The following is a 144179-nucleotide window of genomic DNA, read 5'->3' on the forward strand; positions in this document are numbered from 1 at the left end:
CAGGAGACTGAAATAAGATACCTCTTCATTTAAGATCCTTAATGAATCAGGCCCTTGGAGTTCAGATTCTCCTTTCTGTATGGTAAAGCTTTCAGAAGGGATAAACTCTCCAAGGTTAGTTTAAAGAACAGTATTGAAATCTCATCCAATTATTAGTTCTCCTTTTCCAAGGCAAGACAGTTTTGAACCAATTTTGTTCTTTCTTGAAATTTTTCTTTCCTGAAAAATGTATGCTGGTTTTGCCGTGGGGCATATATGTTAACTAGCGTGTGTGCATAGTAGGTTATTTAATATACCTGCAGCTAAAATTGTCACCCCACATTTCCTATATTTTACATTGGATTGTCTGGATGTTTTTGGGGTTGAGTTGGAGATGTTTTAAAAAAAAAGTTTCCTGGAAGATAATCAGATCTCACATCATGGTTTGAAGTGTTGAGAAAGGTTTTGTACATTTCTGGTTAAGGATTTAATAAAACATTGTACATGGGGTTATATATAGGGCCATGAAAAAGATTTGACTGTATTGTAAAACAGATAAGTAGAAGGACTCAAGAGTTTTAAATGTTGTTTGGAGGATTTAGGATGCTAGGGAAATTGCAATTGTCAAATAGAATTTTACAATAAGGAGGATGTGTGGAAGAAGGGTAATGGTTTTGTTGGCTGGATTCATTATGTGACATCAGCACAAAATGTTAGAGTAAGGGTTGATGTAGGATGTAGGCCAGCAATGAATTATAGACTCTACAGGAAACATGCTGGCACATACTGAGCATATGCATTTGCGAGATGGGAGCGGTGTTATAATTGCTTTCCCTTATGGACTTTAACTTGAAGGAAAAGTATTGTCTTAGCGATTGGACTATGCTAATATCAAGATGTGCCAATAGCACATTGACCAAAGACCAGCATGTTTAGCAGTTTTTTTTGTTGTTTTGGTTTTTGCAAGACATGCAAACTGAAATCACTAAGTGTGTATTAATTAAAACCATATAAACCATAAATTTGTATTAAAACCATATAACTTAGCCAGATCTTTCATGAACTGCAGATAATTTAGTTGTCAAGATTTTGAGGGGTTATATTGGATAATGCATCCCTATATAACCCCCTTATTAGTCACCGAAATGTAGACCTTTTGCTTGTAAGACACCAGTCCATCAAGTTCAACCTATTTTGGATCTCCTGCGATCCCTAAACTTATCTTTGAAATTGATCCAGATTAAGCAACCACCAATCTGTTTCAATCGGGAAAAATCCCTCCAGACCCAATATTGTAGTCCTTTTTTTTTCCTATATCCACTCCTATCCTTCATTTTAATTAACGGTCATATCCTTGGATACACTTTTCTGCTAATAATTTGTCTAACCATTTCTTAAACATATCTATTGAATATGCCATCACAACCTTCCCTGGTAGTGAATTCCATATCTTGACTGTCCTTACTGTAAAGAACCCCTTCCTTTGCTGATTGGGAAACTTTTCCTCCTCTAGCCTTAGAGGGTGACTGCATGTCCTGTGTATAGTCCTTGGGGTAAAAAGTTCACAAGAAAGCTCTCTGTATTGACCCTTAATGTATTTGTACATAGTAATCATTTCTCCTCTTAAACGTCTCTTTTCTAACGTAAACATGCCTAAACTGGCTAACCTTTCCTCATAACTTAATGACTCCATACCCTTTACCAATTTTGTAGCCCTTTTCTGAAGCCTTTCTAGTTCCAAAATATCTTTTTTATAGAGTGGTGTCCAGAACTGTACTGTATATTCAAGATGAGGTCTTACCAACGATTTATACAGTGGCAAAATTACACTGTCTTCCCTTACATCTATGCCCGTTTTTATGCATGCCAAAACTTTATTGGCCCTTGCAGCTGCTGCTTGACATTGAGCTCTATTGCTAAGTCTACTGTCTACGAGCACTCCCAAATCCTTTTCCATTAAAGATTCCCCTAAATTAATCCATTTAATTTATAGATTGTGTGCTTGTTTTTGATCGCTAAATGCATAACCTTACATTTGTCTATGTTAAACCTCATATTCCATTTGGCCGCCCAATCCTCCAGTTTATTTAAGTCCCTCTGTAGAGAAGCTACATCTTGCTCTGATTTTATTACCTTACAGAGTTTAGTGTCATCTGCAAAAATGGAAACTTTACTCTCTAAACCATCACGACGGTCATTAATATATTAAAAAGGAGTGGCCCCAGCATGGAACCTTGACGTACTCCACTTAAAACTTTTGAACAATTAGAAAATGTTCCATTTATCACAACTCTCTGTTCCCTATTCTCTAATCAGTTTTCGATCCAAGTGCAAATGTTGATTCCAAGACCCAGTTCCCTTTTATTATAAATCAACCTCTTGTGTGGCACTGTATCAAAGGCCTTTGTAAAATCTAAGTAGACCACATCTACTATGCTGCACTTGTCTAAGTTCCCACTTACTTCCTCGTAGAAACTAATTAGGTTAGTTTGACATGACCTATCTCTCACAAATCCATGCTGATTCCCATTAATAATCTTATTGCGTACCAAGTAATCCTGAATACTATCCTTTAATATACCTTCCAGTAGTTTCCCCATTGTTGATGTCAGGCTTACAGGTCTATAATTCCCTGGTTGTGATCTCGTCCCCTTTTTAAACAACGGCATCACATCTGCTATTCACCTATCCCCTGGTTCTGAGACTGATGAGATTGAATCTATGAAAATTAAGATTAGCAGTCTAGCTATTTCTGAGTTTAGCTCCATAAGGACCCTTGAGTGTAAGCCATCTGGACCTGGAGCTTTATTTATCTTAATATTATCTTACTCCAATTATAAATCTGCCATCACATTTTAAATTTACCTTCCCCTCCAAAGCAACATGGTTTAGCTAAGGTAAAAAAGTTATTCCTTTTTTTTTTTGCTTTACTTTCTTTAATGAATCAGGCCCATAGACTCCACTGAGAAATCCTGTGTGGCAAATCACTTTTGAACTAATTGCAGCAAAACTAGGTTGTTTTTACTTACTCGAAACACTTGAACTTCTTTTATTAATTTACCTGTATTTTTCTTATTGGTACTATTGTTATGTATCTTAATGTTTTATTGTTATTTTATATTTATATTTTTTTATTTATTATAGTTTGTTTATATACTGTATAATTATTTCTATTTGGTTTTTTTTTTTTTTAGAAATGATGGCACTTTTAAATTATTATTTTCTAATCCCTTACACCACCTGATCACTTCACATCATTTACAAACTCTACTATCTTCTTGTGGTAAGCCACCATCCACCTTTTACACTATTCACCTAACAATATACACATATTCTATTATTTAGGATAGTGTTTCTGCCGCACAATTCTGGGGTCATGGGTTCAATTCAAACCACGTCCGACCTGTGTAAATTTTGTATGTCCTCCACATGTTTGTGTAGGTTTCCTCTGGATGCTCTGTTTCCTTCTTCAGTCAAAAAACATATTGATAGTCTAGTAGGCTGCTAATAAAAATGGAGCCATGTCAGTGCAGTACGAAATTTAGACTGTAAGCTCAACTGGAGTAGTAACTGATGGGAATGATTAAAGATTCTCTACTACATTGCTGCACATTATGGTAATGCTATCTATATCTATCTATCTATATATATATATATATATATTATTATTATTATTATTAATATTTATTTATAAGGCGCCACAAGGCATCCGCAGCGCCGTACAGAGACAAACAAAATCACAATACAATGGGAGACAGTACAGTATATATATATATATATACATATAAAAATAATAATTTCTCATTCGTTTTCACTAGCCCTATACAACAAATTTCAATTCACTGTTATACCATTACACTTTCACTTCACATTTTTATTTTCATCTTTCTCCATCATCTGTCTACTATTATTAGAACCCATTGACCACAACCCAGTGTGCGTCCTACAAGATTGGTAACAGAGCAACAAGACCCACACCAACAACAGCCAGCAACCCCACCATCAGTCAACCCGTAGCACCATGGCAACAATGAGCTAAGCACTTATTACTAGTTATACTAGATAGATGACTACTGTATTTGCAGAGTACAGCAAACTTCACAAAGGCTAAGAGCATAGTTGAATCCTCCAACTGTAGGAGCAAGTCCCTGGGATTTTTTTTAATTACAATGCTCCTAAGATTCATAATACATGTGTTATAATGGGGTGATGATGAAACAGGTATGCTGCTATTCATAATATCTTCAAAACAGCTTCTGATTAAGGTTCTTATTCATATTGTATTATTCATAGAGAATGGTCTATAATCTCTTTCTAATCCGTTTCAAAATAATATCAATGTATATACTGCTTGGATATATAAAATTAGAATTATTCGGGGATTTTTTTTGTCTTTTGATTAAGATCAAGTGTAGATCTACTTGTACCCATGGAGTTTAAAGGTACCCTATATTATTAGAGGTGGTATACATACTTATGGGGTCTATGTGCCCCATTGGCACTTAGATTTTTTTCCTGCAATTAATTTTTCTTTTGGCTAGACAAGACTTTTACAATATATATAAGGGACTTAATTATGCATTTATTGACTTCATAATTTTGCCATGTTACTTGTTTTTGTTTGTGTCACATGAATTAGTTAGCCATGTAAGACAGGACTAGTAGGCTGAACCCTTATGGGACCCTTTAATGTAGTTTAAGGAAGGTGGTATAGCCTTCAGACTCCCACTTCCCTGAAGATTTGGATGCTGTGAAAAGTACCAAGTTTCTAGGAAAAGTGGTGAAGGAAGACATGAATTAATTTGCTCTCAATAGGCCTTATGGTTTCACAGGTCAGGGAACATATGGGACTTTCTTTTGATGGGGCAGTTAAATATAGACCCCAAATGCATTTGTACATTTTTTTTACAGAGCACATGTAGCAAAGAAAACACCTCACTTTGGGCTCAAAAAAAGTGGAAAAAAATCTTTGGATTAATGCCTATTGACCTGTGGCTAAGATGAAATACAGGATAATTTGGCAACCTCTCTGATAATGGACAGTCTTCCCTTTTATTCTGGCAAGAGGGACAGCAGCAAGCAAGTGTGAGGTGTTGTGGATTTCTCAAGTGGTGACCTGGGGGTTCGTGAAAGTTCCATGAGATTTGTGACTGCAGGGAAATAAGTTCTCACAGCAATAGTACTTTTTTCCTTTTTTTTTTTTGTTTTGCTGCACACCTATTTTTTGCCCTGGCCCCTTGTTGGGGCCATATAGTATTATTTATTTATTTATGTATTTATTTTTTTTCCTCTTTTTTTTTTGCTTTGATTTTTTTCACCTGCAATAAGGTTGGCCATCATGCTTCTTGCCCCCCTAAATCTAGGGTGATTGGTGTGGTCTTTTAGTTTCTTCCATTATAGTTTGTATGCTTAAAATAGGCAGTTATTGGTTAATAGAGTTTGATAAGTAAAACAATTAGATACACATATATATATATCATTTATTACATCTAAACAGCATTGCAGTTTTCCAGTTATGTATCTTAACTTTATTTTCAGATGTTCCATAATTTCTAATACATTGTGCAATAGCTTAGAACTGCAAAAGCTTTATTATACAATATCAGATAATTTCATCTGACAATATAAACATCTCCCTTAAAGCTTACTCCGATATATAGATATATATATATATATATATATATATATATATATATATATATATATATATCTCACGTTAGTGCAAATAAAGATGCTTGAGCCTGAGCAACATATTTAATTACAGTGGTAAATGTTAAATGGCAAAAGAAAAAAAAAACTGACTCTGCGAGTGGTTATAACATATACTGTATTTAGTATATCATATGTAAATATTATATACAATGTATTTAAATAAATAGTTAACATTTCTTCTGCCCTGGGCGATGTGGTAAAATGTTTTATTCACATGACTATGGAATGTTCAATGTAAAGAAAACAATGCATTTAATAGGAAAACAGCAACTCAGATCATCATGGTATAGACGTCCGATTTCAAGGCACATTCTTGGCAAATCAGAGTTCTGTTTTAGTAGTTTAGATCTAGAATAAAAAATAAAACAATAAATTAAATAAGTTAAATTCAGGTAAATTATGATACATACCAAATATGTTTTGTTTGCTTGTTTATTTTTTTTATTGGAGATTAAACTTGGATTATATTAAAATATAATTTGCAAATGTTAATTTTAAATGTATAAAGGGAATTATCTATTAAAATTAATTGACCCCATCCCCAAAAATGTAAACATACAAAATTTCCAGATTATAAGTGTCTGTCTCAGCTTCTGATGACTGGGAGCTGCCATTTAGATTTCCTTCAAAGTGTATATACTAAGAGCAAATAAATGATTATGTCTATCAACTATCTATATATCCATATGTATCTGCCAGTGGCGGATCCAGGGGGGGGGCGATCCGCGGGGGCTTGCTGTCGACAGCTGCACACTGTGCAGGTCCGCTCGGCAGTGACAGTGTACTGCCCGGCTGCTCTGATTGTGTTTTAAACACAATCAGAGCAGCGCGACAGCACACTGCCACTGCCGAGCGGACCTGCACATACTGTGCAGCCGCCGGCAGCCTTAGAAATCAGAAAGAGGGCGGGGCCTAAATCGCCCCCCCCCCTAAAATCGCCCGGGGTATAGCAATAGTCTGGATCCGCCCCTGTATCTATCTGTCTGTCTGTCTATTCTTTCTTATTTCTACAGAACGTTTTTAGCCTTAACATTTTTTACATTGTTTTCTTCTTGAACCATGACGAAAATATTTGAAAAACAATTCAATGAAAATGTGACTAATGACACAGTATGGCAAATAGTTTAGTGATCTCAACAAATGGATATTTGCTCATTATTACTCGGAGATATGACAGGTAGACCTGGATTGACCTGGATTGACCTGGATTGTGTACAAATGTCTAAATATTTTAAACTTCAAATGATCTGGTAATTACATGTTAGAGGGTTCAAAATGTTTTAGGTGTGTATTTTAATAACTGGAAGTAGATCAATAACTGTGCTTTCAGATAAAGAATATTACAATTTGTTATTATATAGGTAATGTTATATATACATTCTGTAATGTACAGTATACAGTAATAATCCAGAAATGAATGATGAAGTTGGTTTGTTCTAGCCAGAACATAATGTCTGTTTTATTAGATGTCATAATAATAGACAGAGAATGCCACCCATACAGTTATTTCTGTTTATTTATATATATGCTTTTACTGTCATGAAAACTGTAGACAATTCGAGTCCCATAAAAAGACAGTAAGATTTACAGGCCTCACTCTCTATTTTTGTCATGTTCTATACAGACTAAGGGGTATATTTACTAAGCTGCGGGTTTGAAAAAGTGGGGATGTTGCCTATAGCAACCAATCAGATTTTAGCTGTCATTTTGTAGAAAGTACTAAATAAATGAAAGCTAGAATCTGATTGGTTGCTATAGGCAACATCCCCACTTTTTCAAACCCGCAGCTTAGTAAATCTAGCCCTAAGTCTTGAGTAACCTATTTTGTTAACATAAGAGATTGCAATTCTATGTTTGCACATTTGTATAATCAAAAACCTCCACTAAAGTGGGTGTGTATAGGTAAATGATACAAGTGTTATATTCTGATTAAAGTCAATATTACAATTTCAGATTTTACTGTTATGATCTTTACAATGCTTTTTGGTTTAAAAGTCATCACAACACATCTGCTATTTGTTTTATAAAATAGATCAGAAGGAAAACTAGAAGGGGCACATTCATTATGTAAAAATTATCACAGTATCAAAATTTCATGCTCTTTGTGCAATTAGGATGCAACTAGACATGGCTGCTATAAAATCTAACCAGACAATTAAAAATAAATAAAAATAATAAATAGAAAAAGGTGATAGCGTTTCTATATATCTATGACCACAGTCAAAATACACACCAATAGAGTTGAGTGAGGTCATGATAGAATTTAGTGTGAATCAAATTTAAATTCATAGGCAGACTGGACGCCTCCAACACTTAACAGGCCATATCTAACACTCATACTGTCACACAGATATAAAGGACAGAGGTTTGCTGGGAGCTGTAGTCATGGTCTACAAGTTGTACATGAGTGGCAACACATCATATGCATGCTTGATTGAGCAAGTGATGATGCAATTTCAGCCTTGTGCTCCAGGCACAACCTGGCACTGGCATTCAGCAAAGCATTTGAAAATGTTTAAAAGTGGAAAATAAACTTTTATTTGTGTCTTTGCAGAACTAAAATATTAGTGACCTACCATGCGTCTCAGCTGCTACACACTTACTGCTGGTAAAGTGCCCAAAGCATGTGATGTTCCTTCTGAGCAAGATGGGGGGCAAGATTATCATCATCATCACCATTTATTTATATAGCGCCACTGATTTTGCAGCGCTGTACAGAGAACTCATACACATCAGTCCCTGCCCCATTGGAGCTTACAGTCTAAATTCCCTAACATAAACACACAGACAGAGAGATAGAGACTAGGTTAGTGCTAATCACATAGCCACCATGCTGCCCATATAATATGTTTTAAGGTTAACGTTAATGCATTGTTTTCAGTTTGGTATTTTTTAAAATGGGTCTTAGTTGGCCATTAAACTTGCATTTTAAGAAATAATATTTATAGATTCAGCAGAGGCTGTGCATATTGGATCTATGTGAAGTCCATCAATTACTATGTTTAAGTTGAAATCACTAATCACTTCATTCTTGCAATCCTTCAACATTCTTGTGATAGAATTGAGTCATAAATATTTGTGTCATTTGTCATTAAGGCATGAAAGGAAGATTGGGAGCTTTTGAACCCTAAAACCTTTTCATAATCATCATCATCATCACCATTTATTTATATAGCGCCACTGATTCTGCAGCGCTGTACAGAGAACTCATTCACATCAGTCCCTGCCCCATTGGAGCTTACAGTCTAAATTCCCTAACATGCACAGACAGACAGAGAGAGAGAAAGAGAGAGAGAGACTAGGGTCAATTTTGATAGCAGCCAATTAACCTACTAATATGTTTTTGGAGTGTGGGAGGAAACCTGAGCACCCGGAGGAAACCCACGCAAACACAGGAAGAACATACAAACTCCACACAGATAAGGCCATGGTTGGGAATTGAGCTAATGACCCCAGCGCTGTGAGGCTATGTAAAGTCCAACAATTACTATGTTTAAGTTGAAATCACTAATCGCTTCATTCTTGCAATCCTTCAACATTCTTGTGATTCACTGTGTAGAATTGAGTCATAAATAATTGTGTCAATTGGCATTAAGGCATGAAAGGAAGATTGTGACCTTTTGAATCCAAAAACCTTTTGAAACCCTACAGCTCATTTAAAGAAGAACGTATGAGAACACTCCTGTGCAGAAATACTTTGTGGCCCTCTAAAGTATAATGACTTCTTAGATAAACGGTTACATACTGTTAGGTGAACTATAAAGTAATGCTGCCATTCTGCTTATTTTGTGAATAAAGCTTTGCTTCAATGTAAATAGCTGTCATATTATTGATTACAAAATCAAATAACACCTGCTCTAGAATACATATTCTAAAATACTATTTTTTTCCCCAGCATTATTATCTTATTAGAATTCCTAGCTTTTCACCTGCTGATTTAATCAATTAACACTCAAAAAAGCCACATATGCGCAAAGGAATTTGTCAGGCATACATACACATATACATTTACTATTAGGCTTGATATAATACAGCAGATATAATATTCCTTCGTATGAATAGACGTAGCAAAGAAATATATGTATAATTTTAAAATATTCCCCCCAAAATCCTCTAATATATGCATGATCAATGAAGACACCACCATCAGCGATGGGACAGCACGGTGACTCAGTAGTTAGCCCGCCTGCCTCACAGCACGGGGGTCATAAGTTCGATTCCGGAACATGGCTACACTGTGTGGAATTTGTATGTTCTCCCATTGTTTGTGTAGGTTTCCTCCCACACTCCAAATACATACTAGTAGGTTAATTTGCTGCTATTCAATTGACCCTATTATGTGTGTATGTGTATGTTAGGGAATTTAGACTGTTAGCTCCAATGGGGCAGGGACTGATGTGAGTGAGTTCGCTGTACAGCGCTGCGGAATTAGTGGCGTTATATAAATAGATGATGATCATCAACTTCAGATGTGAATTCGTAATAAGCCATTCAGAAGCTAGCTAGTGCTAGATGTCATCATCAGTGTTTATTTGCACCTATCCTCTAGCAAAAGGTGCAAAATATACGTCTCCTGACAGACGTGTATCCATTATATGTTCTGGCTCAACAGCATGTGGGTGAACTGGCCCATCCCTCACCAGTTTTGATTCCCTAGGTGCAAGGTACTAGTGTCAGATGAAGGAACACTGCATGCATGGGCAGCACGGTGGCCAAGTGGTTAGCACTTCTGCTTCACAGCACTGGGGTCATGAGTTTGATTCCTGAACATGGCCTTATCTATGTGGAGTTTGTATGTTCTCCCTGTGTTTGCGTGGGTTTCCTCCGGGTTCTCCGGTTTCCTCCCACAATCCAAAAACATACTAGTAGGTTAATTGGCTGCTATCAAAATTGACCCTTGTGTGTGTGTGTGTGTGTGTGTGTGTCTGTCTGTATGTGTGTCTGTCTGTATGTGTATATGCATGTTGGAGAATTTAGACTGTAAGTTCTCTGTACAGCGCTGCGAAATTAGTGGCGCTATATAAATAAACGATGATGACGATAATGATGATGATGCATGTCTTTGTGGTCATACGCTGTGCAAATCAGGACCATTATGTTCAATGAGAAGGGAGGCTGTTAAAGGTGAAGATCATGATTAGTCTAATTATAGTGGCTGGTCTACTAGTGTTACTAGTAACCATTAGGCACACGGGATGTAGCAAAAGACATGGCTGGACATACAAGCGAGACGGACAGTAGACAGACATGAGACAATAAGTAGAGAGGACCCTGCAAGTGAGAATTTACTTTCTCTGTTGCAACCTGTTTGGAAAAGATTATTACTTGATCAATATACCTAGAATTATAAACTGCAGTGGTTTCTTTTTATGCTGAAGTGAAAATAATAGAGAGTGCACTGACTTATCAACTTACATCAGAAACTTTTTAGGGTTTTGAGCATAACTGGCTCTTTGACAACCTTCTCAGCAGCCTTGCACATCTTATATAGACTGTAAATAAAAGAAAAAAATAAATATTGAATTAGAACTGAAATAACCATACACCATGCTCATCATTTCATTTAGAGATATTTACTATTTTATATTTCTTAGTTTTGGAAAAAGGTAAAACATACATTATATAGATGCACTGGAAAGGTAGAAGGGAAGAGTTAAGGGGAGAGTAAGACTGGTTTGGTAAAAGTAAAATGGTTTCATGGAGCACCTGTGTGTTGTACCCTGGTAACCTGGTGCTTACTTTGTCTGCAAAGTGCAGGGGAACACTAACATTTAATATGCGGCGATTGTGTAGAACCACTAAACGGCACTTTTATTAAAGACAAGTCCATCTGATTTTGTCTTTAATAAAATTGCTGTTTGAAGAAAATAACTTCAAAGCTCTGGGAATCGGCGGTTCTATGGATCCACTGCATAGTAAATATACCCACATGTGTATGTGCCAGGTTCCATACGGCTGATGTATGCAGGTGCCCAAAGTGTTTATATGCCCCTAGTCTAAAAGATAAGGGAGAAAGAGGAGACAGATTTAGCATAGAAGGAATGGTACAGTAATTGCAAATGTTCAAGTCAGGTTCTTAACAGAATGTTAAAGGGAATATAAATATATACCATATATATATATATATATATATATATATATATATATATATATATATATTTATAATTTAGAGTGTTGAGAATGTTGCTATCATGCAATAAATAATAGCTGCTTCTGAATGATGAAGTCTTAAAGTCATAACCCCAGGCATAATTGACAAGTGTTTCCTCATCCAGACACTTTGAAGAGCACTGCTAAATAATTTAATTAGGAGGTAAATGCTTGGTGCACTTTTGCATATTTTAGCCATGATGTTCGAAATAAACAGATAACTATATTAAAAAAAAAGTCTCAAGCATTCTGAACAATAGATCCCACACATTTAAGGTATTCAGAGAGAAAGCCTCTGTTATGTACTTGCCCTTAGTTTTGCCCTCATTCAAGATGGCCGTGATTGCCTCATGAAGTTTCCATCTTGGATCTCTGTTATGAACTTGCCCTTACAATAGCCCTTATCCAAGATGGCCGGGACTGTCTCATGAAGATTCCATCTTGGATCCCATTTCCTGTTTGGGCCTAGAAAAGGCACTTCCTGTTATAAAGCCTTTGCTCGAGTATTGTGTTTGTATCTGAACCAGATGCTTCTCGTCCACAGAACCTTGCCTCCTTGTGATTTGGACTACAAGTACTTGATACTTCCACCAGACCTTTATACTCTTGTGACTTTGGACTTTATTTGTTGGACACTGGAGATTTATTTGTATACCAAAATAAATCCTGTTGAATTCAGAAATACCTGGCATTTGGGTTCCGTTTATGATACCAGAAGTGTGACAGGATACTCGTGCCCAAAATGACGGAGCCCGCCGGGTCAGAACCATCTGCTTTACAGTGACTTTCAGATCTGAGTTTTCACATGCATTCTGCTTCAAGACAACTACAGGAATTTTAATGCAAAATTTCAAGAACTGGAGACCCAGTGTACAAATAATTTTCAACTGCAAAATCAACACGTAACTGAGTTGCAAATAAATGTTCATGAACTCAAAGATCAAATAGCGCTACAAAATGGAGTTATTACAGAACTACAGGTGCGGCTTCAAGAAGTTAATGCTGTAGCACCTTCAGCTGCAGTACATCAAACCACACTCCCACTACCTCCGGCTCGATTCTCAGGTGATCGTAAAAAATACAGAGGTTTTATTAATCAATGTAATATGCATTTTGATTTACATCCTACTTATTTTTTGACTGATGTACAGAAAGTACGTTGTATTCTTTTATTGTTGAAAGATGATGCCTTGGCATGGGCTTCTCCTTTGATAGAAGCAAAAAGTCCCATATTACAAGATCTTTCTAATTTTATGGATGCAATGAACCAGATATTTGATGATCCAAATCAAAGTGCTACTGCTGAGTCAGTTTTATTAAAAATGTGTCAGAGAAGACGTTCAGTGGCTGAATACACCTCTGATTTCCGAAGATGGATTTTGGACACTGATTGGAATTCGGCAGCTAAGCGATCTGTTAATCGAAAGGGGTTATCTGAGTTCATTAAAGATGAATTATCTAGAGCTGATGCACCCACTGAATTTGAAGCCTTTGTTAAACATTGTATTCGTATTGATGCTCGTCAAATGGAGAGGAAACAAGATAGATGGGGTTCCATGTGGACTCGTCCTAATTATCCAGAACCAGCAATATCAAATTACTCTGGAACTCCTGCAACACAACAAATTGAGGAGTCTGAGCCAATGCAAATAGATACCATTCGCAAACAGATTTCTATTGAAAGAAGAGATCAACATCGACAAGAAAATCTCTGTTTGTATTGTGGTAAATATGGACATTATGTTTCTAATTGTTCTCAACGAACTCGCAAGACAGTTGCTACATTGATGGAACCTAAAGACTCTGACCAGGAATCTATTATTTCATGCTGCTCACATCAATTGAATGCTATTATTCCTCAAATCTCTTCACTGTCTACATTTGAGAGAGAGAACAGAAGAATAAAGAATCTTTTTTCAATACCAATACAACTTGAGATAAACTCTCAACTTATTTCAACCATGGCAATGCTGGATTTAGGAGTCAATGGTAATTTCATGGATATAGATTTTGCTAAACAAAACCATATAGTATTTCAAGAAAGAAAGACCCCTGTATTGATAGAGACAGTTGATGGGTCCCCTCTGAATTCTGGTCCCATCACACATGAGACAGAACTTATGTACCTGATGATAGAACCCAATCATAAGGATGAACTCACTTTTTTTCTCATCTCTTCTCCAAATTTTCCCATAATTTTGGGTCTCCCTTGGTTCACTAACAATAACCCAGCCATTAACTGGGAGTCTCAAACCCTAACGTTTCAAGATCCTATCAGTGTGGTCCCGCTTGCACAAGAAGAGAATCAGATCTTAGTGTCCCCCTCTTCTGTGGAGGAACAATTGCCTTTTCAATATCAGGATTTTGCAGATATCTGTAACAAACAAAATGCTGACAAATTACCACCCCATCGACCATATGATTGGTCCATTGATCTATTACCTGGGGCTGCTATTCCTTTTGGTCGGATTTACTCATTACCTGATCCTGAATTAAAGATACTAAAGACTTACCTGGAGGAAAATGAAACTAAAAGTTTTATACGTCCTTCACAATCTCCAGCAGGGGCTCCTATTTTTTTTGTAAAAAATAAAGATGGATCTTTGCGGCCATGCATTGATTATAGAGAATTAAATAAAGTTACTATAAAGAACAGACATCCACTTCCTCTCATCCCAGAATTATTGGAAAGACTGCAGACAGCAAGTATTTTCACAAAGCTCGATTTAAGAGGAGCGTACAACCTAATACGCATTCAACCAGGTGATGAATGGAAAACGGCTTTTCGAACAAAATATGGACATTATGAGTACCTCGTGATGCCGTTCGGGTTATGTAATGCCCCTGCTACTTTCCAACATTTTATAAATGATGTCTTTCGAGATTTGCTTGATCTGTTCATTATTGTATATCTTGATGATATCCTTATCTTTTCTAATTCTTTACTAGAACATCAAGAACATGTTCGAATTATTTTACAACGGCTACGTATAAACCAATTATACATCAAGTTGGAGAAATGCGAATTCCATCGTACTCAAATAAAATTTTTGGGTTACATTATATCCCCTCAAGGACTGTGTATTGATCCCTGTAAAGTGCATGCTGTGGTAGATTGGCCCATACCTAAAAACGTCAAAGATGTGCAACGATTTATGGACTTTATTGTAGAACTTCCGAGATCTAAGAATATGACCACTATCTTTGTGATAATTGACAGACTGACAAAGATGGCTCACTTTATACCCTGCCAGGGTACTCCTACAGCAAAAGAAACAGCTGACTTACTTATAAAAGAAGTTTTTCGTTTGCATGGCGTTCCTAATGATGTGGTGTCAGACCGAGGCGTTCAATTCACATCACGATTTTGGAAACAGTTTTGCAAATCCCTTGGCATTGTGGTGAACTTGTCCACTGCATTTCATCCACAGTCAAATGGACAAACGGAGCGAACAAACCAAACACTTGAGCAATACCTCAGATGTTATATTTGTCACCTACAGGATGATTGGGTTGATATCCTCCCCATGGCTGAGTTTGCATACAATAATAATTCTCAACAGTCATCTACAAGATTTAGCCCTTTCTATGCTAATCTAGGATATCATCCAAATATTTGTCCCAATCTACCTTGTGACTCTCCAATTCCTGCTGTGGAAGATAGACTGATTATTATGCAAAATAATCTTGAATTATTAAAAGAGACTTTGAAAACTGCTCAAGAAAGATATAAAGGTGATGCTGACAGATCACGAAGGGCTGCTCCAACTTTTGGTGATGAAGTATAGTTGTCAACTAGACATTTAAGAATGAAGGTGCCATCTGCTAAGTTGGGAAGTAAGTTTATTGGTCCATATAAGATCATTGCACAGATTAGTTCAGTGGCTTTTCGATTGGATCTTCCTGATTCCATGAAGGTACATCCTGTTTTTCATGTATCATTACTAAAACCTTCAGTTAAGAATCCATTTCCTGGTCGCTCTTTGCCTCCTCCTGAGCCAATTCAAGTTGATGAGCATGAGGAATTTATAGTCGAAAAGATCCTGGACTCTCGTATGTTTCGAAACCAATTACAGTATCTGCTACGTTGGCAGGGATATGGGCCAGAAGATGACTCTTGGCAATCTGCAAAGGATGTTCATGCCCCACTTTTGGTAAAAGCATTTCATCGACAGCATCCTGGAAAGCCTGGTCCTAAGTCGTCCAGAGGACGTCGTTGAGAAGGGGACATCCTGTTATGTACTTGCCCTTAGTTTTGCCCTCATTCAAGATGGCCGTGATTGCCTCATGAAGTTTCCATCTTGGATCTCTGTTATGAACTTGCCCTTACAATAGCCCTTATCCAAGATGGCCGGGACTGTCTCATGAAGATTCCATCTTGGATCCCATTTCCTGTTTGGGCCTAGAAAAGGCACTTCCTGTTATGAAGCCTTTGCACGAGTATTGTGTTTGTATCTGAACCAGATGCTTCCACAGAACCTTGCCTCCTTGTGATTTGGACTACAAGTACTTGATACTTCCACCAGACTTTTATACTCTTGTGACTTTGGACTTTATTTGTTGGACACTGGAGATTTATTTGTATACCAAAATAAATCCTGTTGAATTCAGAAATACCTGGCTATTGGGTTCCGTTTGTGATACCAGAAGTGTGACAGCCTCTCTATTCACATTAGTAAATATTAGTGGTAATAGCTACAATGCTAATCATGGAAAGATAAGCATTATCAATATCTGCAAAGTGCAGCAGGAATAGGGCCACCCTAGTGGCCACATATGGGTCATAAGTCAAAACCATAAAAATAATATGCAGCATTTTGTAAACAAATACATTTGCAATTACATATCATTTTGAAGTACCGAGAATAGTTTCATGCAAAGAAAAAGATTTTGAATATATATACATAGATATATTGTACCATTCTGTCATGAACATGTACATATTTTAACTGAATTCATGCACAATATTATATTACTCACAAGCTGGTGTTGAACAGTCTATTGTATTATGGTAGAGTCGATAGAATTGCTTGCTGCACTCTCCTGAGAATGTCACTGGACCTGCTGCAATGTAAGCATAATAGTATTACACAACTGCCAACATTGGATGCAGTTCCCATTGATACTTTTCTTTACATCATCATCATCATCATTATCATCCTTTATTTATATAGCGCCAGCAAATTCCGTAGCACTTTACAACTGGGAAAATGTAAATATTGCGATAATGTAAATGTACAGTATTGCATTTAATTAATTCCCTTCAATAAATCTAAATTTAATCAGCATATACAATTAGAGCATATGAAGAAAATACCATGTAGAATGCAATAAGGACCTAATTGCCATAGGTGCAGGGTGTGTAGTTGCTATGCCCACAGATAAGGGGGCTAGCGTTCCCCATCAAAGCCCTATTTGCATATGTCAAGTTTTCACCATTGCATGGTACATGGGGCCCTTACAAAATTGTGCTATTGGCCCACAAATGTCTAGTTACTCCCCTGGTACTTGTCAAGAAAAAGGGTGACATTTCATATTCTCCCACCTGCTAGGAGAATTCAGCATTGCAGTGGAACTAAGAGCTGAGTAACTACAGAGCAGTATCGCTATGGATATTGAACCCTCACTCTTCTAAAAATAGTATAAAGGAAGAATTACTAAAAAGACAACATTTTAATGAGTGGTGTTCTCCTTTAGAGAAAAAATTTCCAAGGACATATCTTCAAAAATCTGGAAACCGTGAGAATTAGAGACAGTTGGTTACTACTCTATAATTACAGTGCCTGAATCATACAATCTTAGGAATGCATGAATGCTCATTGCGTAAATCCTTCAGTTCCTTATATTCTTTTCAGAGGGAAAAAACACACATAGTAATGCAAAAGTGAAAACATACTTTGTACTTTATCAATGCAGTGTTGTTTGAAAGTGTTGAAAGAAAGGGGAAAAGTGCAGCTTACATAGCTCCATATGCATGTATATCTGTTCTAGAATGCTCCTTATGGGACTCTGTACATTCCAGTAATGTTGTCTAGAATTTATTTGATTCTGTACATCATAGCTCATAAGCAGTTTGTGTTAGAATAGAAGTATATTTTCTCCAGTACCTTTGGTGAAACAAGTTATGTTGCTTAATCTAAATGCCTTGAAAGTTAACTGTTATGCATATACAGATATGACATGAATTATCCAATGCTTGAGCTTTTAAGGTAAGGCGCTATTTTTCAGTAATCTGGATCACAATAATATATAAAATGATATTTACAAACAACCTCTGTCTTGGCCCCGCTGCCCAGACATTCTGCGAATCATTAAAATGTTTAGCAGTCCTTCCCACAGTGGGTTATATACGTTTTTCTGACAATGTAAATGTAGGCACTTAACCTGCCGACAAGAAAATGTCAGCAAGCTAAATGCCGACACTTGCATTGTGTGACAAGTTGACAATGCCATCAGTGTGATCGGCCACATTCACAATTTCACCAATCACATTGCCGACATTAAAAGACTAATGCCGCCGGGTCTGGGGTATAGCCACCCGGCGGCAATGGTACCTGATCTTGTTTTCCAGATAGTGTTAGAAGTCTCTCACCTAACAATAACCCAGTTATTTGGTTAATGCAATACCCCGGTTCTTAGTTGTAGCCCCTCAAAATTGAACTTCGCCCATGAAAATGACCACGCATTGTCGAAAGAGGACAATACATTCCAAGGCTCTTATAGAAAATGTGGATCTCTCTAATGTAGAGGGTGCCTTGAGGATCCTTGTTCTCTTGTCTTTTACTATAATAGAAGTGTCATAACTGCAATGTATACTATCAATCCTTTTTGTATACAACCTTGCATACTACACTGCCAAGCACCTTGGCTTGACAACAGTATTAGACTGTTGAATAGGAGGGGCTGAAGGCTTGAAAGGTATTAGGGAAAGACTCCATGGTTAAGCATGCTGAAGAAAACCAGTTTGCAATTTTCTTTGTGTATAAGGTATCCTCCATCCAGCTGGAATCCAAACAGTGCTGTTAAATGAATGCCAAGGTACCAGACTTGCAAATGTGAGTTACTTGGCCTCTTAAACTTGCTTTGACTCGCTGGATTTCCTGGATTGAGAAAACATTGCTAAAATTATCTTATCCTTGCAACAACCACTTGTGATCTAGACCCATCTCCAACAAACCATCTGAAAGAGTGTATTGATAAAATTGGTCCAGTATGTGCCAAATGTTCATTGGAGATATTCATGTTTCCTGAACCACTAAAGATAGCAGTTGTCAGACTGCTTTGTAGTACTGAAACAGCCCTGGTGCATTCACTTAATGATCTTCTGGTTGCAAGAGACAGAGGCAATTGTTCTTAATTCTCCTTGAACTTTCTGCAGCATTGGATACCATGGACCTTGGGATTCTAATAGAGCGTCTGAAGACTTCTGTGGACTGGATGGGACAGTCCTTACAGGCTACTGGGAATGTCTTCAGGAGTAAACTCATCACTCTATGTCCCATGCTATTTGCAGGACACATAATACCAAAGAATTAAACAATCAGACATAATGACCTGGATTACCAGTACTGTGCAGATGCCACTCAAGGCACAGCATGGTGAAGTGGGGATATATATATCCATGAGTGGGCAATATGAAGGTTACATAACAATTGCCCTGAAAGAAAAAGTAAAAGTAAGACTATATATATATATATATATATATATATATATATATATATATATATATAGATAGATACACTCATATATATATATATATATATATATATATATATATATATATTTACATGTTTATGACTGTTGCTGGGTCATTAATGTTATTTATTTGTAAACCTTTTTTCAGAAATGAAGGTGTTGTAGTTGGTGGTGGATCAACCACTAGAAACAGCTCTGAATGCAAGGATGCACACGATTCATAAAAAAGATATACGATGTGAGTACATGAATATAAATACAGATTTATTAAAACCTAATACACATAGATAAAACAACTCTAATCAATCCATATGCAAAATGCTGTTTAACAGCTAAATATAAACCTCTATAATGAACATATGCATATCAAAAAAGGAGCAAACACTCCAATGATGTCGGAATGAATGTCACAATCATCAAATGTATAATAACTACATATGGAGTTCAAATATATAGTCACCATGCAGTGATCGACCAAAAGGAAACTTGTATATGTACTGAGCAGAGCGTTTGTTTAATCAAGGTCCCTGTCAGGCTTCAGCCGAAAACTAGAGGCCACTAACCGGTATTAGCACTACTGAACTAGCAAGTGCGGAGTCTAACATGCCGCTGGTGTTCGCTAGGGACCCCCCAAGGAGGTTTAAACTTCGCTGCTCGAAGCACGCAGGTCACGGTCCTACTAGCCAGTTGCCGGTGTAGTGGTAAGGAAGGTCAGACGGTCCGGGTCGGAAACCAATCGGGAGGCGAGGTACAATAGGATGATCCGAGTGGATAGTCAAGCAGGCCAAGGTCATGGTACAATGTGGGACAGTAAGAATGGAGAATGGTCGACAAGCCAGGTCACAACAGGAGAGCACAGAGACGAGAGAATGGTCAGGAGAGCCGGGTCAAACAGGGAATATCACCGGGAAACGCTGGAGTCAGGAACCTGTTACTCTGGCACCATAATAGCACCTGAGCCAGGTTTAAATAGAGGCAGAGGAACAGGGATTGGAGGAGACTGGGGAGAGGCACGCTACATGCAGGGGGGGGACCAGGGTGCGGGCGCCCGACAGCGAGGTCCGGCGGAAGCCACGGGGCACCGGTTGCTAGGCAACAGGGTGCCCCGGCTGGAGTCACCAGGCGTCCATCTCCGCATAGCAGAGGAACAGCAGGGACGGCGCCTGACAGTCTCGATATATTGGAAATCTGTAGTTTCACCTAAGGAGTTTCGGCAACAACTCCTAAGACCTCAATGGTATTATGATAGTGATCATCTGCAGGGACGGCGCCTGACAGTCTCGATATATTGGAAATCTGTAGTTTCACCTAAGGAGTTTCGGCAACAACTCCTAAGACCTCAATGGTATTATGATAGTGATCATCTGATCTTCCAACAAAGTCTATGTATGTTAGCAAGAAAGCAACCGATTAGCAAATGAAAACAGATGCAAATTCTGACGCGCCAATCATAAGAAGATAGGGCTTTCAGGGGAGGTACTTCAATGGACACACAGTTTCCACATGGATAACAATTTAACAAGTAAGTAAAGTGACACGTTCCTGTCCAACAAGAAAGTATTAAACCGCGGTATGATGCATAATCACCCTCAAATTGAATAGAAGTCCACCTTCACAAATACACGGCTGGGAATACCGCTAGCGCCGTACAGCACACAACTCAAAGTGCGGTATCTCGTTGATCCTGTGCGCTTCAAATCCACAATTCAATAGGTGAAAGGGCTTCAATTGGAAAGAGATATTCCATGGCAGAAGTATACACTGTGTTGAACAGACGAACATTAGAGGCATTCAAAGCAATAGTGATATGATGACACCTGGCCAGACATGTTTCATCATTAGCACGATTTCCACAGAGGCAACATAAGTGGTGTGCATGCTCCAATTTCCAACTGCACCTTTATAAAGGCCTGCCCATTAATTAAATGTTCATCCTGTGTGTCAATCTGAAATTGATCTGTTTAACCCATTAATGGTGTTCCTCAAGATTTTATCTATATAATACATATAACATGACAATAATTATAGACAATAAATTGAATTCATGAACTCACACTATAATTTTAAAAGGAAAATTCCTTCACATGATTCATATGTAAATAAATAAATGAGCATTCAATACAATGACTCATAAAAATCCTAAAACAATCCTAAAAAAAATCCTAAAAAAGGCGAAAGAGAGAGCACTTGTAATTACATTATATCCTAATCCAAAAGATTAAAAATTTGGGTTGGGCATGTTTGCAAGCTGCTTGTCACAATGCCATAATACCCTGTGCATATATTTGTGCACAGAAAATAAAGTTTATGCACCTTTTAGTTAGGAGTATAGCAAGGTGTAGGAAATCTGAGAATGAGTAAAGGAGTTTATCACCTACGGACAAGACTACGTTTTTAGGTATTACATGTGTGTTTCAAAAACTTTTAGTAAATACTTTGTTCTACCTTCCAATTTCTAAGTCTGTATTTTCATCCAAAGCCTTTATGTTGTATAAACAATGTTGTGTATTCTTATTGTTGCTCTTTTCCCACATTATAGGTCTGATTCATTAACTCACTTAAATGCTTATATTTGCCGTATTTTGCATTAAATTACACTGCGTATGCCAAGAAACACCAGTGAATGCAAGGACATCCAATTAATCTTCAAACGCAAAACAAATTTTCGACAGCTAACAATTTCATGGGCAGAACGGGGAGGGGAAGAGGCATATGCACACATAGTCAATGTACAGTAAGGATGTGCCAAGCTCGAGAGCACATTCAATTCAAGCTTTGGGCATCTCAAAGGTACATGCTTTTCAGTCGTAACACCTGCATCAACTACAGGTGTAAGTGATAGTGTTGACGGTCGGGTATGTATGCTAGGACATGTGTTTTCAATCAAGAGCAACTGTAAAAATGCATTTTATGTACAGTAGACATTAATAACATCCTGATAAATGTATTTCAAGGGGGAAAAAATGAAATAAAAAATGTTTTTTCCATTAATGATTATTTTATTAACGGGTAAAAATAATAGATTTTATTTCTGTGCATTTTGCTGGGACTTTATATTCCACATATGTATTGTACACATCTTGCATTGTATTGTGTCTGTCTCAAAACAGCAAGTTCCGTATACAGTATGCAAGACATACCTAGATCCGTATTCAACAAGAGACAATTCTTCAGAACCGCTTCTAGTTGAATATGGACAAGTGTATGCCTGAATTATGTGCATTTTTAAAAATGCACACAATACGCATACTTGCCAAATCTCCCAGAATATCCCGGAGACTCACGGATTCAGGGTATGTCTCCCGGACTCCCAGGAGAATATGGCAGCCTCCCGCATCTGCCCACAATTAGATCCAAAAATGCAGCAATTCTTGTGGAATTGCGGCATTTGACCCCCCCTCTCCCCTCCCGCTGTAAAATGACGCCATCACGGGGTGGGGCCAAAATAATGTGATTTGCATAGCCCCGTCCCCAAAACGCCCACCTCCCCAGGCAGCTCCCGGGTGCTGACTTAAGAAAGTCGTCAAGTATGACAATACGTTCATTTTTGTGTATCTTAATGAATCATGCCCTATATGTCTTCTCTGTGAAATAAATTCATTTGTAGCCACAAAACAATGTTGTGCCATAATCAAGGGCCATGAAAATAACTTTTGCATAGATGTTTTAAAGATTTTTGTGAAAAACACATAAAGAAGCAAGAAGAATGAAGCATGTATTGAATAAAATTTGTAGAAGGGCATGTGTAAACATGTGTGGCAGCACGGTGGCTCAGTGGTTTCACTTCTGGCTCACAGCGCTGGCGTCTTGAGTTCAATTCCCGACCATGACCTTATCTATGTGGAGTTTGTATGTTTGGTGTCTTGTGGCCGTTCCAGAGACACCTCACTCTGATTTTTTTTTACAATTGAACCTGCCCCTTAAAGTAGAGCTCCCTTTAAATGTGATGATTACCTAGTAATAAAACGTGTTTCATTTTAATCATGGTTTTTCATAATACTGTAGGATTGTAATACTGTATGACTCACATGTAAAGTAATTTATAACAAAAATCTTTAGTCTGGGTCACATACAGTATTAGGCTGTATGCGCTATTTAACATGTAGGTGTGGGGATGCATTCATAAATTCATCTTTTACAATAAAATAATAATGTGGAGTTTTAGAATATTCTCAGGCAGTGTTATATACAGTAAATATAAACATAATATAATTCACTGTTTGAGAAACCTTGCTGGAAGTATTTCTGAATCAATTGCATCTGTGTTTTATAGCAATGATGTTTGAATACTACTTTACTTTCATGTACATTACCAATCGGTGCCTGTTTAATACTAGGAAATAGACTGAATTGTAAATAATTATGCTTACTTTAAAAACGTATTAATAAGTGTTGCAAACACACGGGCATTTATAGCAGAATACGGCGAAATCTGCATTTAGAAAACTGTAAAGAAAATTTTCTGAAAAAAAGATGGCAGCACAACATATAAATGGTCCATACGTGCATATAGGACAATATAAAGTGAATAGGCCACACCCCTATCTGACAAACCACAACTAGATCCACTGAAACTATGTCAATTTTGGGCAAGAACGTTCCCATTTCTTGGAGGCTAAAAACTGAGTGGGCAAAAGTGAGGTGTACATTTATTTTGGCTGGTGAGCAAAGTGATCATTGCGATTAAAAGAGAGAGCTGGTGGACACATTTCTAAGCATTGAAGTGAGCAAATATATCCCTAAGTGTTTTTTGCACCCTTGTGTAATATATGACATCTTTGGCAAAATCTTGCTATGTAGCCCACACATGTAAACAATAACTGTTTGTTTAATCATCTAAGAACAGTGACCTAGGGGCTTTCTCTACTATAGGACCAGCCCTGGGGCAATTGCCCCCTTTTCCCCCTGGCCCAACCAGCCCCTAATAATTTGAAATATTGTTGAATGTTGGAAAATGAAAATAATCATTATCCTTACCTGTAAAATGATTTATGAACTTTTCTTTAAGGTTGGAATCACTGGACAAAACTTCTGAAAAAAACATACAAACATTAATATTAATATGTATTCATCTCATTGACAGAATAAGAGACCTTTCCATTATTAATAAATTGGATGTATGAGCTTTGTTTTATATAATGTTATGTTTGACACTATTAACTATATTCCTGACATTCCTATCTTTAACTATAAACCCCTTAATTGTGACTGCCTGATTAAATTCCCTTCCTCTTACCTTGACACTGGGCCTGATTCATTAAGGAAAGTTAAGTTAAGCAAAAAATTGAGTAAGTTTTCTTACTCAAGCTTTCTGGACAAAACCATGTTGCAATGCGAGGGGAGCAAATGAGTTTATTGTTTTGCACATAAGGAAAATACTGGCTGTTTTTTCATCTAACAATCAAATGCTTGATGGCTTATTTGAACACTGAAATTTAAAGCTGATCTAGGACATGCCCGACTGGAATTATAAATCTGCTATTACATTTTGAATTTACCTCCCCATGAAATGCAACATGGTTTTGCCTTACTTACTTTTGCTTAACTTTCCTTAATGTATCAGGCCAACTATCCCCTGCCAGGAGCGGCTTTGCTCTCATCTACTCAATGACACGATCAGCACGTACTTTGTGCTTCTGTGAACACTAAGATGATTTAATTGGCTTCTCTATCACCACCCATTTCAAAACTGGGAACACACACATGTACATGAGATGAATAATAATAACATGCAGGTGCCCTGATCTTAATCTTTTGTACTTCAAAAGGCACTATTTGGCAGCTGTCTTCCTCAAGAAACTCTTTAACGTTATGCAGAATTTATCAGTGCTTGCACAATTGCTGCAAAACATGAATACCTCTTGTTGCCAAGAGACTGTGCAGTTTTGCCCAGAACAAATTTACTATCGATTTACAGTATTAATTTTTGGATGGAAGACAGGGGACATATAAGACTTTCTTATATTGATAATGTGGAAAAATGTAAAATAGATCAAAACAGATACAGGTAGGTCCACAACTTTTACAGGGATAGTAAATTATATTTACATTATTACAGATTTGGTGCACTCATATTGGACCCTTTATAGCTGAACATTTTATACATTTTATTTTACCCTTGTATTAAAAGATAGTCTCTTAGAACAGAATTTTATATTGATACATGTGGCCAGAAGGTAATTTGCCTCCTTCCTGTATGTCAGCCCATTAAAATACAAAATGCTGATTGTTAGGTGGCAATGTAACATGTTCTAGTTGTAAATTAATTTTACAACAAATTGTTAAAAAGTACACGTTACCATATTTTTTAAGAGATCAGGATCATAGCTCAGGGTTATTAACCTGAAATTTATGCATGGTATTATTATTATTATTATTAATATTTATTTATAAGGCGCCACAAGGCATCCGCAGCGCCGCACAGAGACAAACAAAATCACAACAAAATGGGAGACAGCACAGTACAGTAAACACAGCAACTCAGTACGCTCAATGTACAGCTAGAGAGGTCGGGGAAGGGGGAGGGAGGATCCGCAAACGACGGGGCCCAAGAAGGAGGGCGCGGAAGACAGGGAGACCCCCAGGGGGGAGGAGGGAGCGAGAGTGGACATGGGGTGGAGGACCCTCGAGGAGGAGGGCTAAGTAGCTGGAGAGCAGAGTTAGAAGTGGTGGAAACAGGAGGAGAGATGGCCCTGCTCAGAGGAGCGTACAATCTAAGGGGAGGAGTGGACAGACAGAGAGACGCAGGGGAGAGAGGGAGAGTAGGGGGACAGAGGCAGAAGATAAGGTAGGAAGTTAAGTGGGAGACAGAAAGGCTTTAAGAAAAAGGTGGGTTTTTAGGGCCCGTTTGAAGCTGGACAGATTAGGGGAAGTTCTGATGGAGGGAGGGAGCTTGTTCCAGTGGAGGGGGGCAGGGGAAGTCTTGGATACGTGCGTGGGAGGAAGTTATAAGGGGGGAAGAGAGGCGACGGTCAGAGGCAGAACGGAGAGGGTGGGATGGAGCATGAATAGAGAGGAGGGTGGAGATGTATGGCGCAGTGGAGTTGGCGAGGGCCTTGTAGGTGAGTGTGAGGAGCTTAAAGAGGATTCTGAAGGGGAATGGGAGCCAGTGAAGGGCTAGGTAGAGGGGGGAGACAAAAGAGGAGCGGCGAGAGAGGAAAATAAGCCTAGCTGCAGCGTTAAGGACGGATCGAAGGGGATCGAGATGAGAGTGGGGGAGGCCAGTGAGGAGGAGGTTGCAGTAGTCCAGGCGGGAGATGATCAGAGAGTGGATAAGGCATTTGGTGGCATCTTGGGAGAGGAAGGGCCGGATGCGAGCGATGTTGCGCAGCTGGAAGCGGCAGGATTTAGCAAGAGAGAGGATGTGGGGGCCAAAGGAAAGAGAGGAGTCGAGGATGACACCAAGGCAGCGAAGTTGGGGGACAGGGGAGATAGAGGTGTTGTCGACAGTGATGGAGAGGTCAGAAGGGGATGGGGTATGAGAGGGAGGAAAAACTATGAGCTCAGTTTTGGCAAGGTTAAGTTTGAGGAATCGAGAGGACATCCAGGAGGAGATGGCAGAGAGGCAGGCGGACACCCTAGAGAGGAGGGAGGGAGAGAGATCAGGAGAGGAGAGGTATAGTTGAGTGTCGTCAGCATAAAGGTGGTAGCTGAAGCCGAAGGAGCTGATGAGTTCACCCAGGGAGGAGGTGTAGTAATGGTAATGGCTTTATGGCGGGCCTGAGAACAGGGCAAAACCAAACAATTAAGTTCTCCAATTTCCCCTCATAGAATATGCCTACGTTTACTCTTAAATTCACAATCTATAACACTGGAACATCTGCAAGGAGACCAGATCAGTGCCTAGACCAGAAGATTGGTGGACAATGGACCTGCAAAGTGCAGCCGTGTAACAAAGGACAATAGACTTAGGTCCTCATTTACAGTTAGGAGCAAAGCAAAATAAAGGTGCAAATTTGCTCCTGGACAAGCCATGTTACATGTATGGGGTACAAATGCATTATTTTATCTTTTTGCATTCACGTAAAGTATTGGCTGATTTTACATGTAGCACATTTCAGAGTTGAGTTGTGTACTCAGTAAAGACTTGCATACTATAAGTGAGACTGTAAGTATTTTGTTTTTAGAACGACCCCATTTTTCAGCACTTAAAATAGTCAAAAAGGGAAAATTACATTTAGCAAAAAATATAAACAGGCCCACTTGCTTTCAATCCAAGTACAGTATCTGCATTGACACAGTCATTTACACACAAAATACTTTAAAACAAAGGTTATCATTCACAACAATAAGGGAGTAAAACATAGAACGTCTCAGTATAGTACTTTACATGCAGTGTGAAACTTTCAAGAGATAAAGATATTGTGCATCCATACTCCTGTATGACATTAATAAGGACAACAAAGAAGGAAAGAGGAATAGAGCGCAACTGTCGCAAGAAAATGGAGAACAATAGAAAGCAAGTCCAGAAAACAGCTTTAAAATCCTAAAAGTTAAAATGACAATCCAGGTGCATCTTCTCTTCCTGAGAATTCCACCATGTGAGCTATGCCGGTGGAAAAGATCTCACTAAAGCAACCATGCACTTCCTCACTGCTTGAGATTACAATTTACATTCATTCGCCCACTGATCTGTAAGCTTGCATCACAGATGCTTATGCTGTGAGCTGGTGCATGAAGCATTACTGACTTGGGCTCAAATCATCTCTCATGTGACCTGACCTTTGCTCAGACCATAGAAGCTAATCTTTGCTTTCTTTTGTATGACATATGCAATAATATAGTTCTAGTATCATATTGCATGTAAACCTATTAATCTGGCTACCACAGAAAACTGAATTTCATTGTAAAGGTTTACAGAAATGGAAAAAAAAATGGTACCTTTATTTTAGTCTTACTAGAGAACCATCCCTGAAAAAAAAATGATCCGAAATATTTCATAGATAAATAAAATGAGCTTTATAACATATCTTTAATGTGGGCAATACAATCGTATAGTGGTCAGTAATGCTGCTGTCATGAAACCTACTGGTAGGTTTATTGGCTTCTATCAAAAGGTAATATAGTGTGTGCGTGTATGTGTGTGTGTGTGTGTGTGTATATATGTGTGTGTGTGTGTGTGTTTCACGTACATAGTACTTCATTGTCTAGTGCTGTGGGATCTATCGATATTAATAATGTTGCTTATAGAGCCACCTATAGTTATAGTCAGTGTGCTTAACCCTGGAACACACTGTCCATTACACCAACCAAGGTATGGAGGCTACAAAATATCAAACAGCTTGAAACCTCTGTAAACCATATTTCTGCGCCAAGATCACTGGATATTTTGCTTGACAGCAATCCTGAGCAATGGGAAGAATATAGCAACATTTCATTAGCTGCGGGGATTTGATTTACTTTTGGTTACAGGTACAAATTGTTTTCCATCCAGTAATAGTAACAGTGATAATATCCATGGCACTCTGATATTGCTTGTTTGATTCATGACAGATGTTGATATTACAGTGATGACATTGGATTACAGTGGCAGTTGTAATCCATCCTACTAACACGTCAATAACATGGGCTACATCTCCCTGAGATGTTGACTTTCATCATAAATCAATAAATGTGGCTTCATTCCCCTGAAACATCAACTTCAGTTGATTGCATCCCACTGAAACATTAACTTATATTAGAAATCAATAAATAGACTGTGTCCCTCTGAAACGTTAACTTCCTTAATTAATAAAATAGGGATGTCTTTCATTAAACTTCTAATGTACCCCAAATCAAAATTCCGGGCTGCCTTCCACTGAAATATTAAATTGTAATATTATTTTTTTAGAAATGGCTACATTCCAAGTTGGTGTTGTTATCTATAAACAATAACCTTGACTTAATCTCACTGAGGACTTAATTATTCAAAAATCAATAAAGTAGGCTGGCTCCTAATGAGAAATCATCTTCTATCATGAATTAATATAGTGGGGTGACTTTAAGTGAGATATTAACGTCTGTTATCATAATAGACTTCTGTTGTAAATCAATACCTGAGGAAATTCAATTAGCAAAGTGTGTTCTCTCTAAATTAAACCTCTATCTTTCTAAATCAATAAACTTAATTGTATATAACTAGGAATTGTAGTTCTCTAAGGAATAGATAAAATTAAGTTTCTCTGTCTGAAGCATTGACTTCAGTGATGAGGTAGCGTCCCCAAATCCCTGTGTTGTCTAGTTCAATTACAGTAATTGATGTCACCAGACTGAAGCCACTGCTAGCCAATCTTGTGTCACTTTCCCAGTGAGATAACATGCCCCCCCCCCTTCCCACATACCAGTGGCGGATCCAGGGGGGGGGGCGATCGCCCCCCCTACCAGGGGCTTGCTGCCGACAGCTGCACACTGTGCAGGTCCGTTCAGCAGTGACAGTGTGCTGCCCGGCTGCTCTGATTGTGTTTTAAACACAATCAGAGCAGCGGGACAGCACACTTTCACTGCTGAACGGACCTGCACATAATGTGCAGCCGCCGGCAGCCTTAGAACACAGAAAGGGGGCGGGGCCTAATTCGCCCCCCCTAAAATCGCCTGGGGTAGGACAAATGTCTGGGTCCGCCCCTGCCACATACACCCACACCAACTTTAAATCTCACGAGAATGCAATCAAACTTTAAGCTGGAAGAGTCAGAATACTTTTTACTCAACAAAGTGGTTTTGCTTCTACCATGAATTGATAAAGTAAGCTGAGTCACACTGAAATATTGAACTGTCGTCAATCAACAAATAGTTCTATGATTTTTGCTCGTGCATAATGTGCTATTTAATTTAAGCAGTTGGAGAGTCACTCTTTGTGCTTATAGATACTTTTCCAAAACAATATTTGTATACACAATTATACATGTTTGGTGTTAAGTAAAATGTGAAATTAATTCCTGCTACATCCTAAACAATATAATGTACAACATAATACACAACATACAATAATACCCTATTAAAGCCGTATCGAAATGCACAGACATTTATTAAAACATATTTAAGCATATGTCACTAAATTAATCTGCCTCATAGATAATGATGATTACAGATGCCATGAATTTGTGTTTGATGTTGCATATTTCCCATTCTTTATATAAGTACATCTTATGACTTAAGAAATGACTCCAGGAATTAAAGCATATGATTCATCAAACACATAAGAATCAGAGTGGCACATGCACGTCCAGCACATAATCTGCATACTGTATTCTGCTACTAAGTACCTTATGTTTTTTAATGTATCAAAATGTAATGGACTCTACAAACATCACTTCTACATAATGATATTAAAGACTACACCATTCTGGAGTCAAGACCATCTTTCCATTTTTCCAACATTTTCAATTTCAAATTCCCAGATGTGTTAGAAAAGATGGAAACTGTCGTATTCGTGTTCCAGTTAATATATCTTGAGGATGATTTAGTTAAGTGCAGATTTTCCTCTGGAACAGATATAAGTAAACTATGCTGCACTGCAAAGGATTACAAATGCAAATCTTATTTACATGCAGGGCAAGAATTGCCTGCTCTTACATGCTGCACCCCCATACTGACCAGCTATATTTTTACACTGCATGGTAGAGTTGGTCTAGGCCATACCCCACTCACAACTCTAAACAAGTTTCTGCATTTTACATTGCCTGCATCATATAATGTTTATTTCCAGTGCAAATTGAGCTGGATTTGATTGTACTAAAAAACTGTGAATTCGCCTCTTTGAGTATACAGTACAGTACACACAATAACTTGCATAAAGATCATTTCAGTCCTATATCTCACAATAGATACACTACATAAACACAGGGGGCCTGTTTAAATCTGGACATGTGCCCGATTGCATTAAGGGAATGGAGGCCCCTGGGCTAAGGGGCCCTCCATTCCCCGCGAGGCCCCCAATGTGAGCCGTCCGCTGCCCCCCACCCCCCGCGAGGACCCCCCCAAGCACTTACCTGTCAGTGCAGTCCTCCGTCCCGGCGCGCTGTAAGCTCCTTACTGAGGAGATCTCGCGAGAGTTCATGAACTCTCGCGAGATATCCTCAGTAAGCAGACTACAGCGCGCCGGGACGGAGGACTGCACTGACAGTACTCAGCAGCATCGATCGGGCCGGGGGCGCCCCCGCCCCCGACCGATCAATATTGCTGCTGAGGAGTTTGAAGGGCCCCCTGGATGCCCGAGGCCCCTGGGCTATAGCCCAGTTAGACCTCGGGTTAATCCGGCCCTGCACAGATCTGACAAAACCCCTTACTACTTGAGAGTGAGAACGGGGGAGGTAAGAGAAGAACTAACTTAGGCAAACATAAGCCATGTGCAATCAGGGCATGGTCACACAAATGTAGCTGGTTAAAATCCTGTATTCAAGCATAAGTTACCAAGTTTTCATCTACATCTATATCGTTTGTACCTGCTAGATGTTTAGGAGGTGTGTGAAAAATTTACTTTGTTTATTACCTTCCACGCATGTTTCTTAGTAGCCAGAAACACTGTACACATTGAAGATTTCTTTTCTCACAAGTAGCATATGTTCGCATTTATGTGTTTTATTTATTTAGATATTTATTTTAAAATAATAGTTGAAATCTAAAAAAAAATCTCAAATATATGGATTATATTGAAAAAAATTTTGGTTAATTTTATTTTGCTGTTCTTCGTTGCTTTGTTATTTGTTGTTACCAGTTGTTATTTAAATTTATAGTTATATAAAAGTTAGTTAAAATATATTGAAAAAAAATCCAAGTATGTGTGTTCTTATATGAAATCATTGTAAATACACATGTAGTAAGTACAGTTTACTATCAATTTTTCCAAAAAACTACTTCCGCCTGTATGTGCTTATGGCGAAAGTATGTCCTATTTATATGGAACATGTTTCTACTCCTAGGCACAACGTATATTAAGAAACATTTGTATTGGAATACAGACATAAATACCCAAAAGCTGCATGCTCTTTTGAAACAAGTAAATTACACACAATTTGTGCTTCAGCTTGAATCAAGCTCAGGGTGTTTGTGTTTATATTTTATTTTTTCTAAACAAGAAACATTTTGAAAGGCTCTTTTGGGTAGTTTTACTACAGCTTCTAAAAAGGAGAGTTGGAGGTGTTGCCCATAGCAACTAATCAGATTCTAAATATATTATTCTAGTATGTACTAGATAAATTATAGCCATAATCTGATTGGTTGCTATTAGCAACACCTCCACCTTGCATTTTTAGATGTCTTAGTAAATCTACGCCTTGGTGTTTTGCACACACGATTCCATCCTATATGCTCAGCTAAACAGTAACACCATACTGACCTACCTTGGGGTAAATGTATCAAGCTGAGAGTTTTGCAGCAGGTTTGAATAGTGGAGATGTTGCCTATAGCAACCAATCAGACTCTAGCTATCATTTTGTAGAATGTACTAAATAAATAATAGCTAGAATCTGATTGGATTTTCAAACCCGCTGGAAATCTCTCAGCTTGATACATTTATCCCCTTGTGTTGTCTACCTCCGGGAGATCCTGGAAAAGGGGTGTGGTGGGAGGGCAGTAGGGGGCTAGGCATGGTGAATCGCATCATTTTGACCTTGCCCTCCTCTACAAAGTCAGCATTTTTATCAATGGGTGGGGCCAAAATTACGCAATACGCCATTAATTGCGTCACTGAGGCCCTTTGGGAACTGTATGCGTGAGAATTGCCTTCTCTCCCGGGAGTCTGGGTGACATACTGGGAATTCAGGAGTCTCCTGAACATTTGAGGAGAGTAGACAAGTATGAGTAACACTGTTATGCAAAGAAAGGGCTTCTATTGTCCATGGAAGGGATGAGGGTGGTCTGACCATGTTGCATGAATTAAATAACTGCAGTCTTCTCTTTCTTTACACTAATAAACATAATTATTTCTATTAATGTTGTGCACACAATAGAATACAGATATTGTCATGTACATCATTGTTCAACGTACCAATAAAGTATAAGTGCTTAATTTGTCATTTTGAAGCAAGAAAACAAGCATTTTTGTCTCTTAATTTCAAACATTTTGCTGCCCACTAAACCTGATGCTTGCTGGTCCATTTGCCTATATTTGCATGATTATATGGCTTTCCTTTCCTTATTATAAACAATTCAAGTATTTTTAGTTTCTAGGGAATTACAGGCACCTGTGGAATTTCCATCCCTGCTGTTTCCTCTTAAATTATTATACTGAATTTAGAAAGCAGACATATATTTTTACAATAGAGCCTATAGGTATTTTACATTTTTCACAGGTAGCCATCTGTTGCTTTGTTTATGGAACCAGGGGTCACCAAGGGAGGTGTACAATTTGTGCCACCCCCAAAATAATCCATGTATACTTAACCATTTATAACAGACTCAAAAAAGAACTAGACAATATCAAAATTAGGTGATTTGGACCCACATGAGAAGAACACCTAGGGCCAGATTTACTAAACTACGGGTTTAAAAAAGTGGAGATGTTGCCTGTAGCAACCAATCAGCTTCTAGCTATCATTTGTTTAGTACATTCTACAAAATGACAGCTAGAACCTGATTGGTTGCTATAGGCAACATCTTCACTTTTTCAAACCCGCAGTTTAGTAAATCTGGCCCCCAAAAAGAATCTAAGCTGAACATACTTTCTCAACTAAGTGTAGATTTTGTGTTGTTTTTTTGTTATCGATGACCCTAATCTCTGTTCACAGAATTACCTAAATCCCTAATTTATAAAAATATAAATAAATATAAACATAAAACAAATTCAACAACCAAAAAAAATTGATTTCTTGAAAACAAAACAAAAACCACCACTGTAGATTATTTCATTCACTTTCTTTTCTCTAATGTTTTCAATTTATGCAGCTAACAATGCATAGTAACTTTAGCATTTTTTTTTTATATTGTTAATCCTGATGTGACCTACTTTTAGTCTTGTGAAAAGCTTAAGACAGTCAAATCTGTTTTCATTTAAGCAAAGGTCTTTCATAAACATAAAAAATGCATACTGTTGTGTGTTGACTCAACTATATATTACGTTATGATACACATTCTCTGAAAGAAAAACATAAGATAACACACATTTAGATTCTGAATTGGACACCTGAACCTAAATGTGAATTTGTAGCTAGAAATTATACACATATATATATATATATATATATATATATATATATATATATATGTAAGCTGCTATAGTACAGTAGTACTGTATACATATATGTATATATATATATAATTAATAAGTAGCAAACTTTTTTTTTTTAACTATAGACGCAAAATATATGTGATCCATATAGGTGGAAAAGAATACTTCTCCAAATACTCCTTTATAATATATGAATGAGTACAGTAATTATAAGAACAGTCAGGGAAGGATTTTTTTCAATTTTCTAAGGATAGGCAGAGTCCTAACTTGGTATCTAATGACTGGGCTTTGTGGGTGAGGTAGTCAGACATGACCAGTTGAACTACAGTATTATGGAATGCAGCCAGCTTTCTTGCAACATTTACAAACAACTGTTTTCCTGAGTGTAACAGTAATGTTTCATTAAAGTAAACCACCAATAGTAGTCATCTGCCCACTAAAGTATTACCTTGTGGAAAGAGAAATAAAATGGAGGTCATAGCCCTCTGTACTACCTTATCAAACTCACTTCAACCAGTTATTTAAATAGGTTAGTTAGAACTTTATGCCCAATTTGTCCCAGAAGATAGAAGGCCATGTATGCTTTGTAAATTATCTTATCATCAATTGGGTGAAAATATTGCCATTCCCTTTTAAAATGCTCAGTTATCCATCCCCATCATGCAGAACATAAGGTTGAAAGAATAACTAGGGACTTTGGAGAAGCAGTTGAGGGTAACTGTTTATGATAAGGATGCTTTTCAAGTGTGCTGACAGATGAGAGAGAGTGGAGGCAGGTAGATGTCATTTAATATAGTTAGGGGCAGATGTGACTAATACAGAAAGAGAGATCATAAAATAAATTTATGTTATGTAGACTATAAAAATTATGTCATATGATATTTTCCTTTGAAGTGGCACTATACTGTTGTCAAGTTTAATGACTTTCACCACTTCTAAGTAGATTTTAGGTCCACTTTGGAGGTTACTAAACCAGTATACTATGCACCTGATGAGCACTGCAAAATGTCTTGGTTTTGCACCAATGTTCATGGATATTCGAACTTCCCTCCATTTTCAGAGGATGTTTCTGCAACCAAGGACCACACCTAGGTTTGTAGGGAGTTGGAAAATACTCCAGAATTTCACTGTACAAAAATTTAAAGCACCCATCAATGTTCAAGCTCCTACACCTCTAGTGGCTTTTTCAATCAAATAAGTGTTTCAGTTCCTCTACTAAACTACTGCTCAGGTTTAGCCTTATTTGTAGCTTAAATAAATTAAGAAAGTGAGGGAACAATGGGACTGTTTTATTAGCATGTGTGTAGTCCAGTAGTGCGACATTGAGGCGCAAAATAAATCTCATTGATTCAGTTCATTCCAGAAATAAACAGAAGCCTGACCTCAACACCTCAACCTCTTTTCACATGGCCAATGCTGTTCAAGGTAAAAAGTAAATAAATAATATAAAAAATTGCAGCATGCTCTCCAAATCCTCAACTAGCACCAGTCAAGCATATGGTCACCATGCCAGAGTGAAAACTAGCCCCAGGTTGGTCAACACAGAACTGGTTCCAGTAGTAGGGAGCCTCAATTTAATACCACTCCTTCACTAATCAATTGTTTCCTACTTGGTTTATCCTCATTTATGACTTACATTAATCAGGGAAGTAAAGGGACATCGGGGGGTAAATGTATGAAGCTCGGATTTCTGCAAGTCTCCGGAAATCAGCGACTTTGCAGAGGAAATTTAAAGCGGCAATGTCTTATAAATGCAAACTTGCCTTTACAAGCCATTGTATAATCTGAAATCAAATCCAGAGTTCAGTGGCTCACAGGGGAGTTGTGACGGACTTGTAGTGCTGCTCAATCCTTTGCTCCTGCAAAATTGAAAACCAGTGCGGGTACAGGTATCAAGAGGAAGAGGAAGTATCCTCTCCCTCCTGCTTCTATTTTGAACTCATGCTGCTAATCACCACTCTACTAGTAAAATTATAGCCTTCAATTATTGCCAAACTTTGGCTATATATAATGACAGGTCATAGCAAAAGAGAGCCCATGTCACTACATTCAGCTGTTACTGGGCAGTACCAAATTACTTCTGTGCAAGAAAAAATAATTAGTGATACAATGGGCTTATCAATAAAATGTAAGATGCAACTTAATTAAAATATTTTCTCCATAAGCTACACTGTTTATGTACAGGAGGACTCAATACACCCTATCCTATTTCACATGGCTGAATTCAGCATAGCTGCAGGTAATGGTTGGCTTTGAGGAAATTGACCCCATGTTTGCTACACTGGTGGATCAATACATTAAATAGGTAACAAAAGAAACAACTTAACTGGAAATAGAAACTGGGTATTTTTTTTCTGTTAGAATGTTTGTAGTACTAGTTGCTGCAGAAATCATGAAGGAAGAAATGACTTGTGCTTGTTTAACAAGCCTATAACATATATAGTACTGAAACGCTGACTGAGGTATTTTGATAGAGCATGTGCCAAATTTGCATATCACTTTTGACTTAACCAATTTTGAAGATTTATATGTTCTCTTAAACTGACCCTGACCAGGAAATGATTTGTTATAATCTTTGGATTTCATGAATCAGTATGATTGCAAATTATATTGTCCAGTTTTACACCCCCCACTAGCTATCGTGTATGTTTTTAATGAATGTTAAAATTGAATTAGGACTCATCGGTCAATAAAAAAAACTGAGCTAGCTATACAATCATACTCTGTTGAATGTTTTCCAATCAGAAAACAGTTTCTAAAGGATCCACTTTGTACATGTCTAGATTTACAGACAATTGAAATTTCATTGTCTCTTATGACAGAGTGATCCAACATGAATTAGGTTGACAGGAGTGTTTGGGGGCAGGTGAGATCATAAGACATAGGCAATTGAATCCAATGTCTATCTAGACAAGCAAAATGCTCTAAACTTACTTAATCAGACTTTTGAAGAAGTCTTGCAATAAAAAATATCATTTTATTATATATTCATATCTTACCACAATTTTAAACCACAATTACCATTTTCATATATTTGGGATGTGCCAGTTATACCTGAAATAACTTTTTAATTCTTTAACCTAGCCAAGAAAATTGTATATTGTTGGCTTTTTCTAGGACAACTTGGGCATTCTTTTGATAGCGTAGTGGAATACATATTTTCTTTTATTTACACAGGGAAATAGGCGAAAAATAGGAAGAAAAAAACACATTTTGAAATAGTAAGCCATTTAAAAAAACAGGAAGGCTTTACACTCACACAAAGGCCAAACCCATTCATTTAACCCAAAGTTTAATTAGCTAGATTAAATAGAGATATAAATATGTTTACTTTTAATTACCATTAAATCTGTATACCTATGTATGCTTTTAATTAGAGAGATAAATACTGGATTATAGGATAGAAATGCAGGATTAGAGTAATCAACCGTTATATGTTTACATGATGTTTGTAAATCTTATGTTTCTTTTTTGTATATAAATATGTACCAAAATCATATATAAACACACTCATACATCCCAGCAAATGTTGGTTACATATTTATACACAAAAAAGAAACATAAGATTTACAAACATCATGGTAACATTGAAGCATCTGAAAATTATCAATGTTAATCATCATCTATTTATATAACACCACTAATTCCGCAGCACTGTACAGAGAACTCATTCAAATCAGTCCCTGCCCCATTGGGCTTACAGTCTAAATTGCCTAACACACACACACACTAGGGTCAATTTGTTAGCAGCCAATTGACCTACCAGTATGTTATTGGAGTGTGGAAGGAAACCCACGGGAGAACATACAAACTCCTCAAAAATAAGGCCATGGTCGGGAATTGAGCTTATGACCCTAGTGCTGTAAGGCAGAAGTGCTAACCACTTAGCCACCGTGCTGCCCAGTACCACTATATTAAATTTAGATGTCAAACAAATATTATAAAAGGACCACATGCATAAAAAAGACATTAGGATTTACAAGAGGATATTGAGGATCAAAAGAAAGTTGGGGTGGGCCTATTATTTACAATGTTTAAAGTGGTAAATAAATCTCTTTAATCATTCAATCTACCAAGGCACACTTGAAACCACTAACTTAGCCTTTTGAAACAAAAAAATTTCATTTAAAATCTTAATTTTCATCTTTTTTATCCCTAATTTTTTCCCCCAATAATAAAAACACTACTTGAAACAATTTCTTCAGCTTTTTTTATTATAGGTGCATGGCTTAAAAGCCAGTTTACCTTCAAAATATATATTTTCAGTAGCTCAGGTAGTGTTTTAAAGTAAAAGCAGTAACAGCAGTTAAGTGGCATAAAAACTGTGAGGAAAACAAATATGACCTATTACAGGACCGTCTCTTCCATTGGGCACGATGGGCAGGTGCCCAGGGGCCCTACAGGCAAGGGGGGGCCCGTCCGAATCCTAAAAAAAAAATACTTACCTTGCGGTCACATCAGCGGTGATCCGGCTCCCTCCCTGGTCCCCTCTTTCGTGCTGAGCTCGCAGTGAATGCTGGGCGTGATGTCACACCCAGCAGTCACTGCAACCACAGCACGGAAGAGGACAGAAGAGACTCAGCGGCGCAGAAAAAAGAAGAGGATCGGACTTAAGGTAAGTTAAGGGGGCCCCTGTATATATATATATATATATATATATATTTTTTTTTTTTTTTATATATATATGTAAAAAAAAAGTGATTATATATATAATCACGTTTTTTTTTACATACATATATATTTTTTTTACACACACATACACACACTATTTATATATATATATATATTTTTAGGGGCCCGGTACACTGCATTGCCCGAGGGGCCCATAAAGTAGTTAAGGTGGCCCTGACCTATTATAATATAATTTCAAGCTACATTTTAGTGCAAATGTAAAAACAAATTGAAAAAAATGTAAAATTATAAAACATTTAAATAATAAAATAATTCAGTTATGTTTACCAAGTAAAACAAAGTTTTCTTTAGTGTTTAATTTTTTTTAACCTGCTTAATACATAATTTCAAGCTAGTATATTATATCAAAGAAATGTCATTATCATTTTTACTTCTTGTTCACAGCATATGCAGGCTATTAACATGTTGTAATTGTTATTACTCAGAAAGTACCTGGTTTTAATCTTATGTCAAAATACATATATTTATATAAATTTCAACAGGTTATTTAACTACACTGTAAAGTATATTAAATCCATATGTTTAAATGCAAAGTTTACTAAAATAGTAAAATATAGAAAGTAGTTTTCAAAATTTTCCAAGTTTGGGAAATATGGCCAATGCTGAAAACATCTGTTACCATTTACTCCTAAGTGAAGGGGTTTAAGGGGTACGTTATTCCTTACAATACATAAGAGGTTTTTATATATTAAAAATGATTAGTAATGACATAAAGCCTCATACATATATAGGTATAATTTACAAAAATGTTTGCACATTAACATCACAGGCATCTTTTAAAAGTGTGTCGAGCAGATTCAGTTAACAACAATCCATTGCAAGTGTGCCAAATTATCACACGCAATTAATTGAATTGTCTTTTTGCGTTCGTCCTATACTTGCATAGAGGGGAAATAGCATTAGTGCAAAAAGTTATTTTTGGATGCAATTGCACAAAAAGCTAAAGATTTGTAGATCGAGAAGATAAAAATTTATTGTACATACAGAGACAGCAGGTATCATGCAGAGAGCTGCATTGAGCCACACAGAGATAACTCATATTGTGAAGGGAGCTGCTTTGATGCCTTCACTGCATACTTGCCAACGTTGAATAGTTGGCCTGCGGGAGATCCTAGAGTGGGGGCGTGGTCGGACGGTAGAAGGGGCAGGCGAATCGCATCATTTTGGCCCCGCCACTAGTGGAAAAAATTACGATTTCATTGTGGGAAGTGGGGCCAAAATGACACGATTCATCGAGAAGGATGCTGGAATGCGCAAGGCTTGCCTGCTCCCCTGGAATTCGGGAGTCTCCCAGACATTCCGGGAGAGTGGACAAGTAGGATACACTGACAGCAGGAATCATGAAGCTAAGTTGCTTACTGGGTTTGTGAGAGATCCTATAGGAAGTTATAAACAACTACAGGAAGAGTTGAGGCAGCACTCTCTAACCCATTTGACTTCCACAATTTTGGGGCATTACTAATAATGCACAGGAGAATGTGAATCAGTTTTCAGAGCTTTTACAATATCAACTGTTTAGTCTATAATAAAAGGTAGTGCTTAGTAACGTATAAAGCCATTGATCTGCAAGCACATTGCATTACTAATAAAAAAAATACAACTGATAATTACCTCCTTAATCCAATTATGTATCATCAAAGGAGTATTATCTTATAAATCATGCAGTGTTGAATCTATATACATTGTCCACCTCAAGAATTAATAAGTTCTATCAGAAAATGAGCTAACAGCATGTGTAGCAAACTTGTGTTAATCATCAAAGCCACAGTTTAATCATGTACACTAGATCCAGGTTAGCAAATGTGGCAATGCATGTAAATACTGTTAGCAGGGCCGCCGAGAGGGTGGGCGGGTACAAATTACCCAGGCATGCCAGGGGGCCCGGCCCAGGCCCTCACTACCGACTTTTTTTTTTTACTTATTTACTTTTGAAAACTATTTAATTTTCCTTTTCTGTTTTTATTTTTAGTTTGCGGGAGGGGGGGGCCTCTGCCCCATTCTTTGGTAAGGAGGCACTGCGTGATGATGATGAAGGGGCACAGTAATATGTGTGTAATGGCATAGGGGCCTTGTGGCAATGTAGTGTGTGTGAGGTAGGTGGTGGCTAATTAATGGGTGCTATTTTGTTTGTGGGGCGATGGTGGGGCAATTTCATAGTGGGGACTATTAATTTAAGATTGGGTGGTTTGGGGGCTATTGAATGTGTGGCTGAGTTTGGGGAGAATGAGGTCTATATTGACTATGTGACTATGAATTATTAAATGGCAGTGATGGTTGCGGAAAATAGGTATATTTATGAAATGTAAATACTATTAATTAATTGCAGGGGCGGTTTTCAGGGAAGGAAATAGGTTAATTTAATAAATGGAAATACTATTATTTTAATGTTGAGGCTGGAGGAAGGCCTAATTATTACTCGTGGGTCCTATTGATTTAATGCCTGGGCTGGTTGTAATTTTCTAAATGTACCTATTTTTTTTTCCAAATAGGGCCCGACATTCCAGGATCCAGACAAGCCGCAACTAAAGAAACCAGCAGCCACAGAAGGTGAAAGTGACAAGAACAGGTAGGAGAGAGCAGGACAGTCAGTGAAATGTTGTGATTCTAGTAGGACAATCCCAATTTTTGTTGACTGTTCTGGCCAATGTAAGGGACAGGCCAAGATTGTTAACCCTTTATATACACACTGCTTTCTTTATATACTACACTATGATGCTAGATGTCCTGAAAGTCAGGAGTGCAGAGCAATGCAGGCTTTTGTTCTGCAGGAGGGTGGCCTAGTGTTTTTCACCTGCTAGCCACACCCCAATGATGCATAGCCACAGTCCCAATCATATGAACACACCCACATGTGACGGCGCATATTTTTTTTTACCATGCTCAACTATAAGGGGGGCCCTGAATTCCTCTTGGCAGTCCTGTTAGTTTGCTACACATACTGGTAGCCCGTAACCCATACAGGGATCTCTATAGGATTGACTAACTACACTATTGAGTCTTTGTCTCAATCAATACTATTTACCCAGGAGGGTTAATCAGTATGTGGAACACTCTGTGTATATATAAGCTCAATAGTTCAGAAGTGAAGGATGAATTTTAATATTGGCTGAATCACATTTTTGGATCTGTGTGATAGAACTTATTAATTCTTGAGGTGGATGATATATAAAGATTATATAAATAATATAAGCATATAAGAACTAGACATGCTCGGGCTCTGTACTTTCGATCGTCCTCGGATCTGAATCGAGGCAAAATATCATTGTTGCATTGTCGAATCTCACGGGTTTTGGATTCCATAAGTACCTCCCTCCCCAGGAGATCCAACGTCATTGCTCACACAAAAACATGGGTAGCAGTGTTCTTGTCACTCTCCTGTGCCATTGGTCAGTGCCATTGTTCATACAGAAACAGGAGGGGTAGTAGTGTTCTTGTCACTTAACAAAAATTGACTGAAAATGACTGGAAATTAATGCTCTTGAGGTTAATAATAATAATGTAGGAACAAAAAAGAGCCAAATTATATGATTTTAGAAAAATATAGGGATCCAAAACCAAAACCAAAACACACGCGGGTGGTTTTTCCAAAACACGAAGTTAATCCTGATCCAAAACTAAAACCAAAACCAAAACATGTGGTCAGTGAACATCCCTAATAAGAACACACAGGTTATTTACAGCTGTAGGAGCTAAACCACTAACTCTCTAATAGTCATTGCGATAGACTGCCATTCAGCGCAAAAAGCTTGTTAGTACATTACATTGCATTATTAATACTACCATTAACAAACCTGTGGATCAGATTGATTTATTACCATGTAACACGTGCCTAAAGTTAACCAAACATGACGTCATTTTCAACCAAATTGGTCTGATATTTATAAACGAACCTCAAAAAATTCCAGCATCTGTTCTGGTTATGCAAGTATTGTTACAAACTAGTTTCTGCGAGTAATAAATCCTTGAATTTGTATATGTGATATATATGTTGCTTGTTAAATACAGATACCAGTTTTGTCTTCTGTTATCTTAATCATGCATCATAAATTTTCTTTAGAAAGTCTTTCTAATGTCTTACTTGTATGGTAAGAATGACTTGCTACTTGTCAGCTATCATACAGCGTAATTACAATGACTACTTTGATGTAGCAGATGCTAATTTACTTTCTTCACAACAAGGCCCTTATTTAGCAACACTGAGTCAATTTTGATGATAAATAAATGATTGATTTTATCTGAAAAGTTTATCAAACACCTACCCGTTTTATGTGACCTCTAAAACTAGTGTTATGTGACCTCTAATATAATCTGACCTCTCTCCACAGTGCTGGGAATAGGGAATAATGATCAAAAACAGATGGCAATATTCATCTGAAAGCCAGGACAAACAGGATAATTAGTAAACAGTACAAATTTTACTTATCTAGAGACAGTATTTCCCCTTCATGAACATAGACATGGAAGATCTTTTTGAAGAATTGCCCCATCATGCCCTTCAGGCATAACAGAAGCAGTCATTGGGAACATGTTAGTAAGGACAAAATAAATGCTGACTTAACATGCACTCTTTTAAGTTCCTCCATTAAAATTCAAAACAGATCTCTGTGGGACAGCCAACCAATGGCCCCTGTAACTATTGAAACTTATGAGCAGCCTTTTTTTTCTTAGTAAACAAATACTTTTCACAGTGATTTGTAGTTTCTTAAGTACAAGCACATTTTTTTCATGTACTAAGCATCATATCTTAGTACATCCTGAGGAGGATGATTACACGTTGAGGTGATATAATGATCATTGTCCTGTACTCAATGTATGCAGCAGGTATACCCCTCGGAACAATATTGAACATATAACTCCCACAACTGCAAGTCCTACATTGCCTAAAGTAATATCCAATTGACATTTATATATTACAGCGATAACCAGCCCCCTTAACAACCATATATTGCAGAAACATACCCTATTACAAGCCACATACTACAGAGAGATACCCGCATTGCCAGATATAACTTAAACAGGTACCCCCAATTACCATACGCTGAACAGCCACCCCACAATTGTTACCGCTATCCACGTACAGCACCCATTAGCTAACTCATCCAACCTAGCACCTTACCACTGACAAGGGTCCTCATCGGACACTCTTGATTTCCACATCACTCTCCAGATGTTGCAGATTAATTCAGGAATATATATAGTACATCCTCAGTTATTTGTAACTTGCTACTAGAGTTTAAACCAATATTTAATGCTGAAAGAGATTTCTGTTACTTGTTAAGTGACAGCCAAGTAATATTAAAATTATTTAGCCACCGATGATGAGGATAAGGATCATCATCACATCATCCTTAAAGTTTGTTTATAATGTGCTACAGATTCCGCAGTGCCGTACAGTAAGGGTACAACAATACAAAATAAATACATACAGTAATAATACATACGTTCAATACTATTAGCATAAAACAAATACAGAAATACACATAGCTAACATAACAAATAGCACAATACAGCATGCAATGTTACAGGAACATACAGACTAGGCCGACAGACAGAAGACAAGGGATAGAGAGGACCGTAAAAGCTTACATTCTAAAGGCTTTGGATTGCTGCAAATATTCCTCCTTTACTGCACTGTTCACAGATGGTCAATATCATAATCAAGTTTTTACTGGAAAAAAATGCATTTTGCAAGATATGCCAGGATTTACAGAGAGAGCACATTATAAAATATTTTGAAAACCTACTTACTGTGGCAAAGTGTTTAGCACTTCTGCCTCACAGCACTGGAGTCATGAGTTCAATTCCCGACCATGGCCTTAGCTGTAAGGAGTTTGTATGTTCTCCCCGTGTTTGCGCGGGTTACCTCCGGGTGCTCCGGTTTACTCCCACACTCCAAAAACATAATGGTAGGTTAATTGGCTCTTAACAAATTGACCCTAGTCTGTGTGTCTTTCTGTTTCTCTCTGTCTGTGTGTGTGTGTGTGTGTGTTTGTGTGTGTGTGTGTGTGTGTGTGTGTGTTAGGGAATTTAGACTGTAAGCCCCAATGGTGCAGGGACTGATGTGATTGAGTTTTCTGTACAGCGCTGTAGAATTAGTGGCGCTATATAAATAAATGATAATAATATAATACTGTATTTCTACAGCTAGAATGATATACTGCTATATAGTAGGCCAATAGAGGTTTTAACATTAGCATGTGTGAAGTTTGACATCTATATTATGGGGGTCTAAGTAACATCACAATAACATTGACTAGTTCTGTATTGCTGATCTGGCCCTTAATGCAAAATGGAAGAATAGCGCTGGATAAAAATTGTCTCTGTTCAGTCACTAAGGAGTCATCCACTTACACGACAAATCCCAGCCTTGAGTGGACCACTACAAAGGCTCTTTTAGTGATTTTTTTATTGCAACTCCTGTTATAATTAGCAACTATTAAACAATGTTCATTGTAACATTACTTGATTTAAGTCTAGGCAATTCATAGAAGCCATCTACTTCTCATATGCTCACTCTTGAGTGTCACTCTCTTGTGCAAAATGTAGAGTATATAATAAAACCAAATTGTAATTTTATAGATAAGGTTAACAAGATGTAATATTTTTAATATAAAACATGGCCCAGATAGATTACCAAAATAAAATGCACCACGAATACCAGATGAAGAAATATGCTATGAATTATTTAAACTTTGTTCCAAGAGGTGATAGTTGAAATAATACATAAAAAAGGGTTTCACTAAATCATGCATAAACAGCGAATTTCTAGGAATTCCTTTCTATCATAAATTTAAACGCACATGTAACATTCAAGTACATTCCACTTCTTGAAATAGTTTTGTTCAGATATGTGCAGTGAATGTTTGATGAAAATAAACAGGCATATAAATGATTCACATTTAGAAAGTGTTTAGCCTATCGAAAACTAGGACTGGATTTATAAATTGTGTTTAAATGTATTATTATTACATATCATTAAAATGACAGGTTGCAATCAAACAACAGTATCAGGAGTGACTTTGCAGAGATTACTAAATGTTACAGACTATGGTTTATTACACCACCCCAGATACTAAAATATTTCAGAATTTCATTTTAATAGAAAAGGCCAGTGGCGTCACTCTAAGGGCATTATATATTCTAGATTATTTACAACAAAGCACTGCCTTTTACAATCCATGTTTCAGATGACCTCTGTAATTATTTGTAGACAGTGGAAATAGTGGAAATAGTCACATGATATACATCATCATATAATGCAAATAACATATCTTCCTAAGGAATCCATAATAATATTTCCGATGCATGTGTGTGGGCAACCATAACCTGTTTAGTTAAGTTAATATCATATCTCCCTCATGTTTCAAAAATAGAGGTATCATATTTATTAAACTCCTGATTAAAAGTGTGTTTTAGTAAAAAGGACTATAAAACCAGTTGTTAATCAGATTACCATACTCAGATACATCTCTCAGTGACCTTTAGAAGAAGGGTTAGAGAGGGAAAAATGGTTGTAAAAAGTGTTAACATGATAATAGAAATGGTTAGTTCTTGAGTCATCTACTGATGAATTGTTCATACCTTATAGCCTCCACTAGGCAGCAGAATACGCAAAAGTATACATTAAACTGTTTTGCATCGGTATATCTGTATATCAGTTTATTATCACCATTTTTGTTCAATAAATATTGTCTCTTTCTTTGTCATGATAAACTCAATTTAATAATGTTCTTTGTTAACAAATACACATGTCAGGCAAGCTTTTTTTTTTTATAAATGTTACAGTATCTTTAAATTTAAATTGTGATGTTATTTTTGGATAGGTCAGGGAGTAACCAAAAACTCACTAAAAAGGGCCAACTATTGAACCAAATTTTAGGGATCAATTCAATTCGTCCGGACTATTCTAAGAATAGAATAGAAAAGAATAGAATTTATTACCGTTACTACAGTAAAAGTGCGCAGTATTACCTTGGAGCCGCCAGCAAAATTTCATCTTAAATTTACAGTATTAACGGTAATACAATTAGCGCCGCGTTATTCCTAGACTAATATGGCCGAATTGAATCGGCCCCTTAGTGTCATAACTGTGTGATTTTTAGTGAATGTGAAATATAATTTGTGGGAGTTTAGTCATTTTTATATAGACCATATGGTTTTGTTTTGAATAACCCTTACACAAACAGACATCACCAATACCCAGGTGAGGTTTGTCATGACATTAATAATGACAGATAAAGAGGAAGTTGTCCATCTAGGCAGCACAGTATTTATGCAAAGGGAATCTCAAAACAGTCAAATGATTCATTTTATTATTATTATCATCATCATCATCATAATTTTAAATAAGCAATTTTGAATGCTGCACTGTATTATTTAGAAGATTAAAAATTAAAAATATGAACTAGGATTTACCAGACAAAGTAAGCTGCCTTCTGAAACCTTCTCACATTGCGTATTACATTTCTCAAAACAACATAATATTTCTAGTTACTAAGTAACTGTGAAAATCTTGGAAAAAATGCTCCTAATTGATAAAACATCAGTTCCAGCAATCTTACAGCTCTTTAACAGTTAAGGAAAAACATTATTAAATACAGAGATACTGTAAAAATGTTGTTTATTTAAATAGAGAGGTAACAACTAATGGAAGAACTAAATTCACATGCCTTCAAAATGGGCCTTAGGTATACAATATGGGTAATTTGAATAATAACTGATTTGATCAATTCACTAAGGAACATTTTCCCCCCAGATAAAACCATACATGTTACCTCAATCTCCATCTCAGAAGCCTTTAAATCCTTCAGTCTAGTTTTATATTGTTCTTCAAATCAACAGGCCATCGGGAACTTACAAAGTCATTCAGAAAATCTATTTAACATTAGCCAATTTTACAAAGTGGATAATTGCACCTGAAGTGTTTTTATTTTCTGTTCTCTTTAGCATTCAGTGTGTAATTCCAATTTTTTTCATTGCTCACTATTCAGCTTCTCCATGTGAACCTAGATGCTTCTGTCTGTAACAGCTGCATTTTCTATATTAGGAATTTGTCTTGTGCTGTTTGTGATTAAAGTTACACAACGAGGAAGACAACAGTGATCATAGACATGTTAATCTTTGGATCTCTTTTAATGTCTCTGTATTTATTACAAGTGTTTATTAAAAAGGACATAAGATGACATGGCGTTGCATGTACCCCATTTATGTTAGCACCATGGATAAGGTAAAGTACATCAATGATTTAGTACATGATAAGGTTCAGTAACGTTTATGTAGAACACTCACTATACTAAACAAAAATGTAAAATAGTACTATGCAATTTCAATTTTTACTTTACTGTTTTAACTTTTTAATTGTTTTACTTTACTTTAAATTCCGCTAATTGTATTTTTGTATATTTTCTTGATAAACAAATAAAATCAGTAAAGAAATGTTTGGCAATACATGTTAATTACTCAAATTCCATGTTAAAGAGTTTCAGGTATTAAACATTATTGTACTGCTTTGTCAAACAGTGGGGATTTCTTTGATACACCATTTTATAATATCACTCCATCACCCAATTCACTGTTAGGCATTGACCCCTGACTCTAATAATATATCCTAATAACGGCATATGATACAGCCAACTGTCCTGATAATAATAATTTGCCATGTCATGTTTTGCAAATATTCTATGATGCCATGCACTAGTGACCCTGTGGGTTGCTCTGTTAAACTTAGAAGTATTTCAATGTTTTAAAAAAAAAATATGTATGAATGGAATACCTGAAAATAAAACTATTGTCCATTTTAGTAGGATGTATAATGCACTGAACAACCTCTAGTTAAGGAACTAATACATTTTATAAACTAAATCAAAAGGAAGATCAGACAAACCACATAAATGGCATTGGCTGTATAATAAGAGATGTCAATTCCAGTCAGATGAATTACAAAAATTGCACAAATGGTGCTGATAAATGGTCCATGCATTAGTGTACATTAAAATACAACTTTCATTTTGCAGTCTGTACTTATTTTAGTCAGACAGTACACTGTAAAGTCCATAAAATCATCACAGGAAAAGACCATATATATATATATATATATATATATATATATATATATATATATATATATATTTTGTCCGGTAAATATCAGATATACAAGGAATAATGAACTCTACGGCAAGCTATACTCAGGGCCTGATTGCCCAATAGTTTTACTAGGTTGCAGCCTGGGGCACTAGGCTTGGGGGGGGGGGTTGGGGGTTGCAAAAATGTGACAGGGAGAGGTATAAACTGAAATTAATTTTAAAATATAAGAATAGTTGTTCTCCAAAGTAAAAAGAAAACACAAAAGAAAAATGTAGTAAGGTTTTAATCTTGACATACTCCCAAGATAAAGGCTAAAGACAATGGGCCTGATTCATTAAGGAAAGTAAAGCAAAAAAATGAGTAACTTTGAACCTTGGCAAAACCATGTTGCATTGGAGGGGGAGCCAAGTTTAAAATGTCGGGACAGATATATAGTTAGGGAAGGGCATGTCCTAGATCAACTTTACATTTAAGTGTAGAAATAAAGCTATCAAGTATTTGTGTGCTACAGGAAAAAAACAGCCAGTATTTAACTTATATGCAAAATAGTAAACTAATATGCACCCCTTGTATTGTTACATGGTTTTGTTCAGGAGAAAACATATTCATTTTTTTGCTTTACTTTCCTTAATGAATCAGGCTCAATGAGTTATCCTTGACAGGCACTTGAGGATAAACAAGTAGAGACAAGGATGGTGACAGGCAGAAGCATAACAATTCCCTCCACCTTCACATCACTAGCGCTTGTTCATGCCTCCATTCTGCTATACACCACGTCTGATTTTAAAGAAAACTAAAGGAGTGGCAAAGGATAATGCGTTCCTTTTAAATAGCCAAGTGGAGCTGAGTTTCCAAGACACAGAAACATAAACATTGGTGGGTGAGGGGGGAGAAGGAAGCCAAATTTTAAATTAAGGAGGAGTTCATTAGTACATAGCGCATATTAGCCTGGCGTGGAAGATGGGGGATCGTTACCAGCATATTAGCCTGTTGCAGTCTAAATATTTAATCGGACCCTGGTTATATTGATATTAGAAGTCCCAGATAAGTTCTGCTGTCATATAAAATCCAAAAAGATATCTAATATCCATAATCATTTGCAGTAGAGTGTTCATAATTCCTTATAATACACACATTTTTATAATGAGCAGTGAAGCAATGACATCAAAACTCACTTTTTATACAGATATTATTTACATCAGTTTATACATATACATAGGGCAGCATGGTGGCTTAGTGGTTAGCACTTCTGCCTCACAGCACTGGGGCCATGAGTTCAATTCTCGACTGTGGCCTTATCTGTGTGGAGTTTGTATGTTCTCCCTATGTTTGCGTGGGTTTCCTCCGGGTGCCCCAAATTCCTCCCACACTCCAAAAACATACTAATAGCTTAATTGACAGCTAACAAATTGACCCTAGTCTGTCTGTGTGTGTTGCGAAATTTAGGGAATTTAGACTGTAAGCTCCAATGTGGCAGGGACTTATGTGAATGAGTTCTCTGTACAGCACTGCATAAATAAATGATGATGATATTAACATCTGTATTATAAATAGATATTACAAATCAACAAAAGTTTTCTCTACCACCAGTTTTTGTTAATTCTAATTTATTTTTTTTAGGTACCCTCCAACATGTATTATATTACAACAAATAAGATTCTTAGCTCTCCTATGTTTGCCTCTTGTATCTTATATTTACATCAGATAAAATTAAGTGAGAATGCTCTCTATCAGATAGCAGTTTGATTAAACATGCATAGAAATGCTTTCAAATAACTGATATGCATACTTCTCAGAAAACTGTCAAATAATCATAGATGCAATAATCCATTAACCATACTCAAAGTTATGTAAATCACTGCATGCTTACCTTAAATCTTCATGTTATTATATAAAACCTCTCATAAGATACTGGCAGGGGCCAGTGCCGTCTTAACAGCATTATAGGCTTCCGGGAAAAGTAATGAACTGGGACCCTTTCTACACAACACCTCACAGAAATAGAAAAACGTAAATTGTCAATGAAATTAAGCTTATGTTTAATGGCACCACCAACAAAATCAGTGTTTAAATATTAAAATACATGCTGCACAGATTAATCCATACAAACATTTGGACAATAAAACAAATAAAACATGAGCCTTGAAGTCGAAGAACAAGAAATTGAACATATAATGGTACTCAGTTCGTAAATCATACAGATGGAGATGGCACAGTATGAAATTACTATAAATTATTTATTATTAGTCAAGTGTTCAACACAAACACTTGCAAAATTTCTTTGCAGAGAATTGCTTTATAATTGGCTTGAAGTCAATGGTCTCAGGATGTAATTTTCCAAATACATTAGTGAAAGTCAGTTCAGACGCTGCTGCCCCATTGTCAGGGCCGCCGAGAGGGGGGGGAGCGGGTACTAATTACCCGGGCCCTAGCGCCGACTATTTTTTTTTTTAATTTGTCTTTTTAAAACTACAATTTTTTCTTTTTTTTTGCGGCGGGGGGGCTCGGCCGATGGTGGGGGGAGCAGAGTAGATAAAAAAAACAGCAAAACATACTCACGTGATCGCGGCGTCGGCGTCCCTCCTCTCTGTTGCTCTGTGCTCCATTGCTCCAGACTGATTGAATGCCGGGTGTGACGTCATCATGTCACGCCCAGCATTCAGTCAGTCTGGAGCAATGGAGCACAGAGCAGCAGAGAGGTCCATGAGAGAAGAGAGAAGAAAAGGTAAGTGAAGCAAGGAAAGGGGGGGAGCTTTGCACAGGGGATAAAAAACGGGGAATGGACAGCTTTACACAGGGGTTAAAAAACGGGGGGTGGGCAGCTTTACACAGAGGGGTTAAAAAACGGGGGGGGGGCAGCTTTACACAGAGGGGTTAAAAAACGGGGGGGGGGCAGCTTTACACAGAGGGGTTAAAAAATGGGGGGGACAGCTTTACACAGAGGGGTTAAAAAATGGGGGTCCAGCTTTACACAGGGGTTAAAAAATGGGGGGGGAGCTTTACACAGAGTGGTTAAACAACGGGGGGGCAGCTTTACACAGAGGGGTTAAAAAAAGGGGGGGGCAGCTTGACACAGAGGGGTTAAAGAGAAGAGGAACAAAAGCAGCATGGCACAGAGGGGTTAAAGAGAAGAGGGACAAAAGCAGCATGGCACAGAGGGGTTAAAGAGAAGAGGGACAAGAGCAGCATGGCACAGGGGGTTAAAGAAAGGAAGGAGAAACGTAGAGAGGCACAGGGGGTTAAAGAAAGGAGGGACAAGCAGCATGGCACAGGGGTTAAAGAAAGGGGGACAGAGGCAGCATGGCACAGGGGGTTAAAGAAAGGGGGACAAAGGCAGTATGGCACAGGGGTTTAAAGAAAAGAGGGACAAAGACAGCATGGCACAGGGGGATGATGACAGGAGGGGGAAAAGGCAGCATGGCACAGGGGGATGAAGAAAGGGGCAAAGGCAGCATGGAGGGCGCAGTGTGATCATAAGGGGGCATAGTGTGGTGATGATAAAGGGGCACAGTCATGTGTGTGTGATGGCACAGAGCTTTTGGCAATGTAGTGTGTGAGGTAGTGGGGTTAAAAAACGGGTGTGACACACTAACTCACACACACACACAGAGAGGGGGACTGCATACAAAGAGATCTGTATATATAATTAATGGTTGCTATTTTGTTTGCGGGGTAATGGGAATACTATTTTAATGTTGGGGCTGGAGGAAGGCCTAATTATTAATCATGAATGCGATTGATTTAACAGTGGGGCTGGCTGTAATTTTCTAAACATAGCCATTTTTTTTTTCCAAATAGGTCCTCCAACATTCCAGGGTCCGGACAAGCCGCAACTAAAGAAACCAGCAGCCACATGTGGTAAAAGTGAGAAGAACAGGTAGGACAGAGCAGCATAGTTGTGAAATGTTGTGATTCTAGTAGGGACAATGGCAATGTTTGGTGATTGTTTGGTGAGCCCAGTGGGCGCAGGCCAAGACTGAACTCTTTCTGTACACACTTCATTCTTCCTATACTACACAAGGGTGCTAGATGTCCTGAAAGACAGGAGTGCTTGTACAAATGTCACGGTCCAGTGAATTCAGGACCTAGAGATTTTGATGTGCTAGCTATGCCCCAATGGCGCATAGCCACACCCCCAATCGTGTGATCACACCCATGAAAAATTTTGCGTCGCCATAAGGCTCAACTATAAGGGGGGCCCCATGGATTTGTTGTACCGGGGCCCTGAATTCCTCTTGGCAGCCCCGCCCATTGTCCTGCAAAGCTGATTTTATTTATCAGTTTCAGGCTTAAAAATAAACGTTCGCCTGTACCGTTGGTCACTGTCATGCACAACGAGTGCAATTTCTGGAGTAATATATTGAAACGTTGGTAAGCCTATGGAACCCCTATGCTCGTGGGGCCCCCTGGTAACTGCCCAGTATGCCCATGCTGGGGTCATGCATGGAGTCGGAGCCCCATCCAACCACAGCACTATCACTTAGTACCCCCTCTCAGGGGGTACAAAGCTGCAGAAATGCAAGTCCAATGCTACAGAAATGGGTTTGAAAATGCTACAGTGAAGTTTTTAGCAGTACTTTTAATGGAAGTGAAAGCACAGGGCAAGTTTACTGTATTACAGTCTAGTGTCATAGTAAAAAACTGTATAGGTCTTAGTTTCATTTTTTTACATGGAAGTGCAGGGAATGAGTTATATTGCTAATTCCAGTGGTATAGGTGACTGGAGTTTACACCAATCTCCCTGTTGCAGTGAGGAGATGGAGTAATGAACTAGCCAATATCATGTTTTTATGATTTGGTAGGCTGTGGTGTATTAAACTAACCAATGATTTTAGCAAAGGATTCATAGGAGACCCCGCTGCTGCAGTAGGTTACTTATTGGCGTTGAACAAGCAGCAGAATATTCACTTTAAGATATGACATCAGGGTTGTATGAGGTGGTCAGACATGAGACATAGGGCAGGGTGAACCCTGCCTGTGAGAACTCATATTAATTACATAAATTAATGATTTTGCTTTCTCTAAACTATACTGCGTAGGGGGAGGGTATTTTAGTTGGGCAGAATCAATGCAGGAAGTTTAGTAATAGAAATGACTATTACTGCTGGCATATCATCATCAGCTATTTATATAACGCCCCTTATTCCGCAGCGCTGTACAGAGAACTCATTCACGTCAGTCCCTGCCCCATTGGAGCGTACAGTCTAAATTCACTAACATACACACACAGACAGACTAAGGTCAATTTTGATAGCAGCCAATTAACCTACTAGTATGTTTTTGTAGTGTGGGAGGAAACCGGAGCACCCGGAGGAAACCCACGCGAACACGGGAAGAACATACAAACTCCACACAGATAAGGCCATGGTCGGGAATCAAACTCATGATCCCAGTACTGTGAGGCAGAAGTGCTAACCGCTAGGACACTGTGCTGCCACTACCACTACTGTTGGTATTTTATTGGGCGCTACCACTAATGGTGGTATTTTATTAGCCATTATTTACCATTACTAATTATTATTGGTAGCTTGTGATGAAATGGGCTCAATATGCCATCCTGCTCCACCATGCTTTTTGAGGCTTGCTGGTTTTCAGCAAATAATTGTCATTAAAGCACTATTAGGCCAAACCAGTCACTCGCCTAATGGTGCAACTGCACAGCAACATATGTCCCTAGTTTTAGGAGGGTAATTGGGGACTGCCACCACCAAGCTCCTTGGGCAATATGTAACTGATGTAGCATCTCTTTGCTGATTGCTCTGTTTGAATTCTCCCTTACTGTTTACTGTGGATAAGGATTGCTGGGTATTTGGCAAAGGACTGACTCTGGAACATTCAGCTCAATACAGGACAGCCAGTGGATGAAACACATAATGTTTTTATACACAGGTCTGGGGTGGGTAAACCAGCCCCCAGCCTCTTAACAATCCAGGCTGATCCCCTTATATCTCCTTGAGTGTCAGCCTGGTCATTTTACATTAATTATAGTGACCGAAGCGCATGTTCATTACACTGTTCGTGTGCACTCAGAAGTTACCTCCTTTCAATGCTCAGTACTGGCATCACTTATTTTGGACAGGGATATCTAATCTTTTGATCTGCCACCCAAAATTACTCCCAGGGCTTTTTGACCAGAATTTAGTGCTATTTACAAAAATAATTCAGCTCCAGGAGGTTGTGAGTCAGTACCTGGGAACACAGCCCAACAGGGTTGGACACATAGGAAGCCCCCAAAACATATAAATGTGTTTCAAACATGTCTATAGATAAAGCCAGCTTTCAGTACCACGATGCCTTAAAAAAATTAAAGCATTTCAAGAGTTAAAGACAGCTTTAAATGTCTCCTTAAAACATAATTAAAAAAAGTAATCAATAAAAGCAGCAGTCAGTTTATTCTCTTTGCCACATAACATTTGTTTCACTTGCTTAGAAAACTTTATGTTTATGACATATGTACAGAATTGTGAAATCACCAGTGCTTACCATTCTCTATAAATCTTTGGACAGTCTTTTATTTTTTACTCCAGGTGGGTGAATTTCAAAAGTCTTCAAAATCAAAAGACTGTTCTGTTCTTTAGAGATAAGAAGATATTTTGCAATATATTATCCTTTTCAGTTATGTTTAGTGGTGTAACTTGATCAATTTATTTAATATTACCGCTATGCCAATGTGTCTCCAATCTGTAGTTTATGCCTAGTTGACATTGTGAACTTGCGACATATCACATCTGAACACATTGCTTTAGAATGCTTTAGACCTAACTGGCAGCAAAATGTTCCGTGTAAAGGCCCAAAACACTACCAATCTTATTAGTATCTAATGGGGTCAGTCAATCTGGCTGGTTGAAAATGCAGTTGAACATTGAACAAGGTTTGACAATGTCAGTAGTGTTCCTCTGACCACACTAATTGTGCCTCAGAAGATCAGAACATTTGAGCCAATCATTGAATGACTAAACAGAACATAACTATGGTCATTTTGCACCTTAGCGCTCTATGTGTAAACTGAACATGGCTATGGTCATTCAGCTTTAGTTTTGCACCCAGATCTGCTTATTTTTGGGCACTATAGAGTCTGACATTCTGGGCCTGATTCATTAAGGCACGCAAAACGAACGTATTGTGCATTTTTTTTTTAAATGCACGTAAATCAGGCATACGCACATCCGTATTCTCTTGTTGAATATGGCTGTAGGTACGCTCTGCATATATGGCACTTACCGTGGTGAGACAGACATAACACACAGCAGGATACAAACAATACTTATGTGCAATATAAAGTCCCAGCAGAACGCACAGCAAAAAAGTTTAAAGTTATTATCATCTGTTAATAATGTATTTAATTTATGTAGAAACATTTTTTTTTACATTTTTCTGCCATGAAATACATTTATCAGGATATTATTATAAATGTGTACTGTATATTATATAAAATACATTTAACAGATGCTCTTGCAAACACGTTCTAGCATGTACATGCGACTGTCATCAATACCCCTCTGCACTTACACCTGCCCCGCAGCTGGTGCAAATGATACGACTCACAAACACATACCTGTGTGCTCTCAACCATGCCACGCCTTTACGGTACATTAACTACGTGCATAAGCCCCCTCCCTGCTCTGTTTCGCTCCTGAAATCATAGACATTTGGAAGTGTTCATTGCATTTGAAGATTAATTGGATGTATTTGTATTCACTGGTATATAGTCCCTTTCTTGGCATGCGCGTGTCATTTTATGCAAAATATGACACGTATCAGCATATATGTTTCTTAATGAATCAGGTTCTCTGTATATATCTATCTCTGATCTGTTTCTCTGTATTCTAAAATTCTGCACCCTTGTGAAATTGTGCAGATTTTGAGACACAAGAGATCTAAAGCATATAGGACATATATATTCAAGCATAAATGTGGATGTCTTAGTTTTAGCCAATGGATATCTTTAAATTTAAATACTTTTTTTAGAGGATAGACATTTGGGGGTAAATGTATCAAGCTGAGAGTTTTCCGGAGGGTTTGAAAAACCAATCAAATTCTAGCTATCATTTATTTAGTATAGTCTACAAAATGATAGCTAGAATCTGTTTGGTTGCTATAGGCAACATCTCCACTTTTCAAACCCGCTGGAAAACTCTCAGCTTGATACATTTACCCCCTGGATTTAGGGAGTTTCTTATATTTATACATAAAAAATGAAGTATAAAGTAACATCTGTTTTCTGCTTTCAACATTATATTACTCATTTAAATACTGCTACATCAATTGTATAAAAACAGGCTTTTTTCTGTATTGGTGAAGTTCTTACATTCATTTTCAACCTTAACAATATAGTGATAGAGACTATCCACAATCAAAAAAGTCTATACTTTGCTTTTAAATGAAAAAACTGCTTGTATAATAGTCACAGACAAATGGCTATGTATGCACTGATGTGATAATCAAAGTGAATGCTTATTTGGATGATACATCTGTTATTAATTGCCTATAAAACCTAGCTTAATACTTTTTGCATGGCAGTAGGTCAGTCAAGCCTCCTGCAGCAAATTAAATTTAGGAGCTAATGACCATAGAATTGTATCAGTCCCTACATATATCTAAACTATACTTCCCTCCATTAGATATAAATCTCTAAGTAAGGTTTAAAATCAGCGTAAAATGTAAATGTATTATTTATTCAAACATAAAAAAAATCTAAAAAGTTCATAATTTTTTTTTATTAATAAACAGTAGAGAACATGAAATGTGTGCTTTATTAATTTATAAATATGTACATTTCTTTACAAAATACAGAAAAAACAGGAAGATAATATGCAGAATGCTTGAATGAGATGAAAGTCATCTACATTAGTGTATAGAAAAATGTTTTATTTGTTTAGAAAACGTGTATACTCTATGAGTAAATTATATATATTTAGTTAAACTTCAGATAAGCACTTAAAGGTTTGAAGTTTCAACTGTCATCACCAATGTGCACATCACATGTGAAGTGTGTAACACTTGTTGCAATAAAATACTGTTGTAAACTTTTATAAAAAGTCACATACGCTACCCCTGACCTTTTTAGTGACAGTCCCCCTGGCACAAAGGTCATCGCATCACTCGTGACTTTATCATGCCTCTGCTTTGAAGTAAGCTTTTGATGACTTTTTGTGCCATTGGTGATTATTTTGAAGATAGTTTAAAACTTCTGTTAGTACTGATCTAGTTATATACTCTGACACTTATATGAGATGTACTAATCAATAATGCAATATCTTACAAGACATCCACATATTTGGTGTTTATGAAAATAAAAACACTGACAGCAAATGGGAGTTAAAATGTGCAGGAAATAGCCAGATCTGTTTTCTTCAAATCAGAATACATCCTTTTGTATTTAAACAAAAAATGCCTATGTCGAAGTACATTAGGCTGTGTTACACCTGGGTTTTAAAAGCTGCATATTTCTCAGAAATATTTAGGCGTATTTTCGTGAGTGTTTCTGAAGGGTGCTTTTGGAGAATTTTTATCTTCTAGGAAAAACGCTGCTTTAATATTACAATAGCTTTTTACAGTTTGTGTGGGACAGACTTGAGAACTTCACTTTCATGGGACTTAAATGGGATTCAATATCCGCAGCGTTTCTTACAGCTAAATAGCTACTGTGCCAGTATGTCTCTGCAGGGTGTTTTATGTAATCATTATAAATGTGGGCAGAAAGGAGAGCAAGGCAAATTAAAGGAGTAAATTTGATCCTGGACAAACCAAGTCACAATTCAAGGGATGCAAATTAGATTATTATTCTGTACATAAGATAAATACTGTTTGTTTTTAATTGATAGCTTTATTTTTACACTGAAAAGTAAGATTGATCTAGGACATGCCCTACCCCAACTATAAATCTGTCCAAACGTTTTAAATGTATCTCCCCCTCCAATGCAACATGGTTTTGCCAAGGCGCAAAGTTACTCCTGTTTTTTGCTTTACTCTGCTTAATGACTCAGGCCCAATGTGTGAGTTTCCTGCAGTAAGGTGAATCTACCCCATAAAACGCTGCATGCAAAATACAGGTGTGACCAACCATATCTTACTACTACCAAAATACAGCAAATCTAAAAAACCCATATCTTAAAATAGCTACTTGTATGGGCCTTTATATATTATTTCCCACAAATAGCAAAATTGTTCATTGTAATCCAAAGGCCACATGGTTGTCATCAATAAATTAATATGACACACTACAATTGTTTCCTGCAGTAAACAGGTTCATAAATGCCACTAGTGTTTATGGGAAGTAGGATCTTGTTTTTCATTCATATACATTTGATTTAATTTGGATAGGATAAACTAGTCATTTTAGAAATATAGTATATATTTCCATTAAGCTTTATTTGATTTGGTTTACCTTAGAAAATAAGCGATGTACATATACATGTCACTACCCAGACTTCTTGTCTGCAGCTTTACTGTTGAGTAAATTAAGTTGGAGGACTTTAAAGCACACAAAGGGTGGACAAACGCTGATAAAATGAACATACATAGCATATAAAAAAAGCTACAAAACTCTGCCATATAATATTGATAGGTCTACAGATGTCTGCCTGGTCTTACTGCTGACCCAGGGTGCTCCTCCAATTCTTTACACAAAACAACATAAACATTAGTATTAGCCTAGTGTACACTATAAAACACAAATAGTGTTATTTCAATCATTATTAGATTAAAAAACACACAAACTCAGAATGTCACTGAAGTAAAAAGTGACTGAAAAATTCCATAAAACCCAATGATAAAACCTAATGATAGAGAACATTGGCTCAATTTCCTTGTTGTTGCCGCTGCAGTGATTGTGGTGGTTTTATAGTCTTATGTTATCTTGCACTTTCTCCGTTCTCTTCTTACTCTTACATGTGGCTACATTTTATGCAGAAATGTTATTTTAAAATGGATTTAATAAAGATCCAGACGAAGAGTGGATAGCCAGTTCTTTCATCTCTAATTACCATATAATGAAGAGGAATGTGAAAGGATCTACACAGTTGAGGATTCTATGGCACTCTATACACTTACACACCATTTTCCTTGCAATGTGTGTTTCTAAAAGAAAAATACATGGAGGGTGACTCAGGAGAATCAGCGATGATTAGGTACTGTAGTACCGGGAATTAGCGCAGCCAGATATCACCCTGGTGTCCAGTGGCTCATCGCAGGGAATAGCAATTCACCCTTTAAGGGACAGAGGCAATGGCTAAATATCTCCATAGCTCCACTTTGTAGAGGACATTAAAGGGACAATACACTAGTTTGTAACAGTATTCACATCTGGATTCTATATTTATTAATATCCTGAACACCATTCTCCACAAGAAGACATGAAACGAAAATCAGGTGCACCTGAGTGGAGTGGAGACTAAGCTGATGCTGAGAAATCAGGAATACTGCTAAATTGGACAGTGCAGAGATTGAGAGTGGCTGTCCCTGAGGGATAGAGTGTCAGTTCTTGTGTATCCTGTGTGGGACACAGTTTATTTATTTGTAACTATCAATGCCTCAATGTATGTACTGGAGATGTTCAATAGAGAAGTGGTCTTGTTTGAGAGATATTATGGTGCCTCTTATTTCACAGCCATAGTATGAACTGCACTTTATACCTGTTTTATCAGCACACAAACTGGTTTTCAAACCTTCATGTGCAAGTAACACTTTTCACCATTTCTATCCACATAGCCCTGGGATAAGAGAGACTGAGCTAGGAGAGAAATACGAGGCAAGAGGTAGGTGCAAGTGAGACAGACACTGACATCCCCCAAACCAGTGTGAAAGGGGCAACACAAGCACCTGGACAACTTTAGAACAGTGGTGTTCAACCCTATTGTAGTTGGTATCCCTAGTGTCTGTGTGCCATTGTTCTGAGACTCTAGGGGTTAGATTTACTAAGATTACAGTTGGTGGCAGTTTGAAACCGCCACACATTGCTGGCGGTTTAGTGGTCCAAACCGTTTGAGGCTGCAATGTAAAATGGCTGACAATGTGTGGCGGATTAAAAACAGCTAAACCGTCGATGATTAAAACTGCCATCCAAAAGACAGGACAGGGCAGTTTTAATTCCTGCTTCTGAATGACTTGATAGCTCAAATATGCTGTTTAAGCTATTTTGCCATTCAGAACATAAGAGGAAGCACCATTGACATTGAGATTATTGGGACAATCCTTATTTATTGACTAAGGAGCAAATTATTTTAAAATTAACTTATGGGGCAAATTATATTTTTGCATTATATTAAGGGGACAAAATATTTACATTTTTATATTATTCGGGCACTATGTAGTGTCAAATTGTGCAAAATAAAGAATTATATTCACCATTAACAATCAGTTAATATTATTATATATTCACATTTCCCTCATAATATAATGCTATCACAGTATCCCCTTAAAATAAAGAAAAAAAAAATGACTCCAGAAGTTAGGTATAAATTACTTTTGCCCCTCAATTAAAAAATAATGATTGCTCCAATAATTTAAATGTCAATGGTGCATCCTCTTATGTTCTGAACGGCAAATAGTTGAAACAGCATCAGGGGCGGGCTGACCCGGGGGGCAGGGGGGCCGCTCAGTCTGACCCCTGTTTGGTTCGGGCCGTGCCGGGCCAGCCCCCCCCCCCCCCTGGTGGATGTCCAATTTCATTAATATTATCTGCATCACATGACACGCCTTTACCCCCCCCCCTGGGCTGAGACTTGCCAGCCCGCGCCTGAACAGCATGCAGCTTGAGCAATCTCGCCACTCACAACCACGTTTTTTATTTGGGCCGTTAGGATGGCAGTTTTGCGGAGGTTTTGCAAACCCCAGCTTAGTAAACCCAACGGTTTGTATGTTCATCATTGTTAAAATCGGGATGGCGATTTGTAAGGTGGTGGTTTTGTAAAATGGCCGTTTTAATATCGGTTCAGGCTTTAGTAAATCCGGCGGTTTTAAAACCGCCCTTCAGGAAATCTAGCCAAAATAGTTAGTGTGCAAAGAGGCAGTTCTTAGTAGAATATATTGCATATATGACAAAAACTTTTTTGCGTTTTGTGATCACAATTCGGGACACTTCTCTATGGTTGCACATCTCAGCAGTAGAACAATTATTCAAAAACATAATTCTTCTTGCAAGCAAATAATGTCCTGTTGTTTCATATGCTACTATATATGATTGTTATTATTATGTGGTATTGTTAACTATTGTTTGATGGTAGAGAAAAATATTATACTTACAAACTGTTATTTTTTTTTTATCTCTCAATGTCATGGGATAAAGGTATTTACATATATTTCAAAACATGCTCTGTAGCACAAAGTTTACATGCATCACAGCCATTGAAATTCAGTTTGTGTAACTGAGCAATTCTTCCACAAAGCTGTACTGCGTAAGATATGGTGGGAAGATGAGGGCTCCCATTTGTCCCCACTTTGGCAGGACAGTATCCTTTTTTGCAATCTTTAACTCACAATTATTAAACTCACAGACTTCAGACACCTAATACACCCAAACTAACATATTAAGTGTAAATAGTTTCCTTCTTGGCTAGGAGGACCTCCTCGTTGCTTGAAGTCTTCTTATCTTCAGCCAGGAGGGCCCCAGATTTGTAATATACACTCTGGAACATGCTTGCTTGAAAAGAATAAAAAAAAGAGGAGAGCCGCCGCAAACAGCTTCTACAGTGTAGACCTAGCGCAATGAACTAAGTTCATTGTGTATCGGAGCTTCTACACAGTAGAAGGTGTTTGCGGCGGCTCTCCTCTTTTTTTATTTTTTTCAAGCAAGCATGTTCCATGGTTGTGTGTCTGGTATATTATTCATTAGAACATTTTTACATGGGCCTGATTTATTGACGAAAGAAAGGCAAAAAAATGAGTATGTTTTTTCCTGGACAAAACCATATTGCAATGCAAGGGGTGAACATTATAGTTTATAGTTTATTATTTTGCACATAAGCTAAATACTTTCTGGGTTTTTTTCATGTAGCACACAAATATTTCATAGCTTATTTGTACACTGAAATTTAAAATTGATCTAGGACATGCACTTTTCCAACTATAAATCTGCCATCATATTTTAAATTTGCCCCCCTCCAATGCTACATGTTTTTTCCAAGGTGCAAAGTTACTCATTTTTTTGCTTATCTTTCCTTAATGAATCAGTCTCCATATGAATTAGAGCATGTACTTCACTATACCTTTAGTGATTTAAGTGTTTAGTTGGTTCATGTCAAAATTAAAATGTTCCATTTTGCAACTGTCTAGTGCCAACATGAAAATCTCTATTAGATGTAGACAGCATTGTTCGTGTTATGATTTATTGTTTGTTCTAAAAATACTCCAGATATCAGTGATGAAAATAAAAATTTCTTAAGCAGCACATAAGGTTTTCAGTTTTCTTGGAACATTAAAATAATTTATTCTAGAGTTACTTTTAAAAATGTATTATTGGCTCATATACCAGTCTGCATCAGTAGGCTGTAAATAAACTTTCTGTGTAGCATTGAAAACAACAGCATTAAAGAAACAGTATTATGAATACCATTACTAAAATTGAACATGATCTGATAAAAACAATGATGAAACCAAATAAATGATTATAAAATTCTTCTTTAATGTTAGGGTATAGATAAACATTCTGAGCACAACCTGCATTTAGTATTAAACGCATGTATTTAGGCTTTGCGTACTCCTGAAATCATCAAGGCACAGATCTCAAGATACGTGTGCTGTTGAAATCAGATCTACTATGCTCTACTACACAAGGCTCTCCATTGCTAATTGTCAGTGCTGAAATAGAAAGAATAGGTCTGTCAGGCTTGGTCTTCTAAATCTGCAGTCACATTGTACTGTGTTATATAGGTAACATACAAAGAGGAGAGCTCCATTGCTCCATTGCTAATTGTCAGTGCTGAAATAGAAATAATAGGGCTGGCAGTCTTGGTCTAAATCTGCAGTTACATTTTACTTTACCATAGTTTACTCAGAAACAGGAGAGGTGGCAGGGTTCAGTGCTAAAAAGGAAATTGTAATAATAGGGCTGTCAGTGTTCTTAAAAGTCTCCAGTGACATTCTACTGTGTCGCAGCTCATACAGAAACAGGAGTGGTGGTATTGTTCTTGTCACTCTCCAGTCTCAGTCATGATGATACTAATCCCTCTATCTCATGGGCTAAAGCCTATGTTCAAGTGCATAGTGGTTTTAAGTCAGGGGAATCAAAAATGTAAAAAAAAAGCTTGTACCTTTTATTAGAAAAAAAATACCTCTGTAATAAAGCTGACAGTTTACTATAGAAAAACATAAAATTTCCAACATGTCATTCTACCCAAAATATTACCAAGCATACCAGCATTAGCTAGCTCCCTTCTCTCAGCTAGATCTCAGCAGCTGCAATCTACACTGTCATCATATTCACCCTCATCAGTGTGTACATCATCCTCAAACAATACTAATTCATCCACGCTGCAATCCACCATCGCAGAAGTATGTGTACTTTGATGTAATTGCCGCTAATGGCCTTCCTCATGGAATTTGTAGTTCATTTTACGGAAGAGCTGTCATGATTTTTGGGCAATTCTTTTAAACCAGACCATTGTCAAAATGTTGTGCGGATTAATCTGCATCACCACTGGGTGTCTTGGGAAAGCTACGTTTTTTCCTAGCAGCAATTTCCAGGAAGGAGGAGACGTCATTGTGTCCTGTACCACTTGAGCTGTCAGCTTGCTGACCAGGAGCTAATTGCATCTCTTGAGATCTGGGCCATTTGGAAAGAAAGAAAAGACATAGCTCTTAAACCAAGGATCAAGCACAGCTGCCAAAATGTAATGATCCGATTTCAAGATGTTGATAACTCTTGGATCCTGGCAAAGCGAATAAAGTACTTAATCTACAACTCCAACATAATCAGCGGAATTGCTTTGTTTCATTTCCTCCTTCAATTTCTCTTTCTGCTTTTCAAAAAGTCTAATTAGGGGAATCACTTGACTCTAACAGTGTCTGCACTCTCTTCACTACTTTGAGTGGTTTCAGCACCTTGCACAGCATGGAAAGTATTCTCCACTGCGCTGGACTAAAGTATATTCCCCGTAAATTCTATTCTTCTTGCAGCTGCTGCATTCTCCTACATGCTGTAGCAGAATCCCGAAAATGACCCTATATATTTCGGGACATAGACAGCATCTCCTGTATGTCATTGTCCATTTTTAAAAAAAGTTCTGTACCTCCAAGTTGATTGTGTGAGCAAAACAGAGAATGTGATGGAATCCTCCCCACTGTAATGCTCTAACAATATTGGTGCGTGGTGTTATCAAAAATCACATATCCTCAGGAGAGTCCAAGCAGAATAAGCCATTGTGCAATAACATCCCTTAGTTTTTCAAACAGGTTGTCAGCGGTATTACCTCTGACCTGCGCCTTGTCTCATCTCTGATAACCACCTCTCATTACCGACTTCAAGACTTCTCCCGTGCTGCTCCCCACTTATGGAATTCCCTACCACGCTCAATCAAACTTTCCCACAGCCTTTAAATCTTTAGACGCTCTTTGAAAACCCATCTCTTTTTTAGAGGTGACCTTATCCTCAATAACACTATTCACGCTAATGCTCCCTCACAAATATCTCAATCTCCACTCTGAACCACACTTGCTCCTCTTGTTTCAGCTGTGCCCTCTTCCCTTTAGAATGTAAGCTCTCTAATGAGCAGGGTCCTCCATACCTTTTGTTTTCATGTCTCCATTCATTTTGTCTGCCTTGTCTGTTCTTGTTTTACGGATGTCTTGTTTTATGTATGTCCTTGTCTTCCCTACTGTACAGCGCTGTGGAGCACTGTGGTGCCTTACAAATCTATGATAATAATAATAATAATAATAATAATAATAATAATAATAATATGCCTCTTAGTGAAGCAGATGGTACACAAAGTAGCCTGCTTTTGAAAAATGTGAAGTTCTTGGGTACATGCTGCTGCTTTCCCTGCTGGTGAAGGCGAATCCCCAATCCAATGGGTTGTCACAAACATATAATCTTTAGTTTGCCCAGTTCCGCTTGTCCACATATCTGTGGTTAAGTGTACAGTGAGTAGAATGGCATTTTGTAGCCCAATAATTACATTTTACGAACCTTCTGGTAGAGGTGAGGAATAGCTTTTCTAGTAAAATGGTGAAGCAATTTGGTAACGGGGACAGAAGACCTCAAGTAACTGTCTAAAACCAAGTGCATTAATAGTGGATATTGGACGCAGATCTAATACTAGCATAGTCACCGTGGCGTCTGTGATCCGCTTTGCGACTGGGTGACAGCTTTCTTACTTGCTTCCTCTTGCAAAGGATTGTTTAAAAGTCAATTATTGTACACTACTAGTAGTCTTCTTCTTGGTCTGCTTCTGGGTTGAAGTTCCACCCCCAGGAGGAGTCATCTCACCTTAGAAACTTGGATGCAGGACTATTTACAATCACTTGTGAGGATATTGATAATGAAGGTGCTGGGGGTGTAGACTGCAGATCAGGGGCGGGCTGGCCCGAGTGGCAGGGGGGCATCGGTCCCCCAGTCCGCTCAGTTCCAGCGCTGGTCGGGCCGGCCTGTACGCCCCCCGGGCTGATATATCCCTGCCCGCACCTGCTGCAGGTGCTAGGATCTAGATGAGAGAAGGGAGGTAGCTGATGCTGGACTGCTTGCTGTTATTTTTTAGCATACGTTTCTGATTTTCACAAAAGCTTTCCATGAACTCGCTTCAAATGGCGTAACATGGATGAGGTTACTAGATAGTTAAGGTCCCTACCTATACTGACTGTGGCTTTACAATGTAACAGATGGGTAGACAACTGTTGTCAGGATATGTGTAAAAATAATTCCACGCATAAGAGGTGGATTTTTTGGTCTTATGTCCAGGCATGACAATGGCCTTCTTCTTATCACTGGCAATAACTGCTGCAGTCTTTGTTTGAAAGTATATGAAAATAATATTCTGACCTGTGAGGTGGTCAAAATTGACTGCAAATGACTTGAAATTAGTGTTATTGAGGTTAATAATAATGTAAGGGAGAAAGAAGCAAAATTATATGATTTTATAAAAAAAAAATAGGGAATTTAGAAAAAAATAGGGATCCAAAACCAAAACCAGAACACGCAAGGGCAGTTTTGCCAAAACCAAAACACAAAGTTAATCCAAATCCAAAACCAAAGCCAAAACCAGAACACGTGGGTCAGTGAACATCTCTAGTTAATAATATAGGCATTATTGATAAAACAGTTAAAAACATGTGTTTTTTCTCTCCATGAAATACATTTATTAGGATATTGTTAATGTCTACTGAGCATAAAATACATTTTTACAGTTGCTTGTGATTGCAAACACATGTTATACGAGACAGTCATCACTAGTGATCAAGACTTAGCAGTAAATGTATGAAGCTCTGATTTCTGCAAGTCGCCGGAAATTATCGACTTTGCAGAGGAAGATAAATAGCGGCGATGGCTTGTAAAGGCAAACTTGCCTCTACTAGCCATCCTCACTTTAAATTTCCCATGCAAAGTTGGCGATTTCCGGCAACTTGCAGAAACCGGAGCTTCATAAATTTTTCCTCTTAGACTAGCCCTTTAGCTGGAATAAGAAATATGGCAGAAAAACATGAATTTTGAGATGGCCAGAGCTGGATTCGGACATGGCTGTGTGAGCTTGAGTTTGGGATGCCCCTTCTGTAAATTGACTATAGCCAAATGTCCCTTCCCCGTCCTGTTCCCTCCTCTAAATCGTAGGCTGTAGTAAGTATCCTTTGCGCTTGAAGACACCGCAGACAGGGCTGCGTTTACAGACGTGTCTCACGTATCACAGTTCTGGGAATGCACAGAGTGATTTTGTGTATGATATGCTTAAAACTTGCACATGCGTGCCTTGATTAATTAGGCCCCTTGTCATTTCACATGTATCAATGGCACAATGCATCACAATTTGGAAACACATAATTGTAGATTTGGTAGCAATAATAATACATATGTAGGACAATGAGATAAGAAGATATTTAAACGGCACTCAGATCAACTGTAGAAAATGGGCTGACCATAAATAATTATGATTGATTACTCACTTGCACTGCATAGATGCACAAACAGAAGTTTCCCATGATTCGGTAGACTGTTATAACATCACAGCACAAAGCCTAGCATAACCATATTTTATCAATTATGTACTCATAACTCTGTTAAAACTGTATTAACTATTCAGGGATAGATGATATGTAGTCATTCACATCAGACCCTGCCAGACTGAAGCATACAATCTAAATATCCTACCACACATACAGAGACTTTAGTCCATTTTGTCAGAAGCCAATTAAACTAGCAGTATGTTTTTTAACTGTGAGAGGAAGCCAGAACAACTTGAGGAAACCCACGTAAACACGAGGAGAATATAAAACTCCCAACATATGGGACCCTGGTCATAATAGAACTTATAACCCCAGTGGTGAGCAAGCAATGCTGACCTCTGTGCCACTGTGCTGTCCAATACATATTTTAATAATACTTTTCTATTATTGTATTTGAAGTAACAGTATAATGTGATAAGCATGCTTTTTAGTGACTCTGCAGCTGTTAACATTTGTTTATGTAATGAATCACGTGCCCTTTTGTGATCTTGTGACAACTTCAATATGAGCTTGAATTTCCATGTACATGAATTTCCATGTACATGAATTTCCATGTTCATGTATGTTATTATAAGAAATTGTCTTTTCAATAATGTAACAGTGTATGTCCACAAAGATGTACAATATGTAGAGAAGAAGCTTTTCATTGTTGGAATTTCTCTATAAAATATATTTAAAAAAGAATAATTATGGTTAATTAATTTTATTTATTAAAATGACATATTATAATATTTAGATAATTCCTAAATAACATGCATGTGACCTCTAAACCCTTGTGTCCCCCTTTCAGACAAAATCCCCTTATTATTATATTGCTTTTAAGAAGAAATTTGAAAATGGCACAGGACATCCAGGGCATCTGTAGTATACAGTATAACTGAATAACCACGGCACCTGTCTTATTACATACACTTGCACCAAAACTTCCTGTTGGCTCGTTCAAATCTCTATTGGGATCATACACATTAATCAGTTACATTTAAAGGGCATAGGGAACTTTTATTTTCTCTCTATTTTTACTTAATCTACAAACTTTTATCACATATAATAATGTGGATCTTTTTGAATTTTTTAGCTGTAGCACTGATTGATTTAGAACACAACATTGTTATTGATGAGACCTTTTCCTGGTACTTGAAAAAAACAAATATAAATTATAGTAAACTGCAGATCAGAAAGGTTTAACTGCTCAGTAATGTTTACCAGATTTCTTCAAATATAGATAACAATCGCGTTTAACAAGTCTTTATTAAAGAACTGTGGGATTTATCATATATAGTGCTCTTCTGTGATACACCTCTAGAAAATAAGGAATTGTAATGCCAGACTTTGTTAACATATCAAAAATATATATTTGTTTGTATGCTCTATATTATGTTCCTGATCCTTTGATAACTAAATGATGAAACATTTCTCATCTGACCGACATCAAACTATGTCACTGGAAAGATGAAGCAAATGTACTCTTTGTACTAACAAAGACTTCATTGTGAGTGCTGGAAATTGACATCCCATTCCCCTAACACAATGAGGACACTGTACATGTTTAGAGTTTTTTGTGTAAGTTTGTTCATTCGGCACTTGCAAAATTTAGTACTTGAGATGCTCGGGCTCATTTTTCAGAAAACAGAACCCACCTGAACTTTGGGGATCCGAGTAGGCTCGCGAGCCGGCTCTGTACTTTTGCGCGTCCTCAGATCTGAATCGAGGCGAAACGTCATTGTTGCGTTGTCAGATCTCGCGGGTTTGGATTCCATAAGTACCTCCCTCCTCAGGAGATCCAGCGCCATTGCTCACACAGAAACAGGGGTAGGAGTGTTCTTGTCACTCTCCAGTCTCCAGTGCCATTGCTCAGTGCCATTGTAATACAGAAACAGGAGGGGTAGCAGTGTTCTTGTCACTTGACAAAAATTTACTGGAAATTAATGTTATTGAGGTTAATAGTAATGTAGGAACAAACAAAAAGCCAAATTATGTGATTATAGTAGAGATGTTCACTGACCCCCGTGTTCTGGTTTTGGTTTTGGTTTGGGATCTGGATTAACTTTTTGTCTTGGTTTTGGTTTTGGCAAAACCGCCCATGCGTGTTTTGGTTTTGGATCCCGATTTTCTTCTAAAATCCTGATTTGTTTTGCTAAAATCACATATTTTTGCTTCTTTTTCCCCCTACATTATTATTATTAACCTCAAAAACACTAATTTCAGTCATTTGCAGTCAATTTTGACCACCTCACAGATCACAATATTATTTTCATACACTTTCAAAGAAAGACTGCAGATTTAGAAGACCAAGCCTGCCAGACCTATTATTTCTATTTCAGCAATGACAATTAGCAATGGAGCAATGGAGCTCTCCTGAATGTCACTGGAGACTTTGAAGAACACTGCTACCCCTCCTCTTTCTATTCTACCTATAACGCTGCCCAACTGCTCTACAGACTGCCAAGAACTGTGCTACCCCTTCTGTGTCCCTCTGTAAAACGGCGCTGGATCGCAGTGGAGGATGGTACTTATAGAATCCAAAACTTGTGAGATCCCAGATCCGACATAACAATGACGTTTTGCCTCGTTTTCAAATCAGAGTGCGCTCAAAAGTACCGACCCAGCTCGGTACTCGATTCTGCTAAGTTCGTGTGTGTTCAGTTCTCGGGGAACCGAGCTTGAGAATCTCTAGATTTTAGCAAAAAAATAGGGATTTTAGAAAAAAAATAGGGATCCAAAACCAAAAACACACGAGGGCGGTTTTGTCAAAACGAAAACCAAAACATGAAGTTAATCCAGATCCAAGGATGGGAGAGATAGTTTCTCTTTTACATACTACATACTTTCCTACTACTGCTGGAATCATGGCAGATAGTCTGGGATATCATCATGAACAAGCAGAGTTACCTCAATGACCCCACCCCTTCCAATTACAGAGGGGGAAGTACATACTCTCTGCTCCAATGCTTTGTGACTCACATCAGTATTTACTTTCTCCTCGGGAACCCTGTCCACTGCTGAAAATGGGTGTCATCAGGTATAACTGCTCTTAACAGTAAAGGGTTTCATAGAGGCAAGATTTTAACATGCGTTCATGTTCAACAGCATTGTCCAGTGAACTCTGTCACAAAATATGAGTTTATTATTTATTAACATTAATGTATATAGCATCAGCATATTGTGTAGTGATTTACAGTTGGAACAATCATAGTAGTAAAACAAGACCTGGTATTAACAGACAGACAAAGAGGTAAGATGTCCCTGCTCGCAAGTTTAAAATAAATTGGACAGTAGGAGTTGGATACATGAAGTTAAGTGTCACATGTTGCATATTGGTTCTGCCAGTTTGCTATGGTAAAAATTGCTTTGTGGGTCTGTGTGATCCAGTCACATAGCAACATTGGTCTGGGGGTCAGATAATTGTTTGAGCATAGATAGAGAACACAAGTAAGTTTTGTGTGAAAATATTTAGAGGGCTGATACTCAGATATAGATTTGCTTTGGACAGTTAGGAAAGTAGTTGGGGAATTTGATAAGTTTGCCTTAAGAGATGAGTTTTCTGTGCAAATTTGATGGTTTGGAGGCTAGGAGAAAGTCTTATGTTATGTATCCAGTAGCAGATGAAGTGTCTTTGGGGTCTATTTATGACCCTTTGCTTTTTTCAGTTGATACTTTTCAATCCTTATCTCCTTGATAAGGATTGAAAAGTAACGGCAATGTATTAAAAAACTTCTCAGGGACAGCAATGCCGATAACCTGCTGTCCCTGAGAAGTGACTCATCTGATCATCGCAGTCTTTTCTCCATTTGAAGGCTGCAGTGATCTTCTAATTTTTTTGTTAGTGCGCACGAAAACTTGGTGCATGCGCACTAACATCCTGGAAGGCAAACTGTACGATGAGTAACAGGGAGGGATCACATGATCCCTCCACACATGCGCTGTCCAGCTCTGCTCTTCAGAGCAGAGCTGACAGCTGCAAAAGTTTTCAGATATGTTAATGTACGCCAGCTTCAGATGAAAGATTTCTCTATGAAGACTTTCATACATAGCGGTTCTGAGCACTTCCCATAGACTGTTATGGGGAGTGCTCAGAAAAACGATAGGAAATGCAAAGCAGCAGATATCTGAGATATCTGCTGCGATGCTTCAATAATACATAGTAACTTCACGGTAAACCCCCGAAAACAACAGTTTTCGGGGGTTTAACACAGGGGAATGTTTGATAAATAGGCCCCTTTGAGAGATGCAGACCTTTTTCAGTGCAGTGATATTTTGTAACAAGTGAAGAGGTGTATGCTGCCTGCTGCTTTCTAGATTGATTTTGGTAAAATATAGGCACACACCAAACTGAAAGCAGCCATGGAAGGGCATGCTATCAAATTTATTTTTGCTTTTAGGTGGGGTCAACTAAGGGAGGATGGACGAATTTAACTCCCCCCTTCTACCAGTTATGCAATCACATGTTTTGAATTTGCAGGAGAAGCAATGGAGTGACGCATGCAAGCGTAATAGCAAATGATTGATTTCTAGGTGGAAGGTTGCAGTTATGGATTGTGAATAACCTAGTTTTGATTTGCAGATGGGGCACAGCAAGGAAGGAAAGCACTGCTGTCAGCAGATTTTGGTTGATGGCACAAAGAACGGCCATGGAGACACCCCTTTCAGGTTGTGGCTGGAGTGCAAGACACCACCTTTATGGAGTGTCCTTTTTTGTGTAAGGCCAGGGGGAAGTGACTGGGATCTTCAGGGCCAAGCGCAGAGGCTAGTGGTTATGATTAAGGTTTAGGCTGGAGCTGGTACTTGCAGTGCTGTGTCTTTGCTAACTGGTTGCTAAAAATTTAAATAAAGCTGCAACTTCTTTTTCACCACATATGAGTCTTTTGAGTTTATTTGATTAAAAATTGGGGACTGGGCTAGTGGGGCCTATAAACGGGGAGGCGAAGGCATCAATCGTTTAGTGGCTTAAGGAATTGAGCAGGTTGTTGGTCGAGGAAGAAGATTTAATTTACATACACAAACACCATTTACATACACAAACACCATTTACATGCACAAAACAGCACACACATTACACACATCACACCCACTCTTCATATCATAGAAAACCTAAATTATTTAATGCATTACTTGGGCGGGTGGTGTATTTTAAATGCATCAATCTACTTTAAGAGTTTTGTATTGTCTTTTGTATTAATAAACTGGAAAGTTACTTTGACGGCTATGGTTATTTACAATTGAACTGTGACAGGACATAAAGACACAAGTATATTGTAGCTGGCAATAAAATAAAAAGGCAATTAAAAGAAAACAACGTGGGCTTAGCCCTTAATAGTACTTTAAGTATTTTGTGAATGTCTAGACTTAGAAGGGTAGCACATAACGTCAAAATTTTACAATTAACTTAATCCACCTTAGCAAAGTTTGCATCGACATGTGATGAGTGAATGATATCGCAGTAAGCTATGTTGGGCACAGCATCTATAATCGTACAATTCCCCATGTTTTCTTTATCCATTCTCTGTTTACACATTGTAAACAAAGAAATTTAGACACATATGGCCTGAGTCATTAAGGAAAGAAAAGCAAATAAAATGCGTAACTTTGCGCCTGGACAAACCATGTTAGAATGCAAGGGGTGCAAATTAGTTTATTATTCTGCACCTAAGGAAAATACTGGCTGTTTTTTCACGTAGCACTCAAATACTTTATAGCTTTCTTTTTACACTGTAACCAGTCCCCAAAGTCTAAATGTACCTCCCCCTCCAATGCAACATGGTTGTGCTAAGGTGCGAAGTTACTCCTTTTTGTTTGCTTTAATTTCCTAAATGACTAAGACCCATAGATTTCATTTGTTTGCCACTTCCTTGTGACAGAATCACTAGTGCACACTGCAAAGAAGTTCTAGTTGCTACATGTATAGATACAAAGGGTCTGATACATTAGGTTCAAAGAACAAAAATAATGGCAGTTGTTCAATTTATTACTTTATCTCTGGAACATGCAATAGTAAATCATATTATACCAAAACGTGATTCAACGCTTCAGCGTTCGTCAGCACAAATTATTTTGCATCCGTGAAGGCTTCTCATGCATCATGAAAGTTTTAAGGTTAGAAGAAGGAATAGTAATAAGAAAGTAACACTGATGCATTAAGGTTTCACCTTTAGTACTCTAGCAACTCGTAAAAGTGGCCAATTTAAATATATTTAACCAAATTACCCTAATGTTGCATAGTGTTCCCAGCCAAATTAGTGAACAGTTCAAAGCAAACATAATTGCTTAGAACACAATCTGGTTGGATCCCCATCAGCAGAGAGGGTCGAGCAATCAGTTCTTTAGGGGCAAGGATTGTCATCAAGATTGTTTACAGCACCTCTAAATTAATTGGGTGCTGTAATTAACTCTGATGATAATCCTTGCCTCTAAACAGTTTGAAAACTGGTAACACATTCAAAAGCACTGTTCTTGACCAACCTGGAAAGATGAAATTAAATGTTTACTTTTAAGTCTGGTTAATTGGGCCATTCATTAAATGACTCAATATGTTTACTTTGGCCATGTACATGCATTTGGCAATCCAACATAATTTGTGATTCTAGAGTGCCATTGCAGAGAACTAAAATCAAAAATATAAAGTGGAACATATAGTCTAATTATAAAATTAGTTCTTTTTTGGTTACTCTTTTAGCTAAAAAGGGTGATTTTCTCATTTAAACAAATGGACCGAAATTATTGCAAAAAACATTAACTGCTTTTATTACTTCAGAGAGAGATGCTGGATTTAAATCTACAAATGTATTCTAACAGAAAACCATAGCCCCAAGACACTTATATCTGCAAAATTCATCTCTTTCTTCCCTTTGAGTGTAAAAATAAGACTCTTATATTTTTCTAGTAATCCTGACAATCCAGATGCACCAAGATTCTATGTCCTAGGACAAATTATTCAAAAAAATGTCCTGATTGTCCTTACAAAAACACTTAATAATACTAGATATTATACATTTTTTGCTATGATAAATTAAGTGTTCAGTATAATCAACAATAGAACAAGGCACCAAGCGCCAAAAACAAATGTCGCACCACTTAAAACAAAAAATGGAAAGTAAAAGGTCATAAAACAAGATTACTTATCTAAATACCTTGTAGGGCTGCTTAATATGTCCTCACTGTACGGCACATTATTATACTGTATAAAATACTGCTGAATACTAGCCCTCCTCCTGTCTTTTTAACACCTTATTACAAGGGGGCAAAAATAACTTCGCCACAACACATGCCAAAACTATTGTCATCCATAAACCCAATAAAGACCCCAAGCTCTGTGCAAGCTGCCGCACAATCTTGCTACTGAATGGAGGCACCTGTATCTCTACTGCATAAAATACTACTTGGCCTCCAACCTGGCCCGATGTGTCCACATGCACTGTCTCCTGGTGCCAAGAGACAGTTCTTAAACCTGTATTCTACTCAGGGGGTATCTGGTGGTATCTGGGATCAATCTGCCAAACAGTTCCAACTTCTTTCTGCCCACAATCAGTATTAGAGATTTGAACCCAACATCAGTTAAATTCTTGAAAGCCCTAACTTGTTGGACTACTTTCTTGACCTTCCCAAGACACAGTCCTCTCTAATAAACATAATGGTAACTTTTTATCAATTCCTACAAATTGTGCTCCTTTACCAATCCAAAGGTTCTCCTATCACAATCAAATGCTTTCTATATGAGAATCACTCTGCTGTTTCCATTGAAATGTGTCATCTCCACAACATACAAAAGGCTTAACTCCCTTACTTCCTTTGAAAAATGTATCTATGACACTAAAAAGGAACAGGAGTTGGGTGGTGTCTCTCTGCCGTGACAGCTGGTCCACTGCTCCCAAAGGCCTCCATCTGTGGGCATACTTAGGAAAATGCATATAATTTACACTATAGATGGTATATGGGCCCCACCAGTGTGCATGCCTTCTTCCCAACAACCTCAAGTATATGCTGTAAACAATGCTCTCACCCTGTCCCTGTTATGCTTCCCTACTACTACATTATACAACCAGTGTGTCATTTTAACATTAATATGAATGTACTAATATCCTGTACTCAGTAAAACCTCATTTTTTGTATGTGGCTGTCTCACCAGAGATTCTTAAATAAAAGTTGTGCTTCACTTTCAAGGTTGTCTGTGCTCTGCAAGCAACCTGAGGCTCCATGTTTCTAACATCAGAGCTGGACGGGTGTCCTGTATACCCAAATAAATACCAGCCCAGCTACTGACATATTCAATATGTTTAGAAAACTGTGCCCGAGCTGCCTAAGCAGAAAGCAGTACACAGTACATTGTATTTTGGGATAAACAGGGCTTTCTCTTAGTAGCATGTACTTTTTAGTGGAAATAAATGACTCCTTCAAAGAATAGCTTCTTTACAGCAGAAAGCATTACCCAGTATTCGCTTTGAATGGTATGCGCTCTGATCAGGGTGCCAGGAACTAAATAGGACAGTTACTTGCATCCTTTCTGGATCAGAATAAAGGGGTCATTACACCACTGATTTATGTAGACAGATATTTGGCAATTGGTTAAATAAGATTACATTACACATGGAATAATATAATTTTATATTATTATTATTATTATTATTATTAATAATAATAATAATAATAATACTAATAATAATAATAATAATAATATATTATTATTATTATTACCAGAGATGGTAGAAATCAGGCTTCTATCTATCATGCAATGGGACACCTTTTAGACCTTACAGATGCATTTTCTAACTACAATATAACCCTTAGGGGGTATTCAATTGTTAGCGTTAACAAAAAAAAACGAGCGCTCAAAAAACATTACCGTTTATACGGTAATACTGCGTGCGAAAAGCGTTAATACGGTAGTTTACTCGCAGAGTTTCAGCGAGTAAACTACCGTATTAACGCTTAGATTTTTTAAGCGCTCGTTTTTTTCCGTTAACGCTAACAATTGAATACCCCGCTAGGGTTACTACAAAGTGTGAATTTTCTTCTTTTGAATGTTAGAGAGTTCTTCTAGATAACTGTTTTATACTGTAATTTGAGCACCACACCTTAATTATCCTAAAATTCATTTAAGTATTGGCTGTCTTTCCCTACACTGCCCCTTGCAATTTTCTTCATACTAAATTATTTAGCAGTGCTCCTCACAGTGACTATAGAAGAAAACTCTCAGAGATCATGTCTGTGTGCATGGCATTATTAACAATCAGCAATTATTTACGTTTTTGTTTTCAGGTTTTATCTCTTGATAAAAGATCACATTGTACATTCAAAGACTAGTATGAAAAGCATCCACGTATTTTTTTTACAAAAAAAAGAACATATGCCAATATGCCACTTCTTGTAATAACCCAAAAATTTGAATTTAAATTTGTTGTTATAAGCTAAATAAAATTGCTGTTTGGGGTTTTTATTTGAAGGTGTATACATAAGATAATTACTGTGGTCAAAATTATTATTTTTTTCTGACCACATTACAACCACAAGTGTTTGTGGCTGGTATGATAATATCAAACTTCGTGGGCGGTTGAAGGCAGGCTATGCTACTCATAAAATATACAGAAATTGTGGTCAGTGTGCCATAAATTATTTAATAAAATCAGTTACAGGGCATATTTCAGTATAATGAACGGGTCAATCATTTGCTGCTAAGTTTATTTTAAAAAAAATATATAAAACGAATTTGAACCCAAAAACTGTATTGGCTTAATTGTGCCCAGTACCAGTAAGTGTATATGCTAAACATCAATTGATATTATGGTGGGGGAGGAGATTGCCCTTCTGGGTGTTGGGATGCCTTTGTGCCCTTAGTGTCGTATGTGTTCCCCAATAGAGTCAGAGAAATGGATTTTACAGTGAGTAAAAAATCCTCTTATTTCCCTTGTCCAATCTTCCTATGTTCTCTCCCCTCTCCCTTGCCTTCCTCCTCCCTATGTCCAACTTCTCTTCTCTCCTTGGTCCTCTGCCCCTGATCTGAATCACTGCCCCCTCCCTAATTTTTCCCTCTCTTCTCCTATCCACCCCTCACCCCATCTCCCTTTAGTCCCCTTCGCTGCTCTTCTCTCTGCTCCCTCTGTTCCTACCTAGACCAACCGCTTTATTCCCCCGTGTAATTTATTCTTTTGCATCACTCTTTCCTTCTCCTGCCTCTCCCTCTCCCATCCATACACCCCCAAATCGGCCCCATCTCCACTCCTCTCCACCCTTTTTCCGTGATGTGTCCCTTCCAAGAACTTTCTCATCCAATTCCAACTCTATCTGCCTGTCATATGCCTCGCTCACAATCATATCCATCCTTGCCGTCCAGCAACCCCAACAACCCCATCCACATCTCTCATCTTCCCTCTTTTTCTCTACCCTCTAGAAAGCCAAGTCAGTCTGTAACAAATTGGCTTCTTTTCATGATTTCTTTATCTCTAAATCCTTCAACCTGCATGCCATCACTGAAACCTGGCCATGCCCTGAGACCACTACCTCTCCTGCTGCTCTCTCATGGGGGCTTGCCCTTCTCCCACACACCCAGAACTGGGGGCCGGGAAAGTGGTGGCATCGGTATACTTCTTTTCCCCTGCTGCTCTTTTTTGGTTCTTTACCCTGAACCCTCCCTCTCTTTCACCTTCTTTGATGTACACTCAACCCGCCTCTGCCACCCAGCCCACCTCCGTATTACCATTACCTACCGTCTTCCTGGTCCTATCTCTCAATTCCTTTATCACTTCGCCACTTAGCTCCCTCACTTCCTCTCCTCTGACCTTCCCCGCCTCATTTTGGGGGACTTTAATATCGGTCAGCTGTGGCTGATTACGGAATCACCTCTGAAGCTGATTCTTTCTTCATTGACCGGACATATATTTTATGATTTTGTGAGTGAATTTAAAAAGTTTTTTTTTAAGTCATACACAAGAAGGTTAGTTATACCTGCTATAGTCAAGAGGTTTTTTTTAAAAAAAAAAAAGTATTCCAAATCAATATTGAATGTGTATTTCGCTAAGATATAAGGGTTTAGAAAACAAAGACATAAATAAGGGCATTGCAACACATGTTAAATTATGCAAGGAAACATGAATAAAAGCTTTATATAAGGGAGATAAATCCCTTCATCTGGACTATTGCACAACTATCTGTTAATAGATCAGACAAATCTTAAGAAAATATAATGAAATAGAGGGGTAGGGTGCCTTTAAACTAGCATTTGATATATAACAATTTTAAGGGTGTGCACCGGCCACTTTTGGTGTTTTGGATTTTGGGTTTTGGGTTCTGATTAGCTTGAGGTTTTGGGTTCTGATTTGTTTTGCCAGAACACCCCACGAAAGGTTTTGGTTCTGATTTTGGGTTTTGGGTTCTGATTTTTTTTAAAAAAAAAAAGCATAAAAAGTGCTAAAATCCATATTTTGGTTTTTTTTTTCACTCCTACACCATTATTAACCTCAATAACATTCATTTCCACTAATTTCCAGTCTATTCTGAACACCTCACACCTCACACCTCACAATATTGTTTTTAGTCCAAAAGGTTGCACCGAGGTAGCTGAATGTCTAACCTAAGCGACACACGTGGCCCATCGTAGGTGGCTGTGTAGGCTTGAATGGCCTTTTGCTGCTCCTCCATCCTCTGCAGCATATAGAGGGTGGAGTTCAAGCGCGTCACTACCTCTTGTTTTAGTTGATGGCAGGGCAGGTTCATGCTTTTTTAATGTAGCAGGAACAGTGAACGTAGTTTCATATCTGATACTAATATTTCGGCACTGAAGGAACAGTGAACGTAGTTTAATATCTGATACTAATATTTCTGCACTGCAGGAACAGTGAACGTACTTTAATATCTGATACTAATATTTCTGCACTGCAGGAACAGTGAACGTAGTTTAATATCTGATACTAATATTTCTGCACTGCAGGAACAGTGAACGTAGTATAATATCTGATACTAATATTTCTGGACTGCCTATTGGAAGTGGAATCTCGACGGAATTTGGTACCGGGGACACAATACCTCCATCAACCGTCTAAATTCCACTGCACAGATGGCAGACACCGGATGCACGTCTAACACCAACATAGCTGTTACGGCCGCAGTTATCCGCTTTGCCATAGGATGACTATATAGGAGTGGCACTGCAGTGGCAGACAGGATGGCAGTTTGAAAAACTAGGCCCCAAAGAGCACATAATGCCAAAAAAAGAGTTGCAAGATGGAATTGTCCTTGGGCCCTCCCACCCACCCTGATGTTGTTGAAATAGGACATGCGCACTTTAACAAACCAATCATTTCAGCGAAAAGGCCTACCAAACTGTGGCTGAAATGATTGGTTTGTTTGGGCCCCCACACAAAAAAAGCTATTCATCTCTCCCTGTACAAACTAAACTGGCTCTACTGAGGCAAGATGTCGTCCTCATCCTCATCCTCTGATTCCTCGCCCCCTTCAGTGTGTACGTCCTCATCCTCACACATTATAAATTCGTCCCCGCTGGACTCCACAACCACAGGTCCCTCTGTAGTCTCTGGAGGCCAGTGCTGTTCTTGATTGAGGAATTGATAATTCATTTTTATGAACATCATTTTTTCAATGTTTTGCGGAAGCAACCTCCTTCGCCGCTCACTGACCAGGTTCCCCGCTGCACTAAAAACTCTTTCCGAGTACACACTGGAGGGGGGACAACTCAGGTAAAATATAGCCAGTTTGTACAGGGGCTTCCGAACTGCCTTTTTTTCCTGCCAGTAAAAATAAGGACTGTCTGACATGTCTACTTGGATGGTGTCAGCAAAGTAATCCTCCACCATTTTTTCAATTGTGGCAGCATCCAATGCAGCGACAGTAGACATGTCTGCAATGGTTGGCAGGTCCTTCAGTCTGTACCAGATGTTCTCAGCATCCCCGCCAGCGGGTCTTTTAGAAAAACTGAGCTTTTTCCTCGCAGCCACAGGTGTTGAAGAAAATGAAGGAGGAGCTGTTGGCATGTCATGGTCCTCTTCAGAGGACAATCTCCTGACCAGCAGGTCTTTGCACCGCTGTAGACTTGTGTCCGCCGGAAACAGAGACACAACATACGCTTTAAACCGAGGATCCAGCACGGTGGCCAGAATGTATTCCTCTGACTTTAAAAGAGTGACCACCCTCGGATCCTGGCAAAGCGTACGAAGGGCTTCATCCACAAGAGCTACATTCTTTGATGAATCGCAATGCTTTAACAGCTCCTCCCTCACTTTCTCCAGCTGCTTCTGCAACAGCCTGATCAGGGGAATCACCTGACTCAAGCTGGCAGTGTCGGAACTGACTTCTCGTGTGGCAAGTTCAAATGGCTGGAGAACCTTGCACAACACAGAAATCAGTCTCCACTGCGCTTGACTCAGGCGCATCCCCACTCCTTTTCCTATGTCGTAGGTGGCTGTGTAGGCTTGAATGGCCTTTTTCTGCACCTCCATCCTCTGCAGCATATAGAGGGTGGAGTTCCAACGCATCACAACCTCTTGTTTGAGGTGATGGCAGGTTCAGCCTTTTTTGATGTTGCTCGAGTCTGCGGTAGGCACTGGCAGAATGCCGAAAGTGTCCAGCAATTTTACGGGCCACCGCAAGCATCTCCTGCACAACCATATCACTCTTTAGGTAATGCTGCCCCACCAAATTAACGGTGTGGGCAAAACATGGGACGTGCTGGAAATTGCCCATATGTAATGCCCGCACAATGTTACTGGCGTTGTCTGACACCACAAATCCCCAGGAGAGTCTAAGTGGGGTAAGCCACTGCGAGATTATTTCCCTCAGTTTCTCTAAGAGGTTGTCAGCGCTGTGCCTCTTATTAAAACCTGTGATACACAACGTTGCCTGCCTTGGAACGAGCAGCTGTTGTTGAGATGCTGCTACTGATGCAGCTGCTGCTGTTGCTGCGGAATGCGATGCATCTACCCAGTGGGCTGTCACAGTCATATAGTCCTTCGTTTGCCCTGAACCACTTGTCCACATGTCCGTGGTTAAGTGGACAGTGGGTACAACTGCATTTTTCAGAGCACTGAGGACACTTGTTCGTACTTCTCTGTACATCCCGGGTATCGCCTGCCTAGTGAAGTGGAATCTAGATGGGATTTGGTATCGGGGACACAATACCTCCATCAACCATCTAAATCCCACTCCACTGATGGCGGACACCGGACGCACGTCTAACACCAACATAGCTGTTACAGTCGCAGTTATCCGCTTTGCAATAGGGTGACTAGTGTCGTACTTTGTGCTCATGACAAATGACTGTTGGACGGTCAACTGTTTGGTGAAAGACGTAGCGTTCTTACGACTTCCCGTCTGGGAAGATGACCGACTACCAGCAGCAACAGCAGCAGCGGCAGTAGTAGGCGTAGCGCTGCAGGATTCCTCGGATGAATCCCGGATTGAAGAGGACTCAGTCATGCTGGTGACATGGCCTGCAGGACTATATCTGATGCAGGCCCGGCGCTCCCATTGGGCAAGGTTAGGCACTTGCCTAGGGCGCCGGGCTCTGGAGGGCGCCACAGAATATTAAATGACTTTAAAACTGTGCGGCGACCGCTGACCATACCTGTCACGGCCGCCACACAGCATTCAGATGCACGGGGAGGGGGGGAAGAGGCTAATTTGTCACCACCGCCGCCTCTCTGCTCCGTCTCCTCCCCTCCACTTACTAGTGTCAGTGAGTGGAGGGGAGGAGACGGAGCAGAGAGGCGGCGGTGGTGAGACAAGGTAAGGAGAGACGGGGTGAGGAAGGAGGAGGGCGGTGATTTTTGCGCGGGGGGGGCGCCGCTTTTTTAAAAATGCCTAGGGCGCCGTGGACCCTAGCACTGGCCCTGATCTGATGGAGATCGTGGAGGAAGTTGACGAGGAGGGTGTTGGTGGTGTGTATCCAACAGGACCAAGGGATTAAGGTGTCCCTGGAATGCTGACGGTCCTAGCCCCAGTTCCTGAACTAACCACTGAATTATGAAGGTTCTTCAGGTGACGTATAAGGGAGGATGTCCCTAGGTGGCCAAGATCCTTACCCCTGCTTATTTGAGCTTTACATAAGCTACATATGGCCATACATTTGTTGTCCAGATTGGGATAAAAATAACTCCAGACCGAAGAGGTGGATTTTTTGGTCTTCTGACCAGGGATGACGATGGGCTTTTTCATCCCATGGACAACAACTGTTTCCCCCCCCTGGTGCCTCATTTAAGATAACCACATCAGCATCCTCCTCGTCAAGTTCGTCCTCAGCACCAGCTACATCAATATCCTCCTCCCGGTGTACAACATTGACACCTTCATTAGCCAAATCTGTAACTGGACTGTGGGTGATCCTTCCAGCATATGCAGAGGGTGTGCTGCAAATGGTGGAAGGAGCCACCTCTTCCCGTACAGTGATGGGAAGGTCAGGCTTCACAACCACCAACACCCTTGGTCTCGCCTTGGGGATTTGTGATGCCATCTCTTTAGAAGGCAGAGTTGTTTGCTGTGTTGTTGATGACAGCTTAAGTCTCTTAAATTTTTTAGAGGGGTGGAGAGGAGGAGGGCTTAGATCCGTGGGTGAAGCTGAACCACTAGTCATGAACACGGGCCAGGGCCTAAGCCGTTCCTTGCCACTCCGTGTCGAAAATGGCATATTGGCAAGTTTACGTTTCTCCACCAGATGATTTGAATTTTCTTTTTTTACTAATTTTAGTCAACTTTGGCTTTTGGATTTTACATGCCCTCTACTAGGAGATTGGGCATCGCCTTTGGCAGACGACGTTGATGGCATTTCATTGTCTATGTCATGACTAGTGGCAGCAGCTTCTGCATTAGGAGGAAGTGGGTCTTGATCTTTCCCTACTTTATCCTCCAAATTTTTGTACTCCATTATATGCAGCACAAGAGAGCGTACCCCTAAACCACACACACTGTGGGACTGCAGAAACAGTGAACGTAATAATTTAGATTGCAGTACCTATTTTTTGGGACTGCAGAAACAGTGAATGTAGGTAAATTTAGCAGTACTAATATTTCTGGACTGCAAGAACAGTGAACGTATTTTAATTTAGCAGTACTAATATTTCTGGACTGCAAGAACAGTGAACGTATTTTAATTTAGCAGTACTAATATTTCTGGACTACAAAAACAGTGAACGTAGGTAAATATAGCAGTACTAATATTTCTGGACTGCAAAAACAGTGAACGTAGGTAAATATAGCAGTACTAATATTTCTGGACTGCAAGAACAGTGAACGTAGGTAAATATAGCAGTACTAATATTTCTGGACTGCAAGAACAGTGAACGTAGGTAAATATAGCAGTACTAATATTTCTGGACTGCAAGAACAGTGAACGTATTTTAATTTAGCAGTACTAATATTTCTGGACTGCAAGAACAGTGAACGTAGGTATTGCAGTACTAATATTTCTGGACTGCAAGAATATATTGCTCTACAATTTTTTTTATACTTTTTAAATAATTTTTTTATATTTTTTTTAAATTATTTTTGTATAATTTTTTTGTATTTTTTTTAAAAAAATTTATGATTTGTTAATAATTATAAAATTACTATGGACTTATTAGAACAAAGCACAGGACAAAAGCACCACTGGACTCAGTAGGACAGAGCACAGGACAAAAGCACCACTGGACTCAGCAGGACAGAGCACAGGACAAAAGCACCACTGGACTCAGCAGGACAGAGCACAGGACAAAAGCACCACTGGACTCAGCAGGACAGAGCACTGGCCAAAGCACCACTGGACTCAGCAGGACAGAGCACAGGACAAAAGCACCACTGGACTCAGCAGGACAGAGCACAGGACAAAAGCACCACTGGACTCAGCAGGACAGAGCACAGGACAAAAGCACCACTGGACTCAGCAGGACAGAGCACTGGCCAAAGCACCACTGGACTCAGCAGGACAGAGCACAGGACAAAAGAATAAAGCACCACTGGACTGATCACAGGAGCAGGAGCACCACTACCCTACAACCTCCCTCTTCCCTGATCACAGTCCAAATGAAGATGGCGGTCGCAAGCGGCGAATTTATGACATCCAAGTCTCACGAGATCTGACGCGAGACTTGGATGTCATAGCCTCGTTTCGGATTTTTTGCCCGCCTGAAATACCCGAACAGTACTCGGATCCCGTCGGATCCGCACTGTTCGAGTGGGCTCGGATTAGCGGAATCCCAGCCCGCTCATCCTTAATAACAATATATAACTATTTTTGTCAATGTAGTTAATGCAGTGAAATATAATCAAATATATAATTTCCAAAACCCTTAAATATGCTGGTTTGTTTTTTTTATCAAAATGTGAATTTTATGCAGACATAATATGTTGTTTCATGTCTGTACTAGTCAGTTGGAACAAAAAATAAAACCGACATTATTTTGAATTTGGCATTATAGGGAGGATACATTTTTAAATGTATATAGAATGTGAAAAAAATAAATCAAGATATTTGTTGATAGTATAAATACAGTCATTCGGTTCATGCAGAGTTGGACATAAGCATATTTTTTGCATAGAATAATGAATTTCCGTGTCACACAAATACATAAAAAAAGTATTTATGTTAATGTAAGAGAGAGATTCAGTAGCAGCTTACACTTATGACTCCTTACACTTAGGGAGACAGAATGGGGGAGAGAAGGGGAGTCCAAGCGTAGTCCAAGTACAGTAAGGATGTGTTCTCATAAATGCGAGATCTAAACACATATGCATATATACTGTATGTATGTCAGAAGGCGCTGTATACTCTATGTATGTCAGAAGGCGCTGTATACTCTATGTATATCAGAAGGCGCTGTATACTCTATGTATGTCAGAAAGCACTGTATACTGTATATTAGAAGGTGCTGTATACTGTATGTATGTCAGAATGCGCTGTATACTGTATATTAGAAGGTGCTGTATACTGTATGTATGTCAGAAAGCACTGTATACTCTATGTATGTCAGAAAGCGCTGTATACTGTATATTAGAAGGTGCTGTATACTGTATGTATGTCAGAAAGCGCTGTATACTCTATGTATGTCAGAAAGCACTGTATACTGTATATTAGAAGGTGCTGTATACTGTATGTATGTCAGAAAGCGCTGTATACTCTATGTATGTCAGAAAGCACTGTATACTGTATATTAGAAGGTGCTGTATACTGTATGTATGTCAGGAGGCGCTGTATACTGTATGTATGTCAGAAAGCACTGTATACTGTATATTAGAAGGTGCTGTATACTGTATGTATGTCAGGAGGCGCTGTATACTGTATGTATGTCAGAAGGCGTATCTCTTACAAGTGCTTGACCCCGGATACAAAATAAGCATTAGCTGCATTAGCAATCCACTTCTCATTGACTGGCTTCTGATTGGCAGATAGTGGACGTGCCTCTACAGCTGATTGTGCTTAATTCATTTGCATTATGGCTATACAATATTTGTTTGTTTGCATATCTTACTTTTAAGCTTTACAACCATTGTGCTAAAGAAGCAGAAGATTTTGATTTAACTCATGCATTGTGACTGACAGGTGTGGGGTCATTCGTAGTTAGTGACTATTTTATTACTTAAGTGCCAATATTTTATTTCTTCTTAAAGCTGTACACAAGAAATAACCACAAGATGATAGTAAACCTTATTGTGGGCTATTTTTAGTTTTGTTTTATTTTATACTAAAATGTGTTTGAAAATGTATTCTTTAACATCATCATCATCATCATCATTTATTTATATAGCGCCACTAATTCCGCAGCGCTGTACAGAGAACTCATTCACATCAGTCCCTGCCCCATTGGAGCTTACAGTCTAAATTCCCTAATATAGACACACACTCACACAGACACAGACAGACAAAGACAGGGAGACAGACAGCCAGAGACTAGGGTCAATTTTTGATAGCAGCCAATTAACCTAGCAGTATGTTTTTGGAGTGTGGGAGGAAACCGGAGCACCCGGAGGAAACCCACGCAAACACAGGGAGAACATACAAACTCCACACAGATAAGGCCATGGTCGGGAATCGAACTCATGACCCCAGTGCTGTGAGGCAGGAGAGATAACCACTAGGCCACTGTGCTGCCAACATGTAGTACATTATCATTAAGTGTAATTTTAACATTAGTAAACAGAGTAAATAGAATGCTCAGATCTCTGAAATGCAGTACATCAGAAAGATCTGCATGATTGAGTGGTTGATTAAGTGTGTCACACAAAGTACACAATCCATGACCCCTGTAAGAAACAGTTCCCAAGTCATATACACTACACAACATCCTGTATGGTAATGTCAAGTGCATAAGAGACAATAATGTATCAACTCTGAGCTAGCTTCAATGAGTTACCGTTATAAATTTCAAAAAAGTATTGACTCTCAAAAAACATTAGTAGTTTGGACAATTAAAAGTGTTATTTTCATTTTCCTAAAACAATGACTTTCCATCTATTATGGAACTACAAATCCTAGGATTTCCTATAACCCTCTATTCCCTATTCTGGATGGAAGAGCATAATAGGATTTGTAGTTTCATAACAGCAGTGAGCAACAAGTTGTCTAAGAATGCCATTACCCATAATTATTTCCAAGCTTTTTACAGAAAGGAATCAATACATTTTTGACAAGTTCTATTATTTTTCATGCAATGCAACATATACTGCATTTGATAAAGTAATGTTCATAAGTTACTTCCAACTTTGTAGGGTTAAGCACATGATGTTCATGTGCCTGGAAGAGTAGATCCAGGAGACAAGTCATGTGAATAGCCCATTTTGACACTCCAAGCCTTAATACATTGATCTGTCAAGTGAGAAAGGTCACTACACTCTGGGGCCTATTTATTAAACCTTCAGTTGGCATCTATTCCCTGAAAACAGCAGTATTCGGGGAAATAGACACCAACTGAAGTATTTGCCTCATCTATCAACAGTGCATCGCAGCAGATATTATAAATATCTGCTGCTTTGCACTTTTTTTTGTAATACATAGCAGTCCCCATAGATGTCTATGGGGACTGCTATGTACTGCAATTTAACAATGAATAGAAATGGTTTTACACATATGGTAATGTATGCCAGCTCAGGCTGACATACATTACCGCTTCTGCTATGTTTCAGCACTGTTCAACTCTACTCCGAAGAGCAGAGCTTTACAGCGCATGATTGGAGGGATCACATGATCCTTCCCTGTCACACTCCGCTCTCTGCAACAGTGAAGTGCAGGGAAGTTTTCAGACGGAGCATGCGCACAAGGCTTCTGTGCAGGGCCGGATTTACCGCTAGGCAACCTAGGCACCTGCCTAGGGCCAAGCGGCTCTCGGGGGGCACAGCTGGGGGGGACAGGAGCAATTTTAGAAAAAAAAATAAAAATCGGCCCCTCCCCCGACTCGCAGCACCCCCCCTTCCCCCCACGACTCGTGCGGGGGGGGGGGGGGGGTGCCGAGAGCCGGGAGAGGGGGGGTCGGGTGCCGCGAATAGGGGGAGGGGGGGTCGGGTGCCGCGAATCGGGTGCCGGCAGCCTCTTCTCCTCTCAGTGTCTCAGTGATAGAGAGAGGAGGAGAGGCTGCCGGGACCCGACAAGCGATCACGTGACTTTTTTTTTTTTTTTTTAATCTGGAGTGACCGAGGAGGAGCAGCGCGCCGGAGAAGAAAGGCAATAGAAAGGTAAGTAAAACAACGGAGGGACAGAGGTGGTGATGGTGAAGGGGCACAGAAGTGGCGATGGTGATGGGCACAGAGGTGGTGATGGGCAGAGAGGTGGTGATGGGCACAGAGGTGGTGATGGTGATTGGCACAGAGGTAGTGATGGGCACAGAGGTGATGGTGAAAGGGCACATGTTATATTGTGAAGGGGAAAAAGTGACAATGAAGGGGCACAGTGTGATGATAGAGGGACAAAAGTGACAAGAGCACATACTTGGATTTATGCGTATTATTTTTGCAAACAACTTAAGTAAGTATTTCTGCCCTGACTTCAATATTTATTAAGTTGTTTTGACCCAACCACTTAAAAAAACGGGACTGCTTGGTAATTATTTAGGGGTGCCTTTTTCTGCAGCAGGGTGGCCTTGCTCTTTACACATGTTAGGTACGCCCCAAAGATGCAAGCCACGCACTCACCTCCTTTGGCGGCGTGCCGCCGCTGTGCGGCGGCACGTGCTTTCATATCTACTTAACTATAGGGGTATATGGTAGGCATGCGGCGGCACATGCTTTCACTTCTACGTAACTATAGGGGTATATGGTAGGCTGCCTAGGGCCCTATGAGGTCTAAATCCGGCTCTGCTTCTGTGGATCATGCAGCAGCTTCGGGAACGAAGAGGCAGTGAACAGGTAGGTTTTTATTTCACAGGAACTGCAGTTTTTCGTGACTGCTGCTCCTGTGGAGGTTTTTTAATAAATATGAGAAATAGTTCAATCCCTATAAATGCGATAAGCATTGAAAACTATTTCTCATTTTATGCAGCTGTTGATAAATGTGCCCCTATGTGTCTAGTGGCAGAGTCATCTATTCAGCTTTTTATGAACTTAGAGAAGATGAAGATACCATCATGTTATTTAAACTGCATGACAGACAGCTATTTGGAGTATAGAATAAATTGAGAGTGAAAGGAACACCTGGTATAACATCATATAGAGGATGGTAATAATAAGACAATTCAGTTTTATGGAATTTTATCTTAAAATGTCATTTGTGAAGCACACTTAAAGCGCACCTATCTTGATTTTGCGCCTGTCCTCCTGGCGCACATCAAGGTGCAGCCTACGGACACTAGAAGCGATCCTTAATGTTCAGAGAGACAGAAAGACCTATAGCAGGTCAATTGTATAAAAGTGTAAACGTTACAACAAAGTCCAACCTTATACCACGTTAGTACCACCTGTATCAATAAAATAATCTTTGACATATTTCTCCTAATATACTACACACTTTAGCCCTAAGCTTGCATGAACCAGTGAGTGTGTGAGATGACATTGGGACTATTTTTATTACATTTGTCATATTTGTGCATGTTAAGTTTTTTATTACATTGCTCGCAGTGCATCTAGAAATGCGTTCTCCACTGAAGATCTCATCCTGTACTTGAGACAAAACAGTTCCCATGCACAGTGCCCTGCTCAGAATCTACAAAGAACTATGTAAATAATTATAACTGGGTTATGTGCCCCCTCCCAAATCCTCAACCAGTACTAGTGGTAGACAAGGATATGAGGAGCTGGTCAGTGCAGGGATGTTGGCTCTATGGAAAGACTGCAAAAACAATGTGTCTATCCTTCAAGAGGCCATTCTCCAATGCTCTGGACTTCTTCTTCTCCCCCTCCCCTCCTTGGGTAGTAGGCGCTATAGTAATTAACAAGATTGGGATCTGTGGGATGGCACAGTGCTGCCTTATAATGGAAAGGAGTAAAAGGTTCCATATGAACCCTGCCTATTATACCATTAGTGTTAAAAAAAACAAATAAACACATAAATACACTATTTTAAAATAAAAATAAAATTCACTTCACCCAACTCATCCAATCTGCCAGGAAAACTGCTTCTAAACCTATGTGCACGAGTGGAAATCTAGACGCATGTAGGCAAATTGAGGGGCATAGTAGATCCAGAATTTAATGACTGATCATTATCCCTCACACACACATTTCTCATTAATACCAAATAGTAATGCTGATAACACAGAAGACCACAAGCTTTCAGATGCCACAAAGAAAATTCATAAGACGGAAATATTTACAAAAGAGTTTAGAGGTTGTCTCTGCTCCTGTCTGTTACTTCACACACCTATTTATATTAATTTGATTATTGTCTAATAATTTTTGGTGGTTGTAAGAAAGAATGCCCCACATGAAACAAACTAGCAGTTATCTGAAATACAGGTAATAGGCAGGACATGGTAAGTATAAAAGTAAAACTCTTTATGAGTTATGAAGAAATAAACATGAACATATATCTACATAAAGCTTTAAGTACTGTTTGTATTATTATTATTATTATTCATTTTTATTTATAGGGCGCCACTAGGTATCCGTAGCGCCGTACAGGGACAAACAAAATTACAATACAGAGGTGAGACAGCACGATACAGTAAACAAAACGCACAGTAACTCAGTGAGCTCAGAGCACAGCTAGAGGGGCGGGGGAGGAGAGAGGGAAAGGTCCCGCATACGGCGGAGCCCAAGAGGGCACAAATGGCAGGGAAATCTCCAGAGTGGAGAGGAGGGAGCAAGAGGGAACGGGGAGAAGAAGGTCCTAGAAGATGAGGGCAAGGTAGCTGGAGAGCAGAGTTAAAAGTGTTGAAAACAGGAGGAGAGATGACCCTGCTCAAAGAGCGTACAATCTAAGGGGTGGGGTAGACAGACAGAGAGACACGAGGGAGGGAGAGAAGGAGGATAAGGGAAGGGGGGAGTGAAGGGGAAGAGGCAGAAGATCTGGTTCTGATAGAGGGAGGGAGCTTGTTCCAGTGGAGGGGGGCAGCACAGGCGAAGTCTTGGATACGCGCATGGGAGGAGGTGATCAGGGGAGAAGAGAGGCGACGGTCATTGGCTGATCGGAGAGGGCGGGATGGAGCATGAATAGAGAGGAGGGTGGAGATTGTCATTGTAATGTTGTAGCTACCGTACTAGCAATGTAAAACATTTCCATTTTGCTCTTTGTTTGTAAAAAGCACATCTTGTTTTCCTGTGTTTACTGCCAATTCTCTTTCACTGTCCTTCTCCCCTTATTCATTATTTATGCTTGCCACGCAGGTACAGATACGGGCATCCGATTCAGTCATTTTTAACCAAAGTGGCCCAACAATACAATATTCATTGCCAATCAAACATTTTTTTGTCCAAATTGGTCCATATGTGTGCCAAATTTACCAGAGGTGGGTCATCCATGGCTAGATTGAATGGTCAGACTGTACAGTGCATGCAGAGATAGTTTGTTTCTATCCATAAGAGAAACACAAAGCAAAGCACTCTGATTTTCTATTATTTTTAAATGATGTATTGCGGTCCAAAAAGTGGTAACAAATAGGCATTTTGATTGAATGTGTAACTTACTGTTCAGTGACAGCAATTTATTGATTTTGTGGGTCATTTACAATAGATGAGCATAATGCAATGCTATCATCATTTATTTATATAGCGCCACTAATTCCGCAGAGCTGTACAGAGAACTCATTCACATCAATCCCTGACCCATTGGAGCTTACAGTCTAAATTCCCTAACATACACACACAGACACAGACACAGACAGACAGACAGAGAGGGAGAGACTAGGGTCAATTTTGATAGCAGCCAATTAACCTACCAGTATGTTTTTGGAGTGTGGGAGGAAACCGGAGCATCCGGAGGAAACCCACGCAAACACAGGGAGAACATACAAACTCCACACAGATAAAGCCATGGGGACCTATCCCTTTGTTCCTTTTTGCCTGTTTCTGTATCATGTGCATACAAAAGTACATTTTGCACCTCATCTGAAATGTAATTTGTGAATCCCTCTGGTATTCACTGATGTAGTGGACACACTGTGGACATGCAATTTAGGCAAATGCGCAATAGCACATATACTCTGCACATGTGCCCGCTCAGTGCAAGCACAGTGGAATTGTATGGGTCAGTTGGTAGACCTACGGGGCCTGGTACGATAAGTCACTGCACTTTGCGATGTGCCTAGAGCATCCACGTGTGGGCAATCATAGCATTACACATATGAATGCAAAAAGTTCTGGGAATGCAGGTCTGGGCTTTATACACGAAAACTCAGCACTCAACAAGCCTCTTGGGCTCCTGCAACCTATAGGAAATGAGAAAATATTTTCCCTTCTCCCATTATCCCACTGCTCCATCTCTCTTACCCTTCTTTTAAAATTAGATTAATATTATGGTAAGCATTACTAAGGAGCACTAACATTATGGGAAGCTTAACTTTAATTTATGGTTGTTAAGGTTTTTTAATAATGTAAACATTTTTAATAAAAAATAAATGATTAAAAAAAAACATTATGGTAAGCATCATTAAAGAGTGGTAATATTATTGAAAATATTAATAAGGAAGAGTAATATTATGGGAAGCATTATTGAGGAGGAGTAATATTATCGGACAAGGAGGAGTAATATTATGGGAGAAGGAGGAGTAAAATTATGGGATAAGAAGCAGTAATAATATGGGAAAAGGGCCAGCAATATTATGGGACATATTATGAGTCAAGGAGCAGTAATATTACGTGACATGTAGCAGTAGTAATGGGGCAAATAGTATAATGTATTAATGGTTATGGATCTATGGGAAGGATATGGATTAATGAACCTTTCGTAGATAAGGATTTATAGGAAGAATTTAATGGAACCTGAATCACACATGCATACGCATACATGAGAAAAACACAATTATAAACATCTGTAGAAGAGCAGAGAAACGGGAAAAAATATTTTACCATCTATGCTAAACTGTGTATTAAATGTGTATGACTGCTTTTCAAGATTAGGCCAATTAGAAACAATAATATCTTAAATGAAGCTCCACTGTGTACAATCTTTCCTCATATAAGTATTATTGTCTATGTGATGTGTGATGTATATCTAAGCTTTTGGGTTATCTATTAGTAATTTATAAATATATAGCAGGATCTATGTGTAAGTGGCTGGAAGGAAACTATTAGAGATGCTCAGACTCGGTTCCCCGAGAACCGAACACCCCCAAACTTAGCAGATCTGAGTATCGAGCCGAGCCGCCATGAAATGTGTCAAGCAAATATCACCATTTAGCACTTTATTGCTATATTGATATTCATCTGTTGATTGCATTACTTCTGGAGGATCTGAGACACTTTGCCCCTGGACTACTGAAGTTCTGTTTTTCTACTAAGACACCAGTTGGATATTTCCTACAATGGATGCAGATATATCTCTTAATCGGGATGAATTCCGATACTTGCAGCTTTACATTGATTTAATTTTAATTGAGAGCTGTAGCCCATTCATCAATTGGAACATTTATTATTCCTCAATGTAAGGGTTTGAGACTTTCACTCCATCACCAGTCAGTGACCAGGATTTTACAAATGTATGGACTATATCTTAGAGTCCAAATATTAAATGCACTAGCTGGTCCATATATATTTATACCTAATTACTTACCTATCTTTAATAGACCTTCACTTTAAATTTGAAATTGACTATATCATTTATTTCATGTTGTTTTATTTTAATAAATCAATGATGTATATTATATGTGAGCTTATGCGTTTTAAATTAGTATCTGTTAACATCTGACTATTTCTGTAGTCTAATGGTTAGATTGTAGATGTTAGCTTATACTCTCATTCTGTATATTTTTAAATGTTTCTACTTGAGAGACTATATTATTTGGTCTAACGTTTAGGTGTTAGGGCTTTTAACAACCTGACCTTATGTTTGATTCCTGCATAGAACATTTTCATGTTTAATATATTTAATTTAATTTAATATTATAAATCTTCTTGTGTTATTTTATTTTGCCTGCTCTATCAAAATCTTTTTAGCATTTTTGTATCAAGGAGTTTTATTAACTCATTAGTGTTACTATGGGTTTTGTTTTATTATTCTGATTGGTGTGCAGATCACCTTTGAAGCAGCTGGGATATATTACAGCCTGATTTAGCACCTCTCTAAGAGGGTTTTTGTAGAACATTTTTATGGAGAAGAGACATGAGTTCTTTACAGAACTATATTGAGAGATATGATGATCATCATCATCATCATCTCCATTCATTTATATAGCGCCACTGATTCTGCAGTGCTGTACAGAGAACTCATTCACATCAGTCCCTGCCCCATTGGAGCTTACAGTCTAAATTACCTAACATACACACACACACAGAGATAGACTAGGGTCAATTTTTTTTTTTCATAGCAGCCAATTAGCCTACTAGTATGTTTTTGGAGTGATGTACTATTGTTTAAATCATTAAGATAAACAATGAGGAACACTGTGCCTTTAGATATAAATAAGGAAGAAGAGATATCTTAGTTATGCGCACTGTGTAATCTGCCCTACATAAAGAGCAAATAATTTAGAAATAGTGACGATGGGGTAGGGAAACTGTATTCAGCCTTCTAATCTGCCTATCTGATCTGTCCCTTGCTATTTAGCATTGATGAAGAGATGAGTCATGCAGATAAAGTGAATTGGCATGATACAGTAATACATTTATGTAGCACTGTTGTCTTTCAAAGCCTCCCTGGGGTAAAGTCAACTTTATATGGTTTAAAAAAGGTATGGATGGGTATTTTAATGTAGTGGCAATCAAGTTGATTTAAAACTTGAGTTCCAATTATATCGTTGCACTTATATTCCAGTGAGAAACCTGAAGACAACTGAGGCGATAACGGTGAATATCCTAATGAAAGCACAGTTATCACACAGTATTGAGACACAAATATTTAAACAGTGCAGGTGATAATTTGACCATTTGACCATGGCACGTCTAACTTATACATACAGTGGATATAAAAAGTCTACATACCCTTATTTTAAATTACAAATATGTGTTCAAGATAAATCATATAAGACATTGTTCAACCTCTGCAACCAACAAAATTCAAGTGAAAAATAAATAGACAATTTTCGAAAAAATAAAAATAAAAACCACAGTAAACTTGTTGCATAAGTGTGCACATCCTTTCAAAATGGGTCTATAGCATTGTTAGCCAATCACATTCAATGTCATATTCAAAGGTAATTTACCAGCTAGCAATGAAAATGTTTGTGATTAATCACAAATAAAGATCATCATTTCCTTTAGGATTTCCTTGCAATTTTCTTTTTACCATCCTACTAGGATAGCCATGGTCCACACGGAGCATTCAAAACTTTTACAGTATTTCATTGTTGAAAGGTACCATTTAGGAGAGGGGTATAGAAAAGACATTACATGTACCATGAACATTGACTATCAACAATAAGTAAAGAAAATGTGGCGCATCTGGAAGTCCCTCCACAGTTGACAAGAAGAAAACTGAAAATAGAGGCTACCAGGTGGTCTACGGTAACATTAAAGGAACTGCAGGTATTTCTGAGAGGAACTAGTCACTCCCTGCATCTGACAACAATCTCTTGTACTATGCAGGTGTCTTGGCTATGAGATAGCGTGGTAGGACAGAAGCGAATTCTCAAAAACAGAATGTCCCAGACCATCTAACTTTTGCAAAAACATGTATTCAATCACCTCAAACCATGTGGGTGCTCTTATAGCATATGATCTTATGAGACAACTGACATTTTTGGCTTTTATTCTAAAAATATGTTTTGCACAAGGACAAGAGAGCAGTATATTTAGCAGTACGAAGTGGCTTCAGAAAAGGAAGATCAGAGTATTGGATCAAAACCCAGACCTAAATCCCATTGAAACCTGTGGAATGACCTAAACAGGGCTGTCCAAAGGAAATCCCATCCCATCACAATTTGATGGACATTGAACTTGTTATAGCATTGCAAAGTCCAGGTGTATGAAGTTGATCGAGACTTAAGCTGGGTACACACTACAGAAAATTACTGCAGATGCGATTTCTGTAATGATTTTACCAACGACTGAAAGTCCGGATGAGCATGCTGATTTATTCGTATACACCTACACGACTTACCTTAAGATCTGTGCTCTTCATCTCTCATAACCATCTGCTGAAAAGATCATGGGGTATATTTACTAAACTGTGGGTTTAGTAAATATACCACATGGGTATATTTGCTAAATATACCCCCATGGGGTAAATATTTACCAATGTGGGTAAATATACCCCATGCGGGTTTACTAAACTACGGGTTTGATTGATTGCCTTTAGCAAGCAATCAGAGTCTAGCTGTCATTTTGTAGAATGTACTAAATAAATGATAACTAGAATCTGATTGACTTGTATAGGCAACAGCTCCACTTTTTCAAACCCGTGGTTTAGTAAATATACCCACATGACTCTGCACACTCTATAGAGATCTGCCTACACTGCTGGACGTAAGTACATACATATTTGCCCGACATCGTTCCATCCTTAAGTGTGATTTTTAGGACGTTTATAAAACCAAATTAAATTATACGATATCATTGGTACAATAAAACATGATCCTGGGAGCGTAAACACTAATACGATATCTTAACTACCGGTCGTTTATCCTTTAATGAGCAAGATAATTATTTTTCTGTAATCTTTTAGTTAGTGATGGTCAAACATATGCATATTTGGTCAGTCAATCTGATTGTTCTTTATCTGATTGTTTTTTTAAGGTTGACCACTTCAAAAAACGAGTGGCCTTATCCTATATAAAGCGCTACGGAATTTGCTAGCGCTATATAAATAAATGTTAATGATGATGATATATGATAACAATCTGATGTGATTCAAAATAGTCACAGATCGAGTCATTCAGAGATCGGACCAAACAGCTGACTACAACATGTGGCCAGCAATATATGTGTTGCTTGTGCATTTGTTGAGTTTTAGATATGTTATTATGTATTCTGCTAATGCTCAATATTAGCATGTTATTAAAAGATTACGGCCTGATGATGAGTTAGGAGCAAAAGTGGAAAAATGGAGCAAATTTGATCCTCGACAAACCATGTTACAATGCAAGAGGTGAAAATAATTATTTTTTGCACATAAGGAAAATACTGGTTGCTTTTTCTTGTAGCACACAAATACTTTTTAAACTGAAATTTAAAGTTGATCTAGGACAGTGTTGGCTAACCTGTGACACTCCAGGTGTTGTGAAACTACAAGTCCCAGCATGCTTTGCCAATATATAGCAGCTTATTGCTGGAATGGCATGCTTGGGAGTTGTAGTTTCACAACACCTGGGGTGTCACAGGTTAGCCAACACTGATCTAGGACATGCTCTATCACAACTATAAATGTGTCCACACATTGCAAATTTATCTCCCCTTCAATGCCAGTTAGGTTTTGCTGAGGTTCAACTTTGCTCCTTTTTCTTTCTTTGCTCCTAACTCAGGCTCCTATGTCTTATAAATATCCTATGATGTTAAAAATAAAAATAATGTAAGGTAATGGGCAGGTGTACAAGTACACATGTATGCTCTCTGACAAGCATTTGCTTTGCTTTGTGCCAATTTCAATGTTGCCTGCAGCCCTCACAAGTGTTAATGCTAATATACTTAGTACACAATGCTGCAGGGAGGCTTTAAGTATATGCTTTGAATTCACTGTTAAAAGCAATGACAAAGTCCTTCTATAGGCGTTATTATTCACTGCCTGCTTGGCCTACAGAGCCTTAGACATATGTTTACTCCACAACTCAGTTCCATTATATTTGACAGGTTTTCTGGCTCTTTGTTTTGGATCTCTGAGGAAGTTGTATTACACAACGAAACGCGTAAGATGGTCGCCTACATTAACGGGGCAATCACTACTTGTATGCAGAACCTATTCACGGAGCTCACATCGATACCAACGTTAACATTGGAACTTCAAATTCTTTACACAAATCAAGGATCTTGGAGCGGAGATTGATTTTATCAGCTTTACCGCAAGAGACCTTACCCAAGCATTTATCTCTAACAGGACGGAACAGAGACCTCCGATACACACATACACGTAGGAACCAGGAGTGTGGTGTGCAGTGCGGGAGGAGGACTCCAGCTGTAACCCACCGGCAGCACGCCAGCAGCGGTAAGCAGCGCCGACTGAGAGAGACATTGCTTTTTGAGCATCTGGTAAGCTCATGTTTTCTATACTATGGATGGTATCTGATTATAACTTTATGACTATGTGCAATGAGGATGCCGGAATAGGCTGTGTATATCGCTTAATATAAATATTCACCGGAATGATTCGGGACATTAATACCCTTATTGGGGACTAAAAGCACACAGCCACAGAGTTATCAGGAATTTTTATATATCCAGTTTAGTGTGGATCCATTCCGTCATCAAGAGGTTCTATTAAAGCTGCTTTATCTATACTGTTACCCTTATTGAGGACCAAAAGCGTGCAGCCACAGAGATATTATGAATTCACATATATCCAGTTAGTGTGGATTCACTCTGTCACGGAAAGGTTCTCCCAATGTTGTGAGCTCACATGAATTACTTTTGAACCAACATACATGTGTTTGATATTATCACACGCTCGGGAAACGCTGCTATTACATAGGTGCACCTAATGTATGAGTTTTCTCGGGGTATCACAAGAATGTATCTGCATGCATTATGATTATGTACATGTTATTTTAATGATATTAAATTATTTTAAAATCCACATTGCATTTTCTGGACTTTGGAGGACTCTCTAGTACTACTGCATTTTTTATATTTTTTATCTTTGTTTTGACATGCTCTAAACATTATTTGTGCAAAATTTTCAAAATGTCCTAAAATTTCAGTGGAATTCATTTTCTGTTATTCATTATTGCAAGTTTGACCATTTGGTTGAATAATCATACCCAGACTTGATGCTCACTAGGGACATTTTTTTATTACACTACATCCTAATTTCCTATGTCTTTACCTGCTCTTTCTGAGAAAACCCTCAGAGATGTTTTTGAGTAGTTTTTGTTAAAATAAACCCACAATTCATGTGAATGGAGATAAATCTTCTCCGTGAGGTAAAATTAGAATCTGTTGTTCCTTGGCTTCATCATAGGGCAGAAGTCAAAGCTCTTACCTCACCTACTAGCCCCAACGTGACTTGCTCACACTCCCCTGGTGATCCAGCCTCTGGCAACTTGATCGTGAAGGAACTCAGGGTCACCTGTGCTTCTTCCAGGGAATACTGTAGCTTAGCGACTGACAGTATGAGATGAGTAGGGACATGGGAGGGAGAGAAAGTTTTCTTCCTCTTGTGTTCTAACTAGTCTCACAGAGTCAGTCACTGTTCTACAGCAACGGGTGACTGATGCCAGCACGATTGGCATGATACAATACAAGTACTGCCTTAGGTACTAATGCAAAGTTAGGAGCAAAGCAAAAAAGGAACAAATTTGCACCTTGGCAAAACCATGTTGCATTGAAGGGGGGGGGGGGGGTAAGTTTAAACTGTGTGGACAGATGTATAGTTGTTATAGAGCATGTCCTAGATCAACTCTAAGGGGCATATTCAATTACGATTCCGGTCCGCGGGATCGCGCCGGAACGGGCCACAAACTTAATTCACGTTACCGCAATAACGTGGATTTTCGTTTGCAGCCCATAGGGTTGCGTACAAAAATCTGCGTTATTGCGTTACCGTAATTCCGGCAATAACGCGCACTTTCCGTGGTAACGCGCGTTACCGCGAATCAGAACCCTAATTGAATATGCCCCTAAATATCAGTGTAAATAAAATACTACATGAAGAAGCAGCCAGTATGTTCCTTGCTTGCAAATAAAAAATAATAAAAAAATAATTTGCCTCCTTTGCATAGTAACATGGTTTGATCTGGAGCAAATTTTCTACTTTCTTTTGTTTTGCTCCCAACTCAGCATTAGTCCCTTAGTTGGCAGAAATGAACACCTATAATGTTACGAGCATATTAGGGGGGTATCTGGAGCATTCCAATGCTTTAAATACCCTCCAAAAGAGTGTCCTAGTGATTTTAGATATGTTTGGTTTTCAGTGTTGCATTAAAGATAAGATAAACAGGTTACAAATGATTTAGGATACCTCTTTCATATTGTCATATTTCATATCTTTCATACATGTTTTGGACATGTTGATATTTTTATGAAACACTGTTTTGCACTATTATGTTTAGATACTGTTTATTGAAAACTAGATATTCATTATTACACTAGTGCTGCCATTTAAAGCCATAATATAACATATTAATATGATATAATAATAATAATAATAATAATAATAATAAATTATCATAAAATGTTTTGTTTTGTTTTTTTCTTTTGCTTTTTTGAATTATAATATAATTGTTTCCCCATTTGTACAACAAGCATTAGTTAGTTATTAAACATGTCACATTTTGAAATTAAGGGAAGTGAATGTTTATGAACCATGACATGCTATTAGCTATGTTTTGTTTAGTATGTTAGCATGCTATTCTTCGTAAATAGGATAAATACACTGTAATAAACAGCATGCATAATTTAGATTACTTCCATGTATTTAGTGTGCCTCCTGACTAGTCTACTGATGTGTACTGACATCAAATTAGTCATTGCCAAACAATTATCCTAGGGACATAGTTCATGTATCCGTAGGATTCATTCTGTAACCTTATTTTGTTTTTATGTTCCATTTAGTGTGATTAGCTTAGTTAAACAAGTTTGCACAGACTGTACATAATTCAGGGTTTTGGGCGTTAAGAAAAGACTGCTGTGGTGTCATTTACTAGGTGATCAGGCGGTTAAAACATTGGCTGGGGGAAGGGCTTCAATTATTGACTTGTCCTCCGCTAGCATTGAAATTGACTTTTACCAAGTGAGGCAGAAACTAGTCCAGGATTATTGGCTTTTGTTTCAAATGAAATCACTGGAGGGGGACATCAGTTCAGCACAAATACTTTTCCACTTTGTTACATCCCATCTGCATTATACATACACCACTTCTTATCCCTCCAATAGTCCACACATCTACTCCCAAAAAAAAAAGGCTACTGCTTTCAGCACAACATTAATCTCACTATTAGTCGTCAGTGCACCATATTTGCTTTAAAGGGAACGCAGCTGAAACCAATTTAAGGATGTTTTTTTTCTAAACCGGTGTAAAATGCTTTGAAGAGGGAGTTGGTCTCGCTAGCAGTCTGCTACAGAAGTTCACAATTCCCAAATGTCATAAGCTGCCATTAAGTCGTTTATCCCCCCCTCCCCCCAAACACACACACATGCGATGTGACAGCTCATATAAGTCATATTTATCATAGCGAAAATATGACATGTCTGGCATCAGGGTTTACTTCATATTCATCTAGCTAAACGTTTCACGGAAAAATGTCATTTGAGAAACTGGGGCACATATTCCGTTACTTTTTCACTTTGATAAATAAGTTATAGTTCTGCATGATACACTCTAGCGGTGACTTGACAACAGCGTAACACGGTAGGTACATGTATATATGTATGTTATATGTACAAATTCCCCATGTACATTGTGTGAAAAGAACTGTAAGAAAGAAACTAAAATGTAGCCAGCAGTATGATGACAGACAGCTAGGGCAGGACAAGCCTGGCAACCAGAGCATGATCTCAGCATGAAGTCTGCTCATCTCCACTAAAGCGATTAGTAACTCTCAAGGGAAATAAAACTGTTTTATGGATTGGATTATAGTGTACCAACTTCACAACATGCGTGCGTGAGACTGAACATGGCAGAGATCAAAGGCAGCCCCAGGAGAGGCTATAAAACGCATCACTTACCTGAAGGTCTCTTGCGGTTGGTCCGTGTAGACGCGGCTGTTCTCTCCCTGGATAGTCCATGATTGCCATGTTCTGCAGAGTAAGCGGCGCCTTCGTTGTATCGCCTAGCAATGACTTTTTCACTTTCTCTAGTGCTACTGTCCCCAGTGACCTGCACAAGGAGATCTAGAAGCGTTCTCCTCTCTCTCGACTGTACTTCACTGATGCCTTGAACGGAAGATGTGACCAGCAATAGGGAGATGGCCAGTATTGCCTGCCATTTCCTCGCCCTCTGCATCTCTCCCTTTATGGTCCTGGGGAAGAGAGAAGGAGGAAGACAACTGTTACACATGCTAGCTTCTGCCCCTCACCATCTTCAGGCTTGTCATGGTGATCTTGGTCAACACAGGACCGCTGTTTGTCCCTGGTAAAACTTGCAACTGCAAACCAATCAAAACCGTATTAAGAAAAAGTAGCTCAGCATGGAAAAAAAAGAGAGAACAGCGAAACTGATGTGAGTTTCTGCAACTGTTGGTAACTGATAACTTCAAATTAAAAGGTAATCATCAAACAATCTACACTCATCTCTTTCTCCAACTGTTATAATCCATCCAACTAGCAAACACTCCTCCCAGAGCACGTTTATTCACAGCAACTAATAGCATCTCAATGACTATCCTCCTTAATTGACTGTCCAGACTCTCCACTCTCCACCCTCAGGGCTGCCTCTCATTCCACATCTTCCAGATCTGTTTAGGGCACATTTATAGCTGCGGATTAGAAAAGGTATTAACAATGCAGCAGAGATAATACAATCCTGGCTTTGTTTGGGATTTACTTAGCTTTCTTCTCTGTCATTATTGCCGGATTTATGAAGACAAATTCAAAACAAAGTGGAACTCACAAGCTAAACGCAAGTCTGACAGAAAGTGTGTACTGTACTTAGTAGACTGTGCAAGTTAGAAGATCCAGTAATAATAATTATAGTGATACAATCACATACTGTCTCTGCATTACTCGGAAGCATTGCATTAGTAACATACTGCCGCAATAACAGCAATTATTACTCTATACCTAAAACATTTTCTGTTGTCATTACAATATCATAATGCCATCGTTGGTAATCCAGAGTTATGCAACTAGTGGTCCTATAGTTTATATAGAACTACAAGCCACAGCACGTCCCGATAGTCCCCTGGCATGCTGGAAGTTGTAGTTCCACAAATGCCGGAGAGTCAGTTTGCCTGATCCTATGCTACAATATAAAGAAAAAAAACAGTATACGGAATAATAAAATGTTGTAAATTCTCTTGAAGATTATAATGCCCATAGTTAGAAAATTTAGACCATGTCCTGGTCGTTGTTAGCTTATCCGGAGAAACTGGAATCAGTCTGTCTGTGTGCAGATATACTATGTAATGTGTACATCACTAGCGGTACTTTTGTGTTCAGCTTCAGAAAGCAAACTCATATTATAGACAAATACATATAACACTAAAATAAAAAATTAAAGAAAACGAATCTATATGCATTCCAGATGTTTTAGAAACTTACCTCTTGGTGAGCTGGATTTATTTCCAACACTGATTTAAGTTGTGCAGAGTGTTGCCAAGTGCACACAGGTTAAAGTAGAAGTATATTTTCATATCCATACACCTGTCTTATATATATGTTCTCTAGGTAGCTGTTCAGGCTAATAGTATTGACTTTAGGTGGGTGGCGGATAATGAAAACATCTTTGGTAATTCATTCTTTGAGTCACCTGGCTCTTCCTGGCATACAGTATTACCATCCCCCTTCCCAATGGAGAGCAATTGAGAGCCATTTATTATACTGACTCAGATATATTTGTGAATTAGATTTTCCCTCTAGATCAGGAAATGCCTGTTAATAAAACTTGTCAACTTCAGACAGAATTTAGGACTTAATGGGATTCTCTTAGAACGACAACAAGAAGGAGCAACAAAGAAAATCTATTCTTCCCCTGAGACGTCTTGAAGAATGCTTACAGGCATAGAGTATATATCAGAGGGCAAATGGCAATATAAACAATTAGAATAAATATATATATATATATATATATATATATATATATATATATATATATATATATATATATTAGTTTTATTTTATGACCAAGTAGTGTCAGTACATAAGTACACAAAGGAATTACTTGGATAATTTACTTTTTACAATAAATATTGGAGCAATGTAGTAAAAGTATACTTCAATTGAATTGAATACTACCAATTTAATTGTGTAATGGTAGACTTATGAATATTGTTATTATTAATATATTGATTATTACTATTATTAGGCTTTCTCTCAATATTTCTTTCCTTTTTATTTTTTGCTCTTTTCACTTTTTACCATTACTATGCCATTATATTATTATGCCTATCTCTCCTTCTCTTACCCTTACCCCTTACATTCCATCCATGTTTTCCACCCACATCTCTCTCGTGTATCTCACCCCCTATCCCCTCTGTTTAACAACTCCCAAGTTTTTTTTTCTACATCTCTCCCTCTTCTCATATTCTGTTCTAAACCCCATCAACTTTGCTTCTCAAAACTATCTCCACACAGAACATATCTCCACACTATTCATCATCTCTTCATACTACTACTCATCTCTCCACACTACTCCTCATCTCTCCACACTACTCCTCATCTCTTCATACTACTCCTTATCTCTCCACACTAATCCTCATCTCTCCACACTACTCATCATCTCTCCACACTACTCCTCATCTCTTCACACTACTCCTCATCTCTTCATACTACTCCTCATCTCTCCACACTACTCCTCATCTCTCCACACTACTCCTCATCTCTTCATACTACTCCTTATCTCTCCACACTAATCCTCATCTCTCCACACTACTCATCATCTTTCCACACTAATCCTCATCTCTTCACACTACTCCTCATCTCTCCACACTAATCCTCATCTCTTCACACTACTCCTCGTCTCTCCACACTGCTCCTCATTTCTTCACATTACTCCTCATCTCTTCATACTACTTCTCCTCTCTCCACACTACTCATCATCTCTCCACACTAATCCTCATCTCTTCACACTACTCCTCCTCTCTCCACACTGCTCCTCATCTCTTCACATTACTCCTCATCTCTTCACACTACTCCTCATCTCTCCACACTACTCCTCATCTCTTCACGCTACTCCTCATCTCTCCACGCTACTCCTCATCTCTCCACACTACTCCTCATCTCTTCACAGTACTCCTCATCTTTCCACACTACTCCTCATCTCTTGACATTAATCCTCATCTCTCCACACTACTCCTCATCTCTCCACACTACTCCTCATCTCTGCACACTACTCCTCATCTCTTAACGCTACTTATCATCTCTCCACACTACTCCTTATCTCTTCACGCTACTCCTCATTATTATTATTATTATTAATTTTTATTTATAGGGCGCCACAAAGTATCCTTAGCGCCGTACAAGGACAAACAATGGCACAGTACAAGGTGAAACAGCACAGTACAAGTAACAGTAAGCACTATAACTCTGGGGGCTCAGTCACAGCAAGAAAGAGAGGGAGGGGAAAAGTGAGTACAGGCAGGTAACTATGGCCCAAGAGGGTGGGCACGGATGACAGGTAAAGAGTCACTGAGGGGAGCGGAGAGAAGCGAGAGGAGACAGAGGGCAGAGGGTTGGAGAGGAGGTGAACTGAGTAGCTGGAGAGCGCAGTTATAAGTGATGGAAACAGGAGGTAGGAGAGCCCTGCTCAAAGGAGCGTACAATTTAAAGGGAGGGGAAGACAGACAGGCACATGGATGAGACGGGAGAGACGGAGACAGAGTCGAGGAAGGGGAAGAAGGGAAGAAGGGATGAGAAAGAGAGGAAGCCGACCAGTGGGAGTTTAGGCATGAGACTGGAACGCTACTCCTCATCTCTTAACATTACTCCTCATCTCTGCACACTACTCCTCATCTCTTCACACTACTCCTCATCTCTCCACACTTCTCATCATCTCTCCACACTACTCCTCATCTCTTCACACTTCTCCTCATCTCTCCACACTAATCCTCATCTCTCCCCACTACTCCTCCTCTCTCCACACTAATCCACCTCTCTCCCCACTACTCCTCATCTCTTCATACTACTCCTCATCTCTCCACACCACTCCTCATCTCTTCATACTACTCCTCATCTCTCCACACTACTCCTCATCTCTTAACACTACTCATCATATCTCCACACTACTCATCATCTCTCCACACTACTCCTCATCTCTGCACATTACTCCTCATCTCTTCATACTACTCCTCATCTCTCCACACTTCTCATCATCTCTCCACACTAGTCCTCCTCTCTCCACACTACTCCTCATCTCTTCACACTACTCCTCATCTCAACACACTAATCCTCATCTCTCCACAGTAATACTCATCTCTCCACAGTACTCCTCATCTCTCCACACTTCTCATCATCTCTCCACACTACTCCTCATCTCTTCACACTTCTCCTCATCTCTCCACACTAATCCTCATCTCTCCCCACTACTCCTCCTCTCTCCACACTAATCCACCTCTCTCCCCACTACTCCTCAACTCTTCATACTACTCCTCATCTCTACACGCCACTACTCATCTCTCCACACTATTCATCATCTCTCTACCCTACTCCTCATCTCTCCACACTACTCCTCATCACTCCACACTACTCCTCATCTCTCCACGCTACTCCTCATCTCTCCACAGTACTCCTCATCTCTTCATACTACTCCTAATCTCTCCACACTACTCCTCATCACTCCACACAACTCCTCATCTCTTCACACTACTCCTCATCTCTCCACACTACTCCTCATCTCTCCCACCATGTTAAAATAATTCCTTTTGCACAATTTGAAACATTATTTTAAATAAGTGTTATCATTATAAAGGAAAATGTTCATACTTTTTTACAACTACATAGCCTATACCCTATGAGTATATTTATTTCACTTCCACCTACACATCAAAACAATAGACACACCAACTCCTGAGAACAATACCTCACTCACATCAACCTTTAGAATGTACCCACGCACTATCATATATCCAGATTGAGTGGTTACTGTGCTTGTAGCACTATACTTTTTATTGAAAATCCTGATGAGGAGAAAGCATTCCTCTGCGGGGTTGTAGGACTAATACATTTCTCAACCCCGTGTCATCACAGCATCAGTCCATTCAGCTGATGCTTTCTTTATAGCATCCTAACATTGCAGTCTGATATGTTTCAACACTAGTTACAACAGTTTATTGTGAATCACAAACTGTCAGATTGATTTAGGTTTCATATTCTTTGGAATATAATGAAGCTTGTTGATATCATTTTCTAAGTCTTCTGTCAGATATTTAATTCCGAGCTCAACTCTTATGTATGAAAATATCCTCAAATAACGTACATAAAGCCTGTAATGACGAAGTTTCTTGTATGGGAGGATAAATGTCATTCATAGATTATAAACAATTTATTAAGAAAGACATTTTATTACAATTAAGCACTTATTTGAATTCATATGTTGGCTTGTTATATTTGATCTCATATGTATTTTAATACACAATTAAGAAACGTTAACAGTTGGATTCAAATTGATTTCTCAACCAAAATGTTTGCACTGCATTAATCACCAATTCTATCTAAAGCAGCAACAGACAAGACAAGCTGTAATGGCATGTTGTGACTTGTAGTTCCACAACAGCTGGAAAGCTCTAGTCTTATAGTCTACAATAGTGTGGTGTATACTGATAAATACAATTATTACTTCCTACCAATCTGTCATTCATTGGGTTGACACTGCACCTGATCAAAAACCTATTTGTCCTTCTTACCAAAATGCAATATCAGCATCTTAAAGAGTCTATGTAAGAAGAGGTGAAGAGCCAAAATGCAAGTGCAAATGTCTGCAAAAAGCTCTTTCAATGCTTTTTGTTATTTAACAAAGGGTTAAAGTATGATTTCTCTGGCATTAACCCAATTATCGGAGATTACCTCTATGGAGACAGCATCATTTGTCAATTTGCTAGCCTGTGAAAGCAAAGCTTCGTATGCGCATAACACTTTCTCCATTCGCCGGCAGTGCTAGGCTGTCAGTGAATTATTAGGGTTATATCAAAATCCCAGAAATTATGTTGAGCACAATTATTATTATTTTTATTTTTTTTAAATGCTGGTTGAGATCGCAATTTGCTTCAATTCACTTTAATTTGCAGGATTCAAAGTCTAATTCACCTACATACTTCTATCAGCGACCTAAAATCAATGGAGATAATTTCGGAGAGCAAGCTTGGATTCGCAGAGGTATGCTGTCACAACCCCTCATGCATTACAATTAGAGATGGGCGGGTCCGGTTCCACGAGAACTGAACCCACCCGAACTTTGGGTATCCGACAATCTCCCGCCCGCTCCGAATCCAAATCGAGGCTGAACGTCATTGTGACGTCGTCGGATCTCGTGGCTCGGTTCTCGCGATACTTCAAGATTATAAATACACACCTCCACAGCAATCCATCGCCATTTGACAGAGGGAGAGAGCAGGGTGTAGTCACAGGCTGATTAGAGCAGGGACAGAGAATACAATATTCTTATTCCAATTGCTGTAACAAAAATCACTAGAGAAGAGAGGAGGATAGAGGTTTATTTTATTTTTGTAATATTTGGCACTCCCCAGTGCTTTTGGGGTGTCCCCCATAATTGTGCATAAATATTTCTGGCTGTCAAAAGTCATATTTGTCAGCAGTATCTTACCAAATAATTTTTACCACTACAAGTGCTTTGCGCTCAGAATGGATTCAAAGCAGTCCACATATGATCAGAATGAGCAACCAGGTTCTGTCACTAGTCCTGATGTTAGTGTTCCCAGTACATCATCTGGGCAAGGCGATGTCAAACTACAGAGTGTTTCGAAATCAGTCCAAAAAACAAAATAAATTTTTTTTTTTACTGTGTTGAAGCGAAAAAGAAGTGTTACTGAGCAAAAGTTAAGTGCCGATAAAAAAAAAATTGCCAACATGCCATTCTACACACGCAGTGGCAAAGAGAGAATGAGGCCTTCACCTTTGGCTATTAGTGGCAGATCCCAAAAAGTTACCGAGCCTACAATTGGTGCACAACTACTGTTACGCATCAAAGCCGAGCTGCAAGATAACAGTAAGGCATTAGAGGATAATGTTTGCTCTGATTCACAAATTACACCAATCCCTGTGGAGAGTCCATCCAACAGTGGTATGTCTAATCGTGAGCATTCTGTTAGTGTACCCATAAAGAAGGGCCCTTTCAGCAGTTCTGCTGATGTGTACCTGAACAGCCCGAGTGTAGCCGGTGATACACAAATTGAGGATACCACTTTGGAAATAGAAGAGGAAGAGGGGGAGATTTATGGAGGTGACGAGGGTGCTAATGAGGATGTTGATGATTATAATGCAGACAGATACCAAATTGCCTTTCTCAATTTCTATTTATATTATAGATTATATAATGGCTGAACAGTTTTCTATTTTACTCCTAGTGGAGAGGGAATCTGATGCAGACAGATACCAAACTGCCTTTGTGCATTTCTTTGTATATTCGAATTTCTAGTTCTACAGTCTATGCAGGCTGCTTTTTTTATACTCAACTACAAGTGGAGGGCAGGGGGGGGGGCATAGATAGCCACCAAAGTACCGCGGTCCATTTAATTTTACTTTCTAGCTCCACAGTCTGTGCAGGCTGCTTTTTTTATATTCAGCTACAAGTGGAAGGCGTGGGGGGGGGGGCATTGATAGCCACTAAAGTACCGTGGTCCATTTAATTTTACTTTCTAGCCCCACAGTCTGTGCAGGTTGCTTTTTTTATATTCAACTACAAGTGGAGGGCGGGGGGGGGGGGGGGCATAGATAGACACCAAAGTACCGTGGTCCATTTAATTTTACTTTCTAGCTCCACAGTCTGTGCAGGCTGCTTTTTTAATATTCAACTACAAGTGTAGGGTGTAATATACACCCAAAGAGGATAGCTACATTGCCAATAATCAAAGATGGAGGAGGTAGATCAGGTTTGACTGTAAGTGTTTGCATTAAGGATGGTCTACCAGGGATTAAACTGTTTTTTTCATAATTTATTAGCTTTAGAATTACCTCACTTATCTAAGAAACTGGTGGAGCACTAAATTAGGTTATTTTAGACCAAAAAAAATGTATTTTTTTCAAAAATAGCAAAACAAAACCAAACAAAACCAAAACCAAAACCAAAACACGCAAGGGCGGTTTTGCAAAACCAAAACACGACGGTAATCCAGATCCAAAACCGAATCCAAAACCAAAACACGGGGGTCAGTGACCATCTCTAATTACAATACATCTTGTCAGGCAGTCGCAGTTATTCTCATTTCTTTGTTTAATTCATTGATGAAAGTGGAACACAAAACATGTGACATATGATAAGAGGACATTCACAAATGTCTTTAAAAAAAGAATATGGGGCCAAACGAAGAGATGCTCTCCTGTTGTATGCAACAACAAAAAACAGTAGTTCTTTATTTTGTTGCAACCATGTTACGGCTCTCTGTAAAACAGTTCACACTGTCGTTCTTCTTAGGGTCTGATTTAGAGTTGGACACAAGTACATATGCATTGTGTAAAACTACACTGTCCTGAGCTTGATTACCAAAATGCATATCTTAGACTGGTGACCCCTTTTGGAGCGGTATATAAGATGCATTTATGTGTTAGTTGAATACAGTAAGGACAACAACTCCTCTTAGATATGGTTCCAATTTTGACCTACACATATCCTTAAGCTACGCATCTTCACACGTCTCATAGGCATGATGTAATTAACTGCACTGATGATCTTTGCATTGGACGTATCTATATGCTAGAAAAGCAATCCTTCTTTATTTCTGTTCCTTCACTTCTCACTCCTGTTACACAACTCTTACTTACTTGCTTCAAACCCATCCCATCCTATCCCATCCCAGCAACCTCTTCAATCTCATACACATCACTTTTTCCCTCCTTCCCCTCTCCTATACCCTCTGGAATATCAGATCTGTCTGCAATAAACTGGCCACATCCATGACCTCTCCTTCTCATACTCCTTGTTATCAGTGAAACTTGTCTATCTCCAATGATACCATCTCTCCTGCTGCTCTCTCCTTTGGGGACCGTTCCTTCCTGGTCCTGCTAATTCTTGATTGCACCTTCTGGCTCATTCCCACTTATCCCTCTCTTTCCTTGTCTTTTGCGGGTGACTGCATCCACCTCTTCCACCCTGTCTACCTCTAGACAGGGTGGAAGAGACATCTAGACATCTATTGTCCATCAGGACCGCAGGCTACTCCTCTCACCACCTTTCCAGAGGTATCCAACCCTGCAATCCGCAGGCTACTCCTCTCACCACCTTTCCAGAGGTATTCAACCCTGCAATTCACAGGCTACTCCTCTCACCACCTTTTCAGAGGTATCCAACCCTGCAATCCGCAGGCTACTCCTCTCACCACCTTTCCAGAGGTATCCAACCCTGTAATCCGCAGGCTACTCGTCTCACCACCTCCTCCAGAGGTATTCAATCCTGCAATCCGCAGGCTTCATATCTCACCAACTCCTCAAGAGGTATCCAACTCTGCAATCCACAGACTACTCATCTCACCACCTTTCCAGAGGTATCCAACCCTGCAATCCGCAGGCTACTCATCTCACCACCTTATCCAGAGGTATTCAACCCTGCAATCTGCAGGCTTCATATCTCACCAACTCCTCAAGAGGTATCCAACTCTGCAATCCGCAGGCTACTCTTCTCATCACCTTTCCAGAGGTATCCAACCCTGCAATCTGCAGGCTACTCATCTCACCACCTTATCCAACCCTGCAATCCACTGGCTTCTCATCTCACCACCTTCTCCAGAGGTATCCAACTCTGCATTCCGCAGGCTACTCATCTCACCACCTTTTCAGAGGTATCCAACACTGCAACCCGCAGGCCACTCATCTCACCACCTTTTCAGAGGTTTCCAACCCTGTAATTCGCAGGCTACTCCTCACACCACCTTTCCAGAGGTATCCAACCCTGCAATCCGCAGGCTACTCCTCTCACCACCTTTTCAGAGGTATCCAACCCTGCAATCCGCAGGCTACTCCTCTCACCACCTTTCCAGAGGTATCCAACCCTGCAATCCGCAGGCTACTCCTCTCACCACCTTTCCAGAGGTATTCAACCCTGCAATTCACAGGCTACTCCTCTCACCACCTTTTCAGAGGTATCCAACCCTGCAATCCGCAGGCTACTCCTCTCACCACCTTTCCAGAGGTATCCAACCCTGTAATCTGCAGGCTACTCGTCTCACCACCTTTCCAGAGGTATCCAATCCTGTAATCCGCAGGCTACTCGTCTCACCACCTTTCCAGAGGTATCCAACCCTGCAACCTGCAGGCTACTCATCTCTCCACCTTTCCAGAGGTATCCAACCCTGCAACCCGCAGGCTACTCATCTCACCACCTTTTCAGAGGTATCCAACCCTGCAACCCGCAGGCCACTCCTCTCACCACCACCTCCAGAGGTATTCAACCCTGCAATCCGCAGGCTACTCTTCTCACCACCTTTTCAGAGGTATCCAACACTGCAACTCGCAGGCCACTCATCTCACCACCTTTTCAGAGCTATCTGACCCTGTAATCCGCAGGCTACTTAACTCTCCTCCTCTATCAGAGGTATCCACCTTGCAACCCACTGACTACTGCATCTCACCATCACTTGACAGCATTGCCTATTCCCCTGTTTAGGTCTGTGGTTATATTACTACCTTATCAGGTATTGCATACTGAACCTGTATTACCTGTGTTTCTAATAAAACCACTTTGTTCACCTACTTTCTCTCTGTGGTCCTACCTTGGGAACCATGACACTCTTCTCTTGTAAACCCTCCACTCCATTGGCTTCTGTAACACTGTGCTCACATATGTCACCAACTGCTCCTTCTCTCTCTCTACCCCTACCTCCACCTCCCCTCCATGTCCCCCTAGAGTCCCTTCTTGGCCCCCTGCTCATCTCCCTCTACACTTATTCTGCCTGTGATCTCATCAGGTCTTTTGGCCTCCAATATCACTTCAATGCCAAAAACACCCAAATCTAACTCTCCACCCCTCAACTTTCCCTGTCCATCCTCTCTCTTGTCTCTAGTTGTCTGTAAGCCATCTTCTCTTGGATGTCCCAGTGCTTACTTAAGATGAACATGTCTAAGACGGAAATAATTGTTTTCTTCCCCTCCAAGGTCCTCCCCCACCCCTTACCATAAATACAATGCCTTCAAACCATCGTCCCCCCATCATATTCAACCACATTCCCTCCCAACAATTACATTATGCCAATGACTCTGGATCTCCTCACTAATTGCCTCTTCCCACTGTTGCCTTCAGGATTTCTTCTGCACTCCTCCCGACAGCAATATTTATATCTTACAGTCCCAGCCCAGGTATATTATCTTAAAAACATAGGGGCATGTAAAGTTAAGCACAAATTACATTTCTGGCCAATATGCTTTTTAACTTCTGCAAAGGAGCACAAAGCACAAGTTGTCAAATTAGTGATGTGTACGCATGCCTAAATGTAAAAAACTGTATTATACTCCAGAAATGCAATTTCCCCCACAATGAAGAAAATAGGAGCTTTCATGAATCTTTACACATTTCTTTTTTCTCATTTAATAAGTAGTGATGTTACATTTTCAGACACTTACCATAAATTCCACGCCACTTGTAGTGTCCCGCATATTTATGAATGGTGCATCACAGCAGATATCATAGATATCTGCTGCTTTGCACTTTTCTCCCCATAGACTCTAGGGGGTAAATGTATGAAAGTCCGATTTCTGCAAGTTGCTGGAAATCGGTGACTTTGCAGCTAAAATTTAAAGGGGCGGTGGCTCTTAAAGGCAAACTTGCCTTTACAAGTCATCACCTCTTTAAATTTTCACTGCAAAGTCGCCGATTTCTGGCAACTTTCAGAAATCGGACTTTCATACATTTACCCCTAGATGTCTATGGGGACTGTTATGTACCGCAAGTTAAGAATAAATGAAAATCCTTTTACACATACGGTAATGTACGCCCGTTCAGGCTGACATACATTACCGTTTCTGCTATTTGCTGCACTGTTCAGCTCTGCTCCTAAGAGCAGAGCTTTATAGCACATGTGTGGAGGCATCACATGATTCCTCCCTGTCACATTCCACTCTCTGCATCACTGAAGTGCAGAGAAGTTTTCAGACGGAGCATGCGCACAAGGCTTCTTCGGACCTTGCAGCAGCGTCAGGAACGAAGAAGCAGTGAAAAGGTAAGTTTTTAACTTCACAGGAACAGCAGTTTTTTGTGGCTGCTGCTCCTGTGGAGATTTTTTAATAAATTTGAGAAATAGTTCAATCCTTATCCATGCGATAATGATTGAAAACTATTTTCATTTTTGACGAATATTGATAAATGTGCCCCTTAGTTTCCAAAATTCTCTGTGGATATAATATGCACAGGTGTTTAGTAGATCCAGACTCCCATTATGTCAGTCCTGGCCAGCTGCAAACAGTTATGTCATGCATGGTCTTAACCCAGGGCTTCCCAAACCCAGTCCTCAGGGCTCCCCAAAGTGCAGGTTTTCCATATCTCGTTTCTGGAGCACAGGTGTATTCATTACTGACTGACACATTGTAACAGATCCACAGGTGGTCCTAATTATGTCACATGTGATCCGGAAAACCTGCACTGTTAGGGAGCCCTGAGGACTGGGTTTGGGAAACCCTGTTTTAACCTATTCTCCTGAATCAGAGTGATAATTTCAATCTGGCCAGTTGATTAACATTTTCAGAATTTGCTCTTTTTCTGTATGTTGGCTTTGTGTTCTTTATGGAACTTCTCAATATAGCTCCTTATAATCTGTATAATGCACATGGATCACTTCTTGTTTATTAGTTTGCATATATTTTTCATGCACAGTTGCAACAGTAAGGAGGCCCCGGTCTTGACTTTTTTTGGACCTCATCTAGGCTAAAATTAACAAATCAGAGTTTGAATTAAAGAGAGGAGGGGGACTTTGCTGAGGCTCCGAATGGTAAATTGCCCCAGTATTTAAATATACATCGCTGTGATTTGCAATGATGCATTTTGATTGACACCGTACAACCTTAATAAATGGACCCATTAGTCTTAATTAATTTGACCTTTAGCAAAGTGCTGATTCTAGTGTGAAAAAGAATGTGTTGTCAGTGTTCATGGTGCACTGCCACCTGCTGTCTGTAGCTGGTAATGTGGTGGATCATCACCTGTTGCAATTGTCAGTGTTGACATTGCATTACCACCTATCATCTATAGCTGATTTTGTGGTGCATCATTGCAACTATACAAATAAATTATATTACTATGTTAGTAATAGAGAGGATCACAGCACTGAACTGGTGGATCAGTATAACGCCACATCAGATGTAAGTATACCTTTGTATTTTACATAACTTTAATGAGCTCCTTTATCATTTAAGATTGTGTTATAACACCTAATACTTTCTCTGGCATTAAAAAAAAGGTATACACGTAGACCAAAACTGCAATAATGTGCACATATTTGTCATCTCAATAAACAGAAGTTATAGAATAAACTTAATGGTATATCTATGGGTTATTACTTCATTATGTGAAGATAACAAATTGTTCATTGGACAGGAGCATTTTCTTCTGTGTATTGTTCCTTTTTTCTACATAACCCAATTAAAATTTAAATATCTTTATTCCATAACCGAATACGGTATAAGTCAGTAAATGTCTTGTTAAAAAAGGGGTAAACACATTTCATTCTAACATTATTAAACCCAGTCTGTCAGAAAGATCTATTAGTATGTAACAATCAAATGTAGTCAAACTGAGACAAAAATATTCATATCCACTGTTAAAATATTCTATTAATTCCATTTGCTTATTGTTTGTACATGTAGACTGATGGCCTCATTTAGAGTCGGACCCAAGTCCTTCCGTTGAGCGCAAAAAGCACTTTTGGACAAAGATTCGTCTCAGTTTGCACTCCAACTGAGACAGATCTCCCTGTTGAACATCTCTGCTCTTAGAGAGGTGGAACGGGGAAGTAGTGGGGGAGCCTAGCAATGTAAAGGCGTGTTCACGCATTTTCCATGTTATTTTGAGTTGAAAGCAACCACAGACGTATCTTTTGCGGGTGCTTTCAGCTGGTGCAAGAGACCTTGATGTATTAAAAAACAAAGTAAAAAATAATTTAAATTAAAAAAGGTGTGCACCCCCTCCCAAACAGCATAACCAACCCTTATGCTATTTGGGGGTTAAAGAACGATTTTTTATTTTTTTTTACATTTTTTATTTTTATTTACCTGCTTTACAGGGCGCTGTGCATTAAACGTTTGCACACCGGCCCATAAGGCAGATAAAGAGGCGTGTTTGTGCAGTAATTCCGTGCCACTCTAAATACTGTGCAAATTACGGGATGCAATTTACACTTACGATTTCAGTGTAAATTGCATCCGATTCTAAATGAGGCCCTTATTGTTTATGAGCTTTTGTTTTTTGCATATTTAAAAATATTTCACAGAGTTTTATTTTTGTTTAAAAGTAAACAGAAGCAATCTTTCAAAAGTGGTAAAAACACAATACCCTTACTATATTTTCTAAGAAATGAGAATTGGAAAACTATCATAAACTTTATTGTACCGCAAGGACTAAACCTTTTTTCACATGTTTGAGATGTTCTGTTAAAATAGGAGTAAAAAACATTGTCAAAGATTACTTTCTCCAAATCAGAACAACTTATTAATGTATCTCAAATTTTACCACCTCATGCCCATAAAAGGCGTATTATCATGCCAGGGCATAAAATGAGTCCTCTTTTGGGAATATTTCTATCCCAACCCATCATCATCATTTATTTATATAGCGCTAACATATTCTGTAGTGCTTTACAATTGGGGACAAACTCATAAACAAACTGGGTAAAACAAAGAGGTGAGAAGACCCTGCTCGCAAGCTTACAATCTATGGGACAATGGGAGTTTGATACATGATAATATTAAAAAACATGATAATAAACCCAGATAATATTTGTCAAAGCATCTGTATCCTCTGTCAGGCTAATATAAATAGAGGTAGGGAAATCGATCATCTAGATACCCCCTCCCTGTTATGTCATTTGCAGCAAGTGCATTCAATTTGTTTGTCAAGACATGGCAAATTGTGTATAGTCGTCCCGCATTAGGTAGCAGCCAAACGGATAGGCACCACGTGCAATCCTCATCGGCCTCAACACCTTCATCATCAACCTCCTCATCATTAGTCCATAGTCCAGTATCCAATTTTCCAATTCCAACCAACCCCTCCTGATGCAATCCATGATTCCCAAGAACATCCTTGCATGCTACAGCTGCTGCTGCTGGGGGTGATACATCTATACAGAAAAAGGGGACCAAGTAGAAAAGCATTTTATCCAACTGTCTGTGAGGCATGCATCTGAAAGAGTAACCAAGTATGATAGTCAGCATCCTGTTACAAAGCAGATTACTAAAGATGTGGCAGCTACGCTAGCATTGGATGTGCATCCAATTTCCACCATTAATGCAGCAGGTTTTAGCCAATTAGTTGAGAACATGTGTCCACGCAATTGATCAGTTGTACCGGGAAGTCAAGCAAAAAGTAATTCAGTCTCTATAAAATGCCATTGTACTGACTGTCAATTTGGCCATATGTGGACAAGCCTTACTGGTCAAACAAGGACTACATGACCATGATAGCCCACTGGATAGGTGTATCGCCATCAGCACCAACAGCGCCTGTACTCAATACCAGGTCATTCACAGGCATTGCTGTCTTCACAAAGGGTCCTTCTTTTTAAAAAATTCAGGAATGTTAAAGCAAAATGGCTCACCCCACTAAAACTCTCCTTAGGATTCCTCATTGCCGATAACAGAGTGAACATTGTGTGTGTATTATGACTAGGTGAATTTAAACACATACCATGCTTTGCACACTCAATAAACTTAGTGGCGCAGAATTTCTAGAGGTGTAATAGCCTGCAGACTGCAGGAGTAAATACCACTGGAATGGTGGAAAGGTGTAATAACCCGCGGACTGAAGGAGCAATATCACTGGACTGGTGGAGAGATGTAGTAGCCTCTGCACTGAAAGAGTATTACCACTGGAATGATGGAGAGATTAATAGCCTACGGACTGCAGGAGTAATACCACTGTAAGTGAGAAGAGACACGGGAGACACGTCGAGCATCCAACAGGTAGGTGACCCAAAGAACAAGAAGAGATTAGCAGGAGGAAGTGCCGTTTATAATGGGAGGCTGATAGAGAGGCAAATGAGCGGATGGCAGAGGAAATAAAGCGACGCGGAAGATGGCGACCATCAGGATTAGCAAAGTGCCGTCATCAGCAGGCTGGTAAGTGCCCCGGGCTTCGGACAGAGAAGCCAAATGCCCAGCATGTGACAAGAACATTGCAGTGGCTGCAAGAAATGTCATCTGCTATGCCACCATCTGAAGGAAGAGGTAGTAACAAGGTGGAATTCCACATTTTATACGTTTCAGCGACTAGGGGAACAGCAACAAGCCATCATAAGCTGCACATCAAGTGATGAGATAGGGAGAGGGGGTTCATGTTATCTTACTCCAACACATTGGAGAATCCTTACTGTTTTATGCAAGCTACTGAAACCATTTAAAATTGTAACAAATGAAATGAGTTCAAACACTGCCAGACTGAGTCAAGTCATACGCCTAATCAAACTACTGGAAAAGCAACTGGAGAAGCAGAAGGAGGAAATGAAACTTAGAGATTCTGCAAAGTATGACGGCCTTGTTGATCAAGTCCTTTATTCACTTCACCAGCACCCAAGGTTTTGCAGGATATTAACTTTGGATCACTATATTTTGCCAACCATGCCTAATCCTAGGTTTAAGTTATTTGTAATGTCTTTATTTCCAACTGACATAAGTCTTGATGCAAACAGCTCCTTGTGAGCAAGCTGTCAGCTCAAGTCGCACATGACTAGCCCCCTGCTTCAGCATCTCCTCAAAATGCACACAAAAAACTTCCTTTTTCTAAGAGTCACACTGAAGATGAGTCAACACAACACAATGTGAAAAGTTATGTCATCTGGACAGGCTTAAAAGAAAAGGCCAAATATATTGACACCTCTACCATGTCTCAATCTGATACACATTATTTTAGTATAATGGTGAAGGATCACTTTAATAATAGTACAGTCATGGCCAAAAGTTTTGAAAATGACACAAATATGTTTTTTCACAAAGTCTGTTGCCTCAGTTTTTATGATGGCAATATGCATATACTCCAGAATGTCATAAAGAGTGATCATATGAATTGCAATTCATTTCAAAGTCCTTCTACCATGACAATGAACTTTATCCCAAAAACAACATTTCCACTGCATTTCAGTACTGCCACAAAAGGGATCAGTTGGCATCAGGTCAGTGATTTTCTCGTTAAACAGGTGAGAGTGTTACAGAGGACAAAGCTGGAGATCACTCTGTCATGCTTATTGAGTTACAATAACAGACTAGAAGCTTTAAAAGGAGGGTAGTGCTTAAAATCATTATTCTTCCTCTGTTAACATGATTATCTGCAAAGAAACATTTGCAGTCATCATTGCTTTGCACAAAAAGGGGCTTCACATGCAAGGATATTGCTGTTAGTAAGATTGCACCTAAATCAACCATTTATCGGATCATCAAGAACTTCAAGGAGAGAATTTCAATAGTTATAAATAAGGTGTTAAGGCGCCCAAGAATGTCCAGTAAGCGCCAGGACTGTTTCCTAAAGTTGATTCAGCTGTGGGATCGAGACACCACCAGTGCAGAGATTGCTCAGGAATGACAGCAGGCAGGTGTGAGTGCATCTGCACATACAGTGAGGTGAAGACTTTTGGAGGATGGTCTGGTGTCAAGAAGGCCAGCAAATAAGCCATTTCTCTCCAGGAAAAACATCAGGGATAGACTGATATTCTGCAAAAGGTACAGGGATTGGACTGCTGAGGACTGGGGCAAAGTCATTTTCTCTGATGAATCCCTTTTCAGATTGTTTGGGGCATCTGGAGAAACGCTTGTCCGGCGAAGGAAAGGAGAGCGCTACCATCAGTCCTGTGCCAAGTTAACAGTAAAGCATTCTGATACCATTCATGCTTGGGATTGCTTCTCAGCCAAGGGAGTGGGCTCACTCACAATTTTGCCTAAGAACACAGTCATGAATAAAGAATGACACCAAAACATCTACCAAGAGTAACTTCTCACAACCATCCAAGAACAGAGTGGTGATGAACAATGCCTTTTCCAGCATGATGAAGAACCTTGCCATAAGGCAAAATTGATAACTAAGTAGCTCAGGGATCAAAGCATCAAAGTTTTGGGTCTATGGCCAGAAAACTCCCCAGACCTTATATAAATAAATGGTGATGATGATGATGATGACCTTAATCCCATTGAGAACTTGTGGTCAATCCTCAAGAGGCTGGTGGAAAAACAAAAACCCACAAATTCTGACAAACTCCAACCATTGATTAGGCAAGAATGGGCAGCCATCAGTCAGTATGTGGCCCAGAAGTTGATTGACAGCATGCCAGGGCGAATTGCAGAGGTCTTCAAATAGAAGGGTCAACACTGCAATTATTGACTCTTTGCATAAACTTAATGCAATTGTCAATAAAAGCCTTTGACACTTATGAAATGCTTGTAATTTTACTTCAGTATACCATAGCAACATCTGACAAAAAGGTCTAAAAACAATGAAGCAGTAATCTTTGTGAAAACAAATACTTGTGTCATACTGAAAACGTTTGGCCATGACTGTAGAGATTAGCATATCAGACAGTACTTTACAATTCTGGTGAACATTTTTTGGAGCCCCTTGTACAAAATAGCTATGATGTACTTAAGTTGCCCACCCTCTAGTGTATACTCGGATAGAGTGTTCTGCACAGGCAGGAACATTTTGAGTGATCGTCAGAGGAGTCTACTTTCCAAAAATGTATAAAAACTGGTGTTCATCAAAAGAAACTACAAATTGTATGAAGAATACTGTTGTTGCTGCCTATTACAAAGAGAATCTATAGTGCTAGATCCCAGTGGGGATGACCTAATAATGTGTGATGATGAAAATGACATCTGTGATGAGAATGAGTATTAGAGTGATGACATTATTACCAAGATGCTAATTAGAACTTTGTTAAAAATTAATTCATTTCTATTATTTACTCTTCAGTTCATCAACCAAGAACCAAAATGTTGTTTTTTTGTGGGGGACCAAACAAATGAAGCAGTTCAGCCACAAAAGTGACAGTCCCTGTTGCTGAAGTGCTTGGTTTGTTAAATTATGTGGATGTCCTTTTTTATCATATAGGTGGGTGGGTGGACCCAAGGACAATTCCATCATGCTCTATTTTACATTGTGGCCATGGTCTATCATATTGTGTAAATGCGGTCGACAGCATTAGGAATATTATTGTCGATCTGATAAATAATACTGTCTACATTTAAATTGTCAACCTAATAATACTGTCTACATTTCCGTTTTTGTCCTAATAATACTGTCAATGTCATTATTGTTGACTCTTCAACACTGTCTATATAAGGGTGTGCACCATATTATAAATATTGATCATGTAACTGTTGAACACATGTATTACACCTGGGGGGAGGGCCCAAGGAGTGGAAAAGATAAAATGCTTCATGTTGCTCCATTCCTGTCTTTCTTCTACAAATGCCTCAAATATTCACTTAGTACAAAAGAGAATATTTTGAACATATTCTAGTGCAAGGAATATGACATTTTGATTCAACATGTTATCATTTCAGTAGACTGGTGTATTGTTGCTTTAGAGATGTAAAATAAGGGGGAAATTTGCTAGATTATGGTGTGGTTTACTAACCACCATACTTCAGATGCGATTTTCAGATTTAAACCACATGAATAATCATTCTGTGGTTTGGAGGGTAAAATGTCAGACTGCATTTGAAGTGTGTCAGTTGCAAAACCCTAAACTGCACAGGGTTAAAGCCAAACCACATGGTAAAAAGGGAAGAAAACATTCAGTTTTTACTGTGTGGTTTGCCTATGTAAAGTGCCTGGTGAGATGTACTTTGTCCGTTTTAACAGGTCGGGCAGGTGCAGGATCACTTGTATTTTTAAATTAAAATAAATTATGTAAAAAAAGAAATCATCTCCCATACATTTATTAAACAATACAGCCTGCTCATCATCAGGCTTAGAGGTTTATTTGTGGAGCATTAAACCATGCGGAAACTGGTTTAGGCATTTAAAAGGTAAATATTAATATAATAAAAGACTAATGAAGATTTATCTGAGATATCTCCTGCAATAAGAAAATTACTGCATTATAGCGCAGTCCCCATATGGCATTAGCCATTGAATCCTATAGGAAGAGTATGATAGGAGAGGGAACTTCAGGTCCCTTTCCGGCGGTGTTGCTGCGCTCCCTTGCGCTCTTTACTGCAAATGGCAACAGCACATGTAATACAACAAGGAATGGATCTAAAGCTACTTGTAGTGTTAACTATGGGTGCAGATTTACTCTGCTCTACTAGTCCAGACACTGCAGAATATGTACAATACCCATGTGGAATATAAAATCTTAAAAGAACACACAGGAAAAAAAAATAAAAAATTAAGTGATTAATGTTACCTGTCAATAATATAGTCATTTATTATTATAAATGGAAATTTTAAAAAAGTGGTTGGAATAGGGGATGCAGAGAAAAGTAGGGGAAGCGGAGAATACAGATAGGGCTGATGAGGAGTGTTTGGGTCAGGAGACAAGTGGGATGAAATTCAAAGGTGTAAAATAAGCATGGAAGGAGAGTGAATGGAGTAGTGACAGCACGGGCAGATGAATAAAGAGGGTAAACAAGTTGAAGAAAGTTGTGAGAATAAAAAATAATGTAGTTGAATGAATGGAAATAAGGAAATGAAGAATAAGGTTAGTTAGAGTAAAGGTATTCATAGCAGTGTGCAGCCATATTAGGAATCACAGCATTGGGGGTGGGGGGGGGGAGCAAGATCTAAAAATATTAGAATGAAAATAATTATTAACATATAATAATTGAGAAAGTAAAGATCGGCAGGCTAGCTAAATTTAGCCTGGGGGTCAAGACTTGACCTGGCAGCCTATCAGCAACATTACAAAAAAAAGAAAATGCAGGTGACCCGATGACCTGGCCAAAGTCAGCCCAATATGGGACCAGCCATGGGGAGAATATGCCCCCCTGCCCATCAGCCAAACCAGCCCCTGCAAAGTGTAGTATGTATGGAGAAGTAAGAAATGATTGTGGATGTAGTTAAAAAAAAAAGATGGTAAATTTAGCAGAATAATGGTTGTGTGATATGAGGGATGTGGATAAATGTGGGTTAGCTGGGGTAGGGTTTGAAAGAGTGGGGAAGAGTGCAGGGCATTGAAGGAGGTGCAGTTGTTTCAGACCTAGTTTTGTTTGCAGAAAATGCAGAAAATGGACCAGTCAAGATACAGTACAAACTCTTATGTCTGTATATCAGGTTAGGTGAGCAATAACCTTAGTTAGGGAGTCAACACAAATGGCTGTTGCAGGGATGGTCTAGACCAGTGATGGGCAACAGACAACTTTCTGAGAATTCACCTCCGGCCCCAGATTCTTCCTGCTTTATTGTTTGATTTGTTATCTTTCTTTGATTAAATGTAGTTTTAACTTATAACTAAGATTAAGTGTATTTTGCTTTCCTTTTTATGGTTAGAGAGACACTAATGTGGTCCCTGAGGGTATCACCTTGCCTATCACTGGTCTAGAGAATGAGCAAATCAAGCTAATCAATATAGAAATGTTTAAAGGGAGATTGTTAGTGTCAGAAAAACACAAAACAAACTTTCTTTTTGGTGTGGAAACTGAAAGCAGTAGTAAATGAAAGCAGATGATATAGTAAGAAGAGATCACTTGTGGAGGAATAGAGATGAGAATGGAGATATGTGGCTTTGCACACAGACAAAGCCTAATTATCCTTTAGGTTGACTAGGCTGCATCCTAGGGCGAGGCTTTTAGGAGGGGCGAAAAGCTTTGGGCATACAAAATTATGACAGGGAGAGATATATACTTAAATTCATTTTAAAATATAGGAGAATAGTTGTTCTCCAAGTAAAACAAAAACTTGAAAGAAAAATATAGTAAGGTTTTTATCTTAGCATATTCCCTTGGTAAAGGCTGAAGACAGTGGGGACTCAATTAGTTGTGAGGTGCCGTCGGACATCGCCTCAATGCTGACTACTATGGCACAGAAATCTCCACTCATTTTCACTTGCATGTCTATTGGATGCAAAGAAAAATGAGCAGAGAATTCACTGAAAGCTCTAATGCAACGTGTCTCTGTGGACTGATCTGTCCGGCGCTCCTACCTGTCCCCTCCTGGTGCCTCTTTCCTCCCTGTTGCAGTGCTGTGCTCCCCGCTGGTGGGTACCATTTAGCCGACGGTTCTGCCTATGCACGGACCTGGCTTTTATAATTTCCTTCCATCTACTCATTGGCTTATTACCTGCTGGCTCCCTCTATATATAGCTCCTCATTCAGTTCCCAAATTGCCAGATCTTCAGGTCTCCCTACCTGTTAGGATGCTCCTTCCTCTGCCTCCTGTTCGCTTCCCATTGCTTGCTGCTGTGTTCTCCTGCAAATCGTCGCACCTCACATATATCCTGCACCAGAGCTTCCCAGGTCTTCAGGACCTCTGCGCTACATCTTTCTGAAGATCCTTGCACTCTTGTGCCTTTCTGATTAATCTTACCATTTACCTGGATCGCAGCATTCTGGTGCAGACCATCACACCTCTCACAGATCCTGCTCCAGAGCTTCCTAGCTCTTCAGGACCTCAGTGCTACACTTCTCTGCAGACCACTGAACCACATTGCACTCCGGATCTTCTATCTCACTTACCTGATTGTCTACGCTCCTCTCACCTGCTGTATACTGCAGCTGCCGACTTCATTTCTTCACACTTTAGCTTCTGCGCTCTCCACTCAGTCTCGCTTGACACTTACCAGAGGGTCGTGACCTGCGGTCTGGGAGCCATATCCATATCCCCTTGCGGAGATCCCTGGCAAAACCCACACTCTCCATTAGACTTTGCGCCTCTGTGTGGGTAGTGTCCAGCCAAGCATACTTCGAGGTATCACCTGACTCTGACTTCATGACAAGAAGAGTCAAATGGGTGACAGATGCACACAAGATAGCCCCCTTTTTTTATTTTATTAAAAATTAATTGAGTGACAAAGATTGCTGTGACACTTTTAAAAAGGCAAGTGGAGCTGAGTTTTGAAAACAAGGGAACATAAACATTAGTGGTGGGGGGCAGTGAAGGAAGTAGTATTTTAAATTAAGGACAAGTTTGTTTTTGCTCACAGGGTATTAGTCTGGCGTGGAAGACGAGGGGACACTATGAGCGTATTAATCTTGTGGTGGCCTGGACCGTTCATCAGGCCCTGCACACAGCTATGTATTTGTTCACAGTTCATCCCGGGCAGAGCATATATAAGTCAGAGGTGCAAAAAACATCTATTTCATGGGTCTATGACAAATGCATTTCATTGTTCAAACTTAAATGTTTATTACAATAAAAGCATCTGAAGAAGCAGCATAATTTGCAGCATAGGTAGTTCCATGTTTAGCAAAATCCTATGGTACTTGAATGACATTTATGTAATTAGCTGCAATCAAGGTGATTTGACTTAATAATTACTGCACTGGTCAAGGAAACTGATCTATAGCAATCCTTATATAAAACATAGGGCCTCATATATAGCATGACAATTTCTTTTATTTGTCATACCTTGGACAGCAAAACAACCCCAAAAGAAACAATGAGACACAAAAAAAAAACAATACAGATTATGCTATGTGTAAATTAAACAAAATCCTATATTTTAGAATATAACATTAGGAAAGATTGGTTGAAACTTTAAGAGGGTAGGGGCATAGGAGGAATAGGGAGCAAGAGGGAAGTGACTCCAGGAAGAATGAGCTGTTTATTATTGAATAAAGTATAGAGAGAAGGGGTTATTGCTGCCTAGGTTAGATGACGTTAAATTTGGGGGGGAGGGGGGGGGTGTCATTTCTCCAGTTTGTGGAGGTGAATATAAAAAAAGGCAGATAGGGGAGTCACAGATCATGAGTCTAGGTGGGTACAATCTGTAGAAAGAGCCATGGAGCCAAGATTTATAGTGTAGGAGGTAGGTAATTTTTTCTATGCTTGCCATGAAGCTGATGACATGGGGTGGGTCTAGCTTCTTCCTGAATTTTGCAATCGTGCATTTGGTTGCAGCCAGGATATGGGAGGCTAACTTGGTTGAATATTTGTCTGAGTCCTATAATGTATATCCAAGATGAAACGTCCAAGGGTCTCTAATCACAGGACACAGAAGAAGCAAGACCAAGAGATCATGAATCATGCCCAAGAAAGCTGAGGTATTTGGGCATGTCCACTAAATATGGAGGAATAAGCCTTGCTGGTCACAGCGTCTCCAGCAGTCCAAAGTGGACTGCTGGAGCAGAGAGTTTTTCTGGAGTATAGTACCATCTGTGATAGACATTATAAGAAATTCTTTTAATCAAGGTGGAGACAGAGCTGACTGCAGTTTGAATCCAAATTGTTTCCCAACAGTCCTCCTCAGGGGAGTGCCCAGATCCCTCTCCCAATCTCTCTGGTGCCTGCTTTGGACCTGAGGACCTTCTCTAGAAGGAGTTCATAATGTATGGAGAGCATCCCCTTTCTCAAAGGGTAAGAAAGACAAAGCATTTCAAAATCAGTTATAGTCCTGAGAACTTTTTCTGGACATAGGTAATAAGTCTGTATGAAATGTCCAGGGGTTTCAGATTGCATCTAAAATGAGCTAGGACCCCCTCTCCGGGAGACCACAAGCAAAATGGGTGGTAGTCCCTATTCTGCCACTAATATTGCCGACACTGACATCTGCGACATAAAAATTCCGAAGACTTACAGGGCGTCATGTCAGAAATACAGACTTACCATCAGACACACACACACAACGTTTTCGACATGGCTTGAATAAATTGCTACTACAGAAAAGACTGGCAGTTGAAATTCACGTCACTTCAAAAGGTGACACTGACATTTCCCGTTTTAAAGCGGCAGTGGAAGGACCCGACACATCTAATCTAAGGGTTAGGGTTAGGTTTATGGTTAATGTTAGGGTTAGTGTCAGGAGTAGGATTAGGGTTAACATTAGGATCAAGTGCTTGGTCCTGGCATTGCCACATTAAAACCAGACATGCCAGTGTCCCCTTTTGAAGTCACATCAATTTCAACTGCCAGGCTTTTCTGTAGTTGCAATTTAATCAAGCCATGTTGGAAAGGTTGTGTATGTGTCTGATGGTAAGTCTGTATTTTTCACGTTGCCCTGTTACTCTTCGGATCTTTTATGTCACAAATGTCAGTGTTGGCAATATCACTATCAAAAAGTGTACCCAACCCAAGTTGAGTACACTATACTAACATTCTTTAATCCAGGTGTGGGAGCACTGTGTGACAAGAAACCAGAGGAATTCAGGATTATCCCATAATGTAAGGGATGGATAGGTGTGTTAAAAATAAGCTATGGCTGAATTTGCGCATGTTCCAGATTGTGACTGAGAAATGTAAGGTCCACAGAGGTTTTATAAGATTGGAACTAGTTTGTTTAGGCAGTCTCCAGATGCCAGATGTAGAGCCAAGTTTTACATATTTAGCTTCTATGTCCAGCCTGAGGAGGGTGGAAGGAGGTGCAAAGGAGACCATGATTTGGCTAAAATGCGCTGCCCAATAATAGTGTTTGACGTCTGGGAAACTCTACCCCCGCAAAGTGTGAGTTTTTTCAAGATGGGAGGTTTGTTGTTCCACACTAATTTGGAGAAAGATTTTTGAATTGCTGCAAATTCTCAATAGAATACCTTAATTGGGAGAGTCTTAAAGAGGTAAAGAAGGTTAGAAAGGATATTCATCTTAATCGCAATGATACTTGTCACTGAGGACAGGTTCAGAGAGGGTGTTGTTAATTATGACCCTAACAGAGGGACAGGTATATACGGCCGTGATGCCCGTGAGAAGGCGTTGCGATGATATCCTGTTAAAAGCCTTCTCGGCATTGAGTGACAGAATAATGGCTGGGGTCTTGCAGGTGTCTAAAATGTGAATTAGATCAATAGCATTCTGTGTGTTATCACTAGCTTGGAATAAAGCCCACCTGGTCATAGTGAATTAAGGCAGGGAGAACTGCATTCACCCTGTTTGCATAGAGCTTGATATCATTATTTAGTAGGGAAATAGGATGATAACTCACACAGCTATATGGTCTTTGCCTTCTATGTGGATAATAGAAATTCTGTCTTCCAGAGATTTGGTAGACCAAGTGGCTGACAGATTTGAAGAAGGTTATGGTAATGAGGTACAAGGACATTAGCAAACTGCTTGGAGTAGTTTGAGAAGCCATTGGGTCCCAGGGCATTGCCTGATTACTGTACTTTTATAGTCTGGCCAATTTCTTCAGGAAATTTCTCGTCAAGAAGATGTTGTGCAGTTTAAAGGGAGAGCATTGGGAGGTTCTCCTCTTTTAATCATTTATTAATTAAATGAGTCTTGGAGATTTTGGCTAATGGGACCTAGGGTTGAGGGAGGTTGCATATGTCCTACTAATATTTTTGAAATTCCAAATGAATCTTCTGCGGATTATAGATAAGGGAGCCACACAAATCTCTAACCATCAAAGGTTTGCGGGACGAGATCTTAGCACAAACTTTAGAGTCTAGAAGCTTGTCTGCCTTATCTACTTTCTCATAATAAGGTTTTCTGTAGCCATCTGAGCTTGTTAGCTGCTTGATGGAAGAGGAGGGTTACTCCCCCCTGGTTGGTTTAAATTTCTGAAGGATGGCAGGATCATATAGATTGTAAGCTTGTGAGCAGGGCCTTCTTACCTCTTTGTCTGTTTTACCCAGTTTGTTTATTAGTTTACTGTGTTTGTCCCCAATTGTAAAGCGCTACGGAATATGTTGGCGCTATATAAATAAATGATGTTGATGATGATGATCAAGGGAGAATTTATGCTGAGATTCCAAGACTTATAAGGTGTTTGACAAGTGGGTAATTTTTTGCCAAACATTCAGTTTTTCTCTCTGGAGGTCACAAAAATCAGATGTTCTCTTAGGACTGCTTTATGGGCCTCCCAGAACATCATTAGGGAAATTTCCAGGGTATTGTTAACTTCAAAGTAGTTAGAGATAATTTACTGGAGTTGTGTGATATGGGTGGAGTTATGAAATAAAGATCATTGATTCTCTGGGTAGCCTGGGGGGCTTTATGAGCTAGATTGGAGAGATTAGCTGCAATAGCCACATGATCCGACAAGGTCCTGAGGAATATGAGGATGTTGTAAAGTTTCAGAATGAGAGTGTGACTGAGCAGGACCATGTTCAGTCTTCAATAAAAATTATGAGGAGGCGAAGAGAAGAGTAGAGGAAGTAATTACCTATCAGAACTCTGCAGAGGAAGACCTAACACAATTTAAACTAGAACTGCAGGCCATACAGGAACGTCAGGAAGATATTGATATCCAAGCCCGCAGAAATAAGGTCCAAATCAAAGGCATCCCTGAAATGGTGGAATAGGTTTGGACTCTTACCTTAAAAAGCTCTTTGCTCAGTTAGCCCACGAAATCCTGTAAGAACACCTTTTACTTGATAGAGCTAATAGAGCACTCAAAGCAAGATCTCCAGAACAGTTCCTTCCATGGGAAGTCATACTATGCCTTCATTACTTTACATACAAAGAGGTCATCCTGAGAGGATAAGGTAGATGCAGTACAAATAGTATTGGGTTATGACAGTGTCCAATAATGGAGAGGGGACCCATTTATCTGTAAAGTAGGATAAAAAATATTAAGGCATTATTTTACCACCCACCACCAGTTTGCATTGATATTTAGGTTATGACATGTAGTAAGATAGCCTTAATATTTGTAACACAGTTGAAATTGAATTCTAGTACTTCTCTGGAGAGAATGACAGGGACCTCTTATGTAGAGGTGTGTAGTTGTCAAAGCTGACAGCTATTTTAAAGCTACTCTAAAGCCTGAGTAAGAATGGATCCCATATTGCATTAAGTAGGGTGGGACAGGGTCACTTAAAGAGCCTGGACAGCAAGAATCCAATCCAAGTATATGTTGCAGCGGGATATTCTTAGGTGTACCCTGATATGTGTTATCCAAGGAAGTTAGGGATGGGGACTTCACTGAGGATGGTTCTGGGTGGAAGGAGGCATAAAAGAAAGAAAAGTGACCCTGACTTATCGGAGATCAGTGCAGTCTTTCCGGAAAGGAGCACAGATGCTGGTGCTATTGATGGAGCTGAAAAGAAGCAGCAAGTTGGGTGAAGGATAAGTTAGTGATCCTTGTGAAGTGGAGAGTTGGCGGACACCAGATGCAGAGATGAAGTGTGGTGAGACTAAGCAGCATGCAACATGTCAATGCCACGGAGAGAGCTGTTCATGCAATGGCTCCTGGATCTGGTTGAGAAACAAATGGAGTGGGAGGTAATCAGTGAGTTGTTGTCCAGAGCAGGTAAGCAACTGTTAATAACAGGGGTATGTCACTTGGTGGCTGCATGGGTAAGAGAAACTGGGTTCAGATGAACAGGATGGGGCTGCAGCGGTAGATTGGCTGACAGTTGGATCTAGCAAGTCGGCTGTGGCCCGTCACATCTCCTCCAGGGAAGGGCATCACACCGGTGAACAGGTATCCAGGGAGTCATAGCAGCAGCCAGACACAGGTTCTATAGTTTTGCATTTAATTTGACTTGGAGAAGCTGTGTACTTTGGTTAGGGTGAAGCTTCAGACCACAGTAGAATCTGGACAGTTATTTCTAGAAGAAGGTCCAAATACAGTCCACAGGATGAATGGTAGGAATTATGTCAGCCAGTTGGTATCATGCATACCTGGAAAAGATGTGATGTGTGTGCTGGCTATAGGGGTTCAGCTAGCAAATGGGGGCTTTGCAGATAAATGTAAGCCTGATGGAAATGGGTTCAAAACAGAGAATGCAGGAAAATTGGTAGAACACATCTGCTTCCGTCTCCGTCCAGGCCACACCCCAATGTGACATATTTTGCCATCTAAACATATGCATATAGATTCTGTCAACAAAATAGCAAGCTTATAATGCAATGGATTTCAAATACACCCCGCATCATTTGTTACTGTCGCTTTAAAAATTAAATGTGAATCTTCTTTCCTGCAGTATTCCAAATGGAAATGACAAGTAATTTGAATAGACAGCATCATCTTGCTATAATATAGCTGCAATGATAATTAATTAAGTTTTGATAACTGAAAGAGTCAGTAAGTAAGCAGCCAATCGGAATAGGCTAGAAAATGCTGCTGTACGTGGGGATGCGTCCACATCTAGTTATATCCAGGGTCATGCTACACTTACATGAACATGTCCCGACTCTACCCAGCTAACGCATGCCCACCTTTATTCTACCTCACCAGGAGTATAGGGCCACAAGTATAAGATTAGCAGAAATCTGGATTGGATGCATCTAGGTACACATGTGCAGTACAGAAAATTGATGTACATCCAACTCATTGCATTACTAAATGCACTAAATTTTTCAATATAGTACTGAGAGCTAGACACTAATTTATACTACGTAAAAATGACATTATAAAGCATTATGCTTCTGTAAAGTTTAAAGGATGTCTCAATTATTATGTGCTTTGAAGGTTACAGTGAATGAAAGAGAATAACTGTGTGGCAAAGTTAACATAAAAGCCTCAGTATTTGACTGTCTGTGTATTGTAAGTGGAAATTATGATTATTATAGTAAGGGAAAATGTAATATTGCCAAAATAAAAATTCAAGGTTCCTCTAAGTAGCAAACAACTTGACCATACATATCTTAGCTTAAGATGTCGTCATGGCCTGGATATTTAATTATGTTTCCAATGTAGATGGTGAAACATTTTCAGCTGCATATTTCAAATAGGAATCTTATAAAAAATTCTGTCTGACTGAGGTTCTTCATTTTTTTTTTTTAATTCTGAAAACAAATTGATAAAAAAGTTTCATTTTTTTTCCAGAAGTTTTAATTTTTTTATTTATTCAGAGGTTTAAAATGCAAAATAGAATGGTCACCATAATAATATGACTTAAAATTATACAGGACACCTGACTATAAGAAGGAAAGGAGAAGTTGAGAGATTTTAGAGTTGGGCTACCACGTTAATAAATGTTATGAAGGTCTTAAATTATATCGAAAGAACAGAAAGGCTTGTTTATGTTGGTAAAAGGTGCCTTAGAAGTAACTTAACTATTATGTATCAATAGATCCAAAATTCATCTAAACAGCCGTCTAAACTGTCTAAGGAACGTTTGATACAGACGACGGGTGTAATGATGCCACTGGACGGAAGATGAGTTTTTTATGTTTTAGTTATCCAGGGAGCGATCTCTATAATAAATATATCAGAAATTATTTAGGATTTAATAAGTCATTTCCTATTACTGTATGAAATCGAGTTGAGGGACTTAAGAAAAAAGTATATATATTATTTCCGGTGCGGATGCTAACGTCTCTTCTGGAAAGATGGTTTCATCAACAGCTTAGAAAGGGGTATCTTCCTTTGGATTTGAACAGCTAAAATTTAATAATTTGTTTGTTTTTTCAACCCCAATATCTTTGTAACTCTGTATTTTAGTTAACCCAACAAAACATTATGCAACAGCATTTTTATTGCTAATTATATTTGTTAAGTATGTCACTTATACACATGTTAAAATGAAATGCTCTACTTTCTGAATTTGTTTAATGTGTCAATGCCAGTAAGTTTGGAAACTTTGTACCTAACATTACTTAACTATTTGTGCTTTAGTTGATGTGTGCAACAAATTAGGCCAAGTGGTTCAAATCTTTAAAGCCTGGACTCTCCCAAATATATCCTTAAGGTACTGTATATTTGTAATTTGCACATGTACATCCACTATATCTCTCAAACACAATAGAGTTTTGAGGGTAACTTAAATGGTAAAAGTATATACATGGTTAAGAGTTAAATCAAAGAAATATTTTTTTCTTAGAAAGGTAGAATAGAAAGAGTATCTGTGCATATGTATGTAACAAAGACAGAGTTGTTCAGTAGTGTGACCTTGATACTCAAGAGAACAGATGTATTATATATAATAAATGTTCTGCCAAGGGGCTGCAGTATGTTGTGAGTACACAATACACATGACATTTGCTCTCTATATAGTTCTTTTCAATACTATTTCTTTGTATTTGCTATGCAACCTAATTTTATCAAGTACAGTTCATGTATTTTTTTCAACAATGTAGGCTTAAGTTTAAGAATAAAAGACACACTCTTGACAGAAACATAGGAAGCATGACAATAAGATATCACTAGTCCAAGTGACCCTGAACATTTAATAAAACATTTTGAAGTCACGTTGCAATCTCTCAGCTCCGACAGATTCTAGGAGGTCCACATAAATGTTATAAATGGAGCTTACATATCTCAGACTCAGAGAAGGCATAGTTGAGGAGGAAACTGGGATGTGTGCAAAATGTAATAATCAACAGGCAATTCTAAGCAATAACTTCTGAAGCTGGAGAAAAATGAACACATTTTGGAATAAGGTTATTTTATTAATAATAGCTTTAATATAAAAATAACTGATGGTCCAGAAACACTACTACTGGCTAATTTCAGACATGGGAAATTGTATTTACCATCTACCAATCTATTTTCTTTATTAGCAGTAATAGTTACTATTGCAAAACAATTACTAATAAAACAATGGACCTGCCCTGGTTCCACCTCTTCTAACCACATTAAAGACGGACTTATTGGACATACTCTATTTGGAAAGGAAATTCAACTATCCTGAAATAAAAGCAAGAGTAAAAAAATGTAATCAAATTTGGGGTCCAGGTTACAGGACAATGTGCAAGCCAGTATTATGAGAATCTTTGAATTTATAGAGTGGTACCTGCTAAAGCAATTATAATAGTTTAAGGTTACTCCTTGGCACAGTTTTTATTTACTTTCACATTTATAGATACCTTCTCTTAACTTCCTTTCTTCCTCTCCCTCCCCACAATATTATATCACACTAATAACTGTGAATGAAAATCTAATTGAGATTGAAATATTGGCTTATGTCATTTTTTTGTTGCTATTTGCAATATTTATATTACTACTTGTGTTTGAAGATATGTTTATCCTTACTTATGTGTTTAATCCTGAATGTCGTTCCTATGTTCAAGTTGTCTTTTTTTTTTTTTATTTGTGCTATACGTTTTTAAAGTAATAATATTTATTTGTGAGCTCTACAGGGAACTCATAAATATTTATGTGGGAGGGAGGGACGAAAAATAATTTCTCCGGGTTAAGTTTCATCCAACCCCAGGGTAACGGGGACTGCCCGAGACTTAGGTGGTCTCCAAGAAGGAGCGTACACACTTTTACACCAGGGCAACCTTGATGCCTCATACTGCCTATGCGTCCCAGCTAGTGACAGGTAGCCAGGGCGCACGGCTGTAATTAAAGTAACAGGCAGAGATCTTTGGATGGACAGTGGTATGAATGAATAGAGTTAGACATTGTGGAAAGTAAATAGACGTAGTTGTCCTGCACTTATACTACAATAATTCAAAGATTAAGCACACATTACATTACCAGAGCGTTCATCGGTAGCCAAGAGCAGAGCTTTCCTATCTTGTTTTCCATATATCATCATCATCAGCTATTTATATAGTGCCATTAATTCTGTAGCACTTTAGAGAGAACTCACTCACATCAGCCACTGCACCATTGGTGCTTAGGGTCTTAAATTCCCTAACATAGACACACACACAGACTGAGAGAGATTAAGGTCAGTTTAATAGCAGCGTTGTATGCTTCTGTGCCGTTATGCTGCCATTCTGAATTAAACTAAGGGGACTCGTAGTTGCCCAAAGTAAGCTTCGTCCAACTTCAGGGTAACGGGGACTGCCTGAGACTTGCAATAGAGGCAGTCCCCAAGAAGGAGTGCGCTCACTCTGAGACCAGGGCAACTGGGAAGTCTCACACTGCCGCTGCATCCCAGCTAGCGACAAGCAGCAGGGGTACATGGCTGTAATTAAATTATTGTTGCCTCTTGAGTGGATGTGGGGGGCATCCTCTTGGCCCTATTTCTCCTATCTCCATGCTACTGATTCCTGCTCAGAAACTTTTACTGCGTTGAGTCCTTGGGTGCATACACGGGACTACACTCTACACACTCTACGGGAAAGGCGGCTGCTATGGGTGAAGACCTATATGACTTTATGACAGTTACTATGAAGCCGTAACATCATAAAGGATTATATCCTGGGACCAGTGGTGTAATAGTATTCTAACCTTCATTGTTTGGTTTTTGTAAAATAACAAGTATTTACATTGTCAGGAATAGCCCCCTCTGACTACTCCCTGGTTTAATATCTTACCCTATATTCACACCTCTATTTTGTCAGGAAACCTCTCCTGACTACCTTTTCTGTCACAAACCGCACTATGAGCACTTGTTACTTTTTGAGGTTACACACAATTCCAGCACTTAATCTTCCTCTGACCTATCACACAGGTTACAGATTCAGCAGAATCTCCCCCAAACAGCGCACGCACAACCACACCCTCTTCGGTTAGCCACCACCTATTGAATAGGGGCAATAGGACCCCAATATACTGCCTCCCACTTGCACACAATGAGCACTCCTTGTAACACACAGTTTAGCAAGGCACACCCCAGCAATCAAAAGGTTAACACTTAACACCTCAAGGCTCTATGACACAAATGTACATGTAGGCACACACTCGGCTTGGTATACAAATGTATTCACAATTTACACCTCAGCAACGAAAAGTGTTATGTCCTTAATATTGCTACCTATTCAACTTCAACTAAGGTTTAGCATGGTCAAGCAATCTATCTCTTCTAGGCAGGCAGTGAATTCATATAGAGCAATAAAGATACCACTATTACATTTTTAGATTTAATATACAAAAGTACAATGCTTACAGGTTAAGAAAAAAGAATAATAATAAACAATTGACATACATACAGAAGCAAAACAGTTTAAAATAAAGGGATTCAATTCAGAGTATAACTTACAGATAAGTGGTGTATTCTGAGCCAAGGGAAATGGGCTTGAAGATGGATAGCTTATCAATGAATTTCCCAAAAGACTGACAATTTGTCCCTTCAAAGCACAGATTTTTAAGCAAAATCTGATGGGACAGGATTCACAGGGGCAATGTGGATGCTAATGTAGGGGGCGGAAATGTTCCCTGGGTGTCACCTAGGGTTTGATCAAAACTATTCCTAAAGTTTTGACCTGTCTTAACTTTTCTCAGACATATCCCAGAGACATAACTTCCCTTTCAATAAACCAGCCATTACTCTCTTCTAATTCCCCTGGATCTCTCGGCTGCATTTGACACTGTTGACCACTCTCTCCTCATAAAAATGCTACAATCCCTAGGTCTTGAAGGCAGTGTCCTATCCTGCTTCTCATTCTACCTATCTAATCGCTCATTCAGTGTTAATTGTCTTTCTGCCATTTCATCTTGGATGTCTTCTCGCCAACTCAAACTCAATCTTTCAAAAACTGAATTAATAATATTTCCACCCAAAAACAGAAGCTTCCTGCGTGACATTTCTATTTCTGTTGATAACATGACCATAAATCCCACCCCACAAGCTTGCTGCCTAGGTGTAATCCTTGACTCACAACTCTCATTTATTCCCTACAACAACCCTATATCTAAATCATGTTACATACATCTAAAGAACATTTCCAGAATATGCACACAAGACACCGCAAAAACCTTAATTCATGCACTCATCATCTCCTGCATCAACTATTGCAATTCCCTCCTTACTGGTTTTCAAGTCAGACTTGAACCCCTACAATCTATTTTGCACGCAGCAGCTAGATTGATTTTCCTTGCAAACCGTTCTTCCTCTGCTGAGCCACTCTGTCAGTCTCTACATTGGTTGCCTGTATTTCAACGAATCCAATATAAAATTCTTCTACTAACATACAAGGCCATCAACAAAATTGCACTGACATACATTTCCTCACTTTTCTCAAAATATCTCCCTACTCGACACCTCCGTTCTGCACAAGATCTGTTTCTCTCTTCCACTCTCATCACATCCTCCCATTCTCGTTTACAGGACTTTTTTCAGGCTGCACCCACTTTGTGGAATTCCCTTCCTCGCACAGTAAGACTTTCCTTTAGTCTTCAAACCTTCAAGCGTTCACTGAAAACCCACCTCTTTAGACAAGCTTATGATATTCCTCAACCATCATCTTAATCTCCCTAGGTTACCCTATTACCACCCTCTACACAGCTAACACAAGACAACAACCCTCTGACCAACATTGCTACACACACAGCCAACTCATTATTTTTGCCTTTGCATTCTAGCTGGTCCAGTTTGCAATATGTTGCAGCACATGCCCTTGTGTTTCAAACTCCCATTGTCCCATAGATTGTAAGCTTGCGAGCAGGGTTCTCTTATCTCTCTGTCTGTATGTATTACCCAATATTGTTTAATTAATGTTTGTTCCCAATTGTAAAGCGCTACGGAATTTGCTGGCGCTATATAAATAAATGTTGATGATGATGATAATCTCCCGCAGATTTAAATGCCAAACATGATGGAATTATAACAATATGACATACCTTTCCCAAAAACATTTGACTACAGCTGTTCGGTGGTACCGCTGTAATGTCGAAGTCAAATAATTGGATGAAGTAAATAAAACTGATTAATATTGTTTTACCGTGCAATTGCGATCAGTACACCACGTGTTATGATGCAATCGCACAATAAATAATGCACACACACATTTACACGAACACATACACTTATAATTAGTTCATATTAAAAATAGTTCCAACACATAGTTATTTATGACCAAATGTAGCAGAGTTTATAGTTAAATATTATAATGTTAAATACACTTTAGTGAGATCTAAGGATCAGGATACAGGAAACATATCATGTCTAGTATCGTTCTAATTCCCTATTTATCCTAAGACGTCCGGTTCAATCGCCTAAGAGATCGCACCTTGCATATGCAATATATGGATAAATGATCAGAATGATATTGTGTGTATAATGTAAATAGACCAGTTTGAACCAGCTTTCGGTGGGAAGATTAGTGTTCATCTTTTGGAGAGCTGACCCCCACCCTTGGAGGGCATCGTTTGAACTGGCAAATGACCTGCATTACACTGGACTGTCCTGAAGCCTGAACCTATAGAAACATGCCAATTCATCTGTATTGTTTTTACTGTATTACCAACTGTATTTAAGCAGGGGCTCTGGGCTAACAGCCAGTCTTTTGACCACAGACTTCAGGATTGAATGACTGTATGCTGGATCCAGAGCGCCCGTGTATGTAATCAGCTGTACTTATATTATTGAATTATTATTCTTTTGCTTGTGCTAATAAATCGCATTGTGAGTTGGAACCACAACAATCGCAGCAGACAATGTTTATTGGTAAGCGATAAAATAACTTTAATAGTAACTATAATTCACAACCCTGGTGTGTTTTCTGCTCCTCTGTATGGAGTGGCACACGGATTTCCCAAAATATGAAATATGAAGGCATTTTCTTTGAAGTTCATATTTCTATATACCTTCATAGGTAGCCTTTGTCTACAAGTTCCTCACCTCGGCACATGGCTTTCTCTAATTTACACCTAGTGGTTATTTTGTTTTTACAATATATTTGAAAGGAAGTCTCCTCTAATTAGAAAGTGGAATACATGATCAAAGACAATGGATGCCTGTGATCTGCGTTTCTTAAGTTGGTTTCCACACAGAGGGTTTTGCTCAACCTAATTACCCCCCTCTGGGCTAATTGACCAAATGTTTTAAAGAGAAAAAAAACCAAAACTTTTATCTAAGGGGAAATCATGGTCATTTCTATTTATCAATTGAATATTTTATTTGGGGCCCTCGTCCTGACATGAGCCATATTTATGCACGAAATCATCTTATTCTATTTCTGGATACACTCATTACATTTCCATACGCATTTACAATTTCCTTCTTACGACACGCCTACTTCAGTCCTTTAAACCTAATTTACTGTATCACACGGTTTCACTCGGATCACCAATGTCGGACTTCAAGTAATCCAAACTGCTCATCCCTAATTATATATATATATATATATATATATATATATATATATATATATATATATATATATATATATATATATATTGTGATTTCTTACCACACTGCCGGGCACCTGTTCTGTCATTCTTAAGGTCAGTCCTCGTTTCTTCTAAGTCAGGGAAGTCATTTTCGCTTTGGTCCCTCTGTGGTAGTCACTGTCGGTGACACCACCACCTAAATTTTGGATAAACAGTCTTGGCAGTGTTTTCAGCAAACAAAATGAAACTTTCACAGCTAAAAACATAATCCAATAGCCCTCAACTCTGGCTATAGCAGTTAGGTCCCTAACTGGATACTGGCCACTTTTGACACCAATCTCCCACACAGAGCTCAAACCCAGTTTTTTAAGCTTCCTGCCAGGACTTGCTCTGGCTGACTCCTTAATTGATTAGACCAGGTGCTCCACTTGGTCTCCTGCTCTGTGTGTGTACCCTCTCTGCACCCTTAGGCTGTGGTTTTCCCAGGGAAACCACCACTCTTTCCTCTAGTAGATGGTGGCAAAGTGTCCCAATTGCCACAGACACACACAGGCCTGCCTGTGTGTGGATGTACCTCCCTCAGTGGCTATAGAAGGGGCCAAGAAAAGTTGCTGTACTGGGGCCCGAAATTCCTTTATACATAGCCACAGTAACACTGTCTATCCTGAACACTCAGACTGTTTTCTCAGTCTCACAAGATAGCAAAGATTTTCGATGGCTTACCCTGTCTTACCTGTCTATATGGATAAAGGTTACATTTTTATAAGATATAACCAGGTAAACTTTATGCCCAGCTTATGGATTTAATTCAAACAAAGAAATATAAGATGAATCATTGTGAAATTTAACAAGGCCCCAATATATGGCTCCATCAAGGGAAATCTTTTCAAATGTAGACTAAGAATATTTTCACTTGAAAATATAAACTCTCACTGGAATTGTTTGTTGTGTTTATTGATCGTGGAGAGCGTTCAGTACTGAATGCACTGAAGAGCCCATTGCAGCGCGGAACAAACAAATGTAAGTATTATTGTATCTTTCAAATATTCTAATATTTGAAAATATTACTAAAAAATTCTAATCACAATTTCATGTATTTTAGGGCATCTCTCTTAGTTGATTCAGTGGGAATAGTAGATCTTACCTCTACTATAATGTAAAAAGCATTATTGCGTACTATATTCAGATTCTCTTCATATCTCTATATTTTTCCATTTTCCATTGTTGGTATATTTATAATACAGAGTATACTCTGTGCACCATCACTATAAAGCAAAGTTAAGATAAGCAACTCTAATCCTATGTTTCTGGAAAAATTCCCCAGCAAAAATTATTGACATAACTGTAGTCAGGTTAGATTTATGCATGGTAATGAATCAGATGATGAATTAATAAATTACCTTTTCCTAGGGGAATGTATGACTTTAAAATAGTTTCCAGAATAAATTAATCTAGAAAATAAATTTTGAAGCAAATTAACAGTCAAATCACAGCTATTGGTTGATAAATATACTTTGCTTAATGCTGTTGTAAAATTACTTCCATTGTCTATTCAACACCTCCATCCAGATAAGAAATAAACATACAGGGCCTATTACTTATTCAATGAATCTCCTATTTGATACCACTAATATGGGACCACTTATAAACCCCACAAGCCTTAATAGGCAGTTAAACCTAAAATACTAGTTGTCTGATATAAAAGAGCTAAAAATAATATGACCAATCATCTCAAACGATGATCTGTGCTTTTGAACTCTGATCGTTCATCGTTCTAGGATACACACTACTGTGAAATTTATATAATTATTCAATTATTCCTGGGATAACTCAGGGCCAGGACAAGAGAGCATGTGTACCACCACACAATGTGAGTCTGACTTTTTCTGGCCAACTATCATTTAACTAGTCATTATTCTAATCTTACTCTCTCTATATGAGAATAGAGATATGAATAATATCGTTCAACTACAAAACAAGGCACCATTGTGGTGCGAGACGCACAATAGCTAAGTTCTACCCTCTTCTGAACATTTCATTCAACCTTCAAGAGAAAACTTCCAAAAAATAAATTCTGATGACTAAGTTTTTCCTCAGGATGTTGGTTTTAGTGGCCTTTTAAAATGGGTAACACATATGAATAGTATTGCACAGTTTAAGGACCCTATTATCAGGTGATAAAAGTGTGTCTCTTTCCTCTTGTAGCTAATTGCATTCCACTGCATCTTTGGCCTGTCACAGGGGATGATTGAACTCCACTCCAGGCTTTGGTATATGCCTGTCCAGTTTGGAAAGGAAACTGGCCTGCTGATAATATCTTTATCAATATATTGATTGTAACTGAAAATTGTACCGAGTGATTATTTGTATGTAAAGATACTTTTTTATTTGTGTATATATTTCAGAGAAAAAGAGCAACACAATGGGCAACAAATAACAACACATTTGGAGCTCTTATGCCCATTCAATTTCCAGAGGGGGGATTTTCATATGCTTACAATGAAACTACTTTAAAAAAAAACATCATTGCTGCATTTCTCACCAATTTTACTTGCATGCCAATGAGTTTGGGCGATGATGTTTAAATGGTTATTCTAGAGATCAATGATCCCTATGACCATGTAAATGTTACCTTGTGATATTCCAATGGTAACCAACATTCTCAATACAGTTATGATGCTGTTATACCTGGCTCTGCAGCAAACACTAAAAGCTAGAACAAACCCATGAACCCATGAAGTAAGCAAATAATTCTACATAACAATAACAAACCAGAAACAAAGCAATCCTTAGGGTCAATTGCAGCCTACTCAGACTCTGAGTCACACACACACAACTCAAATAAACATAAGCATGGCATACAAAGTGAGAAGAGTAATGGCGCTAAAAGTACCCTCCCCCCAAAAAAAATTGAAAAACAGAAGGGAAACATTCCACAGCCCCAAAATCTGCAAAATCCTTGTATTGTATGTTCCCAATAATGAGTCACAGTTCTTTCCTCATCTTCTGCTTGATTGTCTCAAAAATCATAAATATGTCTTCATGTAAAAGAAATCCAGAGTTAATAACAAAGCCAAGATTATAACGTTGTGTATTTCACCCACACATTAAGGGCCTGATTTTCAGTTAGGAGAAAAGCAAAGAAAATGAGCAAATTTGCATCTTGGCAAAACTATGCAGCATTGGAGGGGGAGGTAAATTTAAAATGTAGGTATAGATTTATAGTTGGGATACGGCATGTCATAGAACAACTTTAATTTCAATATAAAAATAAAGCTATCAAGTATTGGTGTGCTACATGAAAAAACAGCCAGTAATTTCTTTGTATGCCAAAAAATAAGTATATTTGTACCCCTTGCATTGTAACATGGTTTGACCAGGTACAAATTTGCTTCTAACTCAAAATCAGGCCCTAATTGAATACTGCTCACACCCAAATAAAAATAACGAGGTGAGGTAAATCAGCGTGCACATGCACCAATAACTTACACTGATGTATCTTTATGAGTATGAACCATGTTTGTTCTGAGATACAGTTTCCCTCAGGAAAAAGAAGAAAATATAATAATGTGATATTGCAAGGAATCATATTTGAATGCAGGGCCGTAACTAGGGCTGTGCGACAGGGGGCGACTGCCCAGGGCGCAACGCTGAAGGGGGGCGCAATTTAGGAATATTTTAGGTTAATTTGGTTAAAATTGAGGGCTAGGGGGGCCGTATTTGTCTTTCGCACCCAGGCGCTAGAATTCTAAGTTACGGCTCTGTTTGAATGGTATGGGTTTTTTGACAAATTTGCACTCATGAGAACAAAAAAAAAGATCAGCGTGTAGATAAACTTTAGATAACAGTCTTTATCCTCTCATAGGAAATATTTAGAATCTTATGTGTTGAAAATGTTCTCCAATTATGCACATAGGAAAGAAGAACAGAAGAAATCTTGTCATGTAATAAGTTTCAAAAAAGTGAAATCGATATAATATATTACACTTACAATGTAAGAACTT

General features: G+C 38.8%; 1 protein-coding gene across 2 annotated transcripts; it reads right to left on the reverse strand.

Annotated features, from left to right (window-relative positions):
• Window positions 1-5789: 5789 nt before the first annotated feature.
• ALKAL1 (ALK and LTK ligand 1) lies at window positions 5790-104583 on the reverse strand. Of its 2 annotated transcripts, XM_075213510.1 has the most exons (6): window positions 104438-104583; window positions 102905-103197; window positions 24514-24567; window positions 16822-16905; window positions 11107-11183; window positions 5790-6039 (listed from the first exon to the last, which is right to left on the reverse strand). In XM_075213510.1, exons 2-5 carry the CDS (start codon window positions 103179-103181, stop codon window positions 11119-11121), a joined length of 480 nt encoding a protein of 159 aa, XP_075069611.1. In that variant the 5' UTR covers window positions 103182-103197; window positions 104438-104583; the 3' UTR covers window positions 5790-6039; window positions 11107-11118. The 2 variants fall into 2 exon arrangements, with proteins under 2 accessions (XP_075069611.1, XP_075069610.1); XM_075213509.1 differs by lacking the exon at window positions 104438-104583 and having other exon boundaries at window positions 102905-103626.
• Window positions 104584-144179: the final 39596 nt, after the last annotated feature.

The sequence above is a fragment of the Mixophyes fleayi genome, chromosome 5 (assembly GCF_038048845.1).
Source record: "Mixophyes fleayi isolate aMixFle1 chromosome 5, aMixFle1.hap1, whole genome shotgun sequence".
Lineage (NCBI taxonomy): Eukaryota > Metazoa > Chordata > Amphibia > Anura > Limnodynastidae > Mixophyes > Mixophyes fleayi.

Bases quoted from the DNA above. Each gene is read 5' to 3' on its own strand.
- ALKAL1 (XM_075213509.1), bottom strand. From the start codon at position 103,235: ATGTGTAACAGTTGTCTTCCTCCTTCTCTCTTCCCCAGGACCATAAAG. The intron at 24,568-102,904 runs GTAAGTGATGCG...TGTTTTTTTCAG, and splicing joins CAACCGCAAGAGACCTTCAG to AAGTTTTGTCCAGTGATTCC. The intron at 11,184-16,821 runs GTGAGTAATATA...TTTTATTTACAG, and splicing joins AGACTGTTCAACACCAGCTT to TCTATATAAGATGTGCAAGG.